This window comes from Phyllobates terribilis, unplaced genomic scaffold (assembly GCF_046119375.1).
Source record: "Phyllobates terribilis strain yellow unplaced genomic scaffold, ASM4611937v1 Scaffold_2__4_contigs__length_985480577, whole genome shotgun sequence".
Lineage (NCBI taxonomy): Eukaryota > Metazoa > Chordata > Amphibia > Anura > Dendrobatidae > Phyllobates > Phyllobates terribilis.
The window spans coordinates 309844500-309948617 of record NW_027362762.1 but is presented as its reverse complement, the minus strand read 5'-3'; the positions used below and the strand labels follow the sequence as shown (position 1 = coordinate 309948617).

General features: G+C 41.7%; 1 protein-coding gene across 1 annotated transcript; it reads left to right on the top strand.

Annotated features, from left to right (window-relative positions):
* The first annotated feature begins 23178 nt into the window (after window positions 1–23178).
* EFNB2 (ephrin B2) lies at window positions 23179–74049 on the top strand. Its single transcript, XM_073664236.1, has 5 exons — window positions 23179–23792; window positions 46174–46454; window positions 67965–68057; window positions 69077–69184; window positions 70445–74049. Exons 1-5 carry the CDS (start codon window positions 23671–23673, stop codon window positions 70825–70827), a joined length of 987 nt encoding a protein of 328 aa, XP_073520337.1. The 5' UTR covers window positions 23179–23670; the 3' UTR covers window positions 70828–74049.
* The last annotated feature ends 30069 nt before the right edge of the window (window positions 74050–104118 follow it).

Here is a 104118-nt window from a genome sequence, read left to right as displayed (position 1 = left end):
CCGGCCGATCAGACATTGATGCCCTATCATATGGATAGGGATGTTGGATTCTGATGAGAATTAGTCCCCGATTCATGATGGCTGGAGTTTTGTATGCCAATCTTAATGAAGGGTATGTGGAAATAAGATGAACGAACTCATTAAGAGGTAAATGCCACTAAATGAATTTGGTACATCTTAGCAGTGGTGTATGCCTTGTTAGAAACGGTACTGTAACAATTCTGGCATAAGAAAAGGCACCACTTTTCATGAATTTTACGGGCGGGCATAGTCACGCCCTGTCTCACCCCGGCTCCTCCTTCGCTCTGCCCATTTTGGTGGAGCTACTTGAATCTAGAGAGAAAACAAAAATTGCAAAAATGTTGTGCAACTCTGCATTGCGCAAATAATTTGCCACTATTCAAAGTTTTTTATACCAGTTTTCTGCCTTAAACATTTTGACGTATCGACCCATTAGTGTTTGTTTAAGAGTTATCTTCTGGGAGCCAGCTTAAAGCCACATTAGATGGCTGTCAGTTGAATAATGGTTTGACTGATTGTTCGACGGGCAGCCGTCTCAGCTGTCCCCCATACACAGAAGCATTTGCTCCTGTCATCTCTACCTCCAGGAGACAATACAATTGGCAGTCTGAAATAGCTGGATCGATATTTCCCCTGACAAAAAATGAGTTGATTGGCCTTGTTTCCATATTGAACATATAGTTTTTGGCTCCAATTCAATGAAGAACACTTCTGGCCAGACTTTTGCTAACAGTAGATGGGTGTAGCTAGGTCCCAATGGTTGCTGCCACTTCTGAACTGATGGCACTGCTGGATATCTTCTGATTTCGAAGGGAAGTAATCATGTTTGTCTTACATTGGCTATAATTTTATTTCTGAGCTGACTAATGCGTTTATGGTTTTTAAAGTTGCCTATTGGTGTCAAGTGCTGAAAAATACAGGCAGAAACTTATTCATCATGCAATACCATCAGAGAGATGCCTGATTGGCTCCAAATTTATTCTGTAGCAGGACAACGGCCCGCAACATGCAGCCAATGTCATTAAGTTCTGATATGGCCCTCATAGAGACTTGCTTGGATGCACTCAGCAATCCTTTATAGATACAACATTAAGAGGCATTACCAAAACTTGCTCTAAATGAAGTGAGACATTGAGACAATGCACCAAATTGCATTTTCTTAGCTCTATCTGTGCAAGGTCAGTTCTCTCTCCAGTATACTGGATAAAATATTGGAGACAGAGTGGTTGCACTCATTTAGCCCCAGCACCATTACTTGTGGGAAACTCACAAGGCAATAAAGAGACCGGCAACCTCGGCTGCAGATCATGCAGTGAGAACATATTGTAAGAGCAGAGTGGCTGGTGTATACAAGGAGAGTTAATTAACATAGCCTTTCCTGGCCTCTTCCTTGTATGTAACAGTAGAAACCATTTGCAGATAAGGCATTTGCTTGAAGAAAGAAACAATTAGATTGTTTTGGGAAGAAATTAATGTCTTCTGGTCTGAGCCCATATGACCCTTCCTGACTAAAGACCCAAATGAGTCCATTGAATAGTGGCCTCCTCATCACTCATTCCCTACATATCCTATCTCCTAATTACATGCTATTTGCTCACTTGTAACATTCTTGATTATCTCCTGTTTATCTGAAGGAACAGGGAAGTGGAAGAAAAACATATATGAATCACCTGTCATCATATAAAAGGACAACAATCGCTACACAATTAGTACATGTGTTAAGTTAAATACAAATTGCTGGAAATAGCTCACAGGGAACCTAATTAAGGAAGGAAAATATTTGGGTTGTATGTAATGTATTGTGCTTGTTGTGTCTGTACAGAATTCATTGTTTATTCTTTTATTCTATAGATCCTTTATCTTTGTTAGACTCATGTTAAGTGTTATATAGTCTCCAAAAGTGCACATTTTTTGCCAAATTTTAATAGCCTTATATACCCTTCTAGATTAGCTTTTTTCCTTGAGCATATATGATATATAATATATACATTAAAATATTGAAGTTTCCAGCCTAAATCAGTCTACAGTTTTAAAGTGACCTTGGCCTGCACATAAAATAAGATCCTAGGTTTCAAGTGTCGCAAAGTCAGCTTCTGTGACATCTCACTTGTCAGGGAGAACACCATTATACTAATCGTGGGATTTTTGAAGACCAAACATGGTTCTGGGAGAGTTACCAATACTTGTGGGAAGACATGGCTGTACTAGACTTTCGGCTACACATGGGCAACTCTCTGAAGAGTTGAAAATGATATGATTTTCCAGTGATCAGTGTTACTGCACCAGATATTAGGACTGCACCATGTTGCAGTTTGTTGTATTTCTCTTCTAATGAGAAATAATTTGTTAATATAGTACAAGCAGATATAATGTGCAAATATAATGTACAAGGCTTGAACAAAAATCCGAACTGCAGTGACCTGATAATAACTGGTTCAAGGGACCATCCTTGACAGTGAATTTCCACCATGCTGGAATTGGGCTGAGATCTTTCTGCGGCACCCTCACCAAACAAGTGTCTGCAGAGGATTGCTTTTTTACGTGTAAGTAGTTAAAAAAAAAAGTTTTTAAACAAGCCATTGTTTATCAACACTTTTTTTGTGAAGGCACAATAGAAGGATCTTCTTCTATACAAGTTAAGTTGTATTCACTTGGGTTCCTACCCTACCGGATCAGCAGAGGCCGGTCGCAGCTGAATACACACAAATATACAAAGATATAAAGTGTTATGCTTAAAAAAGTTGTCCACTACTTTATATGAACCCCCCAATGTATCCCCCCAGGGCCCAGAAGTGTTTTTGTAAATAACTTGTGGTACCTTTTCTGCCTCAGAGAGGCGCTATCGCCGGCCGCTCAGAGGCATCACATGATCCGTCACTGATGTCACGTCAAGTGAGGCGTGACATCAGTGACGCGCTCCCCGCGGTGGACGCTGGGCTGTGGGTGGGGTTACCCTGTGCGTTACACCCAGCATCCACCGCGCGTGTTCCCAGTGAATGAGGAGAGGGAGAGCGCGCAGTGGATGCCGGGTGTGACGCGCGGGTTAACCCCACCCACAACTCAGCAGCCACCGGTGGAACGTGGAAGAGGGACTCTCGGCTGCAGCCTGGACTTGTTGTGACATCAGCGGATGTCAGAGCCGGCTGCAGCCGGGGGTCACGTGATTCCTGTGAGCTGTCAGTGATAGCGCCGTTTACAGGCAGAAAAGGCACCACAAGGTATTTAGAGAAACACTTATGGGCTCTGGGGTAATACATTGGGGAATCATATAATGTAGTGGACAACCTCTTTAATAGGATAGAGAAAAACCCATAACGAAAACTGGAAAACTGAAAAATAAGAGACATAATTAATGTCTGGATTACAAAAGTTAAAAAACCTTTATTGAACACATGGTTTGAAAAAGAGGGTGGCACTGTAGAGACGGGCGCACACACTTAAAATGTAAAATGCAATCAATGTATGCTGACAAGCAAAAGGGTAACAATGTTATCTCACCGTCCACTACTGCTTCGACCATGAGACTACCATCATTTTATAGACAATCATCTTGGCTATCTCATACATAAATTTTACTTGCAACTATTTAGCATATGATTAGCTATGCAGATTATTGTCCTGTCACTGAATTGTTACTGCTTTGCTACTGGTGGTGGAAAAATCATTTTCTTTCTGTATACTACAAAATACAACCTGTTCTCACATTCCCTAATAGCTCAGTGTGTTATTAGGTTGATTCCCAAGCAAAAAGTCACTGGTTCGATTCGAGGAGAAGCCATAAAGAAGATTACTCAAGAAAAGAGAAACAGCATCATCCAGCTCATCGATAGCATTCTCTCGGTCAAGAAAATTGTCAAACTGCATAATGTGAGGGCCATAACAGTTGGAAGAATATGAAATGAAGTCCATCCATCCATTCAAAAGCCAAGAGGTGACCATCCAGGCAAAATATGAGTCAACAAATCAGCTCATTACAAGGTTTAGCACTCCTGGCTTGACAAACACGACATCCAGTGAGATTACAGACATCCATGCAAGCACCACGCGACGCTTGTTACACAAGTCTAGAATTGTGGCCTGAAAAAAGGTGAAGAAGCCTCGACTTCAATATCGTCATATTGGCTTGAGTTTGCAAAAAAGTACAAAAAGTGGACAGTACAATATTGGAAATGGGTGATTTAGAGCAATGAGATGAAAGTCAATAGACTAGGCTCTGAAGAGTGCAAATGGGCTGGAAGAAACAAGGGAAAAAGGGGCTAACGGAGAAATTGAAGGAACTGTCAAGTTTGGTGAATGAAGCCTAATGATGTGTTTTTTTTTCTCAGCCAAAGGTGTTGGATACTTGACCAGGATCGATGATGGTCTCAATGCTGAGCTATATGTATGTGAGTATCCTACAAGACGAATGACTTTGTACACTCGAGTACTATGGGTATGAAAAGGACGACATGGTATTCCAGCAGGACAAAGACCCGAAGCATACATCGAGACTGGCGAAGAAATGGTTCAATGACAATGAAGCAGAGGTGATGGATTGGCCCCCACAATCCCCAGATCTCAACCCAGTCAAACACTTGTGATTAGAGTTGAATAAAAAGCTGTATACATACCCAAGTGAATTGACCAGTATGCGCCAACTTTGGGAACGTGTAGAAGAGACCTGGGATCAGATTTTGGTCAATACATGTTTGAATCTGATCAAGAGCATGCCCAGAAGGATTCAGGCAGTGTTGAAAGCCAAAAGTGGATTTACAAAATACTAACAAAATAATAAAATTTTGATTTTTAGGAGAAAAACAGTAACAATGCAGTGGCATGACAAGAATCTGCATAACTAATCATATGCTAAATAGTTGTGAGTCAAATTTATGTATAAGATATTCAAGATCATTGTCTATAAAATTATGGTAGTCTCATGTTAGAAGCAGTAGTGGATGGTGAGATATGGAGCCTCAAAGTCAAAAGTTCAAAACATTGTTACCCTTTTGCTTATCAGTGTAAGTATAATATGATAATTCCTGGATCCAATGTACTATACCACATCTATAAGACCAAAAATGGTCAATATATAGTATATCAATATAGATTATAGACGTGGTATCGTATATTGGATCCAGGAATTATATTATACTTAAATTAACTGTATTCTATATTTTAAGTGTGTGCGCCCGTCTCTACAGTGCCACCCTCTTTTTCAAACCATGTGTTCAATAAAGGTTTTTTAAGTTTGGTAATCCAGACATTAATTATGACTCTTATTGTTCGATTTTCCTTATGGGTTTTTAATTTAATCCCGAATGGTCATTCTTCTATGTTGTCTAGCAGATATGTGTCATAGAATCATAGAATCATAGAATCATAGAATGGTAGAGTTGGAAGGGACCTCCTGGGTCATCTGGTCCAACCCCCTGCTCAAAGCAGGATTCACTAGATCATCTCAGACAGATGTCTGTCCAGCCTCTGTTTGAAGACGTCCATTGAAGGGGAACTCACCACCTCTCGTGGCAGCCTGTTCCACTCATTAATCACCCTAACTGTCAAAAAGTTTTTTCTAATATCTAATCTGTGTCTCCTCCCATTTAGTTTCATCCCATTGCTTCTAGTCTTTCCTTGTGCAAATGAGAATAAAGATGATCCTTCTACAATGTGACAGCCCTTGACATATTTGTAGACAGCTATTAAGTCTCCTCTCAGTCTTCTTTTTTGCAAGCTAAACATTCCCAAATCCTGCAACCGTTCCTCATAGGACATGGTTTGCAGACCAGTCACCATTCTGGTCGCTCTTCTCTGAACTTGCTCCAGTTTGTCTATGTCTTTTTTAAAATGTGGTGCCCAAAACTGTACACAGTATTCCAGATGAGGTCTGACCAAAGAGGAGTAAAGACCGATAATGACTTCACGTGATCTAGACTGTATGCTTCTGTTAATACATCCCAGAATTGTATTTGCCTTTTTTGCTGCTGCATCACACTGTTGACTCATGTTCAGTCTATGATCTATTAGTATACCTAAGTCTTTTTCACATGTACTGTTGCTTAGCTCTATTCCTCCCATTCTGTATATGCTTTTTTCATTTTTATTGCCCAGATGTAGTACTTTGCATTTTTCCCTGTTAAAAACCATTCTGTTGGTTGCTGCCCACTGCTCCAGTTTATTTAGGTCTTTTTGAATCCTCTCTCTCTCTTCTCTAGTATTAGCTATCCCTCCTAGCTTTGTGTCATCAGCAAATTTAATCAGTTTACCCTCAATTCCTTCATCTAAATCATTGATAAAGATGTTGAACAATACAGGTCCCAGGACGGAGCCCTGTGGTACCCCACTAGAGACATTCATCCAGCTGGATGTGAAGCCATTTACAACCACCCTTTGAGTCCGATCACTAAGCCAGTTATGAATCCACCTAACAGTTGCCTGGTCCATTGCATACTTGGTCATTTTTTCAATAAGGATGGTGTGAGATACTTTGTCAAATGCTTTGCTGAAGTCAAGATATACTATATCTACAGCATTTCCCTGATCCACCCAGTCAGTGATTCTGTCATAGAAGGAAATTAAGTTAGTCTGACATGACTTGTTAGTTACAAACCCATGCTGACTCTGGTTAATCACTTCATTCTTATCCATGTACTTACATACATGTTGTTTAATAATTTGTTCAAAGATCTTTCCTGGTATAGAAGTCAGACTCACCGGCCTATAGTTCCCTGGGTCCATCTTCTTCCCCTTTTTGAAGATAGGAACAACATTTGCTCTTCTCCAGTCTTCTGGGACTTCTCCTGTTCTCCAAGAATTTTCAAAGATTATGGAGAGTGGCTCTAAAATTTCTTCTATGATCTCCTTCAGTACTCTGGGGTGTAATTCATCTGGACCTGGAGACTTGAACTCATTTATGTTAGGTAAATATTCCCTCACAATCTTTCTGTTTACAGATAACTTGGATTCCTCTATTCCTTTAAAAGGACAGTGAAGATCAGTTGATGTTACATTTTCTTTCTGAGAGAAAACAGATGCAAAATAGGAATTAAAAAGTTCGGCCTTCTCAACATCCTCTCTTACCATTTCTCCATTTTCATCCTGTAAAAATCCTATAGCATCTTTGACTTTTCTTTTACTTTTGACATACCCTCAAAATCCTTTTTTATTGCTTTTGACATCTCTTGCAAGCCTTAATTCATTGTCAGCTTTAGCTAACCTGATACGTGCCCTGCAGGATCTGCAGACTGCATTATAATCTTCTTTAGATATGCCTCCCTCTTTCCATTTAATAAACATTTCTTTCTTTCTTTTTAGCATGTGTTTAAGTTCTGTGTTCATCCATCCTGGTTTCCTTAAATGCTTCCCATTCTTCCTACTTTTCGGGATTGTTAACGATTGTGCTTTGAGAATCTCATTTTTAAAAATTTCCCATCCTTCCTGGACATTTTTGTCCTTAAGGACATCCAGCCATTGGATCCCTCCTATTCTCTTTCTGAGTCTCTTAAAATCTGCCTTTCTAAAATCTAACCTTGAAGTTTGAGTCTTCACATGTCTTCCTCCTCTAGTTATCCAAAATTCTATAATAGCATGATCGCTGCCTCCTAGGGTCCCAGCCACCTTTACCTCCTCAACCATTTCCTCCCTGTTTATAAGGATTAGATCCAAAGTAGCAGATCCCCTTGTTTTCTCCCCTACCTTTTGGAAGATAAAGTTGTCAGCAAGAGAGGATAAGAATTTGCTTGACCTGTTAGTTTTACTTGAGAGAGATTCCCAACAAATGTCTGGATAGTTGAAATCTCCCATGACCACTACGTCATATTTTTTGGAGAACTTGGTCATTTGATACATAAAGAGTTCATCCATATCTTCAGCTTGCCCAGGTTGCCTGTAGTAAATGCCTACAATGGTGTCCTTTCCGTTGTTCTCTCCTTGTATTCTTACCCAAACAGTTTCCACAGAACTCCCAGTCTCTGCTTCAATCTCTGTGCAGATATACGCTTTTCTAACATACAATGCAACACCTCCTCCTCGTTTATCAAGTCTGTTTCTTGCAAATAAGTTGTATCCTTTTAGCCTTTTATTCCAATCATGTGTATCGTCCCACCAAGTTTCAGTGATTCCAATGACATCATATTCCTTTTCCTGCATTAGTAGTTCCAATTCTCCTTGTTTGTTGCCCATGCTTTGTGCATTTGTATAAAAACATTTTAGTTTGTGATTGGTTTCTCTTCCTCCCATATTTTTATTATTTAAATTGTTTTGTCTTTGTTCTTCTTTTCCACTTCCAGTAGTAGAGATCTCAATAGTATTTGTCAGCTGTCTGGCTTTTTCTGGCCTTTTGCTTCCCTTCCCACATTGTTCTAGTTTAAAGCTCTTCTGATGAGTGTAGCAAGGCGACTTCCAAATACATGCTTTCCAGTCTTCGTAAGGTGCACCCCATCTCTAGCAAGTAGTCCATCGTATAGGTAATTCATTCCGTGATCCAGAAATCCAAATCCTTGTTGACGGCACCATCGACGTAGCCAGTTGTTCACCTGTAGAATCTTATTCCACCTCATTGTTCCATGGCCATCCACTGGGAGGATGGATGAGAAGACCACCTGCGCTCCCAATTCTTTCACTTTCTTGCCTAAGTCTTCAAAGTCACTGCAGATGGTTTCCAGGTCCTTTCTTGCGGTGTCATTTGTCCCCACATGTATTAGCAGGAATGGGTAGTGATCTGTAGGTCTGAAGAGTCTTGATATCCTGTCAGACACATCTTTAATTTTTGCTCCTGGAAGACAGCACATTTCTCTTGAGGTTATGTCTGGTCTGCAGATAGCGGCCTCTGTTCCTCTTAACAGGGAATCCCCCATGACCACCACTCTCCGTTTTTTCTTCACAACATTCTTCTTTCTCCATCCAGGAGGATTCTGAGGGCTTACAAGGTTATTCATTGCTGGCAAAGTCTTATTTTGCTGTATTTCTTCATGGTTCTCCTGCGTGAGAGCCTGGTACTGGTTCCTGAGCAGTATGGGTGCTGACTGCCTCTCGATCCTCCTGCTTCTGTGGGTCACATGCTTCCATTCCTCTGTTTCGTCAGGTGCAGTTCGAATTTCTTCTCTTTCTGAATCATGAAAAGATAATTCTGCTCTGTCTAAGAACTCTTCACCTTCCTTAATGATTTTCAAGGTAGTTAACCTCTCTTCTAGATTTCGCAACTTTTCCTCCAACAGGGACACAAGCTTGCATTTCTGGCATGTGAAGTTTGGCTTTTCCACTGGCAAGTCTGTGAACATGTAGCAGGATATGCAGCTCACCAAATGGCTCCTGGACTCTTCCATGTTCTTATTGTTAATGTTCTGAAAACAGTGAAAAAAGCTTAAAAAAAAAGTTTCAAAATGCACGCGCCGGTAGGCGCGCGGTTTACCGATGTCCTCTTTTCAGCTCCAACAGCCAAAATCCAGTGTTCTTTGAGCTCGCGGAGACTCTTCACTTACCCCAAAATGCAGTGGGAATATGCAAATTATCTCCTCAGGACTCCTCCCCTGGTTTACCGATGTCCTCTTTTCAGCTCCAACAGCCAAAATCCAGTGTTCTTTGAGCTCGCGGAGACTCTTCACTTACCCCAAAATGCAGTGGGAATATGCAAATTATCTCCTCAGGACTCCTCCCCTGGTTTACCGATGTCCTCTTTTCAGCTCCAACAGCCAAAATCCAGTGTTCTTTGAGCTCGCGGAGACTCTTCACTTACCCCAAAATGCAGTGGGAATATGCAAATTATCTCCTCAGGACTCCTCCCCTGGTTTACCGATGTCCTCTTTTCAGCTCCAACAGCCAAAATCCAGTGTTCTTTGAGCTCGCGGAGACTCTTCACTTACCCCAAAATGCAGTGGGAATATGCAAATTATCTCCTCAGGACTCCTCCCCTGGTTTACCGATGTCCTCTTTTCAGCTCCAACAGCCAAAATCCAGTGTTCTTTGAGCTCGCGGAGACTCTTCACTTACCCCAAAATGCAGTGGGAATATGCAAATTATCTCCTCAGGACTCCTCCCCTGGTTTACCGATGTCCTCTTTTCAGCTCCAACAGCCAAAATCCAGTGTTCTTTGAGCTCGCGGAGACTCTTCACTTACCCCAAAATGCAATGGGAATATGCAAATTATCTCCTCAGGACTCCTCCCCTGGTTTAACTAGTCTAACTAGTCCATTGGACTGTACTTTTGATTATTACTATAATTAACCATATATATCATCTTGCCATTTCCAAGTGTTATATTTAATTAATAGCATACAGGTCTAGGTGAGTGCACTTTCGGAAAACCCTTCCATTCACCCATTATCTGCAACGTTCCGGCCTATGAGAGCTCTCTATCTCTTTTTTCATGACTTTTATCTACAATCACTGCTTAATCTCTTTAAATCTCATGTTACATTGTACTGTGCATAAGGTATAGAAACTAGTCTCACATTTCAACACTTATGTCAGAAAACTTTCCAAAAATAAGTTAATGCTACAAAAAACACACATGGAACCTGTGGAGTAATGTGGGGTGCCAATTCTTGGGGCAAGGCAATTTTTTGTGCCCCTTAACCTTGTGAACTGTTAACACTCCTTGAGTCCCTTCACCTTTAAAGTATTTAACCCCTTATCTCCCATGCTAAATAATTATAATTTGTGCTTTGACCTCCTATATTTTTTCTGTTTTTGCTGAAATTAGACATAACATTTTCAAAATAAAAAGTGATGGGTTGTTATATATTTATTTTTTTATTATATTTTTTTCTGGAACAATTTTATTACCCTAGCCCTATTCAATATCCTATCCATAATTTTACCCCAGTCCTATCCATAAGCCTAAATCTAACCGTAACCCAACACCTTAGCCCTAATCCTAGTAAGGGTTAGAAAACATGTAAAGGTCTCAGTCTCTGCTTATCCAGAGCACAGAAGTTGAGATGAGTTTGTCATAGGCAGCTAACCTTTGTTTAGGCGGCGACTTAGAAGATGAAGATCAGTTTATTATACTGAACTTTGTGATTTTAGTCACTGCCTATGTGGAGTGCAGCATCTAATGACAAACTCACCTTGTCTGCTGCTCTCTGTATAAGCGGAGGTGGATTGAGCACTTGCTAGTCATTTAACTGTGGAGGTGATTTGTGGGGGCAGGGTAAAACTTTTAACGCCCCCATAGGATTTCGCACCAGTGGCAAGAGCCCCTGTGGTCCCCCCTACATCATTGCATGGATAAAGCTTAAAATCCACTTGGGACATTAAAATCCTAGAAATCCAGAGATAATATTGTATATCTAGTCTTATCTAAAAAACATCAGTGTAGAGTTTCACCCTGATCTAGCGGATGTAGCTGACTTTGGAGTTTTCTTTTTTGTATTATTCCTTTGCTTTGTTTAGGATCTTATCAGTGATTCAGAAGCCTTTGATGTGAAATCCCAGCTCTTGTAAGATCTATGCTTAGTTTTCTGCTTATAGGGGACGTATGTTCTTGAAAGTTGGTCTTAGTTTTTATTTAGGTTATTAGCAGTCTGACAAGTGTTCCTGGAAATATTTCCTGTCCTGTCTGGTGCAGATTCTCATGTGTGTATTGTACAGTGTAACAGCTGCGGCTACATAAATTACCTTATATACTTATATTTATTTATTTCATAGATTACTTATTTAGCTGTGAGCATTCATTAACGATCCTGGCTATCAGCATACTTTGCAGAAAAAAAAGCTGTTAATAGCAATGTATACAAAATTATTAATCAGAATGTGTTTTAAATGCATTAAACGCGTCATCCGTTCAGACGCAAAAGTCATTAGGTGGCAGACAGCCTAGTTGTAATAATAAGCGGAGACTAAATGGTTTTAGATGGTGTGTGTCATGACTTGGAGATCAGTCAGCAGTAAGGTAATAAGTATGTTTAGAGAAGAGACTGCTTTGCTCTACACATCAGGAGGCAGAACGTTTACCTTGTAACCAGGAATTAATGGAACTAATGGGGGAGAAAGTGACGGCTTCAACACCCCCCGACTTGTTCTACAATATACATCTTAAATCATCACATACATTCATATGTACATAGGGCCTCTGCTTTGTGTCTCCTCTTCATACATACAGACTCTCCTATCTCTCACATTTAGTGAAAAATGTACATGATTACATGACTATCCTCTTGGCATTGATTGTTTCCTATCTATCTATCTTTTTTAATGCTTATATATATGATGTCTATATAATAGGAATGAGCGAATCAATTTGGATCAAATGATATTCGTTGCAAATTTTCCAAAAATGTCAGATTCTGAACGAATCTGAAATCTGTAGGATTCCAGGCATAGCAATCCAGCAAAAAAGCACACAGCTGTAATATTAGCAGGTTCAGGAAAGAGTTAAAAAATATTATACTCACTTGTCCTAGGCCCTCACCTGACTCCTCATGCCACCGCTACTTCCCAGATCTTTGGTTCTTCCGGCACTCAGGTCAATGCAGTCAGTAGAGGGAGGTGAGGGGCGCATGCCATCGATAGTGTGACCATGTGGGCCTCAGCACTGGGAGAACCGAAGACATGCATGGAAGACCATGGAAGCTGCAGCTGACGTGACCTAAGGAGTTAGGCTTATGATAGGGAAGTATAATGCTATTTTTTTTATTATTATTAACCCCTTCCCTCCCCTCCACTGTCAATGCATTGGGGTCTGGAGAGACATTAGAGCATATTAAAAGTAAATTGAGTCACATTTGATTTGGACTAAATTAATTTGGACAGAATCAAATGTGTCCGAAATTAATTTCTGGAGATTCACTATCTATCTATCTATCTATCTATCTATCTATCTATCTATCTATCTATCTATCTATCCCCCCTATCTATCCATCTTTCCCTCTATCCATCTATCTGTCTATCTATCTATCTATTCATATATCTATCCATCCATCCATCTACGTATCTATCTATCTATCTATCTATCTATCTATCTATCTATCTATCTATCTATCTATCTACTGTATCTATCCCTCTATCTATCTATCCCTCTATCCAACTATATATCCCTCTATCCATCTATCTATCCCTCTATCTGTCTATCTATCTATCTATCTATCTATCTATCTATCTATCTATCTATCTATCTATTCATATATCTATCCATCCATCCATCTACGTATCTATCTATCTATCTATCTACTGTATCTATCCCTCTATCTATCTATCCCTCTATCCAACTATATATCCCTCTATCCATCTATCTATCCCTCTGTCTATCTATCTATCTATCTATCTATCTATCTCTCTTTCCCCTCTATCTATCTATCCATATCTATCTATCTATCCCTCTTTCCTCTCTATCTATCTATCCCTCTTTCCTCTCTATCTATCTATCCATATCTATCTATCCATCTATCTATCTATCTATTCATATATCTATCCATCCATCCATCTACGTATCTATCTATCTATCTATCTATCTATCTATCTATCTATCTATCTATCTATCTATCTATCTATCTATCTACTGTATCTATCCCTCTATCTATCTATCCCTCTATCCAACTATATATCCCTCTATCCATCTATCTATCCCTCTGTCTATCTATCTATCTATCTATCTATCTATCTCTCTTTCCCCTCTATCTATCTATCCATATCTATCTATCTATCTATCTATCTATCTATCTATCTATCTATCTATCTATCTACTGTATCTATCCCTCTATCTATCTATCCCTCTATCCAACTATATATCCCTCTATCCATCTATCTATCCCTCTATCTGTCTATCTATCTATCTATCTATCTATCTATCTATCTATCTATCTATCTATCTATCTATTCATATATCTATCCATCCATCCATCTACGTATCTATCTATCTATCTATCTACTGTATCTATCCCTCTATCTATCTATCCCTCTATCCAACTATATATCCCTCTATCCATCTATCTATCCCTCTGTCTATCTATCTATCTATCTATCTATCTATCTCTCTTTCCCCTCTATCTATCTATCCATATCTATCTATCTATCCCTCTTTCCTCTCTATCTATCTATCCCTCTTTCCTCTCTATCTATCTATCCATATCTATCTATCCATCTATCTATCTATCTATTCATATATCTATCCATCCATCCATCTACGTATCTATCTATCTATCTATCTATCTATCTATCTATCTATCTATCTATCTATCTACTGTATCTATCCCTCTATCTATCTATCCCTCTATCCAACTATATATCCCTCTATCCATCTATCTATCCCTCTGTCTATCTATCTATCTATCTATCTCTCTTTCCCCTCTATCTATCTATCCATATCTATCTATCTATCTATCTATCTATCTATCTATCTATCTATCTATCTATCTATCCCTCTTTCCTCTCTATCTATCTATCCCTCTTTCCTCTCTATCTATCTATCCATATCTATCTATCTATCTATCTATCTATCTCTCTCTCTCTCTCTCTCTCTATCTATCTATCTATCCATAACTATTTTACATGTTTATGTCTGCTGCGTCCATTTACTATTTTTATTTGGAAGGTTTGGTAATTGCCTGGGAGGCTTGGCACTCAAACCTTTTTATCTATCTATCTATCTATCTATCTATCTATCTATCTATCTATCTATCTATCTATCTATCTATCTATATATCTATCTATCTATCCATCTATCTATCTGTCTATCTATCCATCTATCTATTGTGTGTTAAACATTTGTGACAGGTTACTAAGATTACTAAAGTAGTAAAAAAATCATTAACAAATTAAAGAAATTTCTTTGTAATTGACGTTGATTAGAGAAAATGATTTTGCTCATATGGGATCTATCAAAATGTGTCCCTACATTTACATTATGCACACATACATATTCACACCACGCACATGTATACACATTAATAAAAACTAAGACATCGCCCAGCGTATTCTTATCAGACCAATTGTTTTCCAGTTATATTTTTAGCAATAAAAGTTATATATGGAACCAGTGGAAGACCTCCGCTTCCTTTCGTTTACTTGGCAGGAGGATGCAGCACACAGAGGTCACAATTTACTCACACCCCTTACACATCTATCACACCGTGTGCTATTTAAGACAAAACAAACAAGAAAAAAGACAGGAACTGAACGAAAAAAAAAAAGATATTTTTGCTAGGCAGTATCCAGATGGGCATTGCAGTGTCAGTGTCCTGTCGGGAGAGTTCCCGCTCACATGTAAACACTAGGCTGGACACATGAGTTGCTTATGTTAGGACATATAATTACTGGGAGCTCCTGGGTCCCTGTGTTTGGGTATTGCTTGTTTTGTGTAAACTAGTTGATGGATATCTGTCCAGTAGAGGCCCTGTCTCCTACTAAATGTGATTTGAGAGCCAGGCCCTTTATGCTGATGAAAACCGGATCCACGACCTTTGTGAAACTGCAAATTAAATTAATAGTTTGCTACAAAAGGGCCCCTTTGAAAAGTGAGTGTCAGAGACAAACTGGTCCCTGTCTTTGATGGTGCAAAACACATTTCTTAGATAAGAATCCACATTCACTCTGTAGGCAGGAAATATGAGCGAGGCCAGGTAGACTGGGATGTATCGCAGGTTAAGGGGAACTGAATTTAATCTCTTTTCTGGGGGAAATTTACAAATCCTTTAAGAATGGCTCTTGCATCCATCACAGTGTAGTTTTTTAAAAAAAGACTTCTAATCCCCTGTGAAGTATTTGTTTTATCTAATGTCGCCTTTCACTTCTGTTTTGTCTCCAGAGTCTTGCAAATTTACCAAACACTTTTGTCTTCAGCAGCTGTCAATCAAAGCGCTGACAATAGGGGTTTAGACAGAGCAGGGAGCACTGAACCCAAGTCTTCAGTTAGAAAGTAGCCGGGACACAGTTCTCCCATTGTCACTGGAACCCTCTGATGACTGATGAAGCATTGTTTCAAAATGACCCTCTGCCCACCCATTATCTGCAGCAGTCACAGCCATACTTTCACTAAGATTTAGAAACCCACATATATACATAGCGTTTATAAACTAAAGGCTTCTGATCCAGTAATGTCCATTATTTCATAACCAACATTCAATATTTATCATACAAATCAAGAAGGAGAGGTTGGCACCGCATGGCTCATGGTAAATTTCCTGTTAAATTACACGTCTATACTTGCTAGGACTTCTGTGACAGCTGAGAAGTAGTAAATTCTTCCCTATAAAGACAGAAGCACATTTATACAATGCAGCAATACAACGCAACGTATAGGCTTATCATAAGGGAACATTCAGACATACATTTTTCACATACATGTTCTATGCGTATTTTTCACCCATTATAATCTAGGGGCTATGCGCAGATCAGTGTGTCCATAAGAAAAATCACAGAAACCTCTGTTTTTGATCCAAGTCACGGATCAAAATTACACATACTAGTTTATAGGTCCATGTGTGAAAAGTCACTGACAGCACATATAGTCATATGTGTGCAGTCCATGTGCTCACCATTTTTAACCGTGATTTTCCATTTTTTCGCTCTTGTTTTTTCCTTTCCTTTATTCCAAGAGCCTAAACTTTTTTATTATTCCATTGACATAGCCATGAGAGAGATTGTTTTTCTCACGGGATGGATTGTACTTTTCAATGATAACATTCATTTTATCATGTGATGTACTGTAAAGAGGGAAAAAAATCCAAATGTGGCAAAATAACGAATAAAAACACAATTCCGCAATTGTTTTTTTGCATTTTTTTTATTTACAGAGTTCATTTTATTGTAAAATTGACCTAGAAATATGATTCTCCAGGTCAGTACAATTATACAGATACCAAACATTCATAGTTTTTGTTTTAAGTGGTAAAAAAAAATCACAGCCGAAATATGGTAAAAACAATCTGAAAGTTCATCTAGTGTGTATGGGCCCCTTCATCCTATTGAAACACTACAAATAAAATTGTCTTGCCACCGATGACCACTCTTAGGCTACGGCCCCACTATCAGTATTTGGTCAGTATTCGGTCAGTATTTTTTCTCAGGAGTGGGAGCCAAAACCAGGAGTGGGTGATAAATGCAGAATTGGTGACTTGTTTCTATTATACCTTTTCTCTGATTGTTCCTCACCTGGTTTTGGCTCCCACTCCTGAGAAAAAATACTGACCGAATACTGATAGTGGGGCTGTGGCCTTATGTTGCAGCCACTCCTAAGGCCCCAGCAAACTGCAGCTTTTGCCATGTAAAATGCAAACAGATCCACATCATTTCCCTGCAGTGCACTCCTCTGCTTTGATGGAACTGTCTGCACCCTAAAGTTGCCCATAGGCATTACACTTTAGGTGATGAAGATGAACAATACAAAGCAAAATGGTTAATCAGAACAAATGGTCAATTCATCGGACCGATAATATTCCCAGGAAGACTGGGACATCCTTCAACCTGACGTGTATGACCAGGTTGAACGATTGTAATAACCAATATACTGTAGACTAGAATGGTGCGGCTGCAGTGGTGTAATGATTGTTCTCCATTTACTGCTTGTTCAGCCATGAAACTATTTGTATCTAATGTGTATGACCACCTGTACAGAGATAATGTATAAAAGGTCACATATACAAGCTCCGCTAACCCTAGCGATGATTGCCCTTAGGCCAGGTTCAGACGACCATACTAAAACCCGGGCAAGTCACGTCCACAAACTGTATATGTTACTGGCTCCATGTGCATAGCAGATGAGTGTAGGAGCTGCCTGCTATTTACAGGCGCTAGTCTGGGCTGTAAACCGGCCAATGTATTGCATGCTACTAATTTTTCTAACCAGATCACAATAAGGCTATGTGCACACCTTGCGTTTTTTCAGCAATTTTTTTTATGTGATTTTATGCTAATTTTCAGCTGCATTTTACAGTACCAGCAAAGTCTATGAGATTCCAGAAATCTCATGCGCACACATTGGTTTTTGTTTCATCAGTATTTTGTGCTTTGCATGTTTTTTTTTTTTTGCAGAATAGAGCATATCATTTCTTTCACTGTTTTTTCAGCGTTTTTCACCCATTGGAAGTAAAGGGTGGTGAAAAAACGCTGGAAAAACGCACCAAAAACGCAGGTGTCAGTTTTTTTAGTGTTTTTTTGTGCGAAAAGCTGATGAAATAATGAGATTTTTTTTCCACTGAACTTTATGTACACGCATAAAGAGACAAAAGGACAGTGAAAAAAAGGTAGCAAAAAATGCAGCAAAAGAACAAGCAATAAACCAAGCAAAATCCTGAACAAACCTTCCTAGCAAGAGATCAGGTTTTGCTGCAGAAAAAAAAAATGCTGAAAAAACGCAATGTATGAACATAGCCTAAGGCTATGTTGAGTAGTTGGTGAGGTTTTAATATTATATATTCACACATCATGTTTTTTTTTATGTCACAAATCTGCAGCAAAACCTGATCTCTCAAGGAGGTTTGCTGTAGGTTTTTCTTGCAGTTTTGGTGCGTTTTTTCAGCGTTTATTTCACTGTCATTCTGTCTCTTTTTATACGTGTGCATAAAGTTCTGTGAAAAAAAAGAATCCCAATCTATTTTGCCGTCAAAAATGCTTAAAAAACACTGAAAAATATGGTACTTGCGTTTTTGGTACATTTTTTCAGCGTTTTTCTCACCACCTATTACTTCCTATGGGTGAAAAAAAACGCTGAAAAGACGCTGAAAGAAGTGACCTGCTCTATTTTCCAAAAAGCCATGCAAGGCACAAAATACTGAAAAAAAAATCCATGATGTGTGAACAGAGAATTCTGATTTATCATAGACTATGCTGCTACTGCAAAAGGCAGCTGAAAATTTGTATAAAAATCTGCAGCAAAAAACGCTGAAAAAACCGAGATGTGTGAACATAGCTTTATAGTGCAGATTTTCTGCTGCATTTCTGCACCTATTATGTAGATGAAGTTACTTGCGTTTTTTTTACATGCGTTTTTAATGCTGCAGTTTTTGTCTCTTGTTGATATGTCATTCTTTAAATAAAGCTGTTTTGTTCTTGATACTTCCTGGCATTTGACATTGACAAAACTTTATTGATACAGTCATGTCTGTATTACATGCGGATGTTACCTGCGGATTTTCTGCATCTAATGCAATTCTACGTGGGAAGATCCACATGTAAGACTCAGCGTACCTGCAAGAGTCATTTACAAGTTGCAGATTTGAAAGACGGCCCGCGGATCAGTTTCTGCTATGTAAAAAAAATCACAGTGATCGTGAAACTTCTAGAAATCCCATCCACTTTGCTGGAACTGTAAGACGCTGCAATTTTGACACAGCGAAGATATGAGCAGCTCGTACGCAGCATCAAAAAAGCACCAGAAACTCATTCATTATAAAGTGCTGTGGGGTATGTTGGTGCTATAGAAATGAAATGGTTCTTATAATGGTGGGAACACAGCGCATAGGTTAATGCAGACACACAGGGCATGCACAGGAGCGTATAGGCTGTAGTCACACAGTGTCCACTACAGACACTGCTCTGATGGAGGATGCCACTAAGGCCAGGTTCACATGGTCAGTATTTTACATCAGTATTTGTAAGCCAAAACCAGGTGAGGAACAATCAGAGGAAAAGTATAATAGACTGCAGCTTAGATACAAAGTATTTCCCTTTGTTGCACCAAGATTCCTTTACCATTCACTACAATGAACTGAAATGGTTAAAGCGGTGGATTCTAGGACCCAGCAGAGTCTGCTTGGAGTCTGATCTTAAAAAGCGAGCAGTCGCTAGTGGGCGCTGTGACTCCGTGGAAAAAGCCGTCAGCAGCTCTCCAGTGCTAGATGAGACTGCTAGAGCGGAGCATTGACCTCCACAGCACTGAGCCCGAGAAAGAAAGCGGCAGGTTCCCTCTGAGCTGTGCGCTCTGGAAATGATAGAGTTAAAAAGTAACCCACTCCGCAGACAGGTATATGTGGAATTGACCTCATTAGGCATAGGGAACATTACGGTACAGTCGGAGGGGGGTCTGTGCCGCTCGGACCACCACGTATAGACGTGGAGTGATTCCGTCTCCAGTGGGTGAATAAAGGCGTTATCACGCTGCTCCCAATCCCGGAGAGCACGGCACAGCACCACTGCTCAGCTCTCCAGACAGACAGGGTTTTTTTTCTTCTTTTTGACGCCTCTTGTCGCAAAAAGTCACAGTGCAATGTGTGACAGAGCAGGCCTGTGTGCCCACGGAAGGGTGTCTGAGGGGGGACAGCCCAGCTCAGCCCCAATCCCCAAATAATGCCCAGCACCCCGAGACCAGAGCGGAGACAATACCAGGAGGTTTTATGCTTGTGCTATGGCTTTAAATGAACCGCTCACACATCAATGATTCATTGTTCTGATGATGATGAAGGCACAGAACTATCGAAAATCATGGCCAGCGCGGGCGACGAGCCTCACCACGACTTACCGCTATCAGCTGGCCACCTTGTCACATGCAGGTCGCGGTCACATGCAGGTCGCGGTCACACAAAGCCGTTTTTTCAAGGTGGTGATGGCTGCGAAACCTGACAGGGAAAAGCTGTGATTCCCACTCACTGCCGCACCAAACCAGCGACAAATATAAAAAGATTAAAAAAAATGTAATAATAAAAAATATGTCCAGCCATTTCTTTCATCAATTACTATGCAATCGCTCTGGTGACGTTGACGGTTTTGTGTTTTTCTTCTAGGTTTTTTTTTTACAGCCATGTTACCACATTATTACAGCATTTACGTCTTTTTTTGTTACTTTTTTTTGTCAGAACTTATTGATTTTTCCCATTGACTTTCATTATAATTTTCTGTAATAAATACCTAACTAGACAAAGCAGACAGATTCCTCAGCATTTACTCCAGTGTCCCTGAAGGTTTCTGTTGTGTTAATATAAAATACACTTTATGGCCAGACGCCATATTCATCACGCCCAAACTTCAGTCACAACTCATCGCTCACTTTTCATTTCTCGTATGGTGCGCTAATAAATATCCTCCATTATCCCAGCAGAAAACTATCAGCCGCATTATAGGAAGACCCTATAACGTTATAGGAAGACCCTCTGCTGCCCCGTAGAGTCCTATAACACTGCAGGGTCCTCTCTCCTTCTGTACCAGTCGCCGTCACGTTTTGTTCAAGATTATTGTAATTGCTTTTTATCATGAATACCCCTTTTTCACATGTAAAGCTCCATGGAATAAATGGCGCTATAATAATAAATAATAATAACACGGTATACATTGTACGTGTATATAACATATAGCGGTGGTCTGCACAGTTGTGTATATTTCCAATGTCATACAATGTCCAGCTGACAGGACAGACTTCTATTGTGTGACCATTTCTCCAGGGGCAATATTTTATTATTATTATTATCACCACCATCCCTTTCCCTCCTGTATTATTGCAGCCATTAGCCCTCATTACACAGTGACACCCCCCAGGTAGTAGCTAGTCCCTGCTATTTCCAGGACGGGGTCAGATATGAAGCTCTCCTCAATCTGCGGCTACTTTATCCCCTCATTCCAGGTAATATGTGCTGCTGCTGTAACCCGAGCAGGCAGGTTAAACATGGCGGAGCTGGGCCTCAGATGTGTGAGACACAAGTCCTAATGATAACACTATGTGCACACTGCGCGACCCCGTCCTCTCCCCCGGCTCCCTGCGCTCCGGGGATTCTCGGTCACCCCTACAAAATTGCCAATTTCCCGCGCATTTTCATTGCACCTCATTACTGACCTCAGCTACTGTGTACACGGCTGTACTACAGATAGACACGTATATATACTGAGCTCTATATATACAATGTATATAGAATTATGTCTATAGATATTTACACACAGACTATATATACATGTATAACGTATGTGTATCTATATATACATATAGCATGTAAAGAGATACACTGCATATGGGACATGTATGTATATAGTATGTGTAAATATATTATTATTATTTATTATTATAGCGCCATTTATTCCATGGCGCTTTACATGTGAAGAAGGGGTATAATACAAGAACAATTACAATAATCTTGAACACAATGTGACAGCGACTGGTACAGGAGGAGCGAGGACCCTGCCCGCGAGGGCTCACAATCTACAAGGGATATATAATATACATGTATACAGTAAGTGTAAATATATATACATGCATATAGTATGTGTATAAATATATAGTTAATATATATATATATATATAAATATCTATATTTTTATATTTATAGTTTTATTCATATATCTGTATATAGCTATAGTGAAAATGTGTATATATCTATAGATATATATACTGTATGAGTGTAAATATATATAAACACTAGTATATAGTGTGTATAAATATATGTAAATATTAATAGCAATACATTTAACATGTATCGGAAATTTAGATTTATATGTATACAGTATATATAACAGTACGCGTGTCAATATATACATATATTTATAGATACAAATATTTTCACTATATGTCTGTATGTATATATTAATATCTATATATTACACACATACTGTATATACATGTAGCTATATATTTAGACACATACTGTATATACACATATATATTATCCACCCATATACAGTATAGATTTGCTATATGCATATATACATATATATTTATACACCTTATATATAGTATGTGTATAGTATATATATATATATATATATATATATATATACTGGTGCCTAGTTATACGTATAGTTGTATACACTATACAATAGATGTAGTTGTGGGTGTAGATCCGCAGCTATATGCTTATGACAGTTACTAGATTGCATTCTACAGTGATAACTGTGGCTGATGAGTAGATCTGTCGCTCGTCTGTCGCTCATCTGTCGCACATCAGTCCAGACACGGGACGCGCTCGGCACATGTGGGGTCCCTGGCGCCGTGCAGACCCCATAGACTGAATCTGATGGCAGGTGAGGGGCCGATCACTTGCCGGCTCCCATACACTGTAGTGTCGGGCAGGCTGTGCCTGTAGCCGGTGGGCGATGTGAGGGGCACGTCATGCCTGTGACTGAGCCGCGCTCGGGATGCAGATGAGTTCATGCTGTATATTGTATGGGAGGTCTGTACCTGTCACATACAATACTCCGCTCTGGAACGCACAATCTCTGCCGTGATTGACGTGAAGCGCGGCCAATGGCGTCTGGCGCTGGGCTCAGCAGCCAATGAGCGGGGCGGGACGGAGGGGGCGGGCGCGGTTTATAGTCGCACAGCTCGCTGCTGTCCGCGGTTACTTTGGATGAGTGTGGCTGGAGGAGCAGACATCACACAGAAGAGTGGCGTTCCTGGCACCCGCTGCCATCTCCAGCCACTGGCACAGGAGCGGCCGAGGGATTTACCAGCAGCCATTCTCCCGGGGATTGGAGTATATGGACTCCCCGCATATAGCTGGATAATCATTGCCATCACTGTGGGCTGGTTCCCCGAGGATCAGTGGTGCCAGGCGGGCACAGAGAGCGGATGCTGGGCTCCTGTCTAGTTCATGTGCCCGTATGTGATGCCTTAGGATTCCGTGTATCCCAGCTGGAGTTCTCAGTGTGGAGTTGATTCTTTTACCACTACTAATCGGAGTGAGGACTGACCTTATCGGGCGATCTGGTTGGATACGACGCTGATTTGTCTCTGGACTCGCGCTGCATCTCCTGCCTGGAGCTCCTGGAGTGGAGGCGGCAGGTTGCTGGAGAGGATCCCGCGTTGGCTCGGGTGACAGTACTATGGCAGGCGGCGGGGACTCCGTGTGGAAGTACAGCCTGGGAGTGTGGATCCTGTTGATCAGGACTGCTATCTCCAGATCGCTAGTGTTAGACCCAATTTACTGGAATTCCTCCAACCCCAAGTAAGTGGCTGCTCTCCTCACCTATCTGTGTGCGGGCTGCTGTGGGCTACTGGATGGTTGTGCGGGGCTACTGTGCTGTAGGTTTATGCGGGGCTACTGTGCTGTAGGTTTATGCGGGGCTACTGGAGGGTTGTGATGGGCTACTGGAGGGTTGTGATGGGCTACTGGAGGTTGTGATGGGCTACTGTGGGCTGTGCTCTAGGGCAATGCTGGGCTACTGCAGGGTTATGTTGGGCTACTGGAGGTTATGTTGTAGGATTGTGATGGGTTGCTATTGGGTTGTGATGGGCTACTGTGGGCTGTGCGGCAGCTCTACGTTAGGCTACAGTGGGCTGGTGTTCTGGGCTACTGTAGGTTTGTGTCTGGCTACTATTTTCTTTGATGTAGGCTGTTGCTGTAGGAAGTGTCGGACAAATTGAGACTTTTTACAGGACGACTACCTGGTACTGCCTGCGCACATAAGTCACCTCCTAGGATTGTGATGGGGTATATTGGACTACTTAGATTGCTTATCTAGTGAAAAGGTGGTCTCTATCTCCTGGAGGGTGTTGGAGCACTGGGCTGCTATACTGCCAGTGCTGGGGGGCTCTTCTGGTGAAATGGTCTCTAGTGAGGCTAGTCCTGGAGTACTGTGTGGCTATTCTCATTTGGTGTGTAGTGATGGGCTGCTGGAGGCTAGTCCTGGAGTTCTGTACGGCTAGCCTGTGCCTTTGGGGTATAGTAATGGGTTACTAGAGGCTAATCCTGGAGTACTGTATGACTAGTCTTCTCCATTCCTGTATGGTGATGGGCAACTGGAGGACTATACGGCTAGCCTGTGCCTTCTGTTCCGTGTATAGTGATGGGCTACTGAATGCTAGTCCTGGGGGACTGTACGGCTCGGCTTCTCCACGACTGTATGGTTATGGGCTACTGCAGTCTAGTCCTGGAGTACTGTTTGGCTATTCTCCTTTGCTGTATAGTGATGGCTGCTGGAGGACTGTACGGCTAGCCGGTGCCTCCCGTGTATAGTGATGGGCTGCTTCAGGCTAGTCCTGGAGGACTGTACGGCTAGTCTTCTCCTTCGGTGGTTAGTGCTGGGCTAGTACTTTAGGGTTTCTGGGCCACTCTAGTGCTACCAGTATAGTGTGCTGCGGCATTGCTGGGGTATGCCCCCTACTGGCGCTGTGTGCGCCTCTGCGCTGTTGAGTTTGCCACTTCTTACCATCCTGTAGAAACGCCGGCCGCCCGCTAGTGTCTGAACAAGGGCTTGAACCTGATGCACACCAGGGTGTAAGATTGCAGGGCTTGAGGTCACTGTATCCACACTGCGTGCGCCTAATATGTACTGGTACAGCAGGAGATCTACGTGCCTCAAAGGGGCCGTCTATGTCCTCAGGAGTGGTGCGGCTAATGCTCTTCTACCAAGCAGCCGATGGGATTTCTAGCCCCGCGGCCACTTGTTTCCTGGGCTCTGTGTCCGGTGGCTGAATGTGCCAGCTGTGGCTGGTGGTGTCAGGCCATTACTCTGCTCGGTGCTGGGACAGAATACAGGCTGCTGCAGAGGGCTGTGCTCGCTCTTCCCAGCTATAATTATATATACTCTTCTTTCTAGCCATGTAGACAGCGCCTTTTATATGTTGTCTGAATGCTTCACACCTACTTATATTGCTGAATCATGAAGCTTGTCCTGCACAGGTAGATTATGTCCTCACACTGATGGAGACTGGACAAAGCCAAATCAAAGACACAGGGAACCTTTACAAGGTGCTGACTGTGCTGAGGTCACTGCTTGCATGTGCTGCTGGCTCAGTCCTTACAGGGCAGGGTGCACTCAGGCTGCTCCATCACTAGCAGGGGCTCTAACACTTATAGGGACCTTTAAAAGTCTATAGATAAGAGGGACAATGCGCCTTCTCTTATGTATGAATGGATATTATTCTGTGTATTCTAATACATTATCCTGACTGCTACTGATAGATTCCCTTTAGTATATAACTTAGGTCTTGGCCACAGCTTATAATATTATTTATATAGCTCCAACTTTACATTGAAGTGTGTGCATGTACATACGGGGACATTTCTTGCCCATAGACCGCAGCAGTCAATTAGGCAGATTTATTTTGGACATCCTAGTGGCAGTGATATATCCTTACAATGTACAGCATTGGTAGGGTTAGCACACTGTTATGGCTGGCAGAGGAGCTGCCGTTAATATAGCACTGTATGGAACTTACAAGGCACGTTTTCCACTATGCCATCTCTGTGTATCCTGTCATTGTATAAATCAGTATATTAGTGAGCTGGCAAACCTGAACTTATCCCATCCCTCCCAATATATTACTTTCCAAAAAGGTTCACTTGTTATGTTAAAGAGACATTAGAAAACCAGTGCTCAAGTCAGTCCTACAGAGGTCACTCTTCCAATGCTGAATGTGGGCTCTCGCTGCAGACTCCTCACTGTCAGCCCACCATTTCATCTCCTCGTCACATTTCCATTTTTTTAATTATTTGATATTATTGTTGGATTCCTGCACATTTTAGATTCCAATGTGATTAGAATTATGTAAGAATCCTGTTCTGTTGTATATGGCCCCGAATAAATGAAGCCAGTCCAGTATTTTCTATACAATATATTTTGCTTTTCACTTAGCCCAGTAGAAATGGCTGCAATGTGCGTTCCTTTTCTCTGAATCCTATAGTGTTTGGCATAGCGTTACCTATCAATCAGTGATACTGAACTGACATTAGGAACGTCACCCATTCCTCCTGGGGCACAATTCTGCTCTAGTTTTTCCCTTACCTGTTTGTCTCCATGCTGCAGAATAGTTCCCTTCTCCATATAGTGGTCTGCTGTTAATGTCCCTTATTGGGAGGTAAACACAGTCATATATTTGCATCAGGCGGACGTTAGCATTAAATAATGCATGTCATTTTGCTCTTTGGGGATCAGTTATTAAATATGAATGTCGCTCCTTCCAGATGAGATGTTAGTTTGGTCCAGTGATTTCTTGCAGCACATTAAATATATAAATATGACTGTGGGGGATATGGAAGAAAGAAAACTTTCATTACTAGTTTAAAAAAAAGCCGTATTCTCAGTTTCTCCTGTGATGACAGGGCCTCCTCTCTGCTGCTTCCATGCTATGGCCCTTTCAACCAATATTATAGATCTGTATTATTCTCATGGCTAAACAGGGTTGCGCTTGATTAAACGCACAAGATATAAATACATTTTTCATACTTTGTCGGCTGTCACAACTGATACTGTTCGGAAAAACATCTCTTTTATACTTGGGAACGCAAGTGCTGGAGAAATCCTAGCCGTGGCAATAAAATGTACATTTCTGCATATGTCAGGCTGCTGCCTTTATGTTTATGCTTGGATGAATTTTCTGAGATTATGTAAGAGAACAGTACTAGATCGCCTCTAGTTCTTTTCAGTTTTCAACTAAAACTGGAAGAGGAAGAAAAAATGTGAGTTTGTATCCATCACAGTGCATTGCTTGCTCACTGCCTACTTATTTGCCCCCACATAGGGATAGACCATTGAAGCTATATTACCCAGCTGAATGCATGAAGTGGGCACCTATCATTGAATGGGCAATGCAGCGTTCTATGGGTAAACAAGTGCACATTCAGTGCTATGTGAATACCCCCTTGAACTTCGGCCCTTGGTTTGCATTTAGGTTAATCATGTCAGTTTTAATATAGAATGGGAAGAAAGGAGAACGCACCAGGGGTGGCATGGTTGCTGCTTTTTACATGCACATTCCTCACATTTTGTCAGCATGATAAACTGGAGGCAATGGTCCTTGTTCCAAGGGACAACTGAGCCAGCCCTTGAACAAAGTGCCCGCTGAAACCATATCTCAGTCTCTGCTAAACTGCTGTAGACAAGAATTTATTTAGGAATCCTTTCCCCTGGGATGGCCCTTTTTAACCCTCCCAATTACGGTTTCAAGCTGAAGAAACAAAAGCTCCGGATAAAATGGTTAGTGTAGCACTTACCTCTAAATCTCCATCGGCCAAAGTTTTGCCGAAGACACTTGGAGGACTAATGCAAACATCTTTATTTTATTATCCTTTCTCATTGCTTTGACACCTGCACACCATCTTAGCTCAGGTAAATTACTGACATCCACTAGACCCAGAAGAGGCTGAGATTTAGATATACTGATTCCCTTTTATCTTTCTTCTATGGTTCAGCTGGGGTTTAATTGTTACATTATCTCCTGTAATTATCTCCAAGACTCTTATCTATAAAGCTCACTCAGGTAAAGCACTTTGTTTGCCTCGGTAATTGTCTTTAGATTGTCACTGTGAAGTACGGAACAATGAAATGTATTTATTTTCAGGTGCATTTTTTTTTTCAGGCCCTTTTTAATAACAAGCAGAACAGTATGTTTCGTTCCGATATGCAGCTGGATGACTATTAATCAGGAAGGACACTTTCACGTATTCCTGGATTCCTAAAGAAAAGGGAAATATCAATTACTTGGGAGATTAATGAAATACCTGACAACCTATAATCTACCATCTTCAGTCAGTGCTCACATTGGGGTTTACCTTGAGACATGTATAGAAAGCCTGATGCCTGCAAGCCACAGAAAGATACTTGCACAAAATAGTTTCCTAATTGGATACTGTAATATATCTGTAACTAGAAAACCAATAACACGGTGTATTCAGACTTTTTTTTTGCATTTCGCTTGTTAATCTGCTTGTTGAAGCATTTTATAGAAGGTATTACCGTCGGCTCATCCGTCTTCCCTAAAGACTTTTGAATGTCAGAAGTCTGCCAGCTATTTTCAGCCGGACACAACGGAATTATGCACTTTGTCACTTTGAGGTGTCGCGTTTTTTCTCTTCATGTTTAAAGTCATAAATATTGATTCTTCCTGTAATTCCCAGAAATGCATTTTTAGAACTTGAGAAACAACTTTGAGAAATATCATAGCATCGGAATAGAAGAGCAAACTTTTACTTTCCACCTTATTCCCCCCCCCCAGTCTTTACAGCTTGAAAAGCACTCTAGAAAATGAGGCCTGAAAGCATGTTGTAAAATAAAATGATTGCTCCTAATGTGCGTTTGTAAATAGCACATATATCAGTGAGAAGTTATCATTTATTACATTATCTGGATAGAATTCATTGACTTATGTTATTTATTACAAGACACACTTTATAGAGAGCTCAAAGGGCAGTCACGGCTCAGCTGTAGTCCGTCTTGGGGAACGTGTTAAGATGATTTTGCATTTTATGGCGAGCTTTGATTACAGGCCTATAAAATGCCTATGCTTTCTGTTTGGCTACAAATGACGTCATGATCACCCTGCAAATAATCAAAGAGCTGTATTGTCAGGTTGTAACTAGTATGTATACCAGTATAAAGATCAAGTATGTGTTTGTGAAATGGCTGGCAATGTGTTACTGCTTATTTACGTGTAAAATGTAAACCGTAGAATACTACGACCCTAGCTTGATGATATAGGCACGTTAAGTCTTTCAACATATAGTTTAGTAGATTTATTTTATTATAAAATAGGATTTATTTATAGGCAAGCAGACAGTCGAGCTGGCTGACTCCAAAGGCTTCAGTATTTTTAATTACTAGAAAATGTGATTTTCATCAGTTTGGTTGGTCTCATCAGTTTTTTTTAACTGATGAGACAAAGTTTTTCCACCTTCTCCTATCGGTCAGTGAAAAAGTGTCAGCATAGGGATGGCATCGGAGTGCTGTCCGCTTTTTTTTTTCACATACTTTAAGATTCTCATTGCAAAGTTTAATCCGCCACTCGGATCAATATCGGGCATATCTCCACGATTTTGCATGGGCCACTTGGTCTGCAAACAATCAGACATGTAAACAATCCTATAGACTGTCAAAGGTACGAGTGCTATCCGTGAAAAAAAAATGGATAGCACTGAAACGTGAAAAACTGATGTGTGAATGAGGCCTAAGTGCCTTCTAAGTTAAAAGATGCTGATCAATTTATTTTCTAGCCACCCCAGATTGCTTTATATTTCAGTAACATCGCTATTTTATAGTTTATATTTTAATCCAAAGTGTACATGTAACATGAGCAGCATGGTGGCTCAGTGGTTAGCAGCGCTGGGGTCCTGGGCCAAATCCCTCCAGGACAACATCTGCAAGGAGTCTGTATTCTGGGGTACTGGGCTCAAATCCCACCAGGACATCTGCAAGGAGTCTGTATGCTGGGGTCCTGCGCTCAAGTCCCACCATGACATCTGCAAGGAGTTTGTATGTTCTCTCCATGTTTGCGTGGGTTTCCTCCGGATACTCCGGTTTTCTTCCACACTCCAGAGAAATAGCGATAGAAAATATATGCCACTAGCAAACATCTAGGCATTTCTAGGCCAGGTTCTAGCTCATATTTTTAATGATGTCTCTCATTTTTGGCCAATCTCTCAGTTTCTAGGTCATACCAATTATGTTGCAAGTTCCAAAATGGATTCACTGCAGACTTCATTAGCAAGAAATCTCAATGTCCCTGGCCAACTAGACTTTCAGCAGCGCGCAAATGTCATCTCCAGACGTGGCAGATCGGTCACTTGTTGGAGTGTAGGTATGAGCTTAGCCTTTTGCTTCTGTACAAGATGACATAAGTAAAAACCTGTTTTTCAAGTCACCTATCAGACATTTTCATAGACTATGTGTCACATTCTGGTGATTAAAACAGGCGTGTTCAAGTGTTTAAAATATTTGGGAGAGTCAAAGGTTCTGTCCAGTTTTCTTCTCTCCAAATTATTTTTATCCGTATGGTATATGAAAGCAAATGGTCAGTATTAGAATAGCTTGGAAGAGCTCCTGCAGATTCATTGTTTCCTTAGAGGCCAAGAAGACAAAAGACGTGAGCATTGCAAGGCCCGTCTCATAAAGAAAAATGTAAACCATTCACACAGCTTTCCTGTTTAACTTGTTTAATTCTCATTGGAAATTCAGTACCATCCTTGCTGGGTGAAATCTGCTGATTTTTCTCTCTCCTAATCCATTTTGTAACTTCGATTTAAAAACAAAGCCGAAACAATTTGCTTTTATTTTTAAGCAAATCAAGCCGTGGTCATAGTTAATAAGGGGATTACAAGGACTTGGGCTAGATCTATACAGAAGTGAGTTAAATCCAGAGCAACCTCTAAAGAAACTGATCCCTTTTGATTGAAGTGTGGAAGAAAAGCATGGTGGAACGAACAGCGGTTATCTGATTGTACGGCAGTACAGCCGCCATTTTTTCCTGTATTTCGCATATTCTGACAAAACGTAAAGGCAAATAAAGGGTGCAACCATGGCAACACGTAGATTAACCAGATGTAAGAGCTGACACGTATCTGAAAGGGCTGTTAGACTGAATGCCTTGCATGGGGCCATTGGGTATTATTTGTAGAGTGCACAAAACTTGGAAGCATGAATTAAACGTTGGTAGAGATGGGGCCTACTTATTTGTGGTTAGGTGATAACTAGTGAGGGCCAATGTAATGCAACTCCTAGTACTTAACTCTTGGATGTTTTTCTTTTTTACTGTACTACATGTCTATGTATTGACTACTATAGCTTTTACAATTTCCTCAGAGCAAACATATGATTTGATAGTTGGTATATGCAAATTGCCTATAGCGCCACCTGTTGGAAGCAGCGATTCTATAAGTCATTATCAACCCTTTAACGAGTCGTGCGATATGACTTGGGATAAAAGCCAAATCAGAATCTCAATTTGCAGACACGGTTATGTCACTCTCCAAAAGGGGAATTGTTAACCCTTAGTCCTCTGCATAGTTGCTAAAATTGACTTGGGCTGGTTAAGATCAGCCTAAGGCTATGTTCACATGTCCAGTAGTCATCAGTTAGAACAGATCCAGTAGCAATCTAAAAAAAACTGATTTCGATTTCAACTGGATCTGTTTTTTTAAAATAGAAGTCTTTGGATAACGGCTCCGTTAATTAGCCATCAGTTGTTCTTTCATTTGAACAGGATCAGTTTTTTGCTTAGTGGATCGGTTTCAAATGGAACAAAACTGATGGCTATTTAACGGATCCGTTTTCCATAGACTTCAATGTTAATAAACCGGATCCAGTTAAAATTAGTTTTTTTTTAGTTGTGTCTTCACGGATTGCTGCTGGATCAGTTCTGATTACTGGACATGTGAATGTAGCCTGAGTTCCAGCTATCTTATTTATAGCTGCATTTTAGGAGCTATGGATTTATGTATAGAAAGTAACAGCATTACAGTAAATGTAACATATTTAGAGGAGGTATTTATACACACATGTCATGTTACATTTCTGATACATATTTATTAATCTCTGGTCCTATTCTGGGAACACATCATCTCCTGTTCTACTAGGATTTTTGGCTGCTGGAATAAGGAGGGGTGAAGGTTGGGGGTAGACCTGGTTGTTTAAAGCAGTGCAGAATGTCACATTAAATGCATCAGGCTCCTCTTTGTTTAAAGCCTTTGCTCTTTGTTATGCAGTAAAGCAGTAAAACAAAAGATGATTTCCTGACTTCTGCTCTCCAGCTGAAAACAGCCCTTTAAAAGCAAGAAAGAAAAGACTCTTTTGCTTTTGTTTTCCCCTGCACTTTGTCACTACAGACACAAGATCCACTGAGGAGTGACACTAAACTCCATGCTGAGATGTGGTAGTACAGGTGCGAGAGAGGGGGCAATGTGTGTGTGTTTTATAGCCCGAATGGCTGTTCTTTATGATGGAAGAATAGTCAGGGCTGGGAGGAAACACAGAAGCTAACAGTAACTGTTCTGTCTCCACAAATAATCCTAAACACACTTTTTTGATTAAGTGCGTCTCAGATGATTTCATTAAATCATGTTTCTTGGCAGAGCGGTTTAGAGAAGTTTCCAGAATTTTACATCTTTCTTTGTTGCAGGAAATTTAAGAGCATATACCTTAAGTTTACATGGTGTCAGCTGTGTGACAGATAAGGGTAAAAAATAGCTGTTAGATAAAACGGTAATAGAAAGCATCAAGCCAAGGAAGCGATACATTTCTGAAGGATCTACAGATGTAGCAAACGTGAACTTGTCACTCACTTTGTAATGTGCATTGCGATAACTCTCCGAGCTGAGGAAGTTGGTAGGTTCTGCCAAAACCGATTTGGATCATGGTGACACTCTGCTCCTTTTCTAAGCTCAGCTCCTCAATCCATCTACCTGTCTTATGGCCCGCTGCTCGACCTGTGCAGTAGTTATTTCTTGTTCGGAATTTGGGAAAATATCCATGTGCAGTATGGAATAAAAGTTCTCCACTTCTTATAACTTACTAAATTTAACCACATTTTAGAAATGAGAATTGTTTTTAAAGGTTTTTTTTTTCTTGAATATGCCTTTTACAAGCCCATCTTATAAAGTGCTACGGGGAGTGTGTTCTCCCATGGCGGGTACAGACGGACATCCTTAGGGTGAATATCCCAAAACTGAGAAACCCCACTAGTGAATAAGCTAAAGTTGATCAGCACATTGACATGTATTTCCTGTAATGTTCACGTGACACAAATTTTGAAGTTATGGGGTTAATTTAAAGGAGTTACAGACCTTTTTGCTGCCTTATGGTGTTCAATGAGGGGCCATAAAGTGGAAGTATTTTTGGTGTAAGAGACTATAACATTTTGTCTATGTGTCCAGCAGACTTTCTGCCTTTTCCAGCTGGAAACTGGTGCATATTTATGGCGTTCAGATGACAAAAGAAGTAAAGTGAATGGCTCTGGCCCACTGAGTATTTGTATAAAGGAAAGGCTATAGTGCTGATGTAAAGCAGGGCCTGTCTGTGTCTCATTTCCTTCCAACTACTGAACAGTATGCTTTTCACATCTGGCATGTGCCATATCATTAATGTTACGTGCCACCCATAAATGCCTTAACGTGACACTGGCCAAGCAGGGTGAATTGTATTTCAGCCATTAGGTACCTGGTATTCCTATTTGTCCTCCCTGCGGAATAGAGGAAGCCGGCACTTCCAATGCTATTCACTTGTCTGCATTCATTTCTCCATCCTGACAATCCACAAGGTTTGGCAGCTTGTATAGCTCAAGTCTAAGCATTAAATACAATCCAACAATGTGAGCACATAATGTGTAATGGCAATCAGCCTGTGCGGTAAATTAGAGATTGATACGCATAATGAGACTGGTACAAATCATGCATTTTCATGGGTGCACGCCTAATGAGGGGATAACAAACTGCAGGGCAACCGGCCGTTGTGAATTCTAGTTTTTTAGTCTTGCTGGCATTTTTCTCAGCAGTGTGGCGACATCTGCTATTCAGCATACAGTGCCCTGCGTTACCTGATAGGATGGCATGACTCACGCACTGACTCAGTTAATTGCCATCCCAACCACATTCTTCTTGTTCCTTATCATTCATTTGGAAAAGACTGTGCAAACTGAAAGCAGAGTAATCTTTAGATAATATTAGCATTATTATATATGCTAGTCATCAGCTTTCCTTTCCAAACAAATACAGTTTCAAAGGGCAAGGCATTTATTTCTTTCCTTGTGACCAGCCAACACCCAGTATTTCATTGCGGGATATAGCTGTTAATTACAAAGCAGATGATTTAGAGCATGGTATAAATATTAAAAGTTCTCTTTCTACCCAAGCTTTTAACAGAGTTCCCAGGAAACTGGGTCGTATATTTCGCAGTCTGTGTTCATTTGGTGAACAAAACTGCCTTTTAATTTTGAGAAATATCAGCAACCTACATATATTTTGTTGTAAATGATGTCAGGCGCAGAGTATCAGGCCAGACAACTCACATCACAGTCTGGAGGGGATATTATGGAGGAGACGGGTAGTCAAACAAATCTAGCAGCAGCGCAGAATTGGAAAATTCAAGGGAATAGAGGAGCACTGTAAACCTGCATATTGCAAGAATATATTTTATTGAAAGTGACACTAAGTAAGAATGGAAAAAAGAGCCCATTCTTGGCACACGGCATTGCGGCCAACGTAGAGGCTTCCAGATCTGGAGATTGAATATGTAATAGCGGTGGAAATGATGTCTCACTGAGGGGTCCCACTACAGATAGCCGGGCTGTGATGTCAGTAGTCAGTCTAGTTTAGGCTGAAGCGTGCAACCGAACTGGGAAGAGGAGATCTGATATATTATACTTTTTAAGCTCCTAGTCACAATAAAATGCCATTTAGTTTTAGGGTAGGGAAATTTTCCAGTTTCCTGGACTAGAAAAGTTGCAAATTATGGCAGCCCTCTACCTCCACTTTCTGGAATCCTTATGGCTGTTTGCTTGTGTATTTTCTAGGTTGTGTTAAGCTTTATGCAAAATACAATTTTCATCTGATTTTAATTGCTTTTGCCTAGGTAATTTATTTTTTTAACATGCCGGCCCCCTTTTGTGAAGCCTTATCCAGTAAATGATAAAGGTGTATCTGCAGACCAGACATAACCTCAAGAGAAATGTGCTGTCTTCCTGGAGCAAAAATTAAAGATGTGTCTGACAGGATATCAAGACTCTTCAGACCTACAGATCACTACCCATTTCTGCTAATACATGTGGGGACAAATGACACCACAAGAAAGGACCTGGAAACCATCTGCAGTGACTTTGAAGACTTAGGCAAGAAAGTGAAAGAATTGGGAGCACAGGTGGTCTTCTCATCCATCCTCCCAGTGGATGACCATGGAACAATGAGGTGGAATAAGATTCTACAGGTGAACAACTGGCTACGTCGATGGTGCCGTCAACAAGGATTTGGATTTCTGGATCACGGGATGAATTACCTATACGATGGACTACTTGCTAGAGATGGGGTGCACCTTACGAAGACTGGAAAACATGTATTTGGAAGTCGCCTTGCTACACTCATCAGGAGAGCTTTAAACTAGAACAATGTGGGAAGGGAAGCAAAAGGCCAGAAAAAGCCATACAGCTGACAAATACTATTGAGATCTCTGCTACTGGAAGTGGAAAGAAAGAACAAAGACAAAAAAATCTAAATAAAAATATGGGAGGAAGAGAAACCAATCACAAACTAAAATGTTTTTATACAAATGCACAAAGCATGGGCAACAAACAAGGAGAATTGGAACTACTAATGCAGGAAAAGAAATATGATGTCATTGGAATCACTGAAACTTGGTGGGACGATACACATGATTGGAATAAAAGGCTAAAAGGATACAACTTATTTGCAAGAAACAGAATTGATAAACGAGGAGGAGGTGTCGCATTGTATGTTAGAAAAGCGTATATCTGCACAGAGATTGAAGCTTCAGAGACTGGGAGTTCTGTGGAAACTGTTTGGGTAAGAATACAAGGAGAGAACAACGGAAAGGACACCATTGTAGGCATTTACTACAGGCCACCTGGGCAAGCTGAAGATATGGATGAACTCTTTATGTATCAAATGACCAAGTTCTCCAAAAAATATGACGTAGTGGTCATGGGAGATTTCAACTATCCAGACATTTGTTGGGAATCTCTCTCAAGTAAAACTAACAGGTCAAGCAAATTCTTATCCTCTCTTGCTGACAACTTTATCTTCCAAAAGGTAGGGGAGAAAACAAGGGGATCTGCTACTTTGGATCTAATCCTTATAAACAGGGAGGAAATGGTTGAGGAGGTAAAGGTGGCTGGGACCCTAGGAGGCAGCGATCATGCTATTATAGAATTTTGGATAACTAGAGGAGGAAGACATGTGAAGACTCAAACTTCAAGGTTAGATTTTAGAAAGGCAGATTTTAAGAGACTCAGAAAGAGATTAGGAGGGATCCAATGGCTGGATGTCCTTAAGGACAAAAATGTCCAGGAAGGATGGGAAATTTTTAAAAATGAGATTCTCAAAGCACAATCGTTAACAATCCCGAAAAGTAGGAAGAATGGGAAGCATTTAAGGAAACCAGGATGGATGAACACAGAACTTAAACACATGCTAAAAAGAAAGAAAGAAATGTTTATTAAATGGAAAGAGGGAGGCATATCTAAAGAAGATTATAATGCAGTCTGCAGATCCTGCAGGGCACGTATCAGGTTAGCTAAAGCTGACAATGAATTAAGGCTTGCAAGAGATGTCAAAAGCAATAAAAAAGGATTTTGGGGGTATGTCAAAAGTAAAAGAAAAGTCAAAGATGCTATAGGATTTTTACAGGATGAAAATGGAGAAATGGTAAGAGAGGATGTTGAGAAGGCCGAACTTTTTAATTCCTATTTTGCATCTGTTTTCTCTCAGAAAGAAAATGTAACATCAACTGATTTTCACTGTCCTTTTAAAGGAATAGAAGAATCCAAGTTATCTGTAAACAGAAAGATTGTGAGGGAATATTTAGCTAACATAAATGAGTTCAAGTCTCCAGGTCCAGATGAATTACACCCCAGAGTACTGAAGGAGATCGTAGAAGAAATTTTAGAACCACTCTCCATAATCTTTGAAAATTCTTGGAGAACAGGAGAAGTCCCAGAAGACTGGAGAAGAGCAAATGTTGTTCCTATCTTCAAAAAGGGGAAGAAGGTGGACCCAGGGAACTATAGGCCGGTGAGTCTGACTTCTATACCAGGAAAGATCTTTGAACAAATTATTAAACATCATGTATGTAAGTACCTGGATAAGAATGAAGTGATTAACCAGAGTCAGCATGGGTTTGTAACTAACAAGTCATGTCAGACTAACTTAATTTCCTTCTATGACAGAATCACTGACTGGGTGGATCAGGGAAATGCTGTAGATATAGTATATCTTGACTTCAGCAAAGCATTTGACAAAGTATCTCACACCATCCTTATTGAAAAAATGACCAAGTATGCAATGGACCAGGCAACTGTTAGGTGGATTCATAACTGGCTTAGTGATCGGACTCAAAGGGTGGTTGTAAATGGCTTCACATCCAGCTGGATGAATGTCTCAAGTGGGATACCACAGGGCTCTGTCCTGGGACCTGTATTGTTCAACATCTTCATCAATGATTTAGATGAAGGAATTGAGGGTAAACTGATTAAATTTGCTGATGACACAAAGCTAGGAGGGATAGCTAATACTAGAGAAGAGAGAGAGAGGATTCAAAAAGACCTAAATAAACTGGAGCAGTGGGCAGCAACCAACAGAATGGTTTTTAACAGGGAAAAATGCAAAGTACTACATCTGGGCAATAAAAATGAAAAAAGCATATACAGAATGGGAGGAATAGAGCTAAGCAACAGTACATGTGAAAAAGACTTAGGTATACTAATAGATCATAGACTGAACATGAGTCAACAGTGTGATGCAGCAGCAATAAAGGCAAATATAATTCTGGGATGTATTAACAGAAGCATACAGTCTAGATCACGTGAAGTCATTATCGGTCTTTACTCCTCTTTGGTCAGACCTCATCTGGAATACTGTGTACAGTTTTGGGCACCACATTTTAAAAAAGACATAGACAAACTGGAACAAGTTCAGAGAAGAGCGACCAGAATGGTGACTGGTCTGCAAACCATGTCCTATGAGGAACGGTTGCAGGATTTGGAAATGTTTAGCTTGCAAAAAAGAAGACTGAGAGGAGACTTAATAGCTGTCTACAAATATGTCAAGGGCTGTCACATTGTAGAAGGATCATCTTTATTCTCATTTGCACAGGGAAAGACTAGAAGCAACGGGATGAAACTAAATGGGAGGAGACACAGATTAGATATTAGAAAAAACTTTTTGACAGTTAGGGTGATTAATGAGTGGAACAGGCTGCCACGAGAGGTGGTGAGTTCCCCTTCAATGGACGTCTTCAAACAGAGGCTGGACAGACATCTGTCTGAGATGATTTAGTGAATCCTGCTTTGAGCAGGGGGTTGGACCAGATGACCCAGGAGGTCCCTTCCAACTCTACCATTCTATGATTCTATGATTCTATGATAAAGAGTGTTCCTTCTTGGAGATTATTGGTAACTAATGAATATAGTCAAATTGAATTACCAGACTCCTACTGGGACCTTACATAATGCATTGAGAACCTATATTAACACCTTCAGTCCTGAAGGCAATTAGAAAAGCTTGGAGCACAACCAACAATCGCTATGCACGGGAAAGACAAAGCGGGACCAGGCAAAATTTGACGTTTTATTGTAAAAACCACACTGACTGCAAGCTGCTGTATGTGGAAAAAGTAAAGCAAGACAGGACTGGAAAAATGATTTCTTTTTTCTGCTTCCATTTCTTCTTTCAGGCTGAATGCCAGTGCGTACAAGGCAGAAAGGACAACGTATGAAGTTAAAGCATGGCACATAAATATGACATAGCCGAATTATAAATGTAGAATACTTAACGAAGAACGTCTTAGTAAAATCGCTATAAGCGAGTACTGTATCTTATAAATATTCTGGGCTACAGGGACTAGGTTGCTTGATTACATCCAATGCGTCCATGGACAAGTAATGCGTCCAGCTCTCCCGGGTCTGGCTGTACTGTATTTACATGAACAGCGCTGCGCTTAAGATATTTTTTTTTCTGAGATTACATTAGTATAAAATGAGTGAAAGTCCAAGGAATAAAGGTGAATCTTGTATCACATTGCTACAAATGGGTTAAGAGATCTAGAAGTAATTAATGTGTACTCGTTGCCATTCAACTTGCTAATTGTAAATCTTGTCTGCTCTTGTGATTGACTGCCTTATAATCTGTCACCCGCAGAAAATGGTAGATAAATATTCCTTTATTTACTGGCATAATCCAGATCTGTTATTTGCATTTTTTTTTTTAAAACCAGTTTTGAAAAATAAATGACATCATTCAGAATTTGCATTTGGCATGAATTATTTTTCAAGCTTCTGTCATTATTTATCTAACGCCTCGCCTGCGCATAGCAAGACAGACCCCACCCTCCATCACATTCTGTGGTTTGGAGACTTGCTTCTGGGAATCTGACTGTACAGGTGTGAATTACCTGCAGATTAAAATCATAGGTTATAAACTTTCTTATGTTGGGGATACATGATTATGCAGCTTATTGCAGCCAAATGTTCTGCCCTGTCTTATCTGCTGATTTATGGCTCGCATGTAGAGCCAGTTGTCTAACAGGTGCCAGTAGAATTACAGGAAGTCTTCCAGTAAGTTCTGTAAGTGGCAGCGGTGGCTGGTGAAGTCCTTCACCAATTAATAAGACATGTATGCGGTTATAGACCTCCTGTGTTATCTTCAAGTAGGCACTTTGTGCCAAGGCTCTCGATGCAACCTAGCCGCTAAATAGGGATCGATCACTGTATCAGTTCTTGACCATGATTATTGGTTCAGGCCACAAAAAGCAGCTAATTATGAGCCGAAAAACACATGCAATATGAGACCTCGAGTTGTTTCCTTTAAGCTGTTCACTTTCCCAGAAAAATAGCTTAAAATATGTGACAACCAATGCAATTACCAGTTCAGGTTTTGGCGTCCAACTTTATGACAATTAATGGTCCTGCATTCATCAAGGAAGACTCGCCGGCCCTTCATAGTAGATAGCGGTCTGCCAGATATTTGGATGCTGATTCATCAAAGTGTTTTCGCCAGAAATCTCGGGTACAACACTTTTGTAAGATTTGCGACAATTGGCGCTTTCATTCCAGTTTTACCCAGCTCTGACAAAATGGGTGGAGCGGAACGGGGGCATGATGGCATGGCTCATCTAATTTGTGACAAGCTGTGACACATCTTACTACAGTCGCTGACTGGAGAAAGATTTGTGGCGGGGCGCACAATGTTGCCCACCACTGTCAAGACGCACCTGATTCATTAAGAGGTTTGTGGCTCTTAATGAATTCTGAGTGTCTGATTCCAACCCGACTCCTCAACAAGACCAACGTGTACAACACGAGTCTTGATTAATTGAGGCCTTCTTCTTCAGACATCTATCTGATGCACATGTACTCTCTACTAGGTTGAGTGTTCATGTGTTTTTAGTAGTATGAGGTCAGTAAGCTGCTGACACACATGTGATGGCAGTCTTTGTCCCAGAGAACCAAAAGAGCTGGCAATTGAAATCCAACAGTCCTGTCCTGATCTCCCTCTGACATCTGCTAACACGGAAGGGTCGGTAGAGTTCCAAGTGATCCAGTCGTTTTAGAAGCAACAGGTCCACAAGATATACATCTATGAGGTGTGACTTGCTTAAGAATCAGGAAAACTTTGATAACAATCCAAAAATAAGATGTAATTCGTCCTTCCCAAAAACAAAAGTACCTAAGTGATGATTCAGTATATTTTTTAACAACATGATTGAATAGAAAGTCCCTTCTTTCTTTTGTGGAGAATACTTTCTAATGGATAAGACTGCAGTGGTGGCATTTTACATCTGAACAAAGGTCTCGGCCTAGCAGTGTCAGAGCACTGAAAACAACGCCATACATCTTACTATTTCTATGGTTTAGTAAAGTATGAATACTAACAATCCAATGTAATACTATTAATGTAAACACTAGCGGATACGTTACACAAGCTGATGAATGGAAACCACTACGAAAAGGAATCCAATGCGAAGAGTAAATTGTGCAGATGTGGACTGTGAAATATAATATTATTGTTACATCAATAGCAATTGTGAGACAGAGGTGGGAAATTGATTAAGAATTGAGTAAAACTATACCCAGCCACACAGGTTCTTTGTTAAGTAGAACATGAGGTCATGGAGGGTAAGAACTGCCCCCTCTAGCTATGTCAGTATAAATTACTATTTACTAAATAAGAAAGCGTTCGATTGTGCTGCCGTACAGAAATATGCTGGAACACGCCTAGCAAATACTCGCTCAACTGGTTCCATTTCTAACACTTTCAGCTTCGCAGTCAAAGATTTCTTACAAGTGCCTACAGTTTTCATCTTAAATCAAATACTGTTATCAGAACGTATATCCAAGAATTTACATTAGAAACACCTTATTCCCCAGCTAGATATAAAATAACGCTGTGTAGTCCTTGTGGTTAGAATCTGTAAAGAACTCTATTTATAGCTGGGGTGAAAATGTCTATTAAAAGGACAGATAAAAGCATTTAATTACTAGCTTGGTCCATAAAACGTATTGTAGGCAAGGCTGATGTAATTAAGTCTGTCTCCTATGTGCATCTTATTCAAATAATAAAGGCCCCCATACACATTAGATCATCATCACCTGAAGCCACCGATATCTGTGAGATCGGCCCTATGGGGTCCTTATCCCGATAGCTTATTCTTTTGTTCTCCAGGAGATAAGCCACTGCCAAGACTCCAGAGACTCAGGAGTGCATCAACTATCTAATGCATATGAAGAAAATTAACATTTCTGACATTGTGTTTAGTGAAGTCTATGATCTTGGCAGGATCTCTACCCGTGTTGCCCGATAGCTGTGCTTGTCTTCGTCTGGCATAGTGTTCATGTGTTTTTGTTGATGACAGAGACGTAAAAGTTATCTCTTCTAAGAAAAGGATTGGCTATTGAAATTTACCATGCCCAATCCTTTTTTTTTTCTCCAGACATGAATAGTTAGTGGAGACTTGATAGGTCACTATACCAGTAACCTAGTTATCCAACCTGCTGATATTGGCAAATTTGATCAACTTTGTCTCCAGTGTGTATGGAAACCTTTATTCTCTCCATTGAACTGAACACACTGAAGAAATACTCTTTGTAATGGGCAGACATGAGTTTGTGATGCCACTTATCAGTTTATGCCTGCCCAGTCCACAACACAGCAGCGGATACAAAGACTAGGTTATTTGTTACGCAACCACTCCGAGCTAGCAAAGAGTAATTATATTACTAGATGGCGCTAATAGTCACATGTGATTGTTGAATGCTATATGGCCCTTTTAGCTTTGGACCTATAGTCCTAGTATAATGTTCTACAGCCGGCAGCAGAAATGCTCTCATGTCAACTATCTCTGTTATGTTCGCTCCCTTTTTGTCCATTTCGTTACTGTTCAGGAAAAAATATTATCCCCATACATTTGTGCATACTGAATAGAACAAAAGGTCCATGCCTATAGTGTGAGAACATGATTGCCAGCCTCTTCAGAGAGGGATGCCCATCTGAAGTACTGAAGTGTGTAGCTATGTCATGGGTCAAGAGCTGGCCCTTATCCAGACCAGAAAGCATCATTTATCAAGAGTAACAAGCAAAAGCAACTAATTACAGCACACGCTGATTTTGTTGAGTCCCAGATAGTGCATTAATCGGGTAGACTTTACAATTATGTTTTCTTTCTTTCTTCCTTTTTAATAACTGTTTTTCAAGCACAAACACCAATTTCACCTTTGCCTTCCTATTACATTATTGCCGAATACTTGTACAGCATTTGTACACTTTACATTCTGTCCATTGCATAGTCTCTGCATTTTTCATTTTGCTATAGTAGATTTTCATAGACTCCCTCGATTTTTTTTTTTGTTTAATAGGTAAGTCTCCCAGACTGTACTGCAAGTGATTTTCCTTTTAATTACCACTCAGCAGTTTAGTACAGAAGTTTATTACAATTCGTAGTAAATGGTATAATCATCATTTGGGATCCGACATATTAAATTTTTTTTAATACCTAAGACTAGAAATGAGCAAAAAAAAAATTCCAGCTACCCTGATCCGGCTTCCAGTAAACCCTCTATGGCATTTGGACCACGGCTGTGTTCACGTCTACTCCTACCATTTCTGCCTGGAGCACAAGGCACATCATAATGTTACTTGAGGCCTTCTGACTAGGCTTCACATGAGGTCATGATATCGTGGAGGACCAGTAGTCATTAGAGGCGCCTAGGGTGCAGGACAGAGAATTGCCGGTGCAGAAGTGAACAGTGCACTGATCCAGCTTCCAGTAAACCCTCGATGGCATTCGGACCACGGCTGTGTTCACTTCTGCTCCTGCCATCTCTGCCTGGAGCATAACGTATCTTATGTTGCTTAAGGCCTTCTGAGTAGGCCTCAAATGAGGTCATGATGTCGTGGAGGTCCAGTAGTCTTTAGAGGTGCCCAGGGTGCTGGGCAGAGAATTGCCGGTGCAGAAGTGAACAGTGCACTGATCTAGCTTCCAGTAAACCCTCGATGGTATTCGGACCATGGCGGTGTTTACTTCTGCTCCTGCCATCTGTCAGGAGCACAACGCAAGTCATCATGTTACTTGAGGCCTTATGAGTAGGCCTCACATGAGGTCATGATGTCGTGGAGGTCTAGTAGTCATCAGAGGCGCCTAGGGTGCTGGGCAGAGAATTGCCGGTGCAGAAGTGAATAGTGCCCTGGTCGGGCTGCCATGGAGGACCTATCTGGATGCCAGAACAAGGTACTTCAAATTTTGTCTCCATGGTTCAGATGATGTTGTTCCTAGTTTTCAGCCATTTTGACTAACTTCTTTTTTTTTTTTTGCTATAGTAACAGCAAAAAACGTTGTCCCCATGATCCCTGCTTTGTAAATATTTCTATTAACATTTCCATGCATGTGAACAGTTTGCATAAAGGTTGTACGTTAGGTTAGGAGGCCCTTTAAGATTGTATAATGTGAAAACGTGGCGTAATATCCCGCATCCCCCTGAGTGACGGGGCTGCAGCATCATATTACTCCTAACACTAAGATAAGCGTTCTGCTAGCTGCTGTGTGATTGCACATAATAGCTGCAGGGAAATAGCAATGCTCTTCCTCCGCTTTGATTACCCATAATGTTAACCAACAAAAGCTGTAACTATAAAGTTAGAAGATCAAATACGCTGGAGCCTGACATTTGGTTGCTAGGCCAAACATGGTGTCTGTCAGATGACATGAGAATTGATTTAGCAATTAATAAAACTTACCTGGTGGCCTTCTCCAGCTTCACTATGGAGGGATTCCTGGCTAAAATCTTTGTTCTCAGTGTTTCATATTTTAATGAGCCTGCGGGCTTAGCCGCTTACAAACGAGTGGGGATTTCTAAGTGTGGTGTTTAATGTTTCTGCTCCGCAAAGGATGTTGATTAGAAATCTCTTGTTTCAATCTCCCATAGGCTTTCTGCCTCAAGCAATACATGAAGAGGCTAAGCTACCAGCGTGGATGCTGTTCTGTGGCATACTGTGTCCAAGTACCTGCTCACGCTTTATTTGGATGGCTTCGGCATGCATACTGTGCATCCACAATATTTCACAATAATGTGAAGGAAAAAAACAAGAATCCAATCTGTTGAGAAAATTTTTTCCGTTTTTGATTCTTGGCTCCTGCACTGCTATTAGTTGCATTACGCTTATGACATTAGGACGACTTCAGACTGATCAGGTCACATTGACTAGACAGAAAGGCGTTCCTTGGTGGCTGTGGAGATATATAAAGTGTCAGGATTTTCTTAGACTGCTGTCGTGTACAGTTCTGCTGATAATGGCAGTCCATGCGTTAAGGACATGATTCTATAGCATCGAAATAGATACATGAATACTGAGAGTCATTCTCAGCCAGGGTAAAAATAGGCCTGTGAAGGTGAGAAATGCTTATAGCATGACTTTTTATACTCAAGTATAATTGTATATTAGATGCGTTTGCTTGACTAATGTTTTGATGAGTCATAGGTTTCGGTTTAGAAAGCAACATTTTATAATTCCTTAAAAAAATGTCATCTCCACCTAATTCATCAAAAGGGGCATAACTATTAGCAGCAGCTAGGCCCTGGAGCCTAAAAGGTTATAAAAGATCGTCTGCTCCAGTACTAGAAATGAAGAGCCCCTAGCAAAGATTTTGCATTGGGACCTATGGACTATAAATAGTGTCTGCTCAACCCTAACGCCATGTTCACATGTTCGGTATTTTACTCAATATGTGCACATGGCCTAAAAATACACAAATGTAAGGCCACGTGCACACTGAGTATTTGGTGAGTATTTTACATCAGTATGTGTAAGCCAAAACCAGAAGTGGTGACGTGTTTCTATACTTTTCCTCTGTTCCTCTTCTGGTTTTGGCTTACAAATACTGATGGAAAATACTGACCAAATACTGAACGTGGCCTAATTGTCAAATTATGTTGGGAGCGCACCACTTCTCAGCTTCTCGCTTGCTAGAATTGCTAGAAGGATGTGCGCTCTTGATTGACCGTTCAGACTGGCGGCATGGTTGCACTGTCCGATGCTGAAGAGGTGGCCGGTAAGCTAGGCAACAAGCAGTACATAATTAAATGTAACATTCCCCCAATCTTGAGAACAGAAAATATTTTAATATTTTTAATAAGTAAATTGCAAAGTTGCTTTTAAAAACTATCCATTCAATAAGATCAGACAACTCCTTTAATAAATCTGTGTAATAACCGATATCGCACTAGTAGCATTGGCACCCAGCTTCTAGTACAATATCCTTGGATTGATTTGCCATTGTCTGCGATAACACAGATACATCTCTCATTGGTGCCTATACATGAGTATTAAGTGAAATTTATTAAGCGAAAAATGTTATTGATATATTTAACTTGTACTAATTCTGTCGTGTTTTTTTCAATAGATTCCTTCCGGGCCAAGGGCTGGTATTATATCCGCAAATAGGAGATAAACTGGACATTATTTGCCCCAAAATGGACTCTAAATCTACTGGCCAATACGAGTATTACAAAGTCTACCTAGTGGATAAGGAGCAGGCGGAAAGCTGCACTATAAAAGACAGAACGCCTTTGCTGAACTGTGCGAAACCAGACCAGGATGTGAAATTTACCATCAAATTTCAAGAGTTCAGCCCAAATCTCTGGGGACTGGAATTCCAGAGGAACAAGGACTACTACATCATATGTACGTATGCTTTGTGCAATTTATTTATTTGTCATACCAAGTTTTAACTTTATAAAAAAAAATGTTGCAGTATGTAACAAATCTTTTACTGTGTCTGCTGGTAGCTTGATCAGAGACGGGCTAAGAATATATCAGCATAATCCCCTTTCTAGAAATCAAGAGTGGTTTCATATTGAAAATAGATTATCATTTAGGTCCCACGGCAAGCACAGGGAATAAAAGCCACTGGATCTGTTCTGTAAGAGCGGGGTATCAGAATTTCCTCCAGGAGCTTGAAGTAGCGGAGAAATGAATAGCGTCTAATGCTATGAAATATACATTATGTCTCCTGCTTTTTAGCTGCATTAAATGGGTTTGGAGGCCGAGAGCTGATCAAAGCCGGCAAAGCAAGAAACACACTTTCATTACCTCAGCCCTCAAAGCCCAGTTACTAACCTTTTAGAAAGTACTGCCCAGACTATCATGAAATATAATCATTTTTCGGCTTCCTAACATCTTTTATGACCTGTGAAGTGGGTAAAGAAGTGCCTCGGGAAACATTCGCCTGAAAACCTCCAGCTTGCATGCGGACCTCATTAGTTCAGCTTACAGTCAGACGATCATTTATTCTGACATGCACAAACTCAAATATGTAGGGTTCCCTAAATGTTTTGTCCTCTCATTCTCTTTTTTTTTCCCTTTAATTCCAACTAACGTTAATTAATTGGCCTCTTGCTTCGATGCAAGCTATCTCATTCTCTAACCAGTTTCATGAGATGATGAAGTAGAATGCAGTCAGCGTAAATCCGTTTTTTTTTTTCATAGAATGTTTCCAGATTAGTTTTATAAAAGCCCATGTTTACCTCTTAAAAATAGGCCCAGTTTTTGGCACAGGTTTGTCTGATTGTACAGTTTAGAATGTTAAGAGTGTCGCTAGTTTTATAGTATTAAAAAGCAGCTGCTGAATGATAGATCAGGCAATGCAAGTGGTTCTGGTAGTTGGGAAAGTTCACAAGGGTGCTTACATCCATTGTCGGACTGAGGTGCCAAGGGCCCACCAGTAACCAACTCCAGTCCCCACTTTTCAGCTACATGCAAATATGACATTTTCGTCAATCACAAATTTATATAACAATGAACTGGGTAGATTGTTAAATGAATAAGATGCTGCCTTTGTCTGTACATACTGATACAAGTATATTGTGCCAAGTACTGCTCATATAAGAGGGTGGTGGTTCACTGGAGGATTCTCCTGTGGGCCAGTCCAGGCCTGCTTACATCCCACCTATACAAACAGCATGGCATAATGATCTATTACCTTTTGCTCTCACCTAAACACACTCCAAACACTTTCTGCATTTCTTGATGGAGGGCTTGTTTGGCCAGCAGCTATTCCTCTCCTTAGTACAGTACAGACCAAAAGTTTGGACACGCATTTTCATTTAAAGATTTTTCTTGCCATAATACAAATTCTAACAGTCTATTCAGTAGGACTATCAGCTGTGTATCCACCAGACTTCTGCACAACACAACTGATGGTCCCAACCCCATTTATAAGGAAAGAAATCCCACTTATTAACCCTGACAGGGCACACCTGTGAAGTGAAAACCATTTCCAGTGACTACCTCTTAAAGCTCATCAAGAGAATGCCAAGACTGTGCAAAGCAAAAGGTGGCTACTTTGAAGAACCTAGAATATAAGACATATTTTCAGTTGTTTCACACTTTTTTGTTAAGTATATAATTCCACATGTGTTAATTCATAGTTTTGATGCCTTCAGTGTTAATGTATAATTTTCAAAGTCATGAAAATACAGAAAAATCTTTAAATGAGAAGGTGTGTCCAAACTTTTGGTCTGTACTGTCTGTACACTCCACTCAAGAGGAAGAGTAGACTAAGGCACTGCCAGGCACCTATGATGGAGTGATTGGGCAGATTGATATCTAACATGCCAATCTCTTTCCGCTTACATCTGTAGTCATAGTCAGAACAACCCATACACAGTAGAAGGTCGGTAAGGGTTTTTCCACTACTGGACATCCCTTCATTAGCTTGATCATAAAATAAAAACATTGCATATATGCCTCCTGGAACGACACCCTTCCTCCAATTGGAGCGCTGTTTCCACCCAGTGGTCATGTGACATGACCATAATCACCATAGTACCACATGACCGCTGGGTGACAAAGGCCTGCAATTGGAGGAATGGCATGAGTCCAGCTGGTAAGTAGGCAGAGTTTTTATTTTATGATGGGCACTGGATAACCCCATTAACTGATCTCACCACTCTGTTATATTGGGGTTTCTAAAGCTAGTTATTGTCTCCTAGCCTGCAAAGTTCAGCTTCACTCACTTCAAGGTGTTGTGTGAGAATAAAATATAATTATGAACACACTTAACCTAGCTGATGGTAGGCAAGGAACGTTCTCCTGCAATGCCATTTTGAGCATTGTGAGTGTCTGGTAATCTCCCCTAGACTGCATTGTAGTTTGCTGGCCAGTTCTCATAGTTTCCATTTGCAACTACAGATCTCCAAAACAATGTCTTAAGTGCAGTCACAGAATGGAAGCTGCCGCTGCTGCTCCCGAGTGAAAATGATCGCTCCTGAGCGAGAAAGCAGCTCTTATGCAGCACACAATTGTACCCATTCTTTTTAGAGTTCCTTAGAAAAATGACATATAATTTGCAGCCATTGATAGCTGAAGTTGAAATTCACTGTGAACATTTGTAATGTTGGTAATCAAGATATGAATGGGAAACCAGAAACATTGAACAATAAATAAAAAAAGCCTCTGTATACCAGGCTTACAGTTTTGCAGCATGTCTCTTTACAGAAGATGGGGCAGCCATTTTGTTGCTTGTTTTGTCTCCGCTTCTTTAGGAGCCACATTTTTTTTTAAATCTTTTCCTAGAGATGGAACCATCATCTGTCTTTCCTGAAATCCACATTTCCAAGTTCTTTGATGTAAAAGCATGAAGGACATGTCTTTATTAGCCCAGGAAAATTGCTCCAGATTGCCTATTGTACAGCGCAGATCTCCACTAAGGAATAAGGTTCAGCGAGAGGGCAGAGTCTTACCATGCCATTTATTGGGTTACCACTAGGCTGGAAATGGCGTCACGTCCATCCAAGCCTCTCTACAGCGAGAGTGCAGGGCTTTCTAATCTGGAGTGTTATATTCGAAGCTGTCAGCTGGCATTAACTCAGTCAGTGGTAAAATTTCCCCTCCAAGAGATGAACTCTGCCTCAAAATGATGTTTTCCACTTCAGTGCCACTTGTAACGCAATTACTGGGTCATTAATATCATTGGATGCAATTAGTGCCAGTAGAGCAAGCATGTGTGTCTTCCCTGTACCATGACCCTTTGTTGGCCAGGGAATTCAGCTGATCAGCTCTAATAGTGATGTTTTATTTTACTGCACAATATATAAGTGGTATAATTACAGGAATGGAAGCGTTAAGTGAGGCATGAGATGGGTTAAATCTCCTACGCTGCAGTCCTCCATGCGTTGTCACCATAATGTCCATCACATCTATTGGGCCTCTCACTTGTTGTCCACAGCCCACCTGGATGTTCCTGCTTTTGCAAATTACTGTTAATTGCTCCTTTTATCGCTCATCCCATCACTTTAATGCCAGCCCTCCAGTCTTCCATTAGAAGGGCCAAAGACATAAAGTAAATATAAATTCTAATGCAGTTCAGCCTGTATCGCTGAAAATGCCCTTCGGAGTCCATCAGTTTGAAGTCAAATAGAAGATTAGCTTGTAGTTGGGAAATAAAAATATTTTCGCTCTAATTTAGCTGCGGTCTGAGGCCTACTTTCAAAATGTACATTTTCCTGTCATTGCTTTGCTCACTTAAATGAAATATACGGCACAATTCAGACATATTAAGAGAATTAAAATGATAAATATGATATAAGAATAAATAAGGACAGAACTGTGCCAATAGGACCCTCCTCTCCCAAGTCTCCAATCTCATTACTGAATACATAAAGAAAACGCCCCCCTCGTCTGCCAGGGGGGTACAAAAGGAGAGACGATTTATTACTGCAGAACTATTTGATCTTCCTGAGAAAATGCAGGCGTACTGGGCTCTGGCCTGAGAAGGTACTTGTGTCCTTGTCACTCTTTTTCTTTGCTATCGGCAAGGATGGCAATGAACTGTGCTTCACAAAGACAGCTGTGGCCTGTGAAATCTGCGCTCATTAATTCAGGCCACTCAGGTTTTAAAGTGTTTCTAGTAGCAATTGAAAGGCCAGGACATGAGACAGAATTATAACTGAGCTCGTAGAAATCTTTATAGTGGACAGAAGTGGAGCAAGAATTTTCTGAAACCTTTTATATTTCTTGTGAAAATGTTTTAGAACAGGAGGTATAGGGGGACTATAGGCTTGCACTAAGGAATATTCATATACTCCATCTATGCATTGTACTTTCCACAAACATTCTGGAAGGATAGCATTTATATATATATATTATTCTTACTTGTATAGCACCATCACATCCACAGCGCTTTACAGATATCACTGTCCCCATTGGGGCTCACAATCTAAATTCCCTATCAGTATGTCCTTTAAGTGTGGGAGGAAACCAGTGTACCCAGAGGAAACCCACACAAACACGCACAGACAGGAAGCGTGTCATTGATCACGCCCACCGGCCCACACGCCTGGGGGGGTCTGACATCATGATCCTCTCGTGAATGTCAGCCTGTGTGAAGCACTGCAATACTGTGCCTGTATAGCATAGGCGATCAGACGATCTCAGCTTCAAGTCTCCTAAGGAGACTATTAAATACAGCAAAAAAAAATAAGTTCAAATCACACCTCTTTTGCCCCATTAAAAATAAAAATATTTAAAAAAATACACATTTTGTATCGCTTCATTCAGAAATGTCCAATCTATCAAAATAAAAAATAAATGAATTCAATCTGTAAACGTCGTAACATTACCGGTCTCGGAAAATGGCGACAAAAGCAAATAATTTTTTTTTTTCACAAATTTCTGAATTATTTTCACCACTGTAAAAAAAAAAAAAAAAAAAAGATATATCTTTGGTATCTGCATACTTCTACTGACCCGGGGAATTATATTGCCAGGTCAGTTTTACCATATATTAAATATGGTAAATAAAAAAAAACATTGTGGAATTGCACTTGTTTTCCAATTTCACCGCACTTGTGGTAGCATGAATGGTGTCATTCAAAAGTACAACTCGTCCTGCAAAAAACAAGCCCGCCTATGACTATGGATGGAAAAATAAAAAGGCCCTGGGAAGAAGGGGAGGAAAAAACAAAACAGAAAAACAACAAAAAATTGCTAGGGGATGAAGGGGGTTATGGATGTTGTTTTTCCTTGTTAAAATTGAGAAACTATACTTTCCTACTCATAAAGACAGTATCAAATATAACTCATTTAGATTATTAAAAATAAACACCTTGTACTTTCTGGCCTGTGCGTTCAATGGATTGATTAAACAAACTTGATTAAAAAAAAGAAATTGAGCCTGCCAGGATATCCTGACAAACGTTTGCCCCAGTGGTCACACATGTGGATTGTACCACCATCTGTCTGTTCTTGGGAGCAACAAATCACAAGGGCACCATGTCCTCGCATGCGCAGAACTGTTCCATTCATTGTCTATGGGACAAAACTGAACTCAAAATATACTTGGGCGATATCTATCAGTTCTACTATAGCCATCAAATTGACCTCCTCTCCACTCAGACGATGTATGTGGGAACCCCATTTTTGTGATCAGTGGAGACCCCCACAGTGAGACCCCTAACTATTATAGAATTATCACCTATCCTGTGGATTGATGATAAATATTTGTTTCTGTACCTTAACTTCCCTTATAGTCTGTACCCACTTTTTAAGACCATTTTGCAGGTTACATATAAAATGAATCAAGATATAACGCTTGCCATTATTTTTCAAAATATATCGCAATACTTTTGAGTTCTTGTTAAAAGGGCTCGTTCAGGTGACACTATAACAGGTCCTTCTGCACCACGGACCACACGTGGGCCTGTTATAGCCATAGTGCTAGTGCATATGGCCAAAAGAAATGTCGTCATGCAACACTTTGTTCTGTTTCACGGAGCAGAATAATGCATGCAGTAATAGGCAGCTCCGTCCGCAGTGTGGATGAGCACATGGAGCTGCAGACAGTCACGTCCGTGATTTGCCGTCTCCATTGGCACGATTTTTAATACGGCCGTCTGAACCCATCTAAGCTCTGTATACAATGCAGATCACCAAATGAACCTTTGTGCGAGCTTTGAAGCAGCGAGGAGTGCTGGGCAGTCTGTATAAAGCCAATGTTTTGTTATCCCATGGTAAACGTAGATGAGATGATTGTGGAAATCATTAGTCGGCTGCAGATGATATCATTTCTTCTAGTACTCCATGTATATATTCTATATGTCGGTGTGTTCTGACGTGGCTAATGTTTATCTGCATTAGTGCAGTAATACATTCCCTCCGTATGATTACCAGCGTAAGCTTTCCTTTCATGATCTTGTACTATTACATTTATTTGCCTAATTGAATGGGATTTCAGTGCACTTTGCTTTGAAAGGGAAATTTCTCCTCAGAAAAACTCACAAACTATAATGTGTTCTTACTTGTTGGATTATGACCTACTGATATAAACTGATGGCTTTTGGTACTAATGTAAAATAAATGTCGGCCTCCCTCATCATGGCTCCTAAAGCCCATATATAATTACAATTAAATCACTGTACAGAACAGTGGCCTCCTTATGTGTCATGTATATATTATTTATGTTATATCTTTTTAATGAATCACGATGATTCTCTATTATTTTGCCATTTCCCTAAAATGTGAGCCCTTGATTTTTTTTCCCCTCTTTTATTCAGTTTGTCATTCACATTAGTTGGTAGTTAGCCAATGTGGACTGAATGATCCGCCATTAATGTAATGTGTACGTGGCTCTCGTTACTCAGATTTCCAGGAAAAGACGTTTCTGGCATGCTTTAGTGTATTCTTGGGGGATATGTATGTTCTCCTCTTGTTATAGAAATAAAGGTGTATATGGGGGGGGTTGGGAGTGATGGCAGATGACTGACCTAGTGGGCGGCCATTGTTATCCAGTATGTATGGTCACTTTGGTTATAGATATTTCTTACACTGCCTACATATACACCTGCCAAGTGGTCACTGAAATGGCAGCTTAAATTTTTATATTTATGTATATTTTTTAACCTGCAGTATTCTTTTTAGATATCAAAAGTTTTGAGATAAGCAAAAAGATTCGCACTACCCTGGTCTGGCATCCACTTCGGGGCTAAGTGGCCGCCTGTGCAGTGCGAACCTCCTTGTCCGGCACTCGTATGCCGGCATCCTGGGCACCTCTTGTGATTACTAGGTCCTTATAATTTCATGACATCGTATGTGCCCTGGTGACTAGGACTAGAATACCAGACTGGGTTAGTGCAAATCATTTTGCTCTTCTTTACAAAGACCTCCTTCAGACGTCCGTGTTTTGCACGTACATGTTGCATCCTTTTTATTCATGGATGCAACACGTACCCATTATAATCTATGGTGCTGTTCACACATCCATGTTTTTACAGTGTCTGTGTGTCCATGCAGAGAAATGTCTGTTTTTTTCTGCTACATGGATGAAAAAGGCCTGTACAAGTCTATGGGTCCGTGAAAAATACATGTAGCACATGGGTGGCATCAGTGTACAGTCCGTTTTAAACATTGAAAAGGATAAGAGAAGCTTTGCAATTTATTTATCCGTAGGTGAAAAACACTGATAGTAAAAACGGACACACGGACCATATGCTGATGCAAAACACTGACACACTGATGCTAAAAACGGACACACAAACCGTACACTGACACACCGATGGTGAAAACAGACACACAGACCCTACACTGACACTGATGGTAAAAACGGACACACAGACCATACACTGATGACACAGATGGTCACAACGGACAAACAGACCTTACACTAATGACACTGATGGTGAAAACGAACACACAGACCTTACACTGATGGTAAATACGGACACAGACCTTACACTGATGGTAAATACGGACACACACACCTTACACAGATGGTAAATACGGACACACAGACCTTACACTGATGGTAAATAAGAACACACAGACCTTACACTGATGGTAAATACGGACACACAGACCTTACACTGATGGTAAATAAGAACACACAGACCTTACACTGATGGTAAATACGGACACACAGACCTTACACTGATGGTAAATACGGACACACAGACCTTACACAGATGGTAAATACGGACACACAGACCTTACGCTGATGGTAAATACGGGCACACAAACCTTACACGGATGACACAGATATTAAAAACGGACAAACAGACCTTACACTGATGGTAAATACGGACACACAGACCTTACACTGATGGTAAATACGGGCACACAGACCTTACACTGATGGTAAATACGGGCACACAGACCTTACACTGATGGTAAATACGGGCACACAGACCTTACACTGATGGTAAATACGAACACACCGACCTTACACTGATGGTAAATACGGGCACACAGACCTTACACGGATGACACAGATATTAAAAACGGACAAACAGACCTTACACTGATGGTAAATACGGACACACAGACCTTACACTGATGGTAAATACGGACACACAGACCTTACACAGATGGTAAATACGGACACACATACCTTACACAGATGGTAAATGCGGACACACAGACCTTACACTGATGGTAAATGCGGACACACAGACCTTACACAGATGGTAAATACGGGCACACAGACCTTACACTGACACAGATATTAAAAACGGACAAACAGAACTTACACTGCTACAGATGGTAAAAACGGACTTACCGACCAAATGGACACACAGACCTTACACTGATGGTAAATACGGACACACAGACCTTACACTGATTGTAAATACGGACACAGACCTTACACTGATGGTAAATACAGGCACACAGACCTTACACTGATGGTAAATACGGGCACACAGACCTTACACTGATGGTAAATACGGGCACACAGACCTTACACTGATGGTAAATACGGGCACACAGACCTTACACTGATGGTAAATACGAACACACCGACCTTACACTGATGGTAAATACGGGCACACAGACCTTACACGGATGACACAGATATTAAAAACGGACAAACAGAACTTACACTGATACAGATGGTAAAAACGGACTTACTGACCAAATGGACACACAGACCTTACACTGATGGTAAATACGGACACGCAGACCTTACACTGACACACTGATGGCAAAAACGGACAAACATACCTTACACTGATACAGATGGTAAAAACGGACTTACCGACCATACAAAACACTGACACACCGATGATAAAAATGGACACACGGATGACACACCGATGATAAAAATGGACACACGGATGACACACCGATGATAAAAATGGACACACGGATGACACACCGATGATAAAAATGGACACACGGATGACACACCGATGATAAAAATGGACACACGGATGACACACCGATGATAAAAATGGACACACGGATGACACACCGATGATAAAAATGGACACACGGATGACACACCGATGATAAAAATGGACACACGGATGACACACTGATGCAAAATGCTGACACCGGTGCCATTATTTTCCTGTATGTGTTTATAGATCAAACATTAAAAATGAAAATTAACTAAATGGTAGACTAATCATTTTATTCTCTGCTCTGGGAATCCCAGTGAATGCACTATTGCTGCACTTTCTCCCCCATTTGTCTCTTTAGTTATAGTATATCGTGATTTACCCTGGCATAAAGTTCTCTGAGCTTTCTGTGCTTTCTAACATTACTTTGACCGCTATGATTTGTTTGTCAGCTTTGGCTAAGGCTCCTTAGAATAATTCCATCCCAGCAAGGCTCTGCTTCTTTTTAATATTTTAGGATCTTGCCATTAAAACACTATAGACCCTGTGCAAAGTCTGACTCCCGGGGACCGAAGGCTTCTTGCTGCTGCTGTAGACATAAAAAGATATAAATATAGAGGCAAGGATTACTAGTGGATTATCAAATTGATGACATGGTGACACTGCATTAACTCCTGATGTCACATGCGGTAGAGAGTAATGGACAGGCTGCAGACCGTCCAGCAGAATGCACTGTAAGGCAAGCAGACAATTGAGGAGCCGGAGAGTGCTCGCATGGTCCTGCTGCCAAAGGATTTTCTCTGATAAAAGAGCTATGAGCTTGATAATCCTGTGAAGCGGACATTAGATCAAGTACAGCTCGCAATAAGGATTGCTTCTTAATAATGTGCGATTCTAAAGGCTTTCTTTTTTTTTCCTCAGTTTTACTGAGTAGAATAGATTTTTTTTTTTTCTTTTTACCGAGACGAGGGATGTTTATGACGCGCCCCTGGGCCTTCTGTGTCGTGCGGCATCGCGCGCACGGGGGCTTACCCGGAGCCGGATCAGATGGGGGGTAGTAGTCCTTGTGGCCGTGACCCGGTCCGTGCCCAGGGAGTCAAACTAAGTGGCAGTCTATGGCAGTAGATGTTAACTTGATCGACTACGCCACCCGTTGAGTGCGGCTTTGAAGCCGCCGCTGCAGAACAGTCCACTGAGGCCAGTTGTATAAGGATGTGCAGCGTGGTGGTATAACCCCCAACGGGAGGGGTATGGCCTCAGGGCAGCAGGTGTAGATGATGGGGGTTGTGATGATGCAGGAAGGAGAGGCAGAGACGTGAGATGCAGTTTCAGGGTTTTTACTCACTGATGTTGCTTTAGTCACTCTGGCCTTGAGTGACCACCCGAGCCGTGCTGCGTCCACCAGGTGCGGGACTCGGCTAACCCCCAGGCAGTTCCGGAGCGTGGTCCTGAGCTTCCCTCTCACTCTCTTTCTCCTGGCCGTCCCCACCAGGGATCCACCTTTGTCCGGCTCCCTCGGGCCTCTTGGTGGTTGAACCTTCTCTGGCTTCCCTGGCCCTACTCGTGGTGTGCCTTCCTGGTGGATATGGTGAGGGTCGTGGCAAAGCTTGCCCACGACCTCCGGTTCCTGGTTAAGGGTTACTTCTGCCTCTGCCAGCTTGGGATCCGGTGCCCTTTTCTGCCAACCCTTCACCCTTTTGGCTTAATTCTGGGATCTTAGGGTTCCCTCTGTCTCTGCTTCTCTGGGCCTTTCTTCCTCCTCTCTCTTCACTGCAGGCTTGGCCCTGGAGCTGGGCCCAGCCGGAGCCACAGCTCCCTGTCAGCCCTCCTGGCTGAGCTCCTCTGCTCTGCTCCTCCTCAGACTGAACTCGACCAAAGACCCTATTCTAAGATGGTGCCCACCATATATACTCCCTCTATGTGTGAGCCCAGGTGACTAGCACCCAATGAGCTCCTAGCTTTACCCAGAGTACTCCCCCTATCTGCCCCTACACTACTGGGATGTTCCACCCCCCCCTCCCACTCCAGCCAGGGACAGACGCTGTCGTACCTGCACATCTAACTGGTGGGAGTACCGTAGTTCTGTCCCCCGGAAATGGGATGAGTGTAGTGCATGCAGCTGTCTGAGCTCAGTCCCACACTCCATCCTTACCCGGGAGTGGAATACCACACCTGTGGAGTGAGGTGCAATACCCCTGTAGCAGCCGAGTCCTCGGGGTGCTACATTCCCCCCTGGTAAATCACAGCACGTCCTCGGGCTGTAAAAGAATAAAACATACCAAAACATACAAACTTTTTAAAACACACACTAACATATAAAACATTATAAAACATTATCAGAATATAATATGACAGGTAACTTATATATTATTCTAGCAATATAACTTTTGATATAAAACTTTTCATATAAAATGTTCTTAAGCTTCTGGCCACTGTGCAAATTGTGACCAGGTAAAGGGCCACAGTCACTAGAAGAAAAGAACAGTTTTCCTATAAAACCGGTAGGGGGCGCCTTGGGAAGCGCAACTATGTACAGGGTATGGCCGCTCACAGTCCTCAGCCTGTTTAGGGATAGGGACACACGGGTAACAGTCTGCTGGTCCCAACGGGGACTATATTTTAACAGGTAACAGTTCTTGTAACAGTTCTTGTACCCTTACGGGTAACTATGTACAGTTCCTCTTTACCGTACTTTAGTAACGGCATCCTCCTGCTCCTTCTCGAGGGTAACCTTCAAACCCGTCCGGGTTCTCTTGGGTGAAGCCGATGAGGTTTTCCCCGGTGGGGTCCCATTCAAATTGGGCCTCCTCCAACGGGAGCGGGGCGATCTTGACAGGCGCCGGAGCCGGAATCAGGGGCTCATCCAGGGGCCTTTCCTGCCGGAGTCGGGGATGGTAGTACTCCGGTGGCCACTCAAAGGGCTGCCCATCCGGGCAAGTATGTTGGGCGAACCAGCCTCCACCCAGGTGCGGCACTGTGGAGGTTGAGGGCGCGGTGGTGGCAGCGGCGCCCGGGTTCACCAGGCCTTGCGACCAGGCTGGGGGCATCCTGAAAGTAAAGGGCACCGTGAAGACGGCAGCGCCCGGAGGTACTTGACCTTGCCACCAGGCCGGTGGCTTAAGGGAGGTAGAGGGCGCTGTTGGAACTGCGGCGCCCGGGGGTATTCGGCCCTGCGACCAGGCCGGTGGCATCTCCTGCTTCGCCGCGCTCGGGGTCGAGGCGCGTGACGTCACAGGGGGCGTGGTCGCGGCTCCTGCTTGAGGCCTAGTCTGGAGCGGTGGCGGTGCAGCGACGGGATCGATCAGGGGGACTTCGGGCTCTGCGACGGGGAGCGGGGGTAGGTTTACGGTGGCCGGGCTTGGGGTAGTAACGTCCCCTTTACTTGCCTCCGTCTCTTCAGCTCCCTCTGCGGCGTCGTCTCCGGCCTCCGTCCCTTCTGCATCCTCTTCAGGGGCAGGCGTGCTCCTCGTCGCCGATGGTGTGCTCCGCTGGCGGGTTCCAGCCCGCTGGGCCATCTCCCTGCTCCACTCCGCCAGCGTTTCTTGCTGCACCTGGGCCATCCTCCGTGCGAGGCCCTCCAGCGCGGTCTGTGCACGCTCCCGGTCTCGGGGGAGCTGTGCCAGGATCTCCACCAGGTATTGTGGGGTGGTGGCTTGCAACAGGCTCCTGACCACAGGGTCGGTGCTGCCTGACTCTCCCTCCATCTCCGGGTACGGCTTCTCTAGACTCCTCCAGGCTGCACCCATCTTCGCTCTTTTGTTCTTGATCCGCCTACTTTGAGGGCGGTCTTGGGGCAACTTGGTGATTGTCAGTTCCAGGGGCAGTCCCCTCACGCTGATGGACATCTCAAGCATCACAGTCTCTGCTGGTGGGGGCGGTTTCCGCTTTTGGCGCCATTCTTGGACCTGGTCCACGATGGGATGTGGCCTCTTGCCACCCTCTGGCACGCCCATAATGGCGTCCGCTCTGCCAGGGTGGGAAATCTTCTGAAATGGCGGGAATCGTCTCCCAGTGGCGGGAAACTCCGTGGATGGCGGAAAAAGACTGCAGATGGCGGGCAAACGGCGGGAAACGATCCGAGATGGCGTCTGATGGCGGGGACCCTCTGGAATTGGCGGGAGACTCCTTTTTACGGTAAATGAACTTTTCTTCAGGCACGCAGTACCCGGTGGTTGCGGGCACGTAATCCTGCCGACTACGCCAAAAGTTGACGCGCCCCTGGGCCTTCTGTGTCATGCGGCATCGCGCGCACGGGGGCTTACCTGGAGCCGGATCAGATGGGGGGTAGTAGTCCTTGTGGCCGTGACCCGGTCCGTGCCCAGGGAGTCAAACTAAGTGGCAGTCTATGGCAGTAGATGTTAACTTGATCGACTACGCCACCCGTTGAGTGCGGCTTTGAAGCCGCCGCTGCAGAACAGTCCACTGAGGCCAGTTGTATAAGGATGTGCAGCGTGGTGGTATAACCCCCAACGGGAGGGGTATGGCCTCAGGGCAGCAGGTGTAGATGATGGGGGTTGTGATGATGCAGGAAGGAGAGGCAGAGACGTGAGATGCAGTTTCAGGGTTTTTACTCACTGATGTTGCTTTAGTCACTCTGGCCTTGAGTGACCACCCGAGCCGTGCTGCGTCCACCAGGTGCGGGACTCGGCTAACCCCCAGGCAGTTCCGGAGCGTGGTCCTGAGCTTCCCTCTCACTCTCTTTCTCCTGGCCGTCCCCACCAGGGATCCACCTTTGTCCGGCTCCCTCGGGCCTCTTGGTGGTTGAACCTTCTCTGGCTTCCCTGGCCCTACTCGTGGTGTGCCTTCCTGGTGGATATGGTGAGGGTCGTGGCAAAGCTTGCCCACGACCTCCGGTTCCTGGTTAAGGGTTACTTCTGCCTCTGCCAGCTTGGGATCCGGTGCCCTTTTCTGCCAACCCTTCACCCTTTTGGCTTAATTCTGGGATCTTAGGGTTCCCTCTGTCTCTGCTTCTCTGGGCCTTTCTTCCTCCTCTCTCTTCACTGCAGGCTTGGCCCTGGAGCTGGGCCCAGCCGGAGCTACAGCTCCCTGTCAGCCCTCCTGGCTGAGCTCCTCTGCTCTGCTCCTCCTCAGACTGAACTCGACCAAAGACCCTATTCTAAGATGGTGCCCACCATATATACTCCCTCTATGTGTGAGCCCAGGTGACTAGCACCCAATGAGCTCCTAGCTTTACCCAGAGTACTCCCCCTATCTGCCCCTACACTACTGGGATGTTCCACCCCCCTCCCACTCCAGCCAGGGACAGACGCTGTCGTACCTGCACATCTAACTGGTGGGAGTACCGTAGTTCTGTCCCCCGGAAATGGGATGAGTGTAGTGCATGCAGCTGTCTGAGCTCAGTCCCACACTCCATCCTTACCCGGGAGTGGAATACCACACCTCTGGAGTGAGGTGCAATACCCCTGTAGCAGCCGAGTCCTCGGGGTGCTACATTTATTACACTTACATCCGTCTCTTGCAAAGCCCAAATGGATATGACTAGAGAAATGAATATTCGTTTAACTAGGCTTTAAAAACTCTCAGGTAATTCATCTCGCACTATGATTAAATTACCACATAGCGCGAGCAGAATGAAGGAAAAACGACATTATAGACGTAATTAGAAAACAGATACTCTGTCTTCAGCTATCTATGATACAATGGTCTATTGCCGAGGATGGGGTTTGGCTGTTATCGCTGCATTCTCTTCAGCCCACATCAGTGAAAATGTATGTAGAAGTAAAAAGCCAGCCAGCTCAGTGCTCTGTGTGATTAGTGCAGTGTTACTGTCTTGATAGGCCAAAATCAGCCAAGATCTATGCAGCAGCTTAGTCTCCTGGGAGGCAGGGTAATAACGATCAAATGAAGACATATTAAAATGTAATATTACTTCCCTTCCATGGGGACTGTATAAAAATCATAGCCAGAAACAGATTGTGCCTGCTGCTTCTGTTTTAGCTGCTGATTCAATGGCTTTTCAATTTGAGTTAGCATTTCTAACACTAAATGGAACGGATATAAAGACAGATACAGTAAATAGTCATCAGAAATGAGCCATGTATTCCAAATGGAAAGAGATAGGAAAGTGTCAGGTTGGCATCCATTGCTTTCCATGCCATTGCCCATCCACCTAGCAATTATATGCCTAATGGCATGGAGGATACCTCTATGATCATACAGAAGACATTGATCAACAGAACACATGCTTTGTTTTGTGGGTCAGATACTGATGTATGGACAAGCCCATACTGAAAATGTCTAGACAGCTTTAATATTCCAGAGGCATATTGGTTGGATAACCTTTGAGTATCTGCTTGGAGTCATGATTCCTTTTGGTGTCACATTTTCTTAAGACATTGTAGACTTTGTTTCCAAGAAAATAACACATTGTATCTCAAGAAATCCGAGGCACCAGACTACTTCACTTAAATGGAAAAAACGTAGCTTTTGTTCCATCCTATAAAAAATACATAGCAACAACCAGGCTTGGACTGGCTCACAGGAGAATCCTGGTGGGCCCTTGTGCAAGATTGGGCCACCACCCTCTTATATGAGCAGTACTTGGCACAATATACTTGAATCACAAAGTATACAAAGGCAATATCTTATTCAATCTACCCAGTTCATTGTAATATAAATTTGTGATTGAAGATAATGTTACATTTGCATGTAGTTGAAAAGTGGGGCCCTGGACTTGGTTACTGGTGGGCCCTTAGCACCCCAGTCCGACACTGGCAACAACAAGATGTGGCAACTTTTCAGCCAGTTAAAGCCTTTTTTCAAGCCAAAGTTTACAGATAAAATACAACCAGCTAAGAATTTCCATAAAAGTGAAGTATTGTGGTACCTGAAATTTACTGAGATACAGTTGTTTTTTTGTTTCTTTTTGGTCTAGTGGAAACCAAACCGAGGAAACACGGACATCTGCTAATGGTGCTTGCGATCCTTCAACACAGTTAAAATTATTTCTGCTCATATTGCAATAATGTATAGGCAAACCTTACCACTCCTGCCCAAGACATATAAGGGCCTCTTTTGTCTGAGCATTGGCCCAACAAATAGCTAGTGTCTTATTCTAGTTGTTTGATCTGTTGCTTACCCATGTCATGCTGGGGACAAAAAGTATTGGCATCAAAGTTGATGTGCCAAATGTACAGCAAACGGTGAAGCACTCACCTTCTCATTGTCAGCGGGGGGTATGTATGACAAGTAGCCAAGCTGTGCCATATGTTAGCAAGAGCAACACACCTGTTGTAGAACTGGTAACCAGTCTGTGACAGGCCGAGCAACACACTATAAGTAATTGCCCGGAAGTTCAACGTCCTTCTCAAGTGCAATCAGATAATTTATCTAGACTTTCTATAGAATATTACAGCCCAGAAACCGAGACTAAACTAAACATACAAAGGTTCTCAACTGGGAAAAAACATATCACACACATATTTTATATTCACACCATAATATGGCCCTTAAAGAGAAACCTAATGAGAACATTAGGCATCGTTACCTTTATTAAGAAGGAGATCTTACATTTCTCATGTTAACATTCACACCATGCATCATAAATTAAAAATTCAGTAGCACTTTGTTCCTTGGACAACAAAAGCCAAGAGAAAATGATAAAATAATTGGAGCAAATGCTCTTAAAGTAGGAACAGCTTTCAGCCTCGGGCACTAGAAATTGCACATTCCATTTTGCCTCCGCTCTTTAAGTTTTTTGGCTATTGCATTTGTAAAAACAAGAAGTCGGGAATATTAATTCCCTTTTAAATGGCAGGAAATTAATGTTGTGATTTTATTATGGAGACAAAAACCCAATCCACTGAAACCATAGCACAAATTGGCCAAATCTCTTCCTAATGTGTTGAGTTATTAGAGCTTTCTTCTTTTTTTTCTTTCTTTGAATGAGGTAAAAGCTATTGAGAGTGCACTGTGATATATCCGTCATTGAAGAATTAATATGGGTATTCTCAAGATCCATTTAGGTCTGACGTTCCTAAGCGAAGGCTGCTGCATCAACGCAAATGACTAATTCATTTCTGCTTTAAATGAGCTCTCTGAAACATTTGACACATTTTTCAAACATCTAAATTGTAACAAAATCCAATAAAAGTACAGTATAAGAGCATGTAAAATGGTTTCTGAACAATTCAAACAAATATTTCTTCTCAAAATTCACAAACCTGACTCTAGGAGGGGGAAGGTTAGCTGCTGAATCTGATCTACTACTTGGTTGTGATCTTGGTGTTACATCCTTTTTTAATATTTTCATAAAGTGATATAATTAAAAGGGTATCCCGTCACTAGGGTAATCTTTTACTTTATGGTTTGATGCTAATAAACTTCTGGGATTTCCAATTATCCTGGGACTGCAGACCCTGCAGTGATCTTGTAGCACCATTATTATTTAGATCTGCTGAGATCCCAGTGTTTAGATTTCTACCAACCATGAATTCATGCAAAATGTTGGTGAGATCCACTGTGATTCCAGTGGTTGGATTTTCACCAACCATGATGTGAGGGTATATCCTGGTAAGATACACAGGGATCTCCACCAGTCCTAGGACTGAAGGCTCTGTAGACATCTTGTAGCACCATTATTCTCAAGATCCGCTGAGATATCAGTGGTTGGATCTCCACCAGCCATGATGTGACGGCATATCCTGGTGAGATCCGCTGGGATCCCAGTGGTTAGATCTCCAATATCCATGAAGTGAAGGCATATCCTGGCAAGTCTCCAGGATCCCAATGGCAGTGGTTGGATTTCCATCAACCATGTGAAGGCATATCCTGGCGAGATCCACTAGGATCTCAGTGGTTTGATCTCCATCAGCCATGAAGTGAGGGCATATCCTGGTGAGATCCCCTGGGATCCCAGTGGTTGGATTTCCACCAACCATGATGTGACGGCATATCCTGGCGAGATGTACTGGGATCTCAGGGATTTGATCTTCATAAGCCATGAAGTGAGGGCATACCCTGTCAAGTTCCACTGGGATCCCAGTGGTTGGTTCTCCACCAGTCATGAAGTGAGGGCGTACCATAGTGAGATGGGAATGCCGCTTCATCTATCCTACTGCTTATGGACGTATCATTTGTAGACTGTTTCCTATGAGGACCATTAGATCTGTGAGTCCTGCTGTGAGCTATAATGCAGCCACATGTAACCCAGAACTAGTACAATGTGTCTGATGTGACGTTATAAAACCTATAAAAGGTGAACAAGCACTTTCAAAGCTATTCTGAATTAGAACTTCATTTAGACCTCAGGGACATGGACTTGCATTCCCTCTTCAGACAGATTTGGGAAATAAAATGAGCTAGAAAGCAAAGTAACATTTTTACTGAATAAAGCCCAAATAAAATGCAATGTTTTCGTAGCGCCGGAGGCAAAGCTAATCCTGTTGGAATGTTCTGGCGTGACTCTTGATACCTTTTATTAACATTATAATGTCTGAAATGTAAATATGGTCGCCTGATAGCTGCTCTCTTTGGTTTCTATGGTGATTTGACTATTCGATTTAAAGAGTTTGCTTTAAATGTCATTGTCATCTGCTTAGAATACAAAATGGCCACAGAGAATACCCCTTCAATATCAGAAAGGCCTTCCAGTCATTTCATGTGTTTGCTTAATAAAAAGCCTTTATTGTGCCTTGAATAGGAAGCAAAGGAATTCATCCAAATTGCTGGTGTTCTGAATTTCCCTACAGAGGTTGTTACAAGTAGTCAGTTTTAATTAAGGGTGTAATGTGGCTTTGGCCTTTTGCTATGCGACCAGATAACGCTTCATTTCGAGGATGAGCTTTGCAGTACCCAGAGCTATTTTCGGAACCTCCAAGAGATCTTGCAAAAAAAAAAAAAGACTGTGACATGCAAAATTACTTGACACAAAGGGCCTCATGAAATGCTGCATTAAAAATTAAATAATAGTAGTAATACAAAAGTAACATGCACTAATATGACAAAACGGCTTAGCAGGAGCTGCGGTTTCTAATTCTGAAGCCGAATTCTTTTCAAATAGAGAAATGCTTCCTTGAGTCAGATTTATGTTGGCATTCTATTACATGAGGCTCCTAGCTGGAATTAGATCCTGACGCTTCTATAATCAGCTATGCTATAGGTGTGTTCCATTTTGTTACAAAATGTTGTGTTGTATTAACTCCTCCCGTGCCGCACACTAGCTAGCCAGTCAACGTCTTCCAATATAATCCGCGATTGACAGCTTTACACAAGATGCAAGACTCTTTTCAATAGTAAATACATTTTGTGGCTGACAAAGGACAGGGCACCCTGCAGCTTTCCTTACAATTAAAAAAACTGCTTCAGCATAGCTCCAGCTCGGCTTTTACTTTCTCCGCACCTATTTCTCCTCTATCTTGCCTGCCAGTACATCGGCAAATAGGTTGTAAAAAAACCCCACTTTTTATCAAAGACACATTTGATTTATGTCTAGGGCTGCTGCTTGCTATTGATTTTTGTTTCCGCTAAAAAAAAAAACTATGTCTCCATTATTTTGTGAGCCTTGTGTTCTAGTGTCACGCTGTCAGATGTACTCATAGATTAGATTACTATCGCTTTTTTTTCCTTTCGTTAAAGAAGGGCTTGGAATAAGAATAAATTTGATGAGAGGGTTTTAGAGGGAGACGTTGGAATGACTGTGTTAATGAAAAAAAGCAAATCCTATGTGACTTGTTTGTTGTACATGAAAGTGCACATATACACTAGGTAAAGAGAGATTTATAGGCATTGTGAGAGGTAGCGTCATGTGTACAATAGATGGATGGGTGGTACAAGCATGTTGTACTCATACAATGGAGTGTCTGGACAATTAGTGGATGCGGAGTAAGCGTCCTCCTAGAGCCAAAGTATTGTGTGTGTGAAAAATACAAATTACAGTTCTATTCAGAAACCAGACATGTCACTATCAGATATAGGCTGGTAGTGATGAGCAAGACTAGTTCTAGTAAATTATACTTGGAGCCGCTGATGATCTTTCCAAACATCTGTCTTTGGGGGCACTCCCATAACCATTAGCTGATCAGTTGGCCATGTCAGACTCATGTTTGACCAATTTTCAGGGAACCAAAGAGTATGCTTAAAGGGGTTGACCATCGGACAACCCCTTCTTAAATACTGTATTCCCCTTGTAAAATAAAAGCACCTTATACTCTCCCGCTGTGCCAGCTGCAATTCAGGGATGTTGGGTCCGAGTCTCACGAGGCCCACGTTACATTGTTATGCCCAGTGAGCCCTGCAGCAAATCAGCAGCCGCTAATGGGCTGCAACGCTCAGACGTCCAAGGTTCATCTGAATTAAATAAGAGTAACCGATTAGCTGACGGGCTCCCGAGGCATAACAATATCACGCGAACTTCCGGAGACCCAATGTATAGGTTATTTTTATTATGCAAAGGTAAATATAGTATTTAAGGGCTGTCCTAGTAGTGACCAACCCATTTGATTATGTCCAGCCATTCAGATAAGCTCGTTTATATTCTCTATATTGAAAAAACATGCAACATAAAGCCAAACATTCATGTTTATGGGATATCCTGAACTGATGGCCAATAGTAAAAAAATAAACACTTCTGAGGCCAGCTTTACCTTAAAAAAAAAAAAAGTAAAGTTGACCACATTTTTTAGTTTGCTAAAAGCCCTTTGATGTGTAACATAGGCCCTTGTGGCCATAAGAACCTGACCGATTGTGTTAATCAAAATCCTATATCCTATATGTTGTTTTGAAAACAAGATCATATGATGAAATGTTCTGTGATTGGTGTGACAGGAGCCAGCTAGCTATTCTTAATGGCAACAATTACCTGATACATTACACCATCCATGCAATTTCCTGATCTTATTTACACAATATAATAAATGGCACAAATGTGGGAAAACACTTTAAATCAGCAATTCCAGGTGGAAGCCTTCAATTCCCCCAGATTAGAATTTACAGTGCTTTGTGACTCTGGGATCAAATGGTCATTAGTTTGCAGTGGACTGTAGACAACTAACAGACCATGCATCTGTGCAATGTATACAATATAGAATTTGTTTTAACCATTTTATTACCTGTTTCTCTGCAGCTACATCGAATGGCTCTTTAGAAGGTATGAATAACCAGCAAGGAGGTGTATGTGTAACTAAAGCCATGAAGATCCTTATGAAAGTTGGTCAAGGTGAGACACTTCTGTGTGAGTTTTAACTTGTAGTTGATGCAACTTTTTCTTTCATCCCATCTTGAGATCTGGTCTCTCTAGGATGGACTCTCTAAGCCTACGTTTTGTTTAAAAACCTGCATGCTAAAAAAACATTCTATGTAAATGTTGTATATCCTTCTTTAGGACCCCCATACACATTAAAGCTGGACAAACCTGCTGGATTTTGGATAGCCAGTCAACCTTCTAATGTGTATAGGAGCCTCTTGACCCCGTACCCCAGGTGATTTTGGGGAGAGAAGGGCTCAGACTATTTAAGCTAAAATGTCAGTTCCTCTTTGTCCTCAGAGGCGATAAAGTACCCCCAGAGGTGTGTGCCAGCAGCTTTTTTCTGTACCGAGCCCAGTGTTCATGTTAAGGGCAGTTGGGAGAGACTTTTGTTTCATGTGTTTGGGCACCTTTAGACATTTGGCCATAGACCTAAAAATGATAATTACCAAAAAAATCTATATATTTTCTGATAAAGGTATACAGCTGAGAATGTATTTCCTCCTAGGTATAACAGTATTATATAAAGTGCCCTGACCTCTCCTCAGACATTGTAGTGTTTTATCCACTCTTTAGGCGTGTACCTAAATAGATGAATATTAATAATGCTTATTTGCCCTTTGCTTCCGGTAAATATTGTTTCAGCCACTTTATTATTTATCACATAATCTATATAGGCGTCTTTGTGCCTTCACATATAGATAACCGATTAAGTGTCAAGAATGAATAATATTTCTAATTAGACCTTGGTTTAGTAGTCAATCAACTCACTCTGTTAAATTGAAATGTCATTTGCCGAGCTTTGCTTGCCAACTGTGAGAATCCCTATAGTTTCTGCAGATGGCCGTACGATCTCAGCGTCTAAAATAACTTGCGTTGTATGATTTCTTAAAGGGAAATTTTTGCTCTTGATCCTTTGTTCTTGCTTAATTCTTTTTTATTTCTGTACGCTTTCTTCTGTTATAAAACGACACCTTTTTTTATCTCTTTAGATCCTGACTCTCCAGGTTCCAATTCCAATCCATCTAAACGTCCAGATGAACAGGCTGGCTCAAATGGAAAAAGCTCCACCACTAGTCCATTTGTCAACAGCCCTGCAAGTAAGTCTCAGTGCCGCCGCCGAGCTTAAAGCTGCTCTTGTTCTATCCACGTCTATCTACCTAGCTTTCTATTGTCATTCCTCTGCATGTCTGTCAGAATACACTGAATTTTTTTTATTGTTCCACCCTTCTGTATTCTAGTGTTACATACTATTATCCCAGCAAGAGATCACTTTTGAGATTGGGAGCTTTTAACATCGACAGTACAGACAGGGATATCGTACTCCCCCAGAATGCCTCTATTTCTATATTTAGAGATCAGACAGATCCAGAAAGTAGTCCATGTTAATACATGTGAAAAATAAACTCCTCTATTTTGATCTGCTTTAACCTAAATGTTTCCAGTGTCCAAGTTGCTGTCTAATGATTAAGTGCAATAATAAAGGGATTTTACGGCTACATTTTATTTGCTTAGTAATATAAATTAGAACGATAGGATGGCTTCAGCGATGCCATATGTAAGGAAGTGTTGTGACTAATCATTGGAACGTATGGTGTGGCATGACCCGCTGATGTGAAAAGTAGGAGGAGTCGCGCACCATGTGCGCATCCATAATATCCCCTATTGTGCTCATTATGTTCTATGTGCTTATTATTCTAATTAATTCCTAATGTGCTGAGAGCACAAAATATCAGACTGTTCAATGTGACACTTTTTATTGCCTGCCAGATGTGCAGTCATTTGTTTAGTTAATTGTGTATTACCTAAGCTGAATCATTAATATTTCTACGGTGTTGCACAAATTAACTTTTGGTTTTCATGAGGGTAGATGGCTTCTTGTTCTGCATTGAGACCTTGGCTAGAGCGAATGCTGTCACTTGCATCAGGATGCAGGAACCTGGCTTTAGCTCCCTCAGGCACTAAACTGGTTAATCAGCGAAGTACAATAAGATAATGTTTCCTACTATTACGGCAACCCCTCTGGGGATTTCTATAGTGTAATATAGTAACAGGACATCCAGCAATTGCTAGAAGAGACGCACAGCATATAGTCTGGCTGTCTTGGTTGATGGATGTCCATAAAAGAAACAATGTGGTTGAACATCAGCATAGAAGTAAGATTATGAGACACAAAGTCTTGTTTAATATTGATCGCGTTTGCATTTCCCTGCCTATAAGGGGAATTGCTTTGTCAGAGTTCAGATGAGAGCCAGTTCTTTGTAGGAATTCTGTAGAGCATTCATTATGATCATGGCGGCCATATACAACAGGAACTCATTTATTCAAGGATCCTAATGTTTGGCTTTCTTTCTCCCTAGGTTCTAGCACAGATGGCAAAAACTCCGGACATACGAGTATCATAGGATCCGAGGTGGCCTTATTTGCAGGGATTGCTTCAGGGTGCATCATCTTCATCGTCATCATAATCACTTTAGTGGTGCTTTTGTTGAAATACAGAAGACGACACAGAAAGCATTCACCTCAACATACGACAACTTTGTCCCTTAGTACATTAGCCACACCAAAGCGCAGTGGCAATAATAATGGTTCAGAGCCAAGTGACATTATCATCCCTCTAAGGACTGCAGACAGTGTTTTCTGCCCCCATTATGAAAAGGTCAGCGGAGATTATGGACATCCTGTTTACATTGTGCAAGAAATGCCACCACAGAGTCCAGCAAATATTTACTACAAGGTCTGAGGATAGTGGTGGTACCTTATGACAATATTAAGGACAAGCAAGGTCCATTGCTTCCTGATGGGGTTTTTTTGGTGATTCCTTATGCATAAAAATGGACTTGCATTGGGGACCAGGCACAAGTGAAAACCTTTCTTCAGAGAATGCCTCTTTGAGCTGCGCAGCTTATAGGATCTGATGGTTCCTGTGAAAAGTGCTTACTACGAGCTGGAAGACTATGACAAAATACCCATTCTGAAAGCTATACCCTGGTCATGTTCACCCTCTTTTTAAGCCATGAGCACCAGGCATCCAAGCGCATACAAATCCAGGTTATTATAGACAGAATCACAGACGTTTTTAATTTTAGGCATTTTAAGGATGCTTTACAATATTTATCTTGAAATGCAATCTTCTGATTTCACATCGACTAGCTTTCTCAATGCATACTGGATTTGTCCGTGACGCGTGTGTAAGACTTATGAGAAAACACAAAAAAAAAAAAAAAATCGCATTTTCTGCTTTTAGTCCATCACTGTTTCATATTCTCTGTCTTGGTTGAATCTTATCCTTCACATCAAACTTCCTTCACTCCACCTCCTATATCACTAATGGAACATTAACCTTTGTAGACTCGTGCTCCATCCATTTCTACCGAAGTCACACTCGAATGGGTAATATATTATGGAAATTGTATTTGCTAATACAGAGCCTTCCAGCAAAAGAAGTCAGACTGTCAGCAAGTCCAGGAGTCCATAGGATAAACTGCTGAACGCGGTTAAATGCTGCTGCCTCCGAAATAAGGCATGGAACAGAAACCTATAGGCAGCAAAGCACTTTGATATCTTCGTTTTAAGGAGGCAAATGAATTGCAGTGGAGTCAGACTGCAGCTGAAGGAATTCTGTCTGTCTAGTAGCAGTACGCCGAATTGCAGAATACCTTCACGACGAATGGTAAAGCAGGTAGAGAAGGCCAATAGTAAGTGGTTATGAGGCTAGACTGTTGGAGATATAGGCAATAAGAGGATGTTATATGAAACTCCTAGTCTGTTGTGACTGAATTTAGAAGCAGACTCAGGTGCTATACTGACCATAATATTCCTCAGCTAGGAAAAGCTTTCAATAGCCGAAAGCCAAATCTGACCATCGAGGTCACAGCAGAGCAAATATTCCACATGTCCACTTTAATTTTTTTTGTTCTTTTTTCTGATTGGTATATTTTTTGAGAAAGCCACGTTACCTGGCCCTTACAGAAGGAGCGATTGGACACTTTTGCTTTGTGGTCGTACTTTCCCGGAGGGGTGCAGCATAGAAATCTTAGCTGACATGGCATTTCGCTGGTGCTCTTATTTCAAAGAAAAGCACATGTGGCAAACATTTTACAGTTCTTAGGTATAAAATAAATTATTAGTATGGAGAACAGGAAAGAATTAAAAAAAAATACTTATTTAATAGGTGTATAGCACACAGGGGATATATATAGCAAAAAAAAAAAAAAAAGAAAAAAAAGATTTTACTAATATATAATTTAATATTGCACAGCCTGCCCCGCCAGAAGATGTGAAATCCAGTTTAGGCTTAACTGTTGGCTTTACAGAACAGAGTCAGAAGCCGCTTCTGTGGCGGGATGGAAAACAACTGTAGTCCAAAAATAACAATAGTGAGAAAAAAGAGGAAAATAACAAAGCCCTCTCAAGGCGTCTCACACAAGAGCAGACTAGGAAGTTCAAGCCCAAAAAAGCAGGAAATCAGTGTTACTGCATCATACGTGTAACAAAGATGAGAAGATGTTTTGTCAGCCATTCTCGACATTAGAATTTCCTTTTTGCCTTAATGCAACAACGTTACTAGACTTCAGCAGGTTACAGAGCGCAATATCTAGTTTTTCCTTTCTTCTACCGTTCTCCCCGTCACCATCTTCCCTTTTTTCTGTGTTTTTTTCCCTCCTTCTTTCTCCTACATTTATGTGCTATGCAAAACAGATATCATCAACACAGTCCTGTTTCTATGGTAACACTTTGCTCTCTGAATTGGAAAGAAAAAAAAATTAGTAACAACGTTTTAAGGTTCTCGAGTCTCTAAGGAGCACCTGCAACGAAGAACTGTCAAAGGATAGATTGATCCTTTTTATTTTATTTTATTTTATTTTTTTAATTCTCGAACCTGAAAATTACATTGGCACAAAGGAATAGTTGTGTGGTCATTTAAACAAATGCAAGGTGGCAGGTCAGTGTTAGCATATGCCACAAATCTTCGTTTCTAGCAATTGAGTGTGATGCACAGAATTGTTCACTAAGTTGACGGGAACTTCTCCTTCCGTGATGCCGTTTATTTTTTTAATATTTTTTTTTTTTATTAGTCATCCTATGTGCTATAAAAAGGACGCTTTATTTTTTTAACCAATTGACCACGTCCGTCTTTTTAATTCAAGCTGTGAAACTCGAAATCACAAATGCAACAAACCTGCATATAGTGTCAAACCATTTTACTTTTATTGTCTGTTTTGTGTCTGACGCCGAATGACAATCTTCAATCTGTTCCCTTTTGTTTAGAAGTCGGTTCAGGTTTGGAATATATTTTTTTTTTTAGTTTCTGTAAATGCCTTGCTTGTGAGATCATATGATCCTTAGTCACCTGACTTAGGAATTTGCACCATTATGTCAAAGTGAAGATGCTGTAAATATGTGGAGAACTGTATCTGGATTTGGGGTGTGTCCGTAGCCTTATTCACCTTTTTAAATATTAATATAGAAAATTACACATGGAAAAAAAAGACAGAAAATGGATTTTCTTAACTAGATTGTGTACATAGAGCAATGTTGGATTTTTTTACAAAGTCTAAGCAAAATGTTTTGTATAAAATTGAATTTTTGCTATGTATTTAGCTACCGCTTGTTTAAAGGCAGTGTCATTTCCCTTTGCACTGTAATGAGGAAGAAAAGGTAAAAAAAGGTTGCCAAATTGCTGCATATATGTGCCGTAATTGTGTACCATGAATATTTATTTAAAATAATTTTTGTCCAATTTTGTAAGTAACACAGTATTATGCCTGAGTTTATAAATATGTTTCCTTTTTTTAAGAAACGAGATAGCCTTCCCTAGGTTTACAACTTTTTGCTTTAGTTTCACATTGTATTTAGCCCTTCAGCCCCTTCCCTACCAGACAACAAAACTCTAAAATTTCACATTCCACGTCTGTTTCAAACTGAATTTGTTCTTAAAAAATAAAATATTTTTTCCTATGGACATTATTGTGATTTGCCTCTTCTTTCTAATATATTCTTATGTAGCTGAACACTCATACAGGAATGCTAAACCTTAAGCTGAAGGATGTAAACAATGCACGATGAACAAACTCTATGTGACTGCAGACTTGTGGCTCCTCACAGCGCATGCACTGCATGCTGTGAGGACTCTCCAGCGACTGGTGCATGACCGCAAGTATGTGATTTACATACACGTGGTCAAGTGCCAACTAGACGTGTGGGGCCTCACTCAATGGAAATGTATTGAGCGAGGCCAGACAAGTCTAGTCAGAATGTGGCCAGAAGTATGCAAATTGTATACTTGCGGTCAAATTACTCACCATTCCCGGCACAGGAGAGTCCTCACAGCACGCACTGTGGAGTCACAAGTATGCAGTCAAATAATGTCATGGCAGACTTGTACCCTGAGGCCAGACAACACTTTAAGAAGAGACCAAAAATCCTTCATAATGATTAACAGTCTATTACAAGTTTTGTAAAGATCCTCAGTAATTATTTATTTCTATCTGATCTCAAATAGACCTGGCAGCGGGAGGCTCCTTCTGCAACTAGTTGTCTTACAGCTAGGCAAACAATTGTCTGGTGCTTAAAGGGGTTGTCCAGTACTATTGATAATTGGCCAATGTAATTTATGTTGAAAAGAAGTTTCTTTGTAAATACCTTGCACTGCTGTTACTGCCTGTGAGCGGCGCTACCCCCCGCTGATGTCACGTCAAGTGAGGCGTGACATCAGTGACACGGTCCCCGCGATGGAAGCTGGGCTGTGGGCGGGGTTACTTTGCGCTTTCCCAATGAATGGGTAGAGGGAATGCGTGCGGTGGATGCTGGGTGTGATGCGCAGTGTAACCCCGCCCACAGCCCAGAATCCACTGCGTTCTGTGGAACACAGAAGAGTCACCCCCGGCTGCATCCGGAACTTGACGTGACATCAGCAGATGACAGAGCCGGCTGCAGCCGGGGGTCACGTGATGCCTGTAAGCGGCCAGCAATAGCGCCGCTCACAGGCATTAACAGCAGCGCAAGGTAATTACAAAGAAACTTATTTTCAACATAAAAATACATTGGCCTGTTATCAATAGTACTGGACAACCCCTTTAAGGTAGAAAATGATTGACTCTGGGTCACATACATATTTTTATTCTATAATTCTCAAAACTATAATATGGCACATAAAACAATTGTAGAGAAGTATAAACTTGAGAAGTGTATCATCAGGTGAAATGATCTGATGTGCTGGATCATCGTCCTATATAAACGAGACTCAAGCTGCTGAGAAAAATGGCCGCCTATGTGTACTGAAAGCTCTATTATGGATCGTTCACTGTGAGTTAGTAGTGTGATCGGCCCGTGTAAACAGGAAATTAAACGACGGCCTATCAAACGAGTTGCTGATTGGTGGTCATTTGTAAGAGGTAATAGGTCTAAACACATCTTAAAGTTCAAATACCAATATAGCAGTAGATCTATTATTGGTCACATGCACAATCGTGTTTCTAATAACTAGGGGCATATGAGATAACGTATTGATCATAAGGACAGGGATTTTTGGGTGGGCCTCGTGCAAATAATTTCATTTATAATCTCCAATATGCAAATTGCCTCTTCAAAGAAAAATCTCATAATCTTTTATAATCTAGAAATATTATAATCTTAAATCTTATAATCTCAAAATAACTGGAGTTAAAAGGTTGTTCTCAGATCTTCTGCAGAAGCGCACCTCTCCCCAGCCACTTGGCTTCCTGCTTGCTGATGGACAGTGTGCTCCCGCTTGTTTGACAAAGGCATTGTGGTTTTGCTAACCCAAACTGAGCACTCTCCAATGCTGTTATGAGGCAGCAAGTTGGTCTGATGAGCAGATTAGTGTGATTCAGTGATCTGGCCAGCTTCAGAGCAACACTTACAAGCTCTATCTAGACTGCAGCAATGGCCAGTAACCTAGATAATGGGCAGAAAACATTAAAATTGAAAATCCTTCTAGTCTTAAGAACTGAAGAATTTTTAGTAACAGGTAAAGTGCAAAGCTGCTTCTTTTTACAAACTCTTTGCAATGTTAACGATTATGAGAATTACCCTCAAGTGTTTACAGTGGGCACATATATTTTTGCAATTGAACAATTTCTGAACAATGTTAGTGGTATTGGTACTGTAAGGCTGGCCATACACATTAGATTGTTGTCGGCCAAACGATACTGCAGCCGATTGTTCAACTGACTGTCAATACAGCAGACACTCCCATATACAGCAGCACTCACTTGGCCAAGCGCTCCTGTGTTCCCTGAACAAGCCGCCCTCCAGCGCCTATATCAGTTAGAACAACTCGATCGGCAGACCGAAATTAGACGTGCCCAACCATCAATTGGCCAATGCCCCCAAACACATTAGACCATTAGGGCTCGCTCACATAAGCATATACATCGGATGAGTGCTATCTGATGTTTTATCAGATAGTACTCTGACCAATGTTATTTGGTGCAGTGCTGATCAGCAGTTTATTTTTTCTCAATGCTGATTCATTGACTCGCACAATGGACAAGATGTGAGTTCTCTTATCTAAATCAGATCACACTAAGCTTGCACTCTGATCAAAGTCTAATTAAAGTGTCATTTACATAATCGATCCGATTCTCTCAGAAGAGAGAATCTACGCTCGTGTGACCATATCCTTATCTGAACCCGTTGATATCGGTGGGTCCATTCGACAAGCTTAATGTGTAAATAACTTAACTTAAATAACTTTCATATTGATGTGATGTCTATAAGGCAATACCAGCATGGGCAATGGATACTTGCTCCTTTTTATAGGGGTTTTAAGGGATTTTAGGAAGGTAAAAAAAATATATATATCCATTACTAAACCATTAAATGTCACACTGGTCCTATAGTTCCCTGTAGTCCTGCAGTGATGGCATCACATACCTCATTCATATGATGTCTACAGCCAATTACTGGTCTCAGTGAAGATGATTGCATGTAGAGCATGTGAACAATGAGGTCAGTAACTGCAATTGGCTGCAGTGGTCATGTGAATGATCTATCTAATGGCATCTCTGCAGGGCAGCCAGGAACCATCCGAACAGTGGATCCGCCCGACACAAGGTGAGCAATGTTATTTTTTTCCCAGTTTCCTGCTCTTAAGCAACTTTCTTAAAATCCTAGAATTTTTAAGAATGAAACTATGCAAATGTTTTCTTATAAGGCTGGAAGCACTACTATGTTTCAGCTTGGTTCAGAAGCGCAACCTGTGGCCTGAAATTAACTCTGATGCCCAATAATAGTCCACTAAAAATGGAACGGAAAATTCCGATCTGTTCCAGCATTGCTGCTTGAATGTTGGCACCTGGGCAAAAAAGTAAAATCTGATGGATAAAGTTCTTATTTTATTAGACTATTTAAAACAACCAGACTTGGATACATGCACGGGAGCCGGCCTAAGTTTAGCCTGCTGATTCTAGTTATTAGGCAAAAAAAATCATTTGCTGTCCCAGTTTTCTAGAAAATACCTTTTGTTTGCTCAGGATAAAACGTACCTTAATTTCGCTCATTGGAAGTTTAATTATCTTCTTTCCATAGTATGATTACCACTTTGCTAAGGGCTTTCTATCAACGAAAGTGGTGCAGTTTTCTTTTGAAAAATACCATATTCATGAAAATATTCCACAGTTCTAATGTTCTTGACATACAGGACATTCAAAAAAAAACATCTACAAAATGCACCTGGTATGGCAAATTAACCCTCACCTCCAGCAGTTAAACCCACTATCACCTCCAGGGAGAACGTGTAAAAACATGCATTTTGTTGTCTATTTCACAGCTACCATAAATTTGCATATTGTCAAAGTGAGGGAATATATTCAAGTAAAACTAAATTCTACTCAAATTTGACAAAAATCTGCATTCCCCAAAATGCAGATTTTTTTGTAATTCATTTCTGCGTGGATTGAGCATAATGTCTACTCACCTTGCCATTTACCTCTCCAGTCCTTCTGTTCCTCGCCGTCACCTGTCCAGTCCTCATCACATTTCCTGATCCCCATGCGAGTGCTGACATCTGAGTCTCTCACATTGAATCGAGAGCGCTCTGATGAGGCACGTGAGGGTTCTACACCTTGGCACATAAGGTCAGGGTGTACTTTGTGATGTTGTGAGAGAGACCCCAGAACATAAGAGACTATAAATTTGTGGAGAATAGTGTCTCTATGAATTGATTTTCCCGTGAAAATCTGCATGAACAGGAAAAATTCTAATTTTGCTGATCCGCTCATCTCTAGTCTATTGGTCTCAAAGTAAATTAATGGGAACCTGTCACTGCTAAACCCATGCCACCACATTATCTTACATCCACATCCTCCCCTACACTCATGCAACCCGGCATAGCACGCTTACTATAAGGCTGTGTACCCACTATGCGGTTTTTAAGTGTTTCCGCAGCGGCTATTCCGCTGCAGAAACGCTTAAAAAACGCTTGATAGAGGGTCTGCCATGTTCCCCAATGATAATCCGCATGTGCTGTGCACATGCTGCGGAAATTTCCCCTGCGGATTATCATTGCGGAAAAATATGCAGCGCTACCAATTATTTTGCGGAAGCACGGCGTTTTCGCCGCCATTGACTTGCATTGGAACGCATGGAATCCGCATCACTGGATCTGTACATGCGGATTCCATGCTTTTCAATGTGCGGATGATACCTTGGTCTGGAGAAGAGGAGACTCTCCTCTGGACCCGGGTACCATAGTACCTGTAAAAATAAGAATAAAATAAAAAATATACATTATACTTACCTTCTGATGGCCCCCGGTGTCCTTGTCTCGGCTTGCCGGCAGCTTGCGGTAGGCTAAAGGACCTGCGCTGACGTCATTTAGTCATGTGACGGGTCACGCGACCGCTGACGTCGGCAGGTCCTTTAGTCTACTGCGAGCTGCCGGCAAGCCAAGACAAGGACACTGGGGGCCATCAGAAGGTAAGTATATATTTATTTGTTATTTTTTACTATTCTTTTAGTCACACTATATAAATCAGTGCCGGTTGCATGGATTTATATAGTGTGACCAAGTTGTCAAGCACTTTCCAAGTGATGCTGAAATTGGCTGGAAAGCGCTTGACAACCCGCATGCGGAAATGCATGTGAAGAACGCTTCACTTCCGCATGTCCCTGGCAGGAAACCGCATGTACAATCCGCATGTACAATCTGCATGTACAATCCGCATGTGTTTTTTCTGCCAAGGAGATGCAGAAACGCTCAGGAAAAAATCCAGAGCATTTCTGCATCGTGGGCACATAGCCTAAGTGTCTTAACTGAGCCTCTGTGTTCGATAGATAGGTCATCCATCAATCACAGGCAGAGGGCTGGTTTAGCAACCTCATAACAAGCATATAGGATGGGGATGGTCCATACAGACTAATCGTGCACTCAGTGTTCAAACATAATTTTCTGAGATATTCTAAACTGTGATGGGTGTAAGCGGTGAATTATTAGAATGGTGGTAAAATTGGATGACTGGTTCCCTTCAAATATCCACTGACTTATCTGAACATACCTCTGTTATACAGGTATTTCTATTAATTTATTTACCAAAGTCTCTTTTTGTGTAATCACAATAACCATTTAAAGGATTAATCTTTATAGATGTATATTGTTGTATAGTGCTGGCAAAAACAAGCACTTTTTCAATTTACTGTTTGTTAAAATTCTCAGTTGTTCTTGAGAGATTAACACTTTTGTTTACAGCTTGTTGCCTAGGAGAATTACCAGCACTATGGTTTAGCAACGGTGGTCAAACATAGATGGGACTGACAAGCTCTTTTCTATTTAGCTTGTAAGCAATGCTTCGAAGTAGACCGCGACCGCTGGACCACGCTGTTAGCTCCTAATAACGTCAGCGTCAGTGCAGTGCTTACAAGCTAGACAGCAGAGGTAGTCAGTCTCTTAGGCAAGCTATAAACGAAAGAAAAGTAATAATATCTCACGAACCGCTGCAAATATTAATAAACAGTACCCATTGTACCAATGCCAGAGAGGCTAGGGTTAAATCCTGAGTAAAGGACATAACATCAGCTGGCTACAGTATTGCAAACACAGTCTGAAAACATGGAGGAGCTTGTTAAGCAATTAGTTCAGGTGCAGCAGCAACAGCTGATCCACCAGGAAACCAACACATTTTTGATCCAGTAGTATCAACAGTAGCAGCAGCAGTTAAAGGAGCAGCAGCAATTTCAGCAGCATCAGCACCAGTTACAGCAGGTTCAGCAGCACATGGCTCTCCCGGCAGAAACTGTCCGGGCCCGAGAGTTGGCACCACCCACCAGTCAAAGTGAAGGAAGCCAGGTAAGGCGAACGGTATGGGAAGCCTTACAGAAGATGACGTGGAGGATTTCCTGACTATATTTAAGAGGATGGCAGACAGAGAGAAACTGCCGACAGAGCAATGGGCAGAGGTGCTTGCTCCATACCTTACGGGGGAACCGCAGAAAGCGTACTACGACCTTGCCCTTCATGATGTCAAGGAGTATGATAAGCTGAAGGTGGAGATTATGGCAATTTTGAGCGTCAGCCTTTCAGTCCGGGCACAAAGAGTGCACTTCTGGCGCTACCAAAAGGACAAACCTCCCCTGTCTCACATGTTCGACCTGTTACACCTGATGCAAAAATAGCTGCAGCCCGAGACCTGCTCTGCAGCACAGATGGTAGAAAGAGTGGTCTTGGACCGGTTTAACACCTCACTACCAAAATCCGTGCAAAGATGGGTTGACAAAGGAGATCCCCAGAATGCAGATGACCTTGTGAGCCTCGTGGAAAGATACCTGGCTGTGGAGAACTCCCTCAGCATTCAAAGGAGCCTAAGGACACATTTCTGGGAGACCCAAAGAATGGGCCCAAGGACACATCTGAGGGGCGCATAAAGGCCAGGAAAGGTCAGAGCCGGGATTTAAAGGTTACAACTCGCACCATTATCTGTTTCCAGGTGTCGAGTCCTGGGTCATATATCAACCGTTTGCCCTTTGACCTCAAAGCTGATGAACTCCAGCGTAGGCCGGCACTACTCTTAATTCGCCTACCCTGCCTGCACTGGGAAGGGGGTGGGTGTAAAGTGTATCCATGGAGATGCCAAGAACTATCCCATGGCCCAAGACAACATACGCTTGAGGTTCCGTGTCCCACCAAGTGGGAGTGGTCAAGGACTTGTTGCATGCTATTGTTATCAGTCAAGGTTTTCCTTTGTTCTGGGAATTATGGGCTAAAGCTGTAGCACCCAGTAGTCCAATATGTCTCTTGAAGTCAGCTATGGTAATAAAGTTACATGAGGTAAATGGTGAATTTCCATTCACTCTACTGGCTAGAAAGCACAAGGAAGCATCCCCTGAAGCCAATATCCCTGACCTGGAGGAATCTCAGGACAACTTTGGGACTGCCCAGCTCAGAGAATTATCAGTAAAAAGTACTCTGAAAAATCTAAATGCGGTTCGCCAGAAGCCGATAGTCGGTTTCCGAAAGGGGCAATGCATAATAATTTGTTGTGTAGTGGGAACAAAGAGAAGAGACAGGTAAAAGAGTGCCCCCTCAAGTCCCAAGAGTAGCAATGCCAGGTAGACTAGGGTTAAATCCTAGCTCTGCAGGCTTTGATTAGTGAACTTGGCAGATCATGCATATAAACAGGCTTGGCGTTCATCTAAGTCAGTCATCTCAGGGAAGCTGACCAGACTGGATGTGTCTTGAAGTTGAAAAGAGAGACAAGCTAGAATCCCTCTCTGAGAAGAGTCTGCACAGGCCATGTGCACTGAACGGCAAGTATCAGTGGTTGGTATGACTATAACTGTATATACCATTTATTGAGATAGAAAAAACACTTTGAAGTGAAGTGAACCTGACAGCTAAAACATTCTGCCCGATCCACAGTACTGGCTGTATAATTTCAGCCAGGTATGTTTGACTCTAACATGCTGCAGCGTGGGCCGAAACAAATTAGAGACTAGACAGGCAGTCCCGTGAAGCTTATCCCCACCCTCTGCCTTAGAGTGACAAGTCTCTCCCTATACACACAAATAGGCAGAGACCTGTCAATTCAGGTCAGTGGGCGAGGAGAATCCGACAGAGAACCCGCCTATTCCTACTAGTATACCGCGTGGTCTTGGTCCTTGGCAGCTGTTAGAGTCAAACATAACTGGCTGAGATTATACAGCTAGTGCCATGATACATGCTGCCCGTGGATTGAGCAGCATGCATCAGCTGTCAGGTTCACTTTAACTTCTTATATAATTGACAACTTTTTCAATATATGCAGATGCAGTCTCATTTTTATTTTTTTTAAACCCACCCTCTCAGACTACAGTAAGCATAGACAGCAAGACAACCAAACAAGAATGTGGAAAGTGCAGTAGTAGCAGTCATGTTTAACCACATATAACTGTGCCAGTATATGCCATATTGACAGGGCACAAATTCCAGTGTATCACAAAGAAAGCACAAGTGCATTGGAGAACCGGACTAAATGCAGAGTTTAAGATACTGACTTTAACTCCTGCCAAGCAAAAAGATGGTTGATGTATAAAGCATCTCTGAATATAAAGTAGGGCTCCCATGTCAGTCTTACCATGCCACTATGGAGTCAGAAATAAAAAGAAAAAATTGCACTACTTAAGTGCATAAGTGCTATTTTTAACACGCTTTCCTATCATCTTTTGTGAAGGGCATCATTTTACCTGTCACTCCAGTCATCTCTAACTGCTGACCGTGAAGTAATATAGAAAAAAAATCCAACATATCTGTAGAATATGAAAGCGTGTATGACTTTACATTGAGGCCATATTACCGTATCCCAAATAATTCAGGAATTGATTTCAAAGCAGCTGATATTTTTCGGTTCTAACAAATGCAAATCATCGGCTTACACGGTTTCCCATTTGCAATTCATAAAATGCCTTGTCTTTCAGAAAAAAAGTGATTGACAAGATAATGCCCCTAAAACATAGATGTATAGAAGGAAAAACACAGTTTTATTGAGAACTTGACTTTGGGAGCTCGTAGCTTGTCAAATGCTCCTTGTTGACTTTGCAGCCAAGCAACCACAGCAAATAATATGCAGAGCAGTCTAAAAAAGCGAGACTCTACTTGATATCCACTTTAGAAACCTTTTCTCACTCGATATGTGACTGCGGGGGTCTGAAGATGTAATTGTGAAATATGTTGGAAACCCTAATATGTCGAAGAGGTCAAATGTGATGTTAGGTGGCAAAGACGTAGAGACTGAAGGCTTGAAAGGAGGTAATTTCTCATCGCTATAGCCTGTCTTATGGGAAGGCAGGACAGGTAGGGGCATGTTTATCATGGCTGTTGACATGACACTATTAATTATCTAACAAGGACAAAATGTGAATTTACTGCCATGGTTATGAATAGAGCTGTAAGAGCTGTAAGAGCTGATAAAGGAAATAATAAAAAAAAAGGAATATCAATGTGCCGTTCATCTCTCCTGGAGCTGCTCAGTATGTCAGACACATGAAAAAGAGTCATCCACCCAGTGACCGTCAGTCAGTGATACTGCCGCTGTCTAGTTATTGTGCTTTGCTTGAACATTGTGATATGTACATTAGCAATTCACAGGAAGGCGGACACAGGATTCATGGGTTTTATATCCTGTCTTCTGAATGGAAAGAACATATGAAGACGTACAGATATGCGCTACATTTATTTGGACCTATTTCTTTGAATGCTAACATATTCTCCATTTAAGGAGAAAGAGAGCACCTTCTCTCTCACAACCATCTAAATGCCGTGGTCGCTATTGACGGTGGCATCTAGAGGGTTAAACATCCAGGGTGTGTTCTGGCCCTAGCTGTTGCTGCAGGAGCTTCACTTTCAGTTGAGGTGAACCCCATGATGATCGCACAATCACCTGGATATGTTGATATGTTCACTGCAACTACCGTACTTGGAAAATAGGGTGTACCGACACTTTTTGTAAAGAAAGGGTTAAAATACAGAATATATCTTATATATTTCAACTTTGAAAGCTAGAACATGTATGTAGTTTAACGAAATTAAAGGTCCAACCTTCCTGCTATTTGCCGCTTCATCTTTCATAGAGCACGATCCACATTTTAGTTTCATGTGTGTCCATATAAAAGTGGCATAGTGTTGGTTTCCGGTGCCTGGGGAAAGGCAAATATTTTCTGCCCCCCTAACTCTTAAACCATTAGAACTCCCTTTAGGAAAATACTGATGTAGTTGTAGTTTATGCATAGACCTCCTAGTTTTTTTTCTTTTTTTTTACTGAAATTAGAGCTCCTTTTTTTAATTTGTTTTATAACATTTTTATTGCACTAGCACTATCTTTAAAGAGGTTGTCCACTACTTTTACATTGATGCCCTATCCTTAGGATAGGGCATCAATGTCTGATGAGCCGGTGTCCGACACCCGCACACCCTGCCGATCAGCTATTATCGGTGACAGCGTCCCGAAGTACTTACAAGCAGAGCTTGGCCATCTACTTGTAGTGGCCGGGGCTTGGTACTGCACATCCACCTCCTATTCAAAGCAACTGTCTTCATTAATTAGAATGAACACAGTATTGGTTCATGCAGTTCACAATATTCAAACTGTTTCCATTCATTAGCTACTCATCTTCTGTCATCTAAGTCTCTGTGTATGCAAAGCGCATCAGTTTATTTATTAATTTTACTCACAGTATATATATATATAGCACATTTATTCCACAGCGCTTTACAGACATTATCATTACTGTCCCCATTAGGGCTCACAATCTGAATTTCCTATCAGTATATCTTTGGCGTGTGGGAGGAAACCTAAGATCCCAGAGGAAACCCACACAAAGGCGGAGAGAACATACAAACTCCTCACAGATGTTGTCCTTGGTGGGATTTGAAGCCAGAACCTGAGCGCTGCAAGGCTACACTGCTAACCACTGAGCCACCATGCTGCCCAGTTGGGATGAGTTTGTCATAGACACTCTGAGCAGGCAATCACCTCGCCACTCCAAGAAGGAGTGACACTTTCAGGCACCAATCAAAGCCCCCCTGTAAACGTTGGCATCCAGAGCTGCTGCCCATCCTTTCTTCTTGTGCCACTATCTTAAAGGCCTTATTCACACAAGCCCCAACAAGACCACTGAATGTGGGGAAGTGTGCAATGTGAAAGGGGCCTAAGGTCCTCTACTATATCTGAGTGTCCGCCTCTGGTAGACGTATAAGCCCGAAAATTGTGCACGACAGAGCACACGTTGGCTCTGTCGGTACCGTTTGTCATGGCTCAGTTTTGGGATTCAACCTGGTGACCTTTTGCTGTATGGTCAGCTTCCCTCTCTGCTGGGCTACAGTACTTTTCATCTCTGTCCAAATGCTAATGGTTTCTTTTGTCATGGTTTTGCATTCTTGGTTGGCTTCTCTCCTGGTGTTTTCCTGTTTGGCTCTTTGGTATCACATTTTGGGATGGGCTTTATATGTTAACCTTTCACTTATCTCACTTGCTGGCTATGCTTCCATATAGACTGGAGTCTGGAGTTCCAGCTCTTCAGCTCGGGGTTTACCTTGTCCAGTAAGTTCCAGTTGTTTTTCCTGCTGCAAATTTGTCAGTTTTCCCCAGCACCTTTCCATTTTTCTCCACATTTGGGGTCTGGGAGGTTTTACTTATTCTGTTTGGTTTTTAGTTATCCTTATTTATCCCAGTCTATCCTTTGTGAACATGTTTTAGTGTCTCAACCTGGGTTCTGGTGTCTCCCTGCACGCTTTCCTCCACCTTTGTTGGTTTTGTGTTGCGGCCTCACCTTTGGATCCTCGGGAGGTGCGAGAAACCCCTTGATGGCCTTTTAGGGACCCTGGTCCGAGGAGGTGTATTTAGTTGTGCGGCTAGGGCCTTTTCTAGACTGTACAGGTACCAGTTGGGTACAGGTGCGACTTCTCTCTTTGGTTGTTCTTTCCCTCCTTTCTTACCCGTGTGAGTGTGTGAGCACGATCATAACAGCTGTGGTAGATCAGCTCGCTAAGCTGCACATGGATTATTAAGGAACGGCATAAACCACTGTCAAGTCCATCAAAATAAGCAGGCCTTTCTTGACATAAAGGGGGAAACAAAATAAAAATAGATAGCACAGTCCAGAAGCCTATGGGGATCCGCCCACACAGGGTTAGCAAATCACACATGGTTCAGGTCCGTATAGCCACAAGCTCCTTTCTCTGGAGCTAGCCTCTTCAGATACAGGCCATCTATTTAAACCCCAGACCACACCTTTGGGTGGAGATATGGTGAACGACCTCCCACCCGCTCTATGGTCGATTACAAAAACCCACACTTTTAAAATGGCTGCTTAACCCCTTGCAACACTTAGTGTGCTGGAGCGAAAACGTCTGAGTTTCAGATCACTGAAGCTAATAGCCTCAGTGAAACATCTTCCCACTAGCACTTTGCTAGTGACTTTGTCACACATCATTATAGTCAATGGCCCTGTCTGTGCATACGCCCAATACCCATTTTGTGGGACCACTGAACGTAGGCAAGAACGCTATGTGAAAGCACATTTAGCCTCTGTACAATGATTCGGTTTAGCCAGGCCTTGTAAATATCAAGATCATTTACTGCTCATCAGATATTTCAGTGCTTGTTGGAGGTGTGAAAGATGTACGTCTGTACTTGCCCTTCAAGTGGAAGGACATTTTTTTGCACAATTTTTAATATGTTAACACAATTTTTGTTTTCTTGTATATGTTGTTTTCAGATAATGTAATAATAGTTAGCTGCTGATAGACACCCTCAAGCAAAAATCAATAAGGTAGGATTTTCACAGTCAGTCCCTGATGTCCAACCAGATAAGTGGTGCCAGATGTGTCAGATAGCCACTCATTCTTCCCACCTTTTCAGGAATTAACATGTACTGTTGGCCAGGCTAAATGTGCATGTTAATGAAATGAGGGCTATTTGCAATTGTCAAGACCTTTTGGCTGATAAATACCACCTGTTTACAGTCAACTTTAATTAAGGGTGTGCAGTCTGAATCACATCTAACAATAATCCCTGAGCGAAAGTCACCTGTAAGGGCCATTTTCAATTGACATCAATTGCTGTCATAATTTAAATTAATTTGTCATGTTATAGAGTTGTATTAGGTTGGCAATGGTCTCACTCTTGTAAAAAATCATTCACATCCAGTAAAAAAACAACTTTTTGTAACCACTCAATCAACAACAAATGGCATTTGTATTGGATAAACCCACTCTTACTAGTCAGCCAGTTATTTCCCCTAGTTATTTCACTGTTTTTAGCTACTTGTGAGTATTGTAATTGATTCCTGAGTTTGGGCATTGATGATTCGAGGTTAAGTGAAGATGGCAAAGGTGCCTTGGGAACTGACTTGTCTGAACCCTATGAATTAAGGAAACATTTATGCTCATATACAACTTTGATATTACCCTTTACAAACTGATGGCAAAGGGAATAATTTTATTATTAAAGTGACCTTTTTGTACAAAAATAATGCTAATTGAAAGCTATGAAAGATAACTAGGAAGAAATAATTTGTTACTCTAACTAGAGATGAGCGAATCGATCTGCAGAGGATCGACTTTGAGTCAGATTTTCTAAAATATGTAGGATTCTGCAAATTCAAACACTCTGCTATTCGATTCACGAGGATTGGTCACAAAAAAGTATCTGGCACTATTTCACACACTGGACAAGACTCAGAGAGCATCAGGCACTGCCCCGTGGTCTTCCCATATTGCCCTACAGCTATCAAATCACATAGTCTGACGCAGTTAATCGGGGGGCTATCACTTGCAGTATAAAAGATGGTTGACCAAGGAGCACCATTTTTTGCTTGTACAGTGTAGGGCACATAGCCATTTTTACATAGGGACAGAGAATGTCCTAATATGATTGTGGTGTATTATTTCAGCGTTGAAACAAATTGAAAATGAGAGGGCTAATGTCAGTCTGTGAATAATAATCCAAACATTCAAATGGTATAGGGAGGTGCTGCACGTGTGTAGTCACTCTGTGCGACTGTGAATTGATAGATCTGTTATACTTTTTATTATTCGCACACTGTAAACAAGGAGGGCAATATAAAACCCCTCAGCTTTCTCTCTTGCTCTCTCGCTGTCTCTCTCCCACATTTTTTTTTCTGAGCAATTTTTAGCATCGCGATTTGTGATGAATTTATATGCCGCAAATTGATTTTTTGGTAGAAAATTTGTTGAACCTGGTGAATTAGAATTTCAAAAGATTTGCTCATCGTTAGTATTAACACATTGTGAAAGTCTAATTTTGTCTGCATCCAAACTACATATATTGAACCACCATGAAGGCCCATTTACACAAGCAGATATTTGGTTAGATTGAAACACCAACAAATTACCGCACATGATAATGGCTTAATGCAGGGGTGTATCTAGTGGAGGCAACCGTGTGTCCCAGGCGCAGCCAGCAGGGGGGCACAGTCGGGCTGCCTAATGCGGCGGTCCGATGCGTCTCTCCTGGCGGCAGCATTGCTCCCCGAACAGGGATTCGGCCACTCTCTGAGCGGGCGTCAAGCTGACAGCCCGCTCAGAGAAGCTGCAGCACGCCGGCTCCCAGTGATTGTACTTGCGTCTTGCACACACAAGTACAATTGAAGCTCTGACCGTCGGCTTAGAGCAACGTCAGCAGCATGATCAGGTCGTGTGATCGCGCTGCTGACGTCACTCGCCAGCGCCCACAGGAGGGAAGAGCAACGGTTGTAAGTGCTCCTGTGGAGCTGAAGACACTGAAGATTCAGACGGGAGGGGGGGCATAGTTATTAAATGTGCAGGGGGATATTTATTGTGCAGGGAGGTATTAATTATGCAGGGGGGTATTTGTTGTGCAGGGGAGCATAGTTATCAATTGTGCAGGGGGGGTATTAATTGGGCAGGGAGGTATTAATTGTGCAGGGGGGTATTTGTTGTGCAGGGGGCATAGCTATTAATTGTGCAGGGGGGGTATTAATTGTGCAGGGGGGTATTTGTTGTGCAGGGGGGCATACTTATTAATTGTGCAGGGGGCTTTTTATTGGGCAGGGGGTGTATTTATTGTGCAGGGTATTATTTATTGTGCAGGGGGTATTAATTGTGCAGGGGGGTATTTGTTGTGCAGGGGGCATACTTATTAATTGTGCAGGGGGCTATTTATTAATTGTGCAGGGGGGGTATTAATTGTTCAGTGGGACATATTCATTGTGCAGGGGGAATATTTATTGATTATGAAGGGGGCTATTGTACTGGGGCTATTTATTAATTGTGCAGGGGGCTATTAATTGTGCAGAGGGGGATATTTATTAATTGTGCAAGGAGGCTATTAACTGTGCAGGGGGGCTATTAATTGTGCAGGGTAGGCTATTGTGCAGGGGGGGGTATTTATTAATTGTGCAGGGGGGCTATTTATGAATTGTCCAGGGGGGGCATATTTATTAATTGTGCAGGGGGGCATATTTATTAATTGCGCAGGGGGATATTAATTGTGCAGGGGGGGCATATTTATTAATTGGGCAGGGGGTTATTAATTGTGCAGGGGGCATATTTATTAATTGTGCAGGAGGGCTATTTATTGTGCAGGGGCCATATTTATTCAATGTGGAGGGGAGATTTAATCTGTGTAGACTGAGTGGGGGGTGGGTGAAGACACATTTTTGGTAGCGAGGGGGAAAATGTGTGCGGATACAGTATGGGAAGCGAGGGTGATGGGATGTGTGTGGACACAGAATGGGGAGTTGGGGGGGTGTGTGAGGAGGAAATATTAGGAGGTAGGGGAAAACGTGTAAGGAGACTATTGAGGGGAATAGTGTGAGGAGACAGTATGGGGGAAGAAAAGTGTGAGTGGGCACAGAATAGAGACTGAGTAGTGGGTGGGTGGTAGCATGGGAGGACAATGTAAGGTCACAGCCTTGAGGGAACAGTATGCTAAGGAGGGGGAATGTGATGAGGGAGTACAGTATAGAGACTGAGCCCTATAGAAGGGACACAGTGTGAGGACAGTGTGAAAGGAAAGGGCAGTGTGGAGAGCATGTACCATAAGACGGACAGTGTGGTGGTGATATTTTGTGCAGGGAATATAGTGAGGGGCAATTATTTATTCAGGGGATCAGTGTAGGGCAGATATTGTTATTCAGGAGCATTATAATGACACTGCTATCTTTCAGGGCATCATGTGGGGATGTGCTGCAGAAGAACGGAGAAGATGGAAGTCTGCAGAGACAGCTGTGGATGAGAAAAGTCATCATGGCGTCTGAACAAGATGAAGAAGAAAGAACGACTCCAGAGACAGCGTCATCTGTAAGGTACCTGGATGTAAATGTTTTTTTATGATGCTGACATTTTTTTATTTTTATTTATGTTAGGAGCATTAAAGGTGTTGTCCACGTTTATGATGAGTCTGCAGTTATTCTATGTGACTGCAGACTTCTGAATTCTCACAGTGCGCACTGCACACTGTCAGGATTCTCTCGTGCCGACGATTTGTATACATGCGGTCACATGCTGACTAGACATGCGTGCCTCACTCAATGAAAATGAATTGACGGAGGCCGGCCGGAATATGACCAGAAGTATACAAATCGCATACTAGTGGTGACATGACCGTCCACTGTTGCCACGGCAAGGGAGGATCCTAAAAGTGTGCAGGTCATGCGCTGTGAGAATTCAGAAGCCTGAAGACACATAGAGTGACTGCAGACTTTCATCTCAAACACCTGGACAAGCCCATTAATTATAAAATGAAGCCCTCTAGCCAATCCTGACAGCGTCTAATATCCTCACTGTCAGGATTCAGCTTTGCTTGCAGGTTCCATTAATCATCACATGGCCACTTCACTCATATGCGATTTTCATACTTACGGTCACCTGACAATGAGCTTTTCTTCCTGCTTCTCTCAGAGAGAATTAGGAAGAGCAGCTCATCGGCATGTGACTAAGGCCACAGCCCCACTATCAGTATTCAGTCAGTATTCGGTCAGTATTTTTTCTCAGTAGTGGGAGCCAAAAGCGGATGAGGAACAATCAGAGAAATGGAATAATAGAAACAAGTCACCAATTCTGCATTTATCACCCACTCCTGGTTTTGCTACCACTCCTGAGAAAAAATACTGACCAAATACTGATAGTGGGGCCATTGCCTTAGTGTGCAAATCGCATGTGTGGATGAGGAAGGAGCGGGGGTGGTGGGGAGGGGGCGCCAAACTGAATTCTTACCGCGGGTACTAGAATACCTAGATACACCTCTGCTTAATGCAAATAGATGAAAAGAGTAAACGATTAGCGATTAAATGGTCATGTCTCTGAGATATTACTTATGTGAATATGAAAATAATCTTTAATTCCCATGACATTATGGTATGTAAAAATGTCAACATGCCCCATTATTAAGTAGGCAACCAGCTGATGGATTTACCTTTTTGTCTGTTTGTCTTTTTATGTTCTGCAACAACTTCTCTGTTTAGGAGGTGTCCCATTTTTGTTCCAGTCCTTAGTTCTTTTAGGGACCCCTCCCCTTATGCTATAGGTCTTAGTTTAGACTAGCCGAGGACTAAGGTGGGTCTGTTCGCTAGGAACAGTCAGCCTGATACATCATAGAGATTCAGTTTAGTGTTACTGTAGGGACAGTTTTCCCTTATCTTTCCTTAGTACTTGTTGCAGATCATAACACACAGATCATAATCAACATAAGTACAGAAATACGTTAGCACAACCACCATTAGTACAAGCATACATCACCAGAACCACCATCAGTGCATGAATACATCACTAGAACCTCCATAAAAACAAGAATACTGCACTAGAACCACCTTCAGTACATGAATACATAACTAAGCTTAGTACAGCCATCAACTGCAGTACAGGCAGTTGGTGCATCATGGTGTGGCCAAGCATTTAACTACAAATTGTCTGGCTTGACAGAGCCAGAGAAGAACAGAAATAGATGGAAAACAAGCAAGTGGGAAGGTGTAGTTAAATGTTTAGCCATGCCATGATGCACTGGGTGCCTGTACTTGATTTGAACAGTCATTCTGTGCTGACAGAGTCCCTTTAACAATGGTCAGGAGATACTGGGAGTTGTTTTGACTGCAGACCATACAGGAACCACAGTACTGATGAGATGCAGGCAGTATCACAAATAAACATTTGCATCCAGGTACCTTATAGGTGACATCTTCTCTGATTAGAGTCATTCTAACTCATTTTGTTGCAATATTGTTCAGATGCCATGATGACTTCACATATCCACAGCTCGTCTCTGCAGACTTCTCTATTCTCCAGTCTTCTGCAGCAAATCCCGACAGAGTGTCCTTACAAATAACAGTGTCAGTATAATGCTCCTGAAAAAAAATCTGCCTATACTGAACCCCTTAATAATTGCCCCACCCTGTGCCCTCTGCACAAAATATGACTCTCACACCATCTGTATTATGGTACATAGCATCCATACTGCCCTCTCCTTTACACATTTTTTTTCTCCCTCTTCACACTTTCCTCTAAAACTGTGTCTGCCCCATAACTGCCAGGTCTCTAAACTGTGCCCCTTCCTTATTCCCCCCTTCTTTGCACACTGTCCCCCCCATGCTGCACTCTCTCTATATTGCCCCCCACATTACACAGTCTTTATATTATGTTCCTTATATTTTTCTCCCCCCATACTGGCTCCTCAGACTATTCCTTCAATACTGTCTCCTCACACATTTTCAACCTCCCTCCTCATACTATTTCCACACACATCTCCCTTGCTCCCCATACTGTATCTTCACACATACCCCACCACCACCCCGCTCCTCATACTGTTTCCTCACACACTTCTCCCTCCCCATACTGTCTCTTCAAACTTCTCCTTCCCTTTCCCCCTATATTGTCCCCGCACAAAATTCGTCATTACAATAAATCTTTGATTTCTTCAGCTTCATTGGAGTGCTTACTGTACCGATGTACACTGTTCCTATGCAACGCCAGAAAGTGACGTCAGCAGTGTAATCAGTTGATCTGATTGTGCTGACGTCGCCATGACTTGGAAGTGTAGTTATATGAATGAGAGCTACCTATTCATTTGGAGGTCAGAGTTCAACAAAAAATTCCAGATTCATAGCTAATTTCAGTATTTTGCCCTTTACTCTAAAATGCACGTGAGTTTTTTATTTCAGTAACCTTATTGCTAACTTTATAATGCTGTTCATCTATAGTAAACTGAATTATGGACAATAACCAGCACACCTTCGTTCATTTTTCATATTCTACTGTCTATAAATAGAAGCCATGAGAGAGATTGCTTTACTGACCTTCTCCAGAAGCTCTACACTTTCAATATGAAATAACAATGGTAAGTTTAATTAGAAGTTATTTTGACAGATCGGGATGTTATATTGCTTTAATAAGCCATTTATCTTAGAAAAGTATACATTAAATATATTTCTACTGCATAATATAACATTTTGTCCTTATAAATACATATTGTCGTTTACCACTGAAATTTCAAAGTATATCTTTTGTAAGTCTGGCACAAACATGTTACATTAGATTGAGGTTTGGCGTAAGGTCTCCATTCACATTAGATAGCTGTTGGACGAATAATTTTTTGCCCGTCTCCCAATTCACAGTAACCTTGGCCGAGCACTCCTGTGTTCTCTATGATTGAGCAACTGTCCTCTTCGGCAAGACAAATGGATCGGCTGTTGGAAATCCGACAGCCCGGATCTTTCTCTTCCCCGACTTCATCTGTTGGGAGAGTTGGGAGACATACATGTTAGACTGTCAGCTATCTAATAGATAGTTGTTTGATCAATATTTTGCTGGTTATTAATGACTGATCTGTTATTACATAAACACTAGGCAATTGTTTTTCATAAACTAATTGTAGTAATTGTAATAGTGAAAACGAGTCTTTCATTTTTGGGCTCTTTAGGAGATTCCCAGAAGCAGAATTAATAGACTTTTTGACATACGAGACATTGTGCCATCAGATCATATTAGGTTCTTGATTAACTTTTATAAATCAGACATAGCGGCTTTCATCCCATAGACCATTATGTTTGTGTAGGCTTCAGAGGGGGTTTTATTTGCAGAATTATTACATAAATGTTCAGCTAACAATATACTCAGAAAATTACCATCTGGTCGTTGTTATTTTTATTTCAATGCTTAGTGGGAATTGCCCTGAAACATAATTTCCTCTGTGTTGCTTCTTTTCAACTAAGTACTCTTTTTAAGTCGAATGAAGAGGTCTTTGTGGAGACATCCCTTGTCAATATGAAACCCATCTGCCCACAATTAGGAATATCCTGAGAACAACTCAGAGAACATTACAAACATGTTATTTTCACTCTTTTCCACACATTTTGCCATCTCTGAACACAGCTTCCTCCTCCTCCTACTTCTTCTTGCTCAAACTTTCTCATACGCTGCACTTTTCTGGAGGAAATTACTCAAGCATGTATTTATATTTGCCAAATCAGCAAACAAATGAGGTTTTAATATTTTAAAATGTGAACTGAAGATTGCTATGTACAAATGACAAACCTTGTTATACTTCATATATGCCAAGGCCAAGAATGCAGAAATAATTTTGGACTGGTATTAGCATGTACATTAATGACTTAGAGATGCTTATAATAAAATAACTAGGTATAATATGATAGACCTATTTTGAGTATGCATTGGAAATGTATCCATAGGCCCCCGTGAACCTGGTATATACCAAACCAGTTTCATTTATGCATATGCTAGGCTGCTAAACATTCGTATAACTTTTTTTTTTTTTGCTGTTTATGAAAGTGTAATGAGCTTTGCCTTTCTACACAGATGCATGCAATATACTTACACTGCTCAAAGGGAACACTTAAGGTACCGTCTCACATAACGACGCACCAGCGATCCCGACAACGATGTGACCTGGCCGGTATCGCTGGTGCGTCGCTAAGTGATCGCTGGTGAGCTGTCAAACAGGCAGGCTCACCAGCGATCAGGGGAGCAGCGACATCGTGGAAAGAATCTTTCCACGATGTCCTGCTCCTGGCTGAAGCAGGAGCAGGCTGGTAACCATGATAAACAGTGGGTTACTAGGGGCACACGCGCACTTAGTAACCCGCTATTTATCATGGTTACCACTCTGCTACGGTGAGCGGGAGGTTACCGCTCACCATAGCAGAGTGGTAACCATGATAAATAGCGGGTTACTAAGTGCGCGTGTGCCCCTTGTAACCCGCTGTTTATCATGGTTACCCGCCTGATCGCTGGTCCTGCTGGTCACACACAGCAATGTGTGCTGACCAGCGGGAGGGCAAGGACCAAAAAATGGTCCAGGACACTTTGCAGCAATCAGTGACCTCACAGCAGGGGCCTGATCGCTGCAAAGTGTCACACATAACGACATCGCTGGTGAGGTCGCTGTTGCGTCACCAAAACCGTGACTCAGCAGCGATCTCGCTAGCGATCTCACTATGTGAGACGGGGGCTTAACGCATCACAGAGTAACCCTAAGTCAATTAGACTTCTGGGATATTAATCTGTCCGGTTAGAAATGATAAACGATTGTGAATCAATTTCACTTGCATTGGTGCAAATGAAACTGATAACAGGTGCTGTAGAAAAAATACCAAGATAACCCCTTTAAAAGGCAGTGGTTTAGCAGCTGGTGGCCACACACAATTACTGTCACATCTCCTCTGCTTCTCTCACCAGGTGACGCTGTATTCATTCTGCAGGCGGTACTAGTGATGGAAGAGATGTCGGGACCAGAAGTGCCATCCATTCTAACAGTATGGGTGTGTGTGCTGTCTAGCTGGAGTAATTGGCTCCCTGCTTTGGGCAATTGAAAAGCCAACACCCTAGTAAAGCTCCCAGCTTACTGCTGGTAGCTGCCAGATATAGTTTGTTCTGCCTCTGCTTGCTGCTGCTGCTCAGCTCCTGTTTTAGCTATCAGTTTCTTGTTCTGAGCTCAGCCCGCTTACTGACTACTCTTGCATCTTTTGATTTTGTTCCTTTATTGCTCTCGTGATTCTGATATGTTGAATTGGCTACTCCGCCTTGCACCACTGGATAGCAGCCAATTCTTTGGCCTCAGCCCAACAGCCCCTGTGTAAGCTTAGATCACTGTATAATGGTTAGGGGTGCAGGCTAGTGCAACCCCTTGGATCTGGTAAACAGAATGGCTAGTGCTAAGCCTGACCATGGTAGCCATATTTAGAGCTGCCAGGTGACCACTGACTGAACCATATTACATACATTTACTCTCGTGTTATTCTTCCTAACTGATTCTTCCCTGATTTTGTTTTTTGTCCTTGTTACTACTACGGAGACTCTAACTCCTCCAAGACAGCAGAAGTAGATATGCTGTCTCCCAGCATATTCTGTAAAGCATGGAGCAGGTATCAAGTCACTGATCATTACAAGATGAGAGCCAGACGAGGCCATAGAAGGTCCAGTAGTAGACAGTGTAGAGATCCGGAAGACGCTGAGGAGTCCTGACCTGCTGCCAGCGAGAAGAGGTGAGTATTTGATTTTTTTTTATATATGGGGCCCATTATTCTGTATGTAGCAATATATGGGGCCAATTATTCTGTATGGAGCAATATATGGGGCCCATACTGAATGAAGCAATATATGGGGCCCATACTGAATGGAGCAATATATGGGATCCATGCTGAATGGAGCAATGTATGGGGCCCATACTGAATGGAGCAATATATAGGGCCCATACTGAATGGAGCAATATATGGGGCCCATACTGAATGGAGCAATATATGGGGCTCATACTGTATGAAGCTATATATGTGGCCCATACTGTATGTAGCTATATATATGGCCCTTTCTGTATGGAGCAATATATGGGTGCCATTTTTCTGTATGAAGCATTATATGGTGCCCATTATACTGTATGGAGCTATATATGGGTTCCATTATTCTGTGTGGAGCAATATATGGGGCCCATACTGAATGGAGCAATATATGGGGCCCATACTGAATGGAGCAATATATGGAGTCCATATTTAATGGAGCAATATATGGAGTCCATACTGAATGGAGCAATATATGGGGCCCATACTGAATGAAGCAATGTATCGGGCCCATACTGAATGGAGCAATTTATGGGGCTCATACTGTATGGATAAATATATGGGACCCATTCTATATGGAACAATATATGGGGTCCATTATTTTGTATGCAGCATTATATGGGGTCCATTATACTGTACGGAGCATTATATGGGGGGGCATTCTGTATGAAGCATTATATAGGGTCCATTATTTTGTATGGAGCATTATATGGGGTCCATTATTCTGTGTGGAGCATTATATGGGGTCCATTATTCTGTATGGAGCACTATATGGGCTCATTATTCTGAATGGAGCATTTTATGGAGTCCATTATTCTGTATGGAGCATTATATGGCACCCATTGTTCTGAATGGAACATTTTATGGGGCCCATTATTCTGTATGGAGCATTATATGGAGTCCATTATTCTGTATGGAGCATTATATGGGGTCCATTATTCTGTATGGAGCATTATATGACACCCATTGTTCTGAATGGAACATTTTATGGGGCCCATTATTCTGTATGGAGCATTATATGGGGTCCATTATACTGTACGAAGCATTATATGGGGTTCATTATTCTGTATGAAGCATTATACGTGGTCCATTAAACTGTATGGAGTATTTTATGGGGTCCATTATTCTGTATGGAGCAGTATATGGGGTCTTTTATTCTGTATGGCGCAATATGAGGCTCATTATACCGTATCTAGCAGTATATTGGGTCCATTATTCTGTATGGAGCATTATATGGGGCCTATTATTCTGTATGGAGCATTATATGGGGCCCATTATTCTGTATGGAGTATTATATGGGGCCCATTATACTGTATGTAGCATTATATGGGGCCCATTATTCTGTATGGAGCATTATATCAGACCCATTATTCTGTATGGAGCATTATATGAGGCTCATTATACCCTATAGAGCAATATATGGGTCCCATTGTTCTGTATGGAGCATTATATGAGGCCCATTATTCTGTATGGAGCATTATATGAGACTCATTATACCGTATGGAGCAATATATGGGTCCCATTATTCTGTATGGAACAATATATCAGGTCCATTATTCTGTATGGAACGTTATATGGGGCCCATTATTCTGTATAGAGCATTATATGGGGCCCATTATTCTGTATGGAGGACTATGTGGTGCCCATAATACTGTATGGTGGACTATACTGTCCGGTCTGCACTGTGCGCTGCGAGGATTCGCCAATTTTTTTGTCTATGTGCCCATGATGCAGAAATGCTGCGGATTTTTTACTGAGCATTTCTGCATCTCCCTGGCAGAAAAAACGCATGCGGATTTTACATGCTTTTTTTCTGCCAGGTAGAAGCGTAAGTGAAGCGTTTTGAACATGAGATTTCGCATGTGGGTTGTCAAGCGCTTTCCAAGCGATTTAGTATCACTTGGAAAAGTGCTTGACAACTTGGTCACACTATATAAATCCATGCAACCGGATTTATATAGTGTGACCAAGTTACGATGCTCAAATGCAGCATCAATAGTAAAAAAAAACAAAAAAAACCCATTATACTCACCTTCAGATGGCCCCCGGTCTCCTCAGCAATGCATCCGGTATCTTCGGCTGCTCCCGGTAGTCTAAAAAGGACCTTCCAAGACGTCATTTAGTCATGTGATGGTCACGCGACCATCACCTGACCACTGACGTCAGCGGTCGAGTGACCATCACATGACTAAATGACGTCAAGGAAGGTCCTTGAGACCACCGCCAGAAGCCAAGGAGACAGCAGCGCTGCTCAGAGGAGACCGGGTTGCGCCGGAAAGGTGAGTATAAGGTTTTTTTTATTTTAATTCTTTTTTAACTACAGGTACTATGGTACCCGGGTCTGGAGGAGAGTCTCCTCTTCTCCAGACCCGGGTACCATCCACGCATTGAACCGCATAATATCCGCATGTGCACGTATAGTCATGCGGATGTTATGCGGTCCAATGCAATTCCATGGCGGCTAAAACTCTGCGATTCCGCAAAATTAATGGTAGTGCTGCGGATTTTTCCGCAATGATAATCCGCAGCGGAAATTTCCACAGCATGTGCACAGCACATGCGGATTATCATTGGGGAACATGGCAGACCTTCTACCAAGCGTTTTTTAAGTGTTTTCGCAGCGGAATTGCTGCTGTGGAGACGCTTAAAAAACGCATAGTGGGCACACAGCCTTTGGCATTGTACTATATCTATATTTCTTATCTGTGCATCATGTATTGTGGTATGTGTTAAAGGGGCCCACTGAGACTCTTTCGCCCGGGGCCCACAAGTACCTGGAGCCAGCCCTGCATTGGGCTATGAGGAACATGAGTGTTACACAATGCAAGCTCACTGGGTGAGGTGGATCCTTTAAGCCCAAGGTCCGGGTGGGCACTCGGGCTGCAGGATTCGGTGTAGCAAGCTGTTGAGGCATACGGGACACAGATAGCAAACAGGAGACAATTAAGAGAGGTTCTGAAGGCCACAGACAGATAACTCAAGGGGTAGAAGCCGCAGACAGACATGTGACGTTCAGAAGACTTTAAGCAGATTGCATAGTTACTAGAAACCATAGGCAGATTGCAGAATTTCTGAAGACCTCAGACAGATTGCAGAGTTACTGAAAGCTGTAGGCAGATTGCAGAGTTACTGAATACCTTAGAAGGATTGCAGAGTTACTGAAGACCACAGGCAGATTGCTGAGTTATTGAAGACCTCAGACAGATTGCAGAGTTACTGAAGACCCCAGGCAGACTGGAAACTCAAGGACTTGAAGTCGCAGGCAGACAGGAGGTGTCATGGAGACCGCAGAAAGGTAGCAGACAAAACTCCAGAGTAACAAGAGAGTCTAAATACCATGGAATGTCACAGGCGGCTAGAAGACGTCCTGGAATCTGCCGGATATGCAGTAGAGATCCTAGGGGAATGGGAACAGGTAGCATACAGAACTCCGGAGTAACTAGAAAGTTTGAAAACCATGGAAGCCTCAGGCAGATAGGAGATGTCCAGGAGAATCTAGCCAGTTAGCAGTGGTACTGAAAGCCACAGACATGTAACTCAAGGACTGGAAACCATAGGCGTCTTGGAGACTGAGGACAGGAACATGTGCACAGGTGTGTTTCTTGGGAGCTCATATATAAGTGTAGGAAATAAACACATGGGAGCACACTGGGCTACTTGCAAAGCCTTACATGGAGCATAAGAATGTCTAGCGGACTGGAGTGACGGAAGCAAAGCAGAATCCGAGACAGGTGTGTAAAATTGAGGATAACAATATGACCCACAGGAGCTACTAGTGTATATGGTTTTGCCCACAATGTCAGAAACTAACTCCATGAGGGTGAGTTGAGTGCCCGACATCCTGTAGTGGTACTCAAAGCCCAACATTGTGCAGATCATTTGGAATTCACCAGAAAATACCAGAATTGTCAAGTCTGACATTGTGGGAATCTTCTCTAATCTGTGAAGAGAACACCTGACCCGAGACATGAAAGAATCTGGAGATGCCATGGTGAAAATTATGCTGCCTGTAACTTCATCCAGCATTACCAGTTTGGCAGTTTATCATTTTTTGAGCAGTATTTTTTTTTTTTTCTGTACTGTACACATATTTTTTCTTAAAAATGGTACTAACCAGCTGTAGTTTTATACTGTGGCATTCCTCTGGGCTTTTCTGCTTGAAGTTTACTCTCTGATGTATGTCTATGATAGAAGTAGGTAAACAAAAAGTGAACAGAGCCTAAGGCAGTCTCACTCAAAAATTTTTTGTGAACTTTACAATCTTCTAATGTATATTGGATGTTTGACATTCATATGGGCTATGTTAGGGGGAAAGGAGGTGTCTGTCAGTGGCTTATTCCCTTCTACCTATTCGGAACACATGCAAGCTTAGCCAAACTGAATATGCATTAGGAGTGGGAGTTCGGGTGGAATATCTGTCAGTCAAACAAGTTTTAGTCAATAGTTATTGGATGTGTATGGCCATCTTAAAACATTCAAATTCTGTGTTTTTCATCTAACTTGTAATGCAATTATTAACCCCTTAACGACCGCCAATATGCATTTATACGGTGGGCATTTAGGGGCCTTATTCCCTCATCGTGTTTTAAAACAGAGATTGTGAATAAGTGAATGGTGCCCCCCAGCGGGTGAAAATCCCTGTGGTGGTAGCTGTATATGACAGCTGACACTACTGAATCGGCCCCGATTGGTTTTAGAACCTACAGGGGCCTATTAACCCCTTAAATACTGCAGTCAATCGCGACAGAGGCATTTAAGTGGCTAAAAGGGCGTTAAAAGACCCCCTTTGACATGATTGACCTCCGGCGATCATAATCATGGGTGCCGATCGTTGCCATTGCACCCCGAGGTCATCTGATGACCTCATTTTAGGGTGGCCTGTTAGATCCAGCTATAAGCAGGCTCTAACATGCTGTGTCAATGAGTCACTGACAGGTCTCAGGCACTGCAGTACACAGGTGCTACAGTATACGAGACCAGAGATCAAAGTAAAAAATATACATGCTCCACAGTGAGACTAAGTGAAAAAAATGTAAAAAGTAAAATAATATATGTAAGAAAGTAAGAAAATACACAAAAATGGGCAAACAAATCACGAAAAGCCGTGTCGCCACTAAAAACGCAGCATTTGTGTTAAAAGAAAAATAAACAAAAAACATAATTAGCACCACTGCATCCAGGACTCACTCTATAAAACTTTCAAGCTATTTACTCTGTACAGTGAACATCGTAAAAGAAAATAATAAAAAACACACCAAAAATGTCGCTTTTTCATTATACTGACACACAAAAAAATGAATAAAAAAGTGATCAAAAAGTCATATGTAGCAAAAATGGTACAAATGAAAACGATAAATCGTCCTGCTAAAAACAAGCCCTAATATGGCTCATTCGGCAAAAAAATAAAAAGGTTACAGCTCTTAAAATATGTTGTTAATATTGTAATAGTCTGTGAAAGTAGCAAAGCATAAAAAATTATATAAATCTAGTATCACTGTAATTGTACTGATCAGAAGAATAATTCTGTCCTATCACTTTTAACGCACAGTGAACAGTGCAAAAAAAGATATCTAAAAACAATAATTGAATTGCTGTTTTTTGTTTATTCTGTGTCTGAAAAATCTGAATAAAAAGCGATTAAAAAATGTTATATACCCCAAAATGATACCAAAAAAATCTTCAACTCATTGCACAAAAAATAAGCCCTCATACAGCTCTGTTCACCAAAAAATAAAAAATATAAAAAATACTATATAAATCTGGCATTGCTGGAATAGCACCGACCTAAGGAGTAAAGCCGTCTTATCAATTATACCACATGGTTAACCTTGTAAAAATAAAAATAAGAAGTTTTCTTGTACTGCTGTTGATTTGTTCATTGTGCCTCCCAAAAATCGGAATAAGGCTCAGCAGACATTTATACTGCACTCTCCGAGAGCACTTATGTCGGGGTTTCCATGTAAATCCCATACGCCACGATTCAGACAAAACCCCCGAGAGAACCACTCACTATAATGGGGTTAATGGACTCACTTTGGACTCCATCTGGTCTCTGTTCTGGCTGTGTCCCATCATTTTAGGTGCCTTTTTAGCGCATAAGTGTGGTCGACCACAGTTCTAAAAAGATGGATACCACCGGAGCAGATGCTAAACGGACTCCAAAGTGTCTCCATCTGCCTCATTATAGTGAGTGGTTCTATTGAGGGTTTCTGAATTGCATTTTTGTGGGATTTACAAGGAATCCCAAACATAAGTTCTCAGCGTAGAACACAAGAATGTGATCCAGCCTTATTCTGGAAGCAATAAAAAAGTTATGTACCCCAATATGTTACCAATAAAAACCCTAACTTATCCTGCACAAAACATGGCCCACATTATTGGTTAACAAAGGCTCTGGAAAAGTGACATGGCTCCCACCCCTCCAAATAAAGTCTAGTCAATTCTGCGCTCCCAAATCCAAATGCCCCTCTCCTTCTAAGCCCCAGTGTGCCTGAACCACAGTAATCAGTCGCCATGTTTGGCATTATTGTAGTGGGAAGAGCGCACTTAATAATTTACTGGGTGTGTGTCTCCAGAAGCACAAGCTGGGCACAATGTATGGGGGTGCTACAATATATAGGGGTGCTACAATATATGGGTGCTCTACACTATATGGGGCGCAATGTATGGGCAGTGCAGTAAACCGGTATATTTGCAGTTTTCCAGAAAAAAAACATGGTGTGGATGTCACTGCAGCCATAGATGAATTCATTGACAGATGAAATTTATACAATGGGGTCACTTTGTTTTTTTTTCTGCTGTTCTGGCACCTTACGGGCTCCACAAATGTCACCCGCAAACTATTCTAGGGCTCCAAACACAAAACAGAACTCCTTTCTTCTCAAACTTGACATATTTTCTGATGACATACAGGACATCAGTTTGTTCGGGAGAAATTGTGCAATATATTTGCAGCTAATAACATTTTTCTATTTTTTCCATTAAAATGTTTTATTTACACATTTCAATGTTATAAAATGCTGTGAGGCATCTGTGGGTTCAAAATACTCACTATACCCCTAGATGAATTCTTTGATGGCTCTAGTTTTAAAAATGGGATCACTTGTGGGTTCTTTTGCTGTTTTGGTACCTCAGGAGCTCTGCAAATGCAACATGGTGCCCGCATTCAATTCCAGCTAAATTTACATTCCAAATACCAAATATCACTTCTTCCCTTTCGAGCCCTGCCATTTGTCCAAACAGAACTTTTTGACTACACATGGGGTATTGCCTCGCTCAGAAGAAAGTGGTTAACAAATTGTGTTACCGCTTGTGAAAGTGAAAAATTTGGGACTAAACCAACATTTATGTGGAAAAAAATAAAATTTTCGATTTGACAACCTAAAGTTATCAAATTCTTTGTAGGACCTGTGGGTTCAAAATGCACACTCTACCCCTGGATAAAATCTGTGAGGGGTGCAGTTTTTAAAATGGGGTCACTTGTAGAAGTTTCTGC

What these genes read in the sequence shown, in the direction of transcription:
- EFNB2 (XM_073664236.1), top strand. Translation starts at nt 23,671, where the DNA reads ATGGCAGGCGGCGGGGACTCCGTGTGGAAGTACAGCCTGGGAGTGTGG. An exon ending in CAAGGACTACTACATCATAT is followed by an intron (nt 46,455 to 67,964) that starts GTACGTATGCTT and finishes GTTTCTCTGCAG; the next exon opens with CTACATCGAATGGCTCTTTA. An exon ending in CCTTATGAAAGTTGGTCAAG is followed by an intron (nt 68,058 to 69,076) that starts GTGAGACACTTC and finishes TTATCTCTTTAG; the next exon opens with ATCCTGACTCTCCAGGTTCC.